The following is a 144179-nucleotide window of genomic DNA, read 5'->3' as shown; positions in this document are numbered from 1 at the left end:
GGATATCAACATTGGGTTGGACTTAGTTTTGGAACGTTACATTTTTACCTGGAAACTTTTCTATTTGGACACCCGTCCAAGCTGATGATCCTTACCTGAGCTCAGGTGGTATTTTTCTGTTTTAGGTATTCCTACTTTTGTACAGAGACTGTGCCTACACCACCCTTTCCTTTTCCATGCTTTGGTTCTGATGGTGCCATTTATATGACGACATTTAAGAACATAGGATGAATTTTGTCTGACCCTGTGTGCAGAAGATTTCTTAAGCAGTCCCCCATGCCTGAGTTTCCTTCTAAGTGCCTTGAGAAGGTGAGCATATAGAACGAATTGCTTTGTTTATACAATGTGAAATGCTTGAACTTTATGAATTAACCCCTAAATGCAAAAAGAGTGTCAAGTTCAATGATGTAGCCTTACGGCTAGAGTGGACAACCTCGAAGCTGGGGAACCGGGTACGAGTCTCAGCTAAGACGCTCAACATCCTGTGATTCTGGGCAAATCATGTAATCTCCCCGTGCCTAACAAAATGGAATGTGTCCTTCTGTAACGAAACAGGTGCTCGTGTAAAGCGCTCTGATACCCGATTCGGGTCTAGTTCGCGCTATATAAAACTCTCTTATAAAAAAAAATAAAAAAAATATGTCATCTGAATAATGTCACATGAAAATGAGTGCTGAGCCTTCATTGAACCTTGCAGCATGCTGCACAGAACTACATTTTTAGTGGGCAACAGAAAGGAAAGGTGTGGCAGACCATTGAATCTTTTGGCATGTTCAGTGATCTCATTTCAGAAGAGATCGTATTTATTACTGGTTAATGCTTTAGTCATAGGAAGAAAAATTGAAAGACAATAGCACTGTCAAGAGTAACAGTTTCTTTATGTGTGCGAATGAACTCCAACAAGAAAATAGTCAATTCAAAGAGTGAACCTGTTTTCTGCAGTTAACACATTGATTCACCCTCGGTAGCTTGCTCTAAGGAGGAAGATGTTCTCAGATGAAGTGTGTGTGATACGTATACAGAGGCTAAACAAACAGGTATGCACTGAAGAAATAAGTGATTAATGGTTCAAAAAGGTTATTTAAAATGTAAAGATTTCATACATCGCACATTAGGGACATTTAATAACAGATGTTGAAAAAGACATGGGTAAAACTTCTGAAACCACCAAAGATTCAAATGGGTCAAAATGGTTAAACAGCATTTAGTTTGTGAAAAGCAATGGTCATAAGCAAATCAGCAAGTCGACATCATCTGTCTTGCCCATAGAAGATGCTGAACCTTGGCGAGTCAGTCAATGGCCCACAGGTGAAATGCTTCAGGCTTTAGAGCACTTGCTGGAAAATTGATTGACAATTTGCAAGTGTTGGATTATTCTACAGGGGACTCAAAGACTCAGAGTTCCAAGTGAAGACCTAAAACAAAATCTAAATGGATGAAGGCACCTCCCAAACTCAAAAACGCTCAGATGCATTTGGCTATACATTTGACAAAAATGAATTATTCCGTAATTTTTCTCCCGGTATTAAAGACTTCATCAATGTATCTCTGGAAAAATATATAATGTCTGACCAAATAAAGAAAGCTGCTCCTGATGAACCCAATAGCCAATCATAGGAGCTTCGCAATCTTTGGCTAAATTGGAATCTCTCATTCTAGTAAAATCATTGAAAGGGAAGTTAGAAGACAATGTCAAGGACATACTAGTCATCATCAATTCGATTTGAACCTGTTGAAAATAGATAGTGATGCCCAACTTATAAACATTTACACAATAATTGGCAATGAGACTTAAGGCTCGATTATGAGTCTGGTGGTCCATGGCAGTCAAGTCAAGTCAAGTCAAGTCAATTAATCTTTATTCGGATATAAAGATACCCACAAAAGAACATGACACATACAAAATAAGACATTTCATGATTAAAACACGTTATACATGGTTAAAAAACATTTAAAATACTTCACATCAACGGGAGTTGGCCAGAGCAACATCGCTAAAATAACAGGAACATGGGGATTGTAGGGCCACTAGGTAAAAAAGACCCCGAACATAGCAGCATGATATAAAGTGATAAAGTACAAGAGTTTGGCAAATTTAAAATGGGATACCATAACGTGGGCCAGGCCTCTGTAAACAACATAATACTTCCTTATAACAGTAAGCCAGCCCATACATATTAGTAAATGGGTCCTTGGCTGGTACAATGTTAAGAAAAATGCAAAAGAACTGCATAAAAACAACTACCCAAAAACAAAGAACCATGGCTACGTTTATGCGTCCCACCCATCCCTAACCTATGGCAGTCTTCCGACCACCCTATTACAATTAAGGCCAACCATTGCCCCACTGCAGCCACTGCCATTCCCTGGCGGTGGTGCGGTGGTGTAGAGGCAGCAATATGTTTGGCGAAACCACTACGGTCCCGCCAAGCATATTACAATTTTCCTCTCCACCATGGTTTTCATGGCGCTTCCTCCTCCATGAATACTGTGGCATTGAGGAAACAAAGGGGGCCATGCAGGGCCCCCTGTTCCTTTTGGGCCATGGGGCGCATGCAGGGGGGCACAACATGTGCCCCCTGTGTACATGCACCCAAGTTCCTGCATGGCATGAACTTTTACAGTCCATGCCGTGAAGGAACTGTTTTTGGCGTTCCCATTGTGGTGCCCATTTTCGGAGGCACCGCCGTGGCAATGTATAAAAAAAAGTCCGCCAGCCAAGAGAAACACTCATAATCTGATGGGTGGCCCGACCACGGGTTTGGCAGTGTGGTGGTGGGTTGGACCCAGCGCACCCCCCGCCCAAACTCATAATCAGGACCTTAGCCCTATGCCATTAAATGAAACATTCACAAGAAAATAGTTCATTAGAGAAAACAGATTGGTTCATTTAATCATTACAATGGAATCAACAATTAAGAGTCAATCAATATGAAAAAAATAGGTAAGAGAATCAACATAAGGTCATTCTCTACAGTAAGCAACAAACAGAACCAAAGTAAAGCTTAGCAAGAGGATTGATATAGAGTCTGTCTCCACACAAAGAAACAAAAGGACTGGCACACATCCCAAAAACAGGACATTTCATAGGGTTATAGGCAGAAAAGCCTCACACTCAAGATTCATCATGAGCAGCCAACCATTACTCAAAACAACAAGAAGTAAGATACATCTAGTAAACATCTAATATGCTGCATATTTATGAGCGAGGCATCAATAGTAAGTGAGAGAATGACACAATGCTTTCATAATTAAACAAATGCAACAGCTCATTGAAGATTTGAATAGACCCTTGAAAAGATGCAAGAAATGGACCTTGAATTGTTACAAAGACAGGGAAATCCAGGACATGGCTTCTTTCAAGAACAGCACAAATTAATATGACACTGTTTACTTTATGAATGGAGAACACTACTGAGGCTATGTTTTAAATGATTTTCTGAAATGGATAAGAACTCAGAGAAACATGCATGTAGACAGGCTCTTTCATATAAAATTGAAGTGCACATTTCTTTCTGCAAATATGATTTGTTTTCAAATCCAGCTATTTGTAGCCTAGTCTTGCTAACTTATGCTCATCTAAATAAGGCATTGTTTTCTAATTATTAAAAACACTCGTACACCAGCCGCGGCCACTGCAGGTAAGGGCGGTGAGGATGGCTGGGGGGAATTTCGAGAGACAACCACAATGGAAAATTAAATAAATATTAAATTTTCCCTTGTGGTCATCTTTCAAAGTCCCCCCAGCCGGCCCCACCGCTCTTACATGCAGCAGCCGTGGCTCTCCTACACGATCAACAAGTAAAGGTAGCCATTAGGAGACAAGTTAAAGAAATGTCTAAGGTGTGACTTTTTCCTTAGTGTTTGAATTATTATAATGTGTAACACGGCTCAGAAATGTCTAATATGGAAGGAGTGAAAACTTGGTGTCCCTTCCTAGGACTAGAATAGAAATTCTTCTACTGAAAGAAATGTGATGCCATTGGCAGGATCACTGTCCCTGGGAGCATTTCCAGCCTTTAAGAACAAGCATTTGCAGTGCAATAGGTCTCGCATTTATGCAAGTTTAAGCTATTGGCATTGTAAATGACAATGCCTTTAATTTAGGTTTTAAAAAGCAAACAAAAACAAAAAGGCATTGTCAGTTAGAATGCCAATAGCTCAAACTTGCATAATTGCGAGACCTATTGCGTTGCAAATGCTTGTTGACATGAGTAACCCAGATGGGTGTCATGTATCGTAGCGGTTAACCCCTTCGACGCGCATGACGGAACGGTTCCGTCATGCACGTCGGTTGCGCTGTGCGCATGACGGAACCGTCCCGTCATGACCCCGCCCGCGCACGGAACCTTCAGCGTGGCGCGGAAAACCGCGCCGCGCTGAAGGGGTTAAAAGCCACTCAAATGTACCTATTTTGTTTGCATTTATTTAGCGCTTACTGTCCCTGGCAAAGCATCGATGCGCTTTAGATGGATTGATATCGCTGTGCATTTTTGTGAGTTTGGCAAGTGGACTATTTCCAGGTATAGAAGCACAATGCCTGCACTTCCTGTGCCACCGTGCCCCCTCTGCTGGTGTACAACTTTCACCACGTCACACCTCCAAACTGGTGTTTACAAGAATCCCCGACTCATTTTCCCCTTCACCTGCTACAGTGAAAGGACCGGATCCACACGTGGCTCCAACTTCTCCGACCACCGCAGAGCATCCTCAGGACAGAACAGGCCATGGCTCGGCATCACCAGGTGATCTTCTGCAGTCACTTGTGAACTTCTGTCCCGAGATCCCCACACTCCACTGAAACTTTCTAATATGCTCTGTGCTACTCCCAGGCACCTGCGACCTCGCTCAGTCACCAGTGAACTCCCCAGTTTGGAGTGAGCTCGGCACTCTCCTACAAACACACCGTAAAGTCTGAGCTCTGTCGGGCACCTGCAAGCCTGCATGTTATCTCATTTGCCTGCGAGCTCCGTCGGTCATCTGAGAGTTCCTTAAGCCTCCTGCAAGCTCCCCTTGTCACATGCTAAATCCCCAGTCACCTGCAATAGCAGATCACGCGTGTAGCTCACCTATGCGCCCTTCTCGCCTGCAAAGTTTTCACTAATCCCGCCACTCCTGAAACATTCAGATCAGGTGGGGGCTTCTCTCCCACGCACTCTTGACCCCCGCTACCCCAAGTAGAGTTACCCTCAGATAACCCTCAAGTCAGTGTGGGCACCTCTGGTTACTTGCGGGCATCCTTCTCCAGTTGCTCATTTGCTCTCACAGTCAGTAGCTGGCTTCTTCACTCACTGACCCGCTTCCCGATGACTTCCTAAACCTCTTGGCAGCCCCACAGGTTACTCAGATACATAAAGTGGCACATAGCACCCTCGCAGTCTTCACAAGAACCCACATGCCTTCAACGGCTCTGTGCAGGGAGTGTCTGCAAATTTCGAGCTTCAAGGGGAATCCAGCAGAAAAGAAGTCGGCCTGTACTCAACATGAGAGGAGGAGACCTGTCTGCCGATCATGGGTCACGCTGACTGAGGTGAGACGGAGCGTCTGTGGAAAAAATGATGGGAAATAAAGTTTCTTTTTCTATATGACCGATGAAGGGGCCTGATAAAACAGATTATCAGAAGTAGTATGCACACGTTTGAACACACACTGCCTGACAGATGGCACAGTTCGTAACCGGAAGTCACAGACACGAGCTACTACAACCAGAGAAAACAAGTAATACCAAGCATTTGCAATGCAATAGGACTAGCATTTATGCAAGACCTATTGCATTGTAAACGTGAGTGCAGGCGGGCGAGGGGCAGGGGGCGAGAAGGCACGGACTGCGGGGGGGAGTCACGGGAAGTAAATAATGCTCACAATCTAAATAAAACATACCGTACAACACTCCAAGTAAAGGGGCCAGTAGCCGTGGAAGGATACAAATGACAACATGGCCATAATAAGGAGGGACTAACAAGCCTCATAATCAATCAGACAGCAGCATATAACAAAGACAATGACAGGAGCCATTTAAAAGAATGGGCGGAGAATGGCCAGTGCTTCCACGGAGCTTCCACTCCTTACTAGATAACTGCATGCCTCGCAAAGCGAGCAGCGATTGTGCGCTGCCGCTATAGGCTCGACTTAAAAACGGATATGACCAAGAGGTTTGCGTGTCAGGTCATACATTCAAATCACATTTAATTGCTAGTGTAAAAGGTAACACCTTATAGCAGGGATTGTTCCAAAGTTTCTGACCCTCCTTTAAAAATGACATGGAATGTAGCTATTCATATCACTAGTTGTGGCATTGCAAACACTATTATATTGTTGGTACAGCCACAACCAGAAATCTTGAAAGAGGCTAAGAAATATTTAAAATGCATTAAGTATATGTTATCAGCTGGAAGAAACAGAATCACATCACGACAGCCTTGAATTCACTCTACTGGACATTGGTTTCAGCATGCACAAAGCTCTATAGTAAACGGATCCATGCTAGTTGCAGGATCATTTTACACAGTGAATCTCCACAAGGAATATTTGATCGCCCTAGACACAGATTGCAGACCAACCAAATTTTAAAAGATTATAACAGGAGTAAGATCCTTGAGAGCATAAGATCCTGCCATCAGGAATGCCCACACGACTTTGATAAGAGAGCACCCAAACAACCTGATTGTTGGAAAAGTAATCAAAGTACCATTACCCTCTAGGCACAGCAATGAGTAAGGTCAAATGGCTGGACTTCAACTGTAGATTATCTCTAGAATCTACATCGGCAAGCTTTGGGCCCTACCTCCATTCCTGGTGAAAATAGTAGTCACTGCCTTGCCTGTACTAATCATCACATGTTGTGCATAACTGCTAAGTTATTAGAAATCACACCAACACTGTCATACCCTCATAAACTACTACACCTACAATGTCATACCTTCATTAACTACTGGTCCAACTCACCTTCCCTTCATCGGCAAGGTCATCAGAAAAGCAGAATACTCAGCTACAACATCACATCATCACAAACCAGTCCTCCATATGAATACCAATCTGACTTCAGATCATGCTGCAGCATGGAAACAGCTACCTTACAAATAATTGATTCAGCGCTCCTAACCATAGAAAAAGATCACCCATGCCTCTTGATCCTGCTGGATCTGTCTCTCTTGACATCGTCATCCATCTGACCCTCATCCACATCCTGACATCTTAAATGCCATTGACTGGCAACATCCTCCATTAGTTATCCTCCTACTGCGCCAATGAACACCCCTTTATTCTCAAGAGGTACTTCATACCCCAGACGCTCTCAATCTTCTCCAGGGTCCCCAGTGTACCATTGTTTGCTCTGTCACCTTCAGCTCTACATAGAACCCCTTGGAACTCTACTCACCAATAAGTGCATCAAATCTATTTATTTACCAGCAAAGCACAACACAACATGAAAGTCCACTCCACTGTAGACGTCTAAAGCACTGCTTGCACCCAATGCAGATGGGATGATCAGCACCCACCAGAAACTTAACCCCACCAACACAAATTTCTTTCCATTTGACAACAATTACCAGCAACTATCAGACAAATCTGACTTAATGATATTAACCTGGATGGATTCAAAGCCCCACTTTCGACCATTGGCAAGTCACTGATATTGACCTTTAACACTAGGCTTACCATTCAGGAACATATCACCATGAAAACCAAGACACCTTAGTACAAGATCTCTCTACTAAAGAAAGTGAAATTGTTCCTCTCAGAAAGCTACTTCAAAACTGTCAAGTCCTCAGCATTTGCATCTGGACAATGACAGTGTGGTGCCCTGTGGCCTATAAGATTAAACAATCACCGCTCATTTCAATGATATGAAGAAATCACCCCCATTGTAATAGACCTCCACTGACTCCCCCTGACGGCAAGCATCACCTTCAATATGAGGTGCATCATTTGAAAAGCCATTACGCCTGGCAAACTTGCCTATTTAGTTAACAAGTTCACCATTTCTGGAGGGTCACTGTGCGTGAACAGCAAAGACACCATCAGAATGAAGATGAAGAAGTACAAAAAAGAATAAAGTAGGCAGAAAATCTCCTCTATCAAGTCACCCAAGATCTGGAAGGACAGCCCTCTATCTAGTAACACTGCCTCTAGCCTTCTTCACTGGAAGAACGAGCTGAAGAAACACCTCTTTAATGAACACTACGGACCTTATTCACAAAGATAAATTTACACTTTTTTCTAAATGTACTATTTTTTTGCTATTCACAAATTATGACTTAATAGTAAGTTTACGACTGTGCGGTCGATAAGTCCGCACATAAAAAGATAGGCCTCTACTATCTTTTTATGTGCAGAGTTCACTGCCCCCACAGCGGAGAAACCACAGTGGTAAACTTGCTATTAGCTTGTAGTTTGAGAATAACAAAAAATAGTAAGTTTACACAAATCTTTGTTTGTCTTTGTGAATCAGGTCACCTATTGCAACACAGTAACTATACCATCTCCTTCTATGAACACAGAAGACCACCTCGATTTCTCATAGCAAATACATCAGTACAAACATACTTATTCATCATTTTACGTAATTCTATTGCAGAGCACTACAAAGTGACTGAAAGTTGATAGGTGCAATAAGAAAGAAAGAAAGAAAGAAAGAAAGAAAGAAAGAAAGAAAGAAAGAAAGAAAGAAAGAAAGAAAGAAAGAAAGAAAGAAAGAAAGAAAGAAATGGTGTGCCATACAGAACTGAAAGAGAATTCCTAAAGTACTATGGGGCACATGCATCAACATAAGGAATTGCGTTTCCTAAATAGTGATTTTTAAGGAATCGCTATTTAGGAATCGCAATTCCCTATGCATGTGGATATCGCAAAATAAATTGCGAATCCTACACATTACCTAATAGTGATTCGCAAATTGCGAATCACTATTAGCTAATGTCACTCCATTAATTCCTGTGGGCCTGTAGAACCATAGGAATGAATGGGAATGCATTCGCAATTTGTGATCACCAAATTGGTAATCGCAAATTGCGAATGCAATTGCAAGGGTGCCAGGGGGCATAAGGCCCCCCCTGATGCACCCCCCAAAAGGTAAGTGTGCACATGTGGCCCACACACATGCCCTAAGGGCGTGTGTGTGTGCCCCATGTCACTTTGAGAAATGTACTTTTGTGCATTTTTCAAAGATTTTGCAAATTACCATCAACTTGAAGTTGATGGTAATTAGCGTTTCCTAAATGCGAAGTCGCATTTAAGAAAGGCTTGATGCATATCAAATAGGGAATCGCAATTTGCGATTCCCTAAATGCACTCGTAAATTAGGTAATCGCAATAAATTGCGATTACTTATTTTGCTAATTCATTCCCTTTGATACATCGGAAAAGGCATTTACCGGTCGGAAACAGGCCGATTCTGCGAATCAGCCCGTTTGCGACCGGTAAAATGCTTGATGCATGTGGCCCTATGTATTCTTAAAACAGCATTTTTTTGTGTAATGAATTGACTTGCGATTCCAGTGCTCAATGGCCTTGCAAACATACTAAAATGTATTATGACACCAATATACTTTAGAAGAAATGGCAAGATGTTCCACTCCTCAAAAAACAAGTTGTCTTTTTCTACAACACAAAATCCATGACAGAAAATGCAGGAATATTGTCTTCATAAATCGAAATAATTTTGCTGGGTTAGTAAATGGATTTGACCCAGCTGCTCCGACTCTGAAATAAGTGCACTGAAAGATAACCGTGTTGAAAGTTTATACTTAGGGGAGCGAGCAGCGGAGCTTGAGGCAGGGATTGGAATGTAACAATAATAGGGAGTGAAGGATGGTGCAAAGTATTCAGAGTGACCTATTTGATTACTCCTAAGGTATGTCAGATATTGCGAATTAGACAGTGCATCTTTAAAATAACCAAGAGTAAGGCTGTGAGCGCTGGAGAAGTGCTAATTTATTACTTCAGACTGTGTTTACTCATTTGTCATCGTATTGCTTATGCGCACGTTTTACTTTGGAGACAGTACATGATGAAGTGTTACTGATTCTATAACGCTCTCTTATCATCTCTTTGCACTTTAAGGTGATAGCACCAACAGTCATTAAATCCGCTTTTCTTACATCGGTGCCTGCATTCACAGCTTATTTTACATTTACACAAGTTTGCAAAATAGCAATGGCGGCAGAAGAGAAGCACTTATACCTCTGACAGCAAGGAATACTCGATCAATCAACATTTGCACATTGATTTGCCAATCTACTCTTTATACGAAGCCCTTAAAGATACATTTAATGTTATCTAATCTATATTTAATGTTATTTGGAAGACACGTGGATTTGATACGCGCGAAAGGTCGCACTAGGTACAACATGCAACCCTGGAAATGTTTGTAGTCCTACTTCATGACTTGCAACTGGCAAGCTTTGGCGATGCGCCGAAGGGAGACAGCAGCTTAAATTCGGTGATTGTAGCACAGGTGCATAAGTAGAAACTACCAAAGTAGAACGCAGAAAAAGGAGCTCCAGCTAAACAAACGAAACATTTCACGGTGGGACACACATGCTGCATGCCTGTCTCAACCACAAACATTGTTTTTTTTTTAAACTAAGTGCTACTATAGAAATCCTTAATCAACAGGGAAACGCACTTGATGCCTCCATTTCAAATTAGTTTTGAAGTGTGGGATGCCATTCGCATCCTATTTACCCTACTATTACTCTCTAGGGCAGCATGGCTGAGACATGTTTTCAGCCAGAATGGCTAATTCGCTGTTAGGCGAGGTTATTAAGAACAAACCACAGGTCTTTGAGTACTTTGTGTCAAAGATCAGCACTAGGATACTGAAAAGGCTGGGGAAGAACAGAAAGCATTAAGACAAAACAGCACTTCACATTTACACTTTATGAAGGAAACCTAAAAGGAGGACCAATTACTTCAAATGCCAGATGAGCAACATCATGTCAGAACTCCTGGGGGATATAGGTGCATCCTAACCAAACTGGTACTCAGTTTTAGGAAGAGGCGGCTTTCTCAATCTTTTAGTCAATTGAAGTGATGGGTTAGTTGGAGCCCTTGAGGCAAGATGGACTTTCAAGTCGCCACAGATTAAGGGCCTAATTATGACTACGCTGGTGCAATGGACCGCCATAGCCACGGTGGCGGTGCGGGCACTGCCACACCAGCAAGCTGACCACCCTATTACAAGTTGGGTGGTAGGACCACCATGGGACTGCTGTGGTGGTCTTGAAGATGCAATATGCTCGCCGGTGCTGCTGCGGCACTGCCAAGCAGAATACGAGTTTCCTCTCTGTCATGTTTTTCATGGCGGTGAGCCTGCCATGAGAACTGTGGCAGAGAGGAAACAAAGGGGGCCCTACAGAGCCCCCTGTTGCCTCGAGACCATGGGGAGCATGCAGGGTGGCACATGTTGTGTCCCCTTATGTGCATGCACCCCATTTCCTGCATGGCATGGACTGCACCAGTCCATGCAGTGCCGGAACTGCTTTTGATGCTCCCATTGTGGTGCCTTTTTCAAAGGGACCGCCATGGTATCTCCAAAGAATTGCCCGCCAGAGACTAAAAAAATCATAACCTGGTGAGCTGTGTCAGTACGGCTTTGGTACTATTGGAGCGGAGCGGTGGCTTGGGGGTCCCATTCTAAGATTGCCAAAGTCGTAATTGGGCCCTTAGTGTTCTTAGCACTGCATCAATCAGGATTAGAGTCTCATGTCCTCCAAAAAGTAATCTCTCCACTTCTAGGGCTCTTTCGTATGGAACTGCTTACCTCTGGATCTGAAAATTCAGAAGATCATATAAGATATACCTTTGTACCTTAGCATTTGGATAACCATAGACTTCCCATGTCAGCCTCTCTCCACCTGACTGTGTCCTTTTTCGTCAAGGCTGGCAATCTTCAAGATCAATTTATTGCAACCACATATTAAAAAAAACTCAAATAAAAATAATAACATAAAATGTTCAAAATATATTTGCCCGTGCACTTAACACACCAGGTGTCCAGCATCCTATTTGCAGATGACAAACAGGAATTATGGAACACCACCTTTAAAAGAACCATCCAGAGTTACTCCTCTGGCACTGGAGACTCAACACCAGAGGCCATACAATCCAGCTCACTCCTTCATAAGATCATTGACATAAATATGTCTGCTGATGTCCTTTGCATGTGCAGATTTACACATGTGAAAATTCGCTTCTTCACCTAGGTCTAATTACACTTTTTTTTTCATCATTTCGAGGGTAGTTGCACTTAAGTGAAATCTTACAAATATCCATAGCCTCAAAGTAGGGGATGAAGTTTCCTAAAACAGATTTTGTGAGTCTAAAGCTACTACTAGTAACATTTCACCTTGTGGAAATGTCTGCCTCCGAGGTGAAGTCCCCTATTGCAAAGTATAGGGACAATTCTTAAAATGTATTATTCTTTAAAAAGTATGAAACATATTTTTATGTATGGTAGCATTGCAAATCAACTATTAGCCCATAACGCATATAACAAAACTAAATGTGTATTACACACATTCATTTAAATGATGAAGGCAACAGGTTGTTTCTAAGTAACCTGAAACTCTGCATCCTGTCTTCTGTGTAGCAGCCATATACACACAACCAACACAATGGCTCTTGTCAGAACCACCCTATTACCTGAAATATTATGAGCTGTTTTTCTAAAGTTTTTTTAAATTCCTTTAGTTTTTGGGTATCTGTGTGACGATGTCACGATCCCATTGGACACTTCGCGGAAACGGAAAACAAAGGCAGACATTTAATTGCCACCAACGCACACAAAAATAATATTTAAAAAAATCCTTTCTGAACATTGGCATACACACATTACTATATACATTCTTCTTTTAAAGCAAGTTTAAACTCATATTTTTGTATTAAGTTTCTTTAAAAGCTATCTTGCAGAACTCATGCCTTTCCCATAAAGTGAAAACACATACATGCACACACGTTACAGTATTCTACACAGTAGAGGTTTATTACTTTACACCTCAAACTCATGTTTTTCTACTGTATTTCTAGAACAACTATAAAAAATGTATTTTCTGTTTTCGCGGTGACTTTGAGATCGCAATGACTTCGGTAAAAGCTATCCCCCTGGGTACGTAGCGAAAGTTATATACTTACTTATAAACAGCCACCACCACATAAAAAAATTATAACTATATAATTAATTCTGACCATCACAGTAGATAACTCACAAAATAAATAACTCTATTAAAACATTTATCAGAATCTCAATATCTCTATAACAATGCACATTGATGATTCACCAATTTTCGCGACGACGTCGGTAATCGTGATGTCCCTATGACCGTACACGGGGGGATGCACTGGCTAATATAAGGGGTCAGGGTGGAGGTACTCTGACCCCATGTTTGAGAAATGGGAGTATTGAATACTGACACAAGTTATATGTTCGAAATTGATTTAATTATTCTAGTTCGATATTCGGAATGACAATGCGATCACCAGTGCCACCCCCCATGTACCATTGTGGGGACATCGCGAATATTGCAACATCCGTGCGAATATTGGTGAAAATATAACAAAATATATATATATTTGCACACACTCACCAGTCACTGTCACACACTCTATGCACTCACAAACTCACTTAGACACGTATACACCCATTCACATACCGACTAATGCACTTAAAAATCCAGTCACACACCCACTCAGATACTCTGCACCTACTCACATACCCAATCAGGTACTCAAGGACTTACTTACAGACTCCCTCAGAGAGTGATGCAACCATGTACAGACCCACTCAGAGACTCATGCTCCTAATTAGAGACCCACTCATAAACTCTTGCGTACAGTCTCATACCCACTTAGAGACCTTTACACCTACTCACAGACCCACATGGGCACTCACACACCCACTTATAGACTTAATCAGAGAGTCAAGCACCCATGTACAGACCTACTCAGAAACACACGCACCCACTTACAAACCCACTCACACACTCATGTATGTACTCAAAGACCCACTGAGACACTCATACACCCACTTACAGATACACTTAGACATTCATACACCCACTCACACACCCATACAGTCGCTCCCACACTCATTCACAGACCCTCTCTGAGACTTATGGGCTCAGTCACTCATTCATACACTCAGAAACTCATACACCCACTGACAAACTCACTCAGATATAAACACACCCATTCACTCACCCACTCAAGGCTCACACATTGATTTACAGACCCACCCAGTTATACCCCCTCCCAGTCACAGATCCACTCAGACACTCATGCACCCATTCACTGACCCACTCAGACACTCACACACCCATACAGTCACTCACACACCCACTCATAGACCTACTCAGAGACTTATGAACCCAGTCAGTTATACACTCAGAGACTCATGTACTCACTCACAGTCACACTCAGAGACCCATGCGCCCACTGACAAAACCACTCAGACATTCCTGTTGCCAGTGATAGACTCATTCAGAGATTTATGCACTCACTCACAGACCCACTCAGACACTTATGCACCTACTTAGAAACTCATGTGTCCACTCACAGATACATTCAGACAGTTATATACTTACTTACAAATGCACAAAGGTACTCATGCACCTACTCACAGATTGAGTGAGAGACTTATGCAACCAATCACAGACCCATTGTGACACTGATGCAGCCACTCATAGATGCACTGAGACAGTCATGCAGTTCATTACAGAGGCATTGATAGACTGATGCAATGTCTTACAGTTTCACTCAAATACTTATACAGTGAATGAGAGACTTACTGATACAGTGATGCGTGCAGTTATAGATTACACTGCCAAAGTTATGCACTGTGTTATAGAGATATTAAGGGAGTTGTACATGCTATTTTACAGTCATTTAGAAAGTGTGTTTAGTCTATTGGCTATAATCCATTTTGAAGTTATAAGTTTTGAATGTCGTGGTGGCTATTGAATGCCTGCATTTGTTTTGTCATTTCGCAACGTATTCGCGTTGATCGCAGCTACCGATATCATGGCAATGCCTGGCGTCACAGCGAAAACGAAAAATCTGTTTAAATGATTGTTTTTATACAATTTCTCTACAAAAATATGACTTTAAACAGTGCAGTAATAAGCCTCTAGTGTCTAAAATACTGTAAAATGTGTGCATATATGTGTTTTACACCTCTTAAAAAAGGTCCGATCTTCGCAGTTACTGAACTCATCGCGACTCCCGGTTTCATAGCAAAAACAGGAAGCAGAGTTCAAACACAGTTTTTAAAAAAGTTATACAATTATATGTGTACAAACATGTTCTTTGAGTTAGTTATGTGTGTACTGTGATAGTTAGAATCAATTTTTTAAGTTATACATTTTTAATGTGGTGGTGGTCATTGAATCTGTGTATTTGTTTTGTGATTTCGCGATGTGATCGCGATCATCGTGACGTCGCCGCAAATTTCAAATTAAAAAAAATTATAATTTAACAAGAAAATTAGCAACATTTTGGGCTCTTGGGTGGCTCTGACAAGAGCATTTTGTTGAAAATGTGTTAAAGACAGCTACATATAAGACTGCATGCAAAGTTTCAGGTTGCCTAGAAACACCCTGTTCCCTTTGTCTGTAAAGTGAACTCCATCACCTCTATATATTTCATACATGTCAAAACGCAGATTGTTGTTGTAGATAGAGCCCATGTTATGGTCTCTGAGGAAAGCAGAACCTGTTTTATTAACATGTTTCCTGGCTTTGTCAATCTGTGGACAGAATCAATTTGACCACTTCCATTTCTGTGTTTGGCATATATTAGAGCACACCAAGATAGTGTGAGGGAAACACCACATCGGTTCTGTAAAGGTATCCTACTTTCGGGTTTCCAGCCCTACCCCAGTCAAAGTGCCTATGTCATTGCCACCAAAGTGCACAATCATGAGGTGAGGAGTTTGGAAATCCACAAGGATTTTAACCAAAGCCAGCAGCTGATGAAACTTTAACCCTCTCTGGCCAAACCAACTAATCTCCACATTTGGCAAACCCAAGTCTCTGTCAATACCTTTGTTTTTGCAGCCTCTTTAGCACAATAGACATAGCTGTGGCCCACAATCCACACTCCACACAAGCATTTTGTTGGAAGGAGGAGTAGCACACAGGACAGGTCTGCAGCTGAATATCACAGTTGGTATGATGAAAGACAGTGAAAATGTATGTGTGCTGGTGGTTAGATAATAGTTTGAAATTCGATTGGATGAAGGGAATATGCAGGTGAATAAAAGAAAGTTTCATTTGGAAATGATTAGTAAACAGATGTTTAATTGGCATCTGGTAAATAGAAAAAATGTAATAGAGAATTAGACATGCTTTACAGTATGTGCAGTGAACCACACCTGCTGTAGTTCATTTTGTAACTAGTATGGTCCTTCTGGAATGTAAACTTGTGACCTAGTGGTTCTATTGGGTTTCTATGGAGAATCTGCAGAGGATGTACTGGGGGAAGGGTGTTAAAGAAACAGGTGTTCTTATTTATAAATTGGGGAGGTTTAGGTTCATGGTTTTACAAGGTAGGTAAGAATTTGTGAGAAAGTCAAAATAATTATTAATAAGTTATATAATTATGTCATATTGTAATAAAAGATTTAAAAATATATATAATTATTGTAAAAATTAAAGGATGATATGTAAATCAAATTGAAAGTGATTTTATATATCTAGTAACAGGTAACTTAGACATAGTTTGACCCAGGTGCAGATTAGGTGTCTGTCAAGTTAGTTTAGAATGTGTTTCCAGAGTCACCGCGAATATATAGAAAACACCACATTGAAGAGTTTTTTTTTCACAAAACCATCACACAAACTCAAATATAAACTCTAAATTACTAATCAATTATTGTCTACTATTAAGCAAAATCTGTCTATATATATGTCTGAGACTTCATCAAAAACATGCGCCTTTCACAACGTCACTGTGGGTATTGCAATATCATTGCGAATATAAAAATGTGAAGAAAAAATCTACGCTTATTAATCCACTGAAGAAAATACAAGGTTATAAAAATTCAAGTTATAGAGCCATTTTATATAGAAAATACAATTAAAACCTTAAAATTCAATAAAAAAATCATAGATTACAAGGATGTTATAGTTGGGAAACAGAATTTGAAAAAACAAAGGTTACAGGGATGTTATAATTAGGAAATAGAATTTTAAAAAACACAGAAATTCACTGAAAAAACAAAGGTTTCAGATATGTTATAGTTTGGCTCAGATTTCACGCATACAAAATCAGAGAAATTCAGCCGTTATAGTTGGTGAACTAATTATAACTCGCGACCCCGCAATGCACTGCTTATGGCCTCACATATTTCATCGCTCATGACCAAAAAAAACATGCTGCTCTTTGATGTTTAAAATAGACTATCAAAATCTACAGATTGGAGCAGATCTCTAAGTAACAGGCACATCTACCTGCTGGATTGTTTGATTGTTCAAACCTACAAACAACTCTTTGGCTTGCCCAAATATGGAGTTCAGTCCCATGTACGTATGGCCTAGTCAAACAGCATTTGGAAAATAGGTGTGCATTTTTAAGGATGTGCCACAGGTTGCGTGTAGCCCTATCAGACACCTAGGATCATCTATAATGGCAAATGATGACTACAATGAGCACAACTTCATCTCATAGAAATTACCAGGAGGAAGGCATATGTCATTTGCCCCCACAATTTTTTGTCGCCATGAGTTGGGGCTTGGCTTTGTAGAGGACTGTATAAACATTGTCCTCTTGCTTTTATGGGCTAAAATACAGAGGAGTTGGTATTCTGAAGAGAGATCATAAAAGATTGGCTTAGTCTCGATGGAGCACTAACTATTCCTTGGCTTTGATTTGTCAGGTATAGCTTTTATAAGCTAGGCCTGGGACATTACTTTGATTGCCCAGTCAGTATTCATGAAAATGCAAAAAATATCATAAAAGAGGTACATTCCATAGGGGGAATCATTCGCAGCTCTCAACCTGAGGTTGCAGGCTCACCTTGTTTATTCCCTGCTCTACAGCAATTTTATTTAACGTTCACTATAAATATCCAGAAACGCTTTTACTTAACAAATTCCGTTTACTCACCCTGCATTTTTTAGTGGCATTACCGTAGTCAAACGGGGGGGGGGGCAGACAAATATGGTGCCCTGCTCTTGTGACGATACAAAGCAAAACCAAAGGGGATGATGGACGGAGTGTTGAACATTGCAAGCACTCACCCCCAGTCAACTGATCTGGGTTTATTCCATCATCATTCTTTAGCTCACTCCGCCACCCCAGTTCAGACATGGCCATATGCAAGTCAGTCTGACCCTGTGCCTCATGGGAACAGTCCAGCCTGAACTGCCAAGACCTTGTGACGATTCGGCAGTTCAAAGCACATCACACTTTATGCTATTTTGCACTCTTTCTAAAGAGCCTAAAAGAAAATGTATAGTCCTGATTCTAAAAGAAATGAGGCCATGTTCTTACATTGATGGTTTTAACTATTTGTACTCCTTGGCTACATTTGATATATGCACTTGGGTTTCCAACTACATTACATTTTCAATGACTTTTAGGAAACGGTAATAGTGTTCGTAACTGATTCAGGACTAGCTCGATTCATCAACATACAGCCTAAGTGCCCCGTGAACCAAATGGCATGTGCAGCTAAAGATTGAATTTTAAGGATTGTATACCTTTTATTCTATTTTATTTATCTCTTTTTTAATAATTGAATTGTATGAATTGCCTTTCACTCTGCTTTGTAAATAGGCTATTGGAATTATAACTTGTAATGTCGATTTTATGCACTTTTTTGGTTCTCTTTTCGAAACCGAATAAAGTTACTCTGACTGAAAGGCATATGTCATTTACAGGCAAATCATTTCTGGGCTCTGTCAATAACAACAGCAAGTTTAAAAAAAGTCCTTAACAAATTGACACACACTGCCCTATTTAGAAGATAAAGATCTAATTTCAAAATGAAAGCACGCCTGGCAAATAATAAACACTTATGCTACCTTAAAGTCAAAGTTACAATATTAGCGCTTTGCTATTTTATAAATATATACAAGTGCAGACATATTTCTCTCTATCTTCTGTTAAGGTTGGTTTTAATCTATTGGGATATGGTTACATTATATGTAGCCTGAATATTATCGAATAATTATGGCCATTAGCATAAAATGCGATATCAGTACCGTGTTCACCTAGAATCTCTTGTATATGTAGTCTTGAAAGAGGCATGCGCTGTTTATAAATAAGTAGACAGATACAAAAGGTATGCGTCTGTTAGGAATTAATATGCTATTATGGCCTTCTTGTTATATAGGTGGGCCTGTGGAGGCTTTGAAAAAATATTTTTGATGGAGTATCATCGCATTTAAGATACTTTTATTCACTCTCTGATATATTTGCACGGTTTATGGCCATAGATACAGTGGTCAGGATAGTTTGGATCAAGAATACAGGTATAATATGTTTGATACATATTTATCTTTTATATAAAAAAAACACTGGTGCCCATGAAAATTTACTTGGAATATCAGATTGAATGTTACTTCATTTATTTATAGTTCTAACCAATGAGGCTGTGGTCCCTGGCTACTGCTTCACTTCGGTTAGTTTAAGCATCAAACAACACCATAAAAGAAGTTGCTGAGGTAGAATTTTTAATAAATTCAAATGTATTAATATATATTTTTTTGAAATTAACGATATATTAAAAAAAAGAAAAAGAAAAAAAAGGAGTCAATTTTGATATTAACACATTTTATAGTTCTTGATTATGACTTATATTTTCTAGGGAGGATATTTTGTGCCCCCATACTGAGCAGCAAGATTGGGGTTTACCCATGTAAGAAATTGTTTTTTGCAAAAGGAGGGATATACTGTCCTCCATCATTTCGAATATCGGGTGGGTAATTCTATTGAGAATATTTGTATGGTGAATGTATGAATGAGGATGTGAGTTAGCCTGGTTGATATGTGGTATGTAAAAACATGGACAGCACCATTTGTGAAATCTAGACCGTAATGTAGTAAACATTTATTTTTAATGTTTTACTGAAAAGAAAGCTGTTTCTATATGTATTGGAATGCATAAGTAATATGAATTGTATGCAATGTTTATAAATTAAGTTTTATGTAAGAATATCTATAACACATATTTGTTTCATATTATTGTTTTTTAGATAAATGATCTGGGAGATGTGTTAGAATCACTTGTTAGCCTGAAGAAGGTGGTGAATAATAACGATACCACCGAAACGCGTCGCTTTTTTAGGAAACACTCTAACAACACCTGGCCCTAACAGAACAGTTGTTGATCAAAGAAAGCACTTAAAAACAACATCTGGTTTAAGGAGAAGAAACGGAATGGTATCAATACATTAAATTGGGAACAACAATATTTAATTCCATGTACTTGCAGTGCTTTGATATATAGCAGGTTGTTGTTAGTTTGGCTTTTCTGAACATTATAAGGTTCTCCCGCTGTACTATTAATGAAATGTTTTTAATATATGTGTATGAATGAGATACATGTGTTACATTTTTTATATATTTTATGATATTTGTTTACTAATAAAAGATACAGGATATTTTTTATATATTATGCTCTTGGTTTCTATTTGGTGCGGGTGAGTGTTTTTTGGATTGAATGTGAGCTGGTTTGAGCTGGTTTGTACTGTATGCTATATAAGGAACCCAAAGGGATCTTTTTGTTTGACATATTACCTTAAAGTCACAACCATACTTTGACAATAGGGTAGAAAATACCAAAAAAGTAAATTCATATTGGACAGGTGTGGCATTCATTCCAGTTTATCAAGCTCTACACCTTAGCAGAAAATCTGTGGCGAACATCATAGTAGGCTCTGTGGGGCAGAAGAAGAATCACTGCTGCATGCCTTTTACATTTACCCAGCACTCCTAAAAGAATGACGTTTGATGCCTCACCCATTCTTTAATCAGCTCTCAGTCTGGACTTGCAGATAAGCCATTGTGGAGGTGCTGAATCCTACAAACATAGCACATTAAACTACAAATTTACCACAGTTATGCTCATCCATAGGACAAAATTAGACCAGGTGCAGGACATTGGAGCATATGCATGTGATAGAATTTTAGCATACTGGACCTTTTAACATCTAATTTAAGCAATGAGCATTCACAAGAACTTGTTTGATGCAAATTTGTACTGTCTTTTATTAATATAGATTTCTTCAATTTTACATTCACCTTGGTCGCATTGTGGGATGTGATTGTTTCACTATCTAACACCACATTTTGTTTGTTTTTTGGACACTTTGGGCCTCATGTAGGTACCTCAATACCGGTCGGTAACGGCCGAAAATCGGTAAATATCCCGTTACCGACCGGTATTGAGGCACTTGAGATGTAGGTGGCTGATTTCTGGATTCGGTATTTACCGAATCGGATTTTTAAGAAATCAGTAAAATACTGATTCGGTAAATACCGAATCCAGAAATGCAATGTAGGGGGCACTCAAGTGAGTGCATTATTGGTGTCTGGATTTGTTATTTACCACCAACTACAAGTTGATGGTAAATGACGAATACCTTACAAAAAGCATTTTTGTGCTATTTGTAAAGTGCCATGTGGCAGACATACATGCCCTTAGGGCATGTATGTGCGAGCACATGTGCACACATGCACGAATCAGGGGTGCAACAGGGTGTCAATGTGACACCCTGCCACCCATGATAATGCCTCCCCTATTACCGATTCGGTATTTACCGAATCGGTAATAGTAACTGGCTTCCCATTCATTCCTATGGGCCTCCAGGCCCATAGGAATGAATGGGAAGGGATGCATTATTACCGATTCGGTAAATACCGATTCATAAATACCGATATTTACTGAATCGGTAATAATTACCGATTAATTACCTACATACTATTTACCGATTCATAAATACCGAATCGGTAAAATTCGGTATTTATGAATCGGTAAGTAGTATGTTACCTACATGAGGCCCTTTATATATATTTTTTATAAGCGAGATGACAGCCAATGATGATAAAAGTGGGCATAGCTGGTGAGTACCAACCAGCAGGCTCGATTGGTGGTGCGCACGTGATGTGTCATCTCGTCTTTTCACAAATGAAATTTTTTTTTTTTTTTTTCAAGATTTTCAAAAATTTGTATTTGAGTTGGGACTTGATTGACTCTTCCTGTACTTTGGTCAGGGGAGATAAAAAGTGGGGACTGTCATTAGTAAAATAATTTTGTAGTTTTCGTTTTTTAACAAATTGAAGGTGAAAAGCTGGTGGTGACTACCTCATGTTAAGAAAGGAGAGGCGTATATGATATAAAAGAAGTTTGTATCCACACCGCAGTTTATTCTGATATATTGTGTTGATACCTTCTGAGACCCAGTCCTTTTTGTATTGACAGTCTTAAAACAAGCCCGAAGACAGGACAAAATGTTCCAGGGTTCATAAAGTAGAATAATGTGCATGCGGCCTCTCTCTACCTAGAGACTGGGAAAGGCATTGATGAAGGGGTTCATAGTTCCTTTGGTGCGAGCTCTTCGGGAAGGACTAACTGTGACATTTGACACATATGCTAGAGACAGCCCACGGAGGCACTGATAAGGGTAAGAACTACTGGAAACCAGAACCTTGTGTCGTCTGCAGCTAACCTGCCCCCAATATTTTTTCAAAGAATGACAACTATGACCAAATCAGCCCATCACCACCACCATTCTTCATCTCCACACTAACTACAAAAGTACACTACCCTAATAACTGACCTATAAATTGATCTCTTTTTGGTCTGGAAGAAAGCACATAAAACAGTTCAAGTCGAAGCAAAAGGTTGGTAGACATAATTTATTCCGTAAAATGTTTTTACCATACTTTGTACCCCCCCTGAGAATTTGCGATGGTTTTCTCAACAGAATTCAATTGTATTCAATGAATTTGGTCCTATGTATAGAGAACCGAAAAGCAAGTAATTAAAGCATATGATGAACCTGATTCAGGATTCACCAGGAGCCAAAGTCCATCTGTCAACTTATATCCCAAACACAAACCAAGTCAGGTCATGTTACACAAGGCATGTAGCTTGGCTTGGCGATATATAACAAATTCTAACCGCCATGAGAAAGGCCCAGTACATCTATTTCAGGAAGCAATTTAGGACCCATCTGCAATCTGCCAATTAGTTAATAGGAACTTAACACAGACCATTTGCATTTATGTCATTGTTAGTTACATTGTATCAAGTGTTTTAGGACCAACCCTATGCAGTTTTGACATGGCAGCTGACTCAAAGACCCATCTGGAGAATAAGACCTGAAAGATTATTAGACTCTGCTGTTAGAACTATCCAAAAGTACCCCACTATAAACTGTTTGTAGTAACTTAAAATCTTAGTTAGAGACCCAGGTTTGTTATTGGAGGCCTTCAAAGTTGTCAACTGTGTGGCATGCATCTGCTTTGCAACTGGGGTTCATAACTGTTTGCATACTGTGGTGCTACAAGAGAAGTTAGAGATTACTATTTTTTCATTTATGTAGCAGAGAGTAAGACCTCAGGGAGAACCTCATCCCACTCAGTATCAAATATGCCTTTCTGAAGACTCTAGAGATTTTTGATATTAGAAAGCACACATGGGATAAAAGCATGCTCAGAGTGACAAATCCGAAAGGCTGCTGGTCTAGCTTATTCAACAACAAATAATATGACATTCCTCTCACATCTAAAGATATCCTATGGTACCACACTAACACACAAACAGATATTACGATTGTAAATATATTTGGAAGGGTTATAAGAGATTGTCTCAAATGAGTGGAGTGGAGGCACCCTGTCCAAGTAGGGACGCTCACCCTACTCAGAGTAAGGAGTCACACAGCTAAGACACAAATCCAACATAAACAGGTCAAAAGATCACTTTTAAAAGATTAAGCAAGTTTAGTCCAGAGAAATCAATTGATGCATCCATTTTAACACAGAGTACCTTAGATGCGTCAAAAATCAAAGACGGTGAATGGCGCAGGGGAGATGAGGCGCTGGAAAAACAACGCGATGCACTGGTTTCTGTTTACGCAGTAGAGGTGATGTGTCGATTTCTTACTGGGAGAGGAGGTGATGCCTCAATTCCTTACTGCTAGGCATGGGAGGTGATGCATCAGTTCCTGACTGACAGGGGAGGTGATGCTCCAGGTCCTTACTGGCAGTAGAGATGATGTATTGGTTTCCGGACACGCTGCTCGGTTCCTTACTGCTGTGTGGTGTTGATGAAGAATCGGCACCCAGAGATGGTGCATTGAAAATGCAGACTCGGTGTGTCGATGTGACAGCGGCGATACAGATGCAGAGTCGATTTCACAGCTGCAAAGCAGGAGATGCATCGATTCCACAGCCATGAAACAGGTGCTACATTGTAGTCAGAGCGGGTGTCTCTGACGTTGGAGACACGGTGCTTGAGACTCATGCTGCGGCAATTTTTCTGTTACGCTGCAATGGCATGCTGGTGGCCTGCGGTGAAAGCCGTGGTAAAAGCGTCAAGTGGGAACCATGCTTTAGGGTAGGCAGCGGCGATGTGGAGATCTTTTTCAGTGATGCATCAATAACACAGGTGCTGGGAGTCTATGCGTGGATTTTCTCCTTCAGATCACCTGGTTATACTTCCAAGAGCCCAGGAACTGGATTTGGCACCACTTGGCAAGTCAGGACTCTCAGCAGAAAAGCCCAGGCACTAGCAGGTGATGTCTTTGATGACCCTGTGACTTTTTAACAGGAGGCAAGCTCAATTCAATCCCTTGGAGAACCTTGGATGTAGGATAAAGAAAGCAAAGTCCAGTCCTTTCACTCCTTTTTTTGAAAAATACATTTGTATAACATTTTCACAGAGTCAGAATAAGCAACAGAAATACTTGTACATAACAATTGCTCCAATCTGCTTTACAAAGAAAAACAAAGAAAAAGTGAAAAGAGGTAGCGTAGAAATAACAGACACAAGAGTTGAGGAGTGACAAATTAGTTTGAAATAGATCGGCTTAAATCTGGCCATGACCAATGCCATTAGGACCAAATCTTCCCCATTTTATTTATTTAGCAAGGTCCCCGTGCTTTGGCAATAGCAGATTCACATTCCTATATTTGACAAAGAATAGACCTAAATTCAGACACCTTAGGGGGTATAGGATCAATCCATGCCCTGGCCACAAAAAGGCGAATGCTGACAATAATTATCAACATCAACGCTCTCAAATTGGGAGTTAGACCATCTTTAGTTCCCACAATAATTTCCTTACCACTCCACTTAGTTTGAATCCCAGTATGAACTGTGACCCGCTAAAATACACTATCCCAATAGTCTTTCAGCTCAGGACATTTGACAAACATGTGCACTATGTCTGCTGCGTATAACTTACACTTTGGGCAAAATGAACGTTCTGTGTTGTTGACGGTATTCCATTTCTAAATATGCTCAGGCATATAATATAACATACAAATTGCTTTGAGATGTAGTAATTTTAGACTAGTTGAACTAATTGACTGATCTAAAACGGTTAATGACTCCTTTAGCTCCGCCATCGTGACTACAGCCGACAGACATTGGCTCCATTTTAAAGCAAGTTGAGGGTCATCATCAGAAACATAGAGCATATACTTTTGAAACGTTGAACTAATACCGACCATCTTTGCTTCCTGTTCTGAACAATAAAGAGTAGGAAGATCATTGGTATCAACATTACTCCTAGATTAAAGATTTTTGGAGACATAATCCCTCACCTGCAGGTATTAAAAAAATGTTGTTGTTGGACTCCAAATGTAGTCTGCAGAGAGATAAATGTCCGAAAGCCCAGCCCGTCAAACAGGTGTCCTAAGTTGACTAAGCCCACCTGTCCCCACGATTGTCTGACAGTATCATGAAATATATTGGGGAAAAAGGGTTGCTCCAGAGTGGGGCCAGCGTATGGACCATAGGTAATGAAAACCTTGTGCATATTTCATGCCAGATTCAAACTATGTACCTCATCCACTTAAAATAATTGGGGTCCATTGATTTGTAAAAGCGGGAATCTATACCTAAAGCTAATTTATACCCATATTCTATTGTGTCAGTCTTATACCCCACTAATAAACTTTGGATGCGGCCAGTAAATGATGCCCAGAAAAATAACCTCAAATCCAGCAGTCTAAACCCTCCCTTTGCATAAGGTAACTTCAACAATCAGATAGCTCGCCTTGGCCTCCTATATCCCCATATAAAACTACTAATCACCCCATCCAGACTTTTAAAAAAAGAGTCTGGAACACAGAGTGGTATTGCACGGAACAGATTCAGAAACTTTGGCAACATTTTCATTTTCACGATGTTACATCTGCCAAGTATACTCAATGGGAGTTTATGCCATTGACGAAATTGCCCTATGACTTTTTTCAAAAGGATTTCGTAATTTAAGGAGATAATCCTCTCAACACAACTACAAAGGTGTATACCGAGGTAAGTAGGAACCTCTGAAAATTCCAGTCAGAGGGTCTTTTGGCTCAAAGTTTAAGATGACCTGCATCTTGGAGAAGTTCATCTTATAACCAGAAAAGAGGCTGAATGGTTCAGTTTCCTTGGCTATTAAATCCAAGGTATCCTTGGGGTTGCTAAAGAACACTGCAACATCATCCGCGTATGCCATTACTTTCAGATTGATTCCATTCAATCGAACAGGTTGTATCCCCTTGTTCTGATTCAGATGTCTAATATAGGGCTCGATGTACTAAGCAAACAACAAGGGAGAAAGTGGACAACCCTGTCATGTACCCCGGCTAATTGAGATAGATGGAGATGAATGACCAGCGACCATTGCCTTACCTACAGGATCTTTATACAGCCTCTGAATGAGGGTGATAAATCGTTTGCCTATCCCTCATTTATCCATGATCAACCACAATGCTCCCAAAGTTACGCGGTCAAGATTCCGAACCCCCGTATAGACACTGTTTGAGTTGTACATACAAGTAGTTCATACCCCAGTTGCTTCAATACTTGTAGGTCCTTAAATGCCAAATGTGTTTCAGTAACCCCGACTATTTGTGGTCTGTATGCTGCTAATTCCTCTCAAATAAGCTGCTGCTTCCACGCCTGATTTAGGCCTGCCACATTACAACACCGTAATTTAATACTTGTCATTACCTAACCACCAGCATCCGTTAGAACTGCCTTGCCACCAACTCAAACTCCCAACCTTCTCCCTCTTGACGTGATATTCTAAACACATTTTTGGACTATTCTGATGATTCTGACTCCTGTATTTACCCCACTCCTTTCTTCTAATCACCGTGACAGCAACTAATATGTGAACCAAAACGGCCCCTCCCTCTCCCTGACCCCCCCACTAGCCTATCCCAACCCACCCGACCCACATAGTACCTAAAGAAGGAAATCACCCACCCCCTAATGCTGTCAGCTGGTTTGACACCGCACGAGAAGCCCAGAGCGCTGAGTAACCCGCCCCCCATGACCCCTAGCCTGCCCAACCCTCCGATGCTTCGTGCTTCCCTGTACGTGACCCAATCGCCCCTTTACCTAATGCAGCCCCCTAATGAAACACCACCACCTCATTGCCATTCATGACTCCACTTCCACAACTGATAAGCTAGAAGAGTTAAGAAGTCTGTAGAGTTCCTTGTTTCCATTGAGTGAGAGCTCATGAGGCTTCCAGCTCCATAAAACAAATCTGGGACCGTCTGTTCTTGATGACCTTCAGCCATGCTGGCTCCTGTAGGAACACCTGTGCCCCAACAGCTTTAAATGGGTCTATCAACTGACGCAGTTTCCAGCGCCTATACATTGTTGTCTTGCAAAGAACCGATCGAGTGTAGGAGAAGGAATCGACTGACAAAGGAGCTGCGGGCGGGCTTTAAGATATATCTCCAGTTGCTGTAGAAAATTCCCAACATAGATAAGTATGAGGCGAGGATGAGAGGACCTTGAATTCCCTACTAGCTAAGCATTCAATGGCACCCTATGTGCATGTTGGACTTGGGAATCCATATCCCAGTCTGCCAAGTCCGGGAGAGCTTTCTGTAATATACCGACCACAAAGGCCCGAGTGTCATTACCTTCTTTACCCTCCGGTATTCCAAACAGTCTGAGATTATGCGGCATCTGCAGAGGCAAAGAGGTGAGGCCCTTGAACACTATGCACAGGTCAAAGAAGACAACAAAAATATGCAGCTTGCTCTCGTGGAATCTACCAGCAAGATGGCCATCTTAGCCACAGAAGTTACAGAGCTCCAGCAATGGGTTGCAGGGGTCGAGGAAGTCAGCACAGCCACTACCAAGGCAATCACAGAGCATGAACAGAACTAGAGTACGTCTTACATAAGGTTGAGCATATGGAGAACAGACAGTCCTTTCACTCCTAGGACAGAAGCAGAAAGCAGCAGGCCAGCACAACAAAGCAACAGGCAGAGTGGCAGTCCCTCCTACATCCAGCTCCTCTTCCTGGCAGAATTTCCTTAATCCAGAAGTGTTCCGAGGATATTGGGTCACCAGTCCAGTATTTATACCCATTTTAGCCTTTGATGTAGGCAAACGTCAAAGGACAGTCTTTGTGGTGCACAAGACACTGCTTTTACCTATCCTAGCTCCAGACACGCTACAGGGGAGTGGAGACGGCTTTGTGTGAGGAAAGGCACAGCCCTATTCATGTGTCAGTGTCAACTCATCCCACCACTTTAGCTCAGGAAGACCCATCAGCCTGGTGATGGGCCATAATGATATGCAAGGCGCACCTCAGCTCCCTTTGTGTGACTGTTTTGAGTGAATGCATGAGAGCCTGAGTGTCAGTCAATCCAGATGAGGATTCTAAATACATGCAGAGGCACAGAATAGTTAAGCAAGAAAATTCCCACAGTGCAATTTTAAAACATGCAATTTAGAAACCAACTTCACCAAAAGATGTATTTTTAAGTTGTGAGTTCAGAGACCCTAAATTCAAAATCTCTACGTGTTCTGGAATGGGAAAAAAGATGTTTCAAGGCAATCCTCATGTTACCCTATGGAAGACAGGCCTTGCAATAGCGAAAAACGAAATTAGCAGTATTACCCTATTAGGACATGTCAAACACACGCCCTACATGTCCTACCTTCGAAATACAGAATGCCCTTCCCATGAGTCTTCCTTGAGCCTACTTAGGGGTGACTTACATACAGCAAAAGCGAAGGTTTGGGCATGGCAAGTGGGTGCACTTGCCAAGTCGAAATGGCAGTTTAAAACTACACACACAGACACTGCAGTGGAAGGTCTGAGCCATGTTTGCAGGACTAGTCATGTAGGTGGCACAATCAGCGCTGCAGGCCTACTGGTAGCATTTGCTTACAGGCCCTGGGCACACCTGGTGCACTTTACTAGGGACTTAATAGTAAATCACATATGCCAACCATGGATAAACCAATCACCAATACGGTTTAGGCAAAGAGCATACGCAATTTAGCACTGGTTAGTAGTGGTAAAGTGCTGAGAGTCCTAAAGTAAAAAAACACAGGTCAGAAAAATAGGAGGAAGAAGGAAAAAAGTTTGGAGATAACCCTGCAAAAAGGGCCAGGTCCGACATGTCTCTTCAAGTACACTTCTGTCATCTTTACCTTCTGTAAGGAACAGCTTACCCAATAGCCACTTTATTAGAACTCAGCTTACCGACTTCTGAATAAAGAAAAGCTGAGTTGGTCTTTCTGAAATTAATATTGACGCCCTGTAGCTCACATGAGATGCAGGTAGTGAACATTTAACTCAGAGAAATATCTTTCAGGCCAAACACATATCTCACAAAATCATAACACAAGTACACAGACAGCAAATAAGCAAAAAAGTCTTGATAATGCATGCTGTCGTCGGCTACTTTGATGCAAACACTTAGATGTAAATATGTGCATGCCATTCTTTATTGCTTGTACAGCAATGGAGTATACATTTCTAGCCTGTTGTCTTCGCACATCAAACACAAAAACCATTGAAGACTCACTATTTAACGACATTTCTGAAAAGAGAGGATTTTTAAAAAGGGCTTCTTTTCATTAATTCTTCATCACCACCACTCCCTCAAGGTGTTTTGTTTCGGGGGGTGATTAAAATAAATATTTCATTATTACAATAAATTTGCATGCATTTCCTAATTAAATACAGAACTTTCATAGTTATAGAAGCAATACATGTGCAAATATATGCATATGAGATTCTAATTAGTAAAAAATGTCGTAATGAGGCTCAGAATCTGCCACTGCACATAATTCATTGTGTTAATTATTCTCCATCTTTTTTATGTGCAACGTATATAAAGAAATTAGTAAATAAAGAAATTGATTTCTCGCAGTGTTTCCAAACTTAAAACCCCAAAACAGGGAGTGCTGAAAGAAACATCCACTTTATTTATAGTTGTGGGTTTATATGGCAAATCTATCATTTTGAGAGTCTCTCCTAGCACATTGGAGGACTCAGCAATATGAAAATGAAATACTGTGCAGAAATTGCAGCTCTTCGTTATTATTCTGACATCTGCAATGAGCAAGAACTCATCATTTAATTATAAGTATATACAGTATGTAACGTTCCATATTCTGACAGAGCTGTCCAGTAATAACTGTAACACATGGAATCCAGGAAGGTTTCGCACACTGTGATCCTAATTGCAATGTGCTAATAAAGTACTTGGAAGCTATTATTATCACATTTAAAGTCAGAAGATGATGCTGCTAACCACATTACAGGATTACTCAACTTCCTGGTGTCAGCAGTACGACCAGCAGATGTGCAAAATGTGTCTTTTCCGAATTAAAGCTTTATTAGTTCATCTCAGCCCTGCTGCACATGGTCAAATTGATGTTTACTAGTAAAGGCTTTCAAGCATTTATTTGTAGTATATCTTGATCATAATCGTGGTGCTTAGTAACATAGGGCATGAGAGCAGTAGGTGAACAACCTAACATTGTGGCATTTAGGGTGGAAAACAATGCGTTATGATGCTTTTAGGGGAGGCAAGTGGTCTAAAGTACAAGATAGGTCTTTAGGGAATGGAATTGCGGAGTTGTAAGAGAGAAAACTAGGAGGTTGTGTCGTTGATTGGATGTCCTATAAGTCGATAAAAAGAACTGTTGTCTAGTGTTATTTTTGGCATGTCTAATTGTGGTGGGTTCTCCAAGGTGAAAATCCACATGGATGAAAAATCTGAAGCTGATGCTGTTGGTTTTTCTGAGGTGAGGCGGTGCACATCTGAGATGTAACTGAGAGCACGTCGGCAAGTGAGGTGATGAAGAGGGGCTGGTAGAGTGTGGTGTCCGCACTGGTGCATTTTAAAGTTAGATGGAAAAAACAGAAGGATAAGTGTTAGTCTGAGAGACAGATAGGTTGTCCGTAGAAAGCAAGTATAGCAACAAAACGCAGAAGAAAATAGGCGGCCTTTTCACAAACTGCATTTTGGTGGACAAAAAAGGAGTACTATAGTGGAACTACTTACATATTCGAAAATGATACCTTTTTCTAAGTGCAAATCTCTGACAAAGTGACAGAGACCTCACCATACGTTAGCCTATGTTTTAAGTGTCAATGGGGAAAGGAAAAAGAGGATTGTCTGTAAAATGGAGCATATTTGCTGCTAAATAGGAATGGTTTAGTGTGTAAGGAGGGGTTTAGGGAAGGGTAAGGATAGGTTTAGTGAGGAATATACTAATACAAACACTCATGCAAAAAAGAGTAAGGTGGTTGCTATTCACAAACTACACTTCTTAAATTACTACAGCCTAAAAGGTAAAAAATCACAGTAGAAAATATATTTCAGCCCAGCCTTTACATCATTTTAGCACCACACATAGTCCCATACAGGTAAAGCATCACACTCTCATAGAAAATAATGGAGGCAGGGATTTAATATAACACCCCATTGAAAGTAATATTGTATAAATTAAATTATTTTAACATACATAATTCAAAAAATGTGTGTGTATATATCCGAGAAGAAGCGAGTGGGGAAGTCAATACCAATGGTACAAGTCTTAAGGAATTATACAAAAAATTAGAGAAATTATCAAAAAGTGAACAAGTGAAATGGTAGGAACACAGATCACTATCCCAATACCTGGAAGTGGGAAGAATTCCCAGGGGGCTACGTATTATGGTGGCCCCCAGCTATGATACCCCCAATCCCAATATGTTGAAAGAGTGGGGAGAGTGCAATTTAGACTCGTCCAAAAAATGTATGGAGATACTAATTATATATGCGGACATTGATAGAAAAGAGCTACAGTACAAATTGATGATATTAATTCAAAGATTGAAGCACTTGAAAATGGCAATGTACAACATAAATTGAGAGAGGAAATGATATCACGCTTGAAAAAAGAAGAGGAAGTAATCAAAAAAAGAAAAACCTTCAAATTCCTACGCAACAAAAATGATTACAAACAGGGTCAGATTTTCACTTTCTCATGCAAATACGATGCCGTTAAAGCAGCGAAGGGCCAAACGAATCAACAAACAGGTAAAGGCCCCAGAGATAAAACAACAAGTGAAATTCAATCAGCATCATCCATATCAGACCTTAGCTCTGCGGGAGAAACAGAATCAGAATCAGAGGTGAATCCCGGTATGTCAAGACAGACCAAACATAATAGAATGGGCCATACTCTAGCGGAAACCAAACAATTACTCAAACAAAGGAGAAATGCGAGGCGTAGGGAAAGAAGGAAACGGAGAAGGGCAAAAATAAAACAGCAAGAAATCGAACAACAAAGGGTGGCGCCAGAAATAAATATTAATCAAACAAACGAAAATTCCATCATAAATCTGGCTAATGTGGATTTGGATCAGGCTGATGAACAACTTTTGAAATTGGGGCTCTCTTTTTGTGCAGAAAGCAATTTTGAATACCCACAGACACAGGTGGACATATATCAATTTATTAGAATGATAAAATTGCAGAAATATCATCAATTGAGGGACAATAAAATGAATATAGACCCCAAGGATGCACACCAACATCATAAAGGAGATACTAATCTCACAGCCGCTGATGTCAACTTACTCCGTGATCTAACTATGATGGAAAGAAATGTTGTGATTAATGAAGAATCTACTCAGACTATTATGGAAAAAATGGATATCAACATCAACATAGCACCAACAACCAATTTTAGAACAAAATCAAAGTTTTTGCCAATAATTACCAGGGATTACATTGACACTTTTAGTGAAATATTAACATCTGAAGTCCGGAAATTGCATTTAAAAACTCAAAAACAGAAGAGAAAATACAATAACAAGTTGCACAAATATCACCAACTAATGAAAAAATTACGTGAGAACGAGTCCATAATCATACGTAACTCCGACAAGGGGGGCAATATAGTCATCTGGCCCAAGGAGCAATACATGGAGGAGGCTTTAAAACAACTAGGCGATCGCAACTGCTACAAATTGAGTTCCAAATTTGTCATGAATGCAAAACAAGATGAACTATTTGGAAAACTAGTAGCATGGAAAACTAAAGGTTTAATCAACCAGGAAGAACTTAAATTTTTAAAAAATGAACATGCAAGAACTGCAGCTATTTATTTTATTCCAAAGATTCAGAAGGACAAACTAAGACCTCCCGGCAGACCGATTATTTCCGCGAAAGACAGTCTATTGGAAAATGTGTCAATTTACTTCGATACATTCTTGCAAGAACACGTGAGGGCCTTGCTATCATATATCCAGGACACTACGGATTTTTTAAAACAACTGCATGAATTCAAATGGGAAGATGATTATGTGCTCATTTCAATGGACGTCTCTAATTTGTATACCTCAATCCAACATAGGGATGGTTTGAGAGCTTTAGAGTATCTCTTGGGCATGAGACCCATAGAATATCATGCACACAATAGATTATTGTTGGATCTTACCACTTTTTGTCTAAACAACAATTATTTTATCTTTCAACAGCAGATATACCACCAGGAGAGAGGTGTAGCTATGGGCGCAAGTTTTTCGCCTAGCTACACCTGTCTCCATATGGGCTGGTGGGAAGAGAAAGTTCTGAAGATCAAACACTCTGAGTGTTGGACTAACAATGTGGTAAAGTGGATTCGATTCATAGATGACCTGCTTATAATTTGGCGAGGTAATAGAAACAGTGCGGAACAGTTTATTATGGATTTAAATGTAAATTATATGAATTTGCAATTCACATCAGAGATTAGTACAAGCAGTACATGTTTCCTAGATGTAGAGGTATACATACAAAACAACAGTATACAAACACGATTACATCGAAAACCTACATAAGGGAACACGATCTTGCATAGTAGCAGCTTCCACCCAAGACATACAATTGAAAGTATTCCATATGGGGAGATGCTGCGTATACGCAGGATCTGTAGCAATGACAAAGACCTAGACATAGCACAACAGGAGTGTAAATCTAGATTTCTTGCTAGAGGCTATGGACACAAGGTGTTGGATCAAGCTATTGCTCATACTAAAACAACAACTAAAAAAGATCTACTGTTCAAACCCCCACGTAACAAAATAAAGAAACAATTGAATGAGAATAAGAATGTTATAAATAGCCCCAGACTAATTTTAACATACAATAAGCAAAAAAACAGCATTAGGAATATAATAAAAAATAATTTGCATCTGGTCCTGAGTGATCCAATTATTGGTGATAAAATGCCTGCTTCTCCGACTATCACCTTCAGAAAGGCATGCAGTACGAGTGATCACTTAGTCAGCAGTAGTCCCGAAGTTCCCACCAATTCCAACTGGTTGACTAAACACAAGGGCTTTGTAAGGTGTGTAACATGCAAGGCATGTAAATATGGGGAAAGTAAAACTATGTACCTCTCACCTTTTAACGACAAACCCATCCCTATCAGTAAATTCCTAACGTGCAAGTCTGAATTTGCAGTTTACATATTGGAGTGCTCTTGTGGACTAAGATATATTGGTAGTACACGTCTCCAGGTCCACAAGAGGATACTTCAACATTTACGAGCCATCACTCACAATGATAGTTCATATCCGGCAGCCCGTCACTTCAACGAATCACATACTAAAGATTTGAATCAGTTGAAGTATTATGTAATAGACAATGTACCCCCATTGAGACGAGGTGGTAATAGGGAAACAATTCTCAGACGTATAGAAACTAAATACATTTTAGAACTAGATAGTAAGAGTCCGCACGGATTAAATACCACTGAAGATTTGTACACTTGGCTGTAAAACTTAAGACTTTAAAAACGTAAAAACTTAGAAACAAAATGTTAACAAAGGTGTGAATACATTGAATCTTTTTTTTTATCTGCCCCTCCGTCCTGTTATAATATCTGATGTTTTTATTAGTAGTACCATGGGCTCATGGTATACAATAATATTTTAGATAATAAATCTTTTGCACTATAACACGGTGTCACTTTAGTTAAATAAGCACTTCAGCACTTTTTGTAGCGTACTTTGCACATGTCATGTATTGTATTAAGAACTTCCAAACAGCCATGTTAATGGGTCCCAACATTGATGACTGATGGTAATTACGGATTAGCCAGTAATAACAGAATAACGACACCAAAGGTTAAAGGGATGACCTGATTGTAACAATAAATGTTGCGATATGTCATGTTGCATATATCTGTATAAAGAAAATAAGTATTTACACAAAGTATATTTATCCTGAAATTAACAGCTGTGAATAGTATGTATATACAACAATACACGCATTTATGTGGATAAGCAGGAAAGGTAGGATCACAGACAAAACTGTGGTCCCGTGCAATCAGTGGTGGGCTTTTAATGAACAAGTATATGTTTTAAAAGTCAAAATCCTAATTGGTGTCATATATAAACATGCAGTATCAGTTTGTAATATGTATAGAGGGTTGTGGAAACAAGTATGTATATTTTTATTTATTTATGTATTTTACATAAATATTGTGATGAAGTTCCTTTTAAATATTTTAGAATATTTAAAAGTAATTTGAAGTATTTTATATATTTAAATGACAAATGCAAACAGTACTACAAACAGAAAACAAGAAGATTAGTCTGTTTTTTATATCTATGAACATTATTAGGCACTGTGTCACTTTAAAAACCTGGGTAAAGCTAAGCATGTCATGTGATCACGGGCTCTGAGAGGCCCAAAACGCGTAATGGCGGCACAAGCAAAATAAAAAATGTTAATGCACTCAATAACTGGAGTCCGTTCCGTTCTTGTTTGGAAGGAAACACAAGAGGAAGCACCACAATATATATATATATGTATATGTGTATGTATATATATATATATATATATATATATATATATATATTCACTAAAAAACCATAGGTTTCAGGGACGTTATAGTTAGTTGGACATTTGACTCATATAAAACCATAGAAATTCCCCCGTTATAGTTAGTTGAGCTAACTATAACTCGCGCGCCCGCAGTGCATTGCTGATGACATCACATATTACATCACTCATGACATGGTCAGTGACATTACTGATGACATCACTGATGATATCTCAAATGATATCACTGATGACATCTCTGATGTCATCATCCATGTGATAATCTGATGCACATACTGATGCCCTAATATAAACTTTGATACACCCACTTTAAAATACAGACTACTATTTTTGAAACCATACACACAACAATGCCAGATACTACATACCACCGACTATTTCCTAGGTCTACACACACATCCTGTAGTGTATCCTTCAATGTTGAACAAACCAAACAGCGAATACATAGGATTTTTGTCCTACTCAGCTATGGCGGATATTATCCCTACCCACTCCAGACGTCTTATGGAGTATTATGAGTAGGGGTCTCTGAGAAAAGCATGACTGAGTTACTCCAGTATCTAGCGTTAAATTATTGCCTTAAAAAACGTTGAGCGCCATGTAGTGTAGTTCCTATATCCCTGATAGGCTCTGCGCATTAGAATAATATACACTATAGATTTGACATAGGACTGAGGTCAGTATGTCTCTATCGAGTACATTAAACTTAATTACTTGTGTGTGCCAGCTAACTCAGAGGTCACTAGAAACTTCTCGAATATACAAGAAGGGATTAGTTTCTGACAACCGCATAAACATGACAACTTTGTTTCCCTTAGAGTCGGAACAATCTCAGACCCGTGGAAACAATAGATAACAGTTTCACTCAGTCAATCGTGCATGCTTCGTTTCTGCAGAGTTGTACAGAAATAGAGAGATGGGCGTTTCAATAAAAAGGGTTTATTGAACAGTCTCATTTCTCATGCAAGAGATATGAACTGCTACAATCGTAAGACAGGCTGCAAAGTACAATATGTACAGGGTTAGCAGTAACATAAAATAATACTGCAATAGCATGGTTTGTAGCTATGACATATATTCATAAAATACATACAAAATAACACAGGCTAAAATGTGAATACTTATCTGATGCTTCTAAATAGTTCTACCACAGTGTACCTAACCTAAGTGTAGTACGAGGTAAGAAGTAGGTGCTGTTTTCTAAAGTATAGCTAGCTATAGCAATAGTTTTGCCAAGAGTTGCCAAAAGTTTCTCTAAGTGCTAGTCTGCTCCATACCTTAGAATCTCTTGCCGGGACTCGATATCTAACACCCCGCAAGGGGTGTGAGAAACACTGGAGCTGGATTCTCTGTGATGAGGATGACAGCGTCTGGTCAGTGCATCAGGCTGGAACTCCATCTCCTTCCGAACTTGCCACGGCGAACCGCAAGTAGGCAGTCGAGCTGGACAGTACAGGCCAAGTGCAGGTTTATTTATACCTTGAAGGTGTTTAGGAATGCCTGTATTGATGTAAAAGTCGGGCATCAGAACGTCATGAATGAACCCTTAAGGGATAGATGTTGATGCATAATAAATGAGTTCTTGGAGAAATCAATATCCAAGCATGGGAAATTCCTAAAGGCTTATAAGACGGATGTAGGAGACCATGCCTGTATTTGGTTAGCATGGACAATGCCTAAATAAGGGCTGGATTTTCTATGCCTAAATAAGGGCAATATGAATTGTACCTATATAAGGGCATACATTGGGAAACCTATATACGGAATCTAAATCTACACACAACACCCACTCCAGTTTCGTATGAACGACATTACTAAATCCTAAACATACTAAACATGTCTAAAAGAGAATATCGCGTTGATAATCGAAAACATGCTAAAACATATCTAAAAACATATGTCCTAAAAATGCATTACAAACCCACTGCTATGCATAAGGTGCTGTGCATATTAAAAAGCAATGTTTCATTCTAAGTATATGCGTGCATTGAAAATGCCAACAAGAATGAACCAGCAATATATACATATGATGAAATGGCTCGTTAATACAAAAGAAAAAGGGCCGAAACCATTTCATATCAGGTTAACACAAATCAATTGTTGATGTGACAAGGTGGCATAACGTCCCTGGAAGATTTTCAAAGAATTCTGTTCTCTATGAATAGTTCTACTATAAGCAGATTACTGTGCCAAAAAAGGAAAAAATACAAATTTGGAGAAAAAAAAGTAATCATAGGAAAAAAGTTCCAAAGTAAGTCCCTTGTCTGAAAAGAATGGAGGCCAAATTCAGAGTCTCATCAGAACACTGTGTGCCTGAATCAAAAGTCAGTGTGTGGGCCTGGAGAAAACATGAAATCTTCTAATCCTGTAGACAAAAAGTCATCTACCATTGTAGGTGAAGGTTGGAATACCTTGTTAAGAAGATTAACTGCACATAGAAGTGAACTATCGCCTTCAGCATTGGTTGCATCAGCAATGTTCGAATCGGATGTTACCTGCATGCCTGTTGTTTCCTCTCGTACCTCAGCAGTAGCGATTTGCGTCTGTGAGATCTCAATGAATGCTGCCATCAGGATTGGTAGCCGCTGGGGACAACACAGAACATGGGCCATTACTGGGTCCAGCAGGGTATCGATATCCGTAGGCATAACTGATGGGAGTGTTAGACAGATGTCTAGCACGCATTCTTCACTGCAGAGCAGGCAGCGTAGAACAGGTAAGATGCAATCTTGCCAGATTGGTCTGAATTAAAGAAACCATGTGGTGTTTAATTCTCATAGACGAGGTACACCCAAAATTTGGACGATGCGCTCACGACACTTCATCTTCAATAGAGCTCTCTCTATGGTGCCTGGAGTGACGCTGGTGATGAGGCTTGCCATATCGTAGCAGTAGGAGCAAAAATAGGATCCCTGCAATGAGTGCTAAAAGGAGCGGCTCTCCGCCAAACTCAGAGTGCACGAAGATTGGAAAAATTCCGAGGACTGCCTGAAAAGGTGCTAACAGTCCTGAACACACGTTCCTAAATACATGTATAATACCGCTTGTATCAGACATGTTTAAGATACGACCTAACATTTCTGAGAAATGTACAGGGCAGTTTGTATAAAAAAGGGTATGTATCTCCGCAGATGTCCTTGCGACTTGGAGATCATAGGTTTCTCTGGCCGAGGTCAGTGGCACTGTTTTTTGTAAAAGAATGGCTTTCATTCTGCTTAGAGTATCAATTCGTATGGAAAAGATGTTCAATAAAGGCCACAAAGGCGACTCCCTAACTGTGTCTATTTGTGGAAACAAGACTTGCATACAGCAAGTGACCCTGGATGTAACCGTAACTAGATATGGAATACCTGGCAACATGCCACAGCAGCTGTGATCATTCAACATAATGTAACTCCCATTAGAAAGTTGGCCAGAAATTGGATTAATCACTGCAGCCAGTGAACCTTGCAGGTGACAGGATAAGCTTGTAGTGGAACCATCACAGGCCCCGTGTAAGTTAATACCCTGACAAAGGAGAGAACCGCTTAGTGTGTGCTCACAGTTTTCACCACTTAGAAACACTTCACGTTCCCCACTCCAACATCTATGTGTGTAAGGTAAATGCCAGGAATTCTTGATGTATCCTTTACCCAACCTTTTATATTTGCCAACTGGTATATGTTTTAGGCAATATTGAAAATGGAAAGTTGTAACAAGCAGAGTAATTTTACCATGTATGATCCACTCAGTAGCTGGTTTTTCTGCCACCATGAGTGGTAATTTTTCCAGTTTTTCAATGCTCAGCATAGTGTAGTCTGCTCCCCTTTGTGCCAGTCTGATCTGTTTATCAGTGAAATTGAATTCTGAAAACAGTGACGTAGTATTGATTGAAACGCCAAGGCACATAGCCTGCACACAAGTTTTGTAGAGTCCAGCCCATTAACATGATAGAACGTAGCTGAGACTGACCATGTTGCAACATGACCAAGTCTTGTTCCATGATGTCTATGACAGAAGACACAATGCTGTCCAATGAATATATTCTGGACAACAGAGTCGTTAACCCATTGTCTACTACAGTGAGAGTTTTCTCTAAATTAATACGATCAATTTCTTGTATTCGTTCTGCAGTCTCTGCTTGGGTAACCTTCCATGCTTCATTATAAGCAGCATGGATACCGGCATATATGAAACGTTTTTGACGCGGTTTTCTTGGTCCTAGCAAGAATTGCCTATGGTCTGCGCCTTCTTGAAGTAAAGTTAAGAGTTGTTTTACATCCTTCAGTGTAGCTTTCTGTAGCCAATCAAGACAAAGTTTCCCTACACTGTATGTTGTTACTACCCCTGGATACTGTCTTTGAACATAGCGTGGGTCTGGCCTATTGATAGTGAAACCCTGTGTTTTGTTCAAGAATCGATCTTGACAGTTATTCGTGTCTGTGGGTCAGAGCAACCATTTTTTCCATTCTGGATCTGATCTGTTGTGATGCAAAATATTATGTACGTCGACCTCCCCCATGTAGTGCTATTTAAGCCTGGGCAAAGCACTACACTACGCTCGCGTAGTTTGCGAAGTTTGCGCTACTTCGCACTACGCGAATTGCACGTAGCACAGTGCAAAAAAGCGTAGCGTAGTGTTGCGCAGTGCAGCGGTCATTTTTTGCTTGCTCGCGGTCCTCAACGTCAAGTTGGCGACTGCGAGCAAGCAAAATGACATCCCGGCGAGACTTTTTCCTCGTTAGCGATCAGCAACATCAAGTTGGCGATCGCGAGTGTGGAAAATAAACCTCCAGGCGACATTCTCAACGCGAGGAGGTCATGTTTCTCATTGCGAGTGGTCGCGTATGCTCGCGACCGCTCGCGATGAGAAACTACCAGTCCGCGTTGAGAAAGCTGCTGCTCGAGTAAAAATCTACTCGAGCAGCAGAAAACTACAGCTTGCACTGTGCAAGATCCCATTTTCAATGATTGCACAGTGCCGGTTGCTTGTCCGCACTGTGCAATCATTGAAAACGACATCTTACACAGTGCGAATAGGGTACTACGCAGTTCGCGAAGTGCTACGCGTAGCTCGCGTAGTGCGAAGTGCGCTTTGCGTAGCTTCGCGTAGTGCTACTTCGCGAACTACGCCCAGGGTTAGTGCTATTGCTTGCAGGTATAGGTATGGTCGGTGTGTTCATGTCTTTGTTCTTGGCCAATCCAAGGCAAGACATTTGCTGGACAGTGTCATTCAAAAACATCATTTGCTCAGGGTTGATACAGGCTCTAAACAAAGCTTCTACCCCCTGTACTTGCCAATCTTTTGTACCCTAGACAGATTTTGTCTCAACGTGGTCTTTCCAAAAGTCGAAACCTTGTCTAGACAGTCGGGCAATAATGGCTGCAGAATAAATCTGTTTCATATTTTTACATAACTTTTTTTTTTGTTCCTGTCTTGGTAACATTTTTGAAGTAAAACGTTTCTGGATTAGACAAATTGTAAAATTGTAGCCTGAAAAATATGGAAATTTCATTGCAAAAGTTTTCGAACTACCCTTTGGAGGTGTAGGACAATGTTCCTATTGGTTTACATAAATATATTTCTAGGTGTTGCAGATTTATGCAAGAAATGATGACCATAGTGGTTATAACAATACATTTGTTCATAGTCTGATGAACCCTCTAAATATTCATGATTTGTGAATACAGTAGACATCTCTAGATCATACATCATGTTATTAACAGTCTCGAAGTCCCAATCATCAGAAAAGATACTAGAGGTAATAAAGTCACTTAATGAAATCTTAAATAAATGTGGAATCTTCAAAAGCTCAGACGGGCCAACAATGTCATATTCGGTTTGGTCCCAAACTATACCAGCATGTATAGGAACGGCTGTGATGTTCACTGCTGACAAGTCTCTTGCTTCACGATGGGATGATTTGTGTGGCTGGAGAAATAAGTTCACTCTTTTACTTGCTGTGTCCATTTGAATATATCTTCCATTTATCAGCATACCCAGAGTTAATACCAGAGCTAACCAAAGTTGAAAGAAGAATATTCCCAAAACAATCCATAGTTCAATCCATGGTGAAACCAGATAAGTCTTTTTCAGGAGATGAAAAAAATCTGTTGCTTGTTCTTTGAAAGTTGTTTGTGCTGGCGTCATTTCAGGTTCGCTGGGATCCTCAGAAAACGTATCAAAGTTCATGAAATAGCCAGAGGCAGTTCTGTCAATGGTTTGAATTGCATCAGGATTTGTTGAATTCACTGGAACCAGTTGATCACTTGTTAGTTTGTTGTAGACACGTTTATCAGGACAAACTGTTATTTGGGTTTCAAGAGGGACAAGTTCCATAGCTTTGTTGCTTAGGCCTTTACTTCTTACTGCAGATTCTTCAAAGGTGATGAGTCTCTCAGTTTGAACCTCTTGGATTGTAGCTAGAGGAATGTGCCTGCTACATTGGCGGAGTCCACTTGGCCTACTGCTTAGTATCGGCCACATAGTGTGGTTTGATCAGGTCGATGGACACAAATCTTTTCTCCTTTTTACCAGCAAGGGTCGGCAAAAGTACTGTTCTTGGTCCATGGATTGCTAGGACAGGTACTGGTTGTCTGTAAGAAGGCCCAAATTCTTTCTTGTCCACAATCCTTTCTCTGACTAGATCACCAAGCTTTGGGATCCAGACAGGCCTTGCTGGGACGGCCAGTTTTTCCTCAGTGATGGTAGGCTTCAGGAGCACGTTGCTTTGTTTAGTTATTAGCTCATTTAAGTCCTGTAAAACAGCTAAACGATCTTTGATATCATATTTCTTATTTTCCATCACTGTGCCTTGCATATCAAGGTCCGTGTCACACACCAGGAAAGACGCAGGGCTAGGAAATGAGTGAAACATGTGTTTATATTAGTTAAGCATGATTTAGAGGGGTCTGTTGGTATGTCCAGTTCTTTCAGGCGGGTCTTGGTTCAGGGGTCCAGGAGTTGTAGTGCAGGTCTTCTGGTTCTCTCTCTCTGTGTAGGGGACTCTGTATGTTCACAAGGTTTGACTCCCACCCATCCGGTGAAAAGACAAAGAAAAGGGGAAGTGTCCTCCTATTGCGCTCATCGGGTTACCTCACCCGGTCAATTGGCAGGATGCAGAGGTAGAGGAGGTTGGAGTGCCCGCAAAAATTAACTGAATACAAATGAAACAATGAGAGGATATCGTGAGGGAGCCCGCCCGTGTTTGGAAGGGGAAACAAGGCCAATAGTTCTATCTCTTACTCGAGGCCTTTGTGCCGCCCTGTCACATGCGCTGTCCTAACTAGACCTGAGTACAGAGACTGGGGTCCCACGCCTTAATACCCCTGGAACACCACCCGGTGGAACACCCAGCTCTGCCAGACCCACCCTGTCCCTCTCGGCACTTGCCTTGTACTGTGACCCGGCAACGGGGTCATGGCTGCCTCGTCCTCCACGCCTTCCCGAGGGGTGTCTCCCTGGAGTTCCTTGCTGCTGCCGGCTGCCGCTTCTTGCTCTGCCTCGCTCCGGCTCCTCGCGTCTTCCTTGGGGTCTCCGCGTCTTCCGGTGGTTCCCCCACTCATGCCGGGTTTGTTCTCCTCGGAGCCGAGCGCTCCACCTGTCTCTGCAGCGCCGCGGTCGTCCTTCTCGGGCCAAATGCTCCGTCCGTCACACCAAAGCCGTTCTCCTTGGTATCCAGGATTCCGCCGCAGAAAGCCACTGGTTCTGTCGCTTCGAGGGTTGGCCTTCCGGACGATGAGAGTGTGTTCTTGTCGGTGCCCCCGGGGCACCGTGGATCCGCCCCGTGGCTTCCCTGTCACACGGCATTTCCACCAGACCTGGCCGATCGGGCCAGGCAGCCACCTCTGCTCTGGAGAAGTAGTCCACGTTGGTCTGCTGCACACCAGGTCGGTGGGACACCTGAAACGAAAAAGGTTATAAGGCTAGGAACCCCCGCAGCACTTGTACATTAGTGTCTTTGTTACGTGCTAGCCAGACCAATGGGGCATGGTCGGTCAGAAGGAGGAAGGACCGGCCGAGCAGGTAGTACTAGAGTGCTTGGACAGCCCATTTGATGGCCAGGCATTCCTTTTCAACTGTGGAATATCGGGCTTCTCGGGGCAACTATTTTCAGCTGAGGTAGGCGATAGGATGCATCTCACCACGGGAGTCAGGTTGGGAGAGTACCGCCCGGGACCCCGGTCTGAGGCATCGGTCTGTAGGGTAAAGGGTTTGGCAAAGTCAGGACATAAAAGCACGGGTTTGTGACACAGGGCTTCCTTCAGTAAGGCCAGACTTTTTTGTTTTTTCGTCAGTCCAGTTCCTGATGGTGTTGGGGTGGTGTTTCGACAGCATATCCGTCAGTGGGGCTGCTAGTTCTGAGAAGCGGGGAATTAATCTCCTATAGTACCCTACGAGTCCCAGGAAAGTGCGCACCCCCTTTTTGGTGGAGGGTAGGGGTAGATTCCTGATAGCCTCTATCTTGTCTATTTGTGGTTTGAGGCGCCTTTCCTCTATGTGGTATCCCAGAAACCGTGCGGAGCCGGTGGCGAGCATGCACTTCGCGGGATTGGCTGTAAGACCTGACTGCCGTAAACTGTCCAGCACTGCCCGTAGGTGGTGTAGGTGGTCTTCCCAGGAGGGGCTGTAAATGACGATGTCGTCGAGGTATGCGGCTGCATACCGTTGATGTGGGTGCAAGACGACATCCATCAACCTCTGGAAAGTGGCTGGGGCGCCATGTAGGCCGAATGGTAGAACCCTAAAATGATAGAGGCCGAAGGGGGTGGCGAACGCAGTTTTCTCCCTGGCCTCAGGGCGATCTGCCAATACCCATTAGTGAGGTCAAGGGTGGTGAGGAACCTATCAGTGCCTAGCCTCTCGATCATCTCGTCTACCCTGGGCATGGGATAGGAGTCAAAATTGGAGACGGAGTTCAATTGTCGATAGTCTACACAGAATCTCGCCGACCCGTCGGGTTTTGGGACTGGGACTATCTGGGAACACCATGGGCTGTTTGAGGGTTCTATGATGCCGTCCCGTAGCATGGTCTCAACCTCTTGTCTTATCACCTGTCTTCGGGCCTCTGGGATACGGTAGGGTCGGAGTTGTACGGGTTTAACCCCATTGGTGTTTATATGGTGCTGAATCAGAGGGGTACTAAAAGTGCGTTTGGAGAAAACGTCCCTTTATTAATTTGTAAGTGCAACAAGGGTCTCTTTTTGGGAGCGGTTGATTCCAGTTCCCATTGGGACAGCTTCTGGGATGTCGTCTTGTTCTAGGGGTGGAAAGGGGATGGTTAGGGGTTGTTGGTCTGTTATCAGCAAGACGTGTTGTTGTGGGTATCAGGATGGGATTCTTCCTTCCACCTTTTTAGAAGGTTTACATGGTAGACCTGTCCTATTCTTCCAGAGTGTGGGACGGAAACTCGATAGGTGACAGGGGTGATTTGTTGGATGATGCTAAAGGAGCCCTTCCAATGCGCTAGGAGATTATTTTTGGCTGAAGGTAGTAGGAGGAGAACCCCATCCCCTACCTGAAATGTTCTTAGGCTGGCCTGCCGGTCGTACGTCTTTTTCTGTCTATTCTGTGCGGTCTCTAGATTTACTCGCACATGTTCCCATAAAGAGGCCAGTCTGTCTTTAAGACTAGTGGCATATTCGAGTAGGTCTCGCCTCTCGTCTTCCTCCTCCTCCCACCTCTCTGCTGCCATCTCCAGAAGGGTCCTGGGTTTTCGCCCAAAGACAAGCTTGAAGGGGCTGTACCCGGTGGAGGACTGGGTATGGGTACGAATCGCAAAGAGGGTAAGGGGTAGGTGTCTATCCCAGTCCCTACCGGATGATGACACTGCCTTTTTTAGGATGGTTTTGATGGTGTGATTATAGCGTTCTATCAGCCCATCCATTTGAGGGTGGTAGACAGATGTTCGTATTTGTCGGATACCTAGGAGTTTGCAGATCTGGGCCATTCGTTTGGACATAAAAGGCGTGCCTTCATCTGTCAAGAGCTCCCTAGGAAAACCCACCCAGCTAAAGAAGCCCAGCATCATGAAAGCCACATTATTCGTCGTCATGCTAGAGAGGGATATGGCTTCAGGGTGTCGGGTTGCATAGTCCACCAATACCAATATGTACTGGTGTCCTCGTGCGGATGTAAGTAGGGGCCCTACAAGGTCCATACCTACCCTGGTAAACAGGGTATCGATGACCGGAAGAGGCATGAGGGGTGCTCGGGGTACATGAGGGGGATTGTTGTGTTGGCATAGAGGCCAGGCAGCACAGTGGCGTCTAATGTCGGAGAACACCCCCAGCCAATAAAACCGGCGGAGGAGGTATTCCTCGTTTTATTCTCTCCCGTAATGTCCCCCTTGCTTGGTTATGGGCCAGGTGAAGGACTTGGAGGCGAAAGGGAGTGGGCACCACAATTGTCTTGTTGTTTCCGTACCCTTCGTCACCCGCCTGTATAATAACCCTTTGGATTTGTAAAAGCAGGGGCCTACCTGGTCGTCGTCTTCTGGGACTGCCTGAGCCCAGGCATTTTGTAAGGACGAGTCCTCAGCTTGTGCGGTCCTGAAACTGCGGGGTCTTCCTATCTCACCGTCTGTGACAGAGGAGGAGGTAGAAGGAGGATTAGCAAGCCCATTCAACACCACTGCTTTGTTGTGTTTTCTTTTGGCGTTGTGGGTTTTCTTCACCTGGTACCTACCCCCTTCTATGTCTGCAGCGTAAAAGGGTGCGGTTTTAAGCAGTGTATGTTCCTCTTCCTGTTTGATGACCCTATCAAGAAGGTCTGGGAAGTCCGGGCAGTCTGTCCCAATAATGCATTCCTCCACTAGTCTGGGGATCACCCTCACCCTCAGGCCTTTCTCCACGCCATTGACCGTAAGGACCACCTCGGCTACTGAGTAGGTTTTCTGGTCCCCATGGACACAGGTGATAGACACCTTCTCTACCGCTTTCCACTGTTGTGCTAGGACCCGGGTTTGAGTAAGGACCGAGTGTCGGCATCCAGAGTCAATGAGAGCGTGAACGGGACTGCCATTGATAAAAAGCTCAAGGTTATATGCTTTGTTCCGGTCTCCAACCAGCAGAACTCTCCCTTTGGTATAACCCACTTCCATTGGCTCGGTCGTGTTGTACCGTTGGGGACAGAGGCGGGCGACATGCTCCCACTCGCCACAGGGGAAACACTGGGGTTGCTTCTCTTGGGGCAGGACGGGGAAGGAAGACGGGATAAATGAGGGGCCGGATTGGATGGTTGTTGGGGTTTGCAGGGGCTCTCCACCAGGGCGTATGGTTTATGGGCTGCCTGATTGATGGGACCCTTATCACTGGGACCCTCTGGTGGGCACAGGCCAGCTCCATTGCGTCCGTGATCGACAGCTTGGGGTGTTGTTTCACCCAAGCACGTGTAGGAGTGGGAAGGGCATCCAGATACTGTTCCAGGAGGACCTTCTCCATTACCTGCTCCATGGAGGAGCTATGGTGCTGTAACCATCTGTTTCCTAAGTCCTGGACCCTGTAGAATAAGGCCTGGGGGTTGTCTTAGGGCAGCCACCTTTCTTTGCGGAACTTAATCCGGTAATATTCTTGGTCACAACCCAGTCTCTCAAGGATGGCCTTTTTCACGACATCATACGGGGTGGTGCCGGCTGGGTTGGCGGCCTGATAGGCAGTCTGTAATTCCCCCAACAACAAAGGGGCCACGTATTGTCCCCAGCGCTCAGCCGGCCACTGGGCAGTGCTTGCAACCCTCTCGAAGTTCGTGAAAAAGAAGTCCGGGTCTCCACCGGTACGTTGGGATGTACCTAGCTGCTAGCGATGGTGTCCGTCAGCCTCTGAATGGCAGTGTCCTGAACCGCCTGTTTCTGTACTATGAGTTCTGCTTGTGCCTGGAGGGCTTCCTGCAGGTGCTCTCGGTCGGTTTTGGCCTCAGTCGCTTGTCCCTCCACAAGCAGCTGGAGGTGACGCTGGCCTTCGGCCAACTGTTTTAACATATCCTCGAGGCCTAGGGAGCTGCTCATTGTCCTGGTGGGTGACGGGATAGAAGGGGTATCCCAATTCTGACACCACTTGTCACACACCAGGAAGGACGCAGGGCCAGGAAATGAGTGAAACGTGTGTTTTTATTAGGTAAGTACCATTCAGAGACCCCGGGTCTGCTCGTATGTCCAGTTCTTTCAGGCGGGTCTTGGTTCAGGGGTCCAGGAGTTGTAGTGCAGGTCTTCTGGTCTCTCTCTCTGTGAAGGGTGATCTCCGCCTCGGGAAAATAAAAAAGGGTACAGGCTATTAGGGGACTCTGTATGTTCACAAGGTTTGGCTCCCACCCATCCGGTGAAAAGACAAAGAAAAGGGGAAATGTACTCCTATTGCACTCATCGGGTTACCTCACCCGGTCAATTGGCAGGATGCAGAGGTAGAGGAGGTTGGAGTGCCCACAAAAATTAACTGATTACAAAAAAAACAATGAGAGGATATCGTGAGGGAGCCCGCCCATGTTTGGAAGGGGAAACCAGGCCAAGAGTTCTATCTTTTACTCGAGGCCTTTGTGCTGCCCTGTCACATGTGCTGTCCTAACCAGACCTGAGTACAGAGACCAGGGTCCCGCGCCTCAATACCCCTGGAACACCACCCGGTGGACCTCCCAGCTCTGCCAGACCCACCTTGTCCCTCTTGGCACTTGCCTTGTACCGTGACCCGGCAATGGGGTCACGGCTGCCTCGTCCTCCACGCCTTCCCGAGGGGTGTTCCCTGGAGTTCCTTGCTGCCACCAGCTGCCGCTTCTTGCTCTGCCTCGCTCCCGCTTCTTCCTTGGGTTCTCAACACCATCCGGTGGTTCCCCCATTCATGCCGGGTTTGTCCTCCTCGGGGCCGAATGATCCATCCACCTCACCAAAGCCGCTCTCCTCGGTATCCAGGATTCCGCCGCAGAACGCCACTGGCTCTGTCGCTTCCCCTTTTCTGCTTCCGTCCGGGCCGAAGGTTGGCCTTCCGGACAGCGAGAGTGTGTTCCCGTCGGTGCCCCGGGGCGCCGTGGATCCGCCCTGTGGCTTCCCTGTCACAGTCCGGTACCAACATTCTAGTTCCAAACAGAACTTCATATGGAGTGACACCCCCTAGAGAACTACTTGGCAAGTTAATAAGTGCGCGCTGGATCCCATAAAGGTGTTTGACCCACCCATCACCCGAACGTAATACCCTAGCTGTTATAGACTGCTTTATGTCCCATTTTTTTCTTTCCACAACAGAATTTCCCTCAGGATGGAATGGAGAAGAATACCGCAATGCTACGCCCAAACTGGCCATGGCGTCTTTGTAAGCTCGAGAGCTAAACGCAGGACCCTGGTCAGAATGTAGTGTGCCAATTGCGTATGTGCCGATAAAGACTCGCAAATCTTTTATAACTGTTTGAGCGTCAGCCGAGCACTGAGGCCACATCCATAGGAACCTAGAACACGAATCCACTGTGACCATGATATATTTATAGTTACCATCCCTTTGTGAGGGACTGCAGTGGTCCAGGTAAACACATGCTAGTGGTTTATCTAATATTAACCGGGGCGTCTGCGCAGGATGTTTCACAGTAGAGACTTTCATCTTCTGGCATATTTGAGATTACAAAACATAATTTCTGGTCTGTTTCCTAATGCCTGGCCACCAGTAACTCTGTTTTAATAACGATACTGTGGTGGAAACACCTGCATGAGGCCATCCCTTCATGTACTGCTAGGATTAGTCCTAATCTATGTTCCATGTTTGGTATTACCCTATCCCCCACTCCAGGGATTCGAGCAAACGGAGCATTGTTTGCATCAATTAAATATGAGTATTTGAGTGGAAACTTTTTAGGTAACCCTGCACTGCTGCTTTGCTTGAAGCATTGACAGCCAGCATTTTTTCACTGTCTATTTTCGTTTTTGAACGAGTGATTGCAGCTACGGAAGCCATTTGTACAGCCCCTTTTGCGGCTTCATCAGCCAATGAATTCCCTTCAACTTGAACGCCATCACGTTGATGACTCAACGTGTGTATCACGTGAGTGTTTTGTAGTCCGTTTCGCAACTGAACTACTTGTTCCCAAAGCATTTTATGCTTGATTGTGCCACCTTTTGCAGCCTTGAAACCATTTTGAAGCCAATTCTGTAAATATTCATTGTAAGATTGAACACAGTAAAAAGAATCGCACACTATGAGTGTGGGGACTTCACGATCCGTGTTTTCAAGTGCCACCTTAAATGCTTGTAGTTCAGCTCGTTGAGCTGTACAATCTGCTAGGGATTGCGTTTTTGTGACCATTGGTCTGAATTTGCCATCGCGCATACGACCTTTGACGATCGCGCATGCTGCACTGTAAGCTTGTTTACTCTCCGCAGCGGGTTGTGCAGATCTGTCAGTATAAATTATAAATTCGTACTGATCAAGAGGGAGAATTTCAGGAGGCAGAGGACATTTGTGTTCCTATTGCAGGAATGCTTGTGTTTTCAAATAAGGATCAAAAAAAATATTCAACATCAGCTAGCTTTAGTAACTGCCTCTAAGGCTGGTACAGGAGTCACGACCATTATGCATTTCCCCTGTGCTAGGGCTCTTTCTTTTGCTACAGCGGTTTGAACTGCTGTCAGAATCTTTTCTGTACAAGTGAATTTCATTCCTGCTTGCGTATACAAATGTGATTTGTATGCAATTGGTACTTTTTCACCTTCGTTAAAAGTTAAGTAGGTGAATCTGCATTGACCCGGAATGATTCGGATCACTAAATTGCGTACGTTTACGCGTGTTTGCAAGTGTTTAGTTGCTAACATGTCTGTTTGAAGTGAACGCAGAATTTCTGTGTGTCCTTGTGTCCAAGTTGTGGCTTTGAAATCAGGTTTGATGAATTCGTAGAGAGGTTTAACCCTCTCTGCGTAGTTTAGAATGATTGTTCTTCCAAAATTCAGGAAAGCCCAGAATCGACTGTAAGTTCCTAAATGTTTTTGGAGGTTGGCGCAGCGCACACTTTTCTAAAAAGTTGGCTGCCAGACTTTTGCCTTCACTTGAAAGTTCATATCCTAGGAAAAGGACGTTGAGATGGGCAATTCTGGACTTTTTAAAGTTGAATTTGTAACCCTCAGAGGCGAAGCTCAATATAATGGTGTTCACCCTGTTCAAGTGCCTGTCCAGGTCATCATCTGTCAGATATATATCATCGACATATGACAATGCCTCGTCATCATAAATTTGTAGTAACTCTGTTACTCTTGCTGAGAATAACCCCGGGCTGTTCTTGAACACCTGTGGGAGTCGACAAATTGACGCTGGGTCCCCATTATTGAGAAAGCAGTCAAATATCACTTTCAGGTGCAATATTTTGACAAAAGAAACCATTTGAAAACCATTTGAAATGCCTAATGTGGTTTTGTATTTGTTATTCATTAATGCTGTACTGTGCGCATTTTGCACTGCAAATGTTTTACAACATGAGTTTAGGTGTCTGTAATCCAAAACTAGACAATATGTATTGTCTGGTTTGGAAACAGGAAACAAAGGATTGTTCATTGATGAGGTGAATGTTTCAATCACGCCCTGGTGTTCAAGTTGATCTAAGATCCCCCTAATTTGTCTTTTAGCTTCTTGCTTAACTGGGTACTGCCTTTGTGCAGTTGGTTGATTTTTTAACTGGATTTTGTGGTGAGGTGAGTCCTCATCCCATCCTACATGATTCTTGTATAGTGCTGGGGCTTGAGCTACTGCCCATTTCCTGGCATAAGTATATTTTAAATGGATTGGAACATCGTTGGAGAAGGCTGGCATAATGATGTCTTCGCCATGTGGGCACTCCCTCACAAATTCTCGTAGCCAGTCTTGTTCTGCTACAAGTATATCATAACCCCTTGAAATATGCTCCCAAAAGAGTGCTTTCACTTTCCTTGGTATGTCTTCCTCCATCCGGAGTGTTATTTTATATAACCTATGCGGAGATCGAACCCTGGTGTCTGCAGTTTCAACTTGTATGTCTTCATTCATGTCCACTGTCTCCAGAAGCCCCTTAAGGTTCTGGTGAGCTACTGTAACTTCTGCTGCCCTGTCCAACATTGTCTGAGCCCATTCTCTGTTCTTTAGCTGTGTTCTCAGAATCCTCGGCATGTCTGATCTTCAGACCTGCTACCTTCTTCTTGGAGAATTGTGTTTTTTGTTTGTTTTTCTGAATGTGTTGATCCTCTTTGGACTTCACACGTTCTTCTTTGTTCTATGACCATCCTCTTCTTTCGGATGTCTGTGATGATATCTGAAAGGTACGAGAGGAACGTGTATCAGTATCTTGATATCTGTCAGGTTTTCTCAAATTATCCCTATTCCTGAGGTTCTACCTCCTTTCAGAGGGCTCCTTTTGAGGAGACCTACCTCGGGATTGAGAACGCTTCTCTTTGGAATGCTGTTTGCTATTTTCCCACTTCTTTTTAGAAGAGGTAGGAGTGTTTTTAGGAAAGACCTTATCAGGACTTTCAGATAATTGTGGTTTAATTGGTTTCCCCCCAAAACTGTCTCTGACTAATTCTTCATAGGATTTTTCAATTATTCTGGCTAGTTCTTGTGGTTGTTCTGTTACATCAAATTCCCTTAATTTCTGGTGGATTGCCACTGATGCTGCTTCTCCTTTGATATTAGATAATATTATTGTTGAGACCTGGTTGAAATTGTTCAGTAACTTTATACCTAAATTCAGAGCAGGCTCTGCCCCGTATTCATTTTGAATTTGTTTCAGGACATCAGGTATTACCGCCATGGACGGAACACCATGTGTTTTTGTGTAGATTGCAGCAAAGACTGTGCCCCAAGTGGTGCAGTCTTCCAGATGTGGTGTGATCCCCATCGGTAAACAGATTGTCAGAATTCTGTGTTTCTCATGAGGGCTAGTATTAGGAAACACTGCTTTGATTTGAGTAATTTTTTGAGCTATCCAGAATGGAATTTGTTCATGTTTTGTGGACATTTTACCCATGACTGCGTGTAAAGTCTGTGGAGTGATTTTTAGTGTATTGCCCTGATGAGGGGCTGGATTTTGAATGGTTAATGGTGGTTGGACTGTAAAAGTCCGCATGACATATTGAACCAATTGTCTATACATTTTGATTAGCTCCTTGAGTTGAGCTAGTAATTCTACATCTGACATTTCTTCATTGTCTGGATGAGGTGTGTAGCCGGCTAAAACCTTAAACCAGAGCTCATGCTGCTGGTGTGTGAGTGGAATTTCAATATCCTCGAAAGGAATGTATTCCTCAGGTGGATCATCTTCTTTGTAGAAGTGAAACAAGTGTGTTACTGGATTTGATTCTGGGAATACTATTCATGAATAGAATACCTCTGTCTGGTGAGATTCATGTGCCTCTATCACAAAAACTGCTCTACCACCTCTTGGTGTTAGGCCATGTTTTATAAGTTTTAGAGTGATGGCTGTCCTTATTATAGCATCCTCGTCGGTTTCTTGAAAACCTGTACGATTAAAAGCTGCTCTGACTTGGTCAGCCGCAGCTCCACCAGTATCGGTGTTTGTGCCGTTTTCGGTCATTGTTTAATGAAAGTTTCAAAGCAAGTTTCAAGGGAACAAAGATAAGGTGCACAATATTTTGGAACACTCCATCCTTCAACGTTGAACAAACCAAACAGCTAATACATAGGATTTTTGTCCTACTCAGCTATGGCTGATGTTATCCCTACCCACTCCAGACGTCTTATGGAGTATTATGAGTAGGGGTCTCTGAGAAAAGCACGACTGAGTTACTGCAGTATCTAGTGTTAAATTAGTGCCTTACCAAACGTTGGGCGCCATGTAGTGTAGTTCCTATATCCCTGATAGGCTCTGCGCATTGGAATAATATACACTATAGATTTGACATAGGACTGAGGTCAGTATGTCTCTATCGAGAACATTAAACTTCATTACTTGTGTGTGCCAGATAACTCAGAGGTCACTAGAAACTTTTTGAATATAGAAGAAGGAATTAGTTTCTGACAACCGCATAAACATGACAACTTTGTTTCCCTTAGAGTCGGAATAATCTCAGAACAGTGGAAATAATAGATAACAGTTTCACTCAGTCAATCGTGCATGCTTCGTTTCTACAGAGTTGCACAGAAATAGAGAGACGAGCGTTTCAATAAAAAGGTTTTATTGAACAGTCTTATTTCTCATGCAAGAGATATGAACTGCTACAATCGTAAGACAGGCTGCAAAGTACAATATGTATAGGGTTAGCAGATAGATAAAATAATACTGCAATAGCATGGTTTGTAGCTATGACAAATACTCATAAAATACATACATAAATAACACAGGCTAAAATGTGAATACTCATCTGATGCTTCTAAAAAGTTCTAACCCAGTGTACCTAACCTAAGTGTAGTATGAGGTGAGAAGTAGGTGCTGTTTTCTAAAGTATAGCTAGCTATAGCTATAGTTTTGCCAAGAGTACCAAAATTTCTCTAAGTTCTAGTTTGCTCCATACCTTAGAATGTGTGAGGTTGGAATCTCTTTCCGGAACTCAATATCTAACACCCGCGCAAGGGGAGTCAGAAACACTGGAGCTGGATTCTCTGCGAGGAGGATGACAGCGTCTGGTCAGTGCATCAGGCTGGAACTCGATCTCCTTCCGAACTTGCCGTGGCGAACCGCAAGTAGGCAGTCGAGCTGGACCGTACCGGAACCGTGGTTTGCCAGGGTAAGTGCAGGTATATTTATACCTTGAAGGTGTTTAGGATTGCCTGTATTGATGTAAAAGTCGGGCATCGGAACGTCATGAATGAAGCCCTAAGGAATAGATGTTCATGCATAATAAATGACTTCTTGGAGAAATCAATATCCAAGCAAGGGAAATTCCTAAAGGCTTAAGAGTCTGGTTTTCCAAGAACTCATTGTGACGTGGATGGACGGATGTAGGAGCCCATGCCTGCATTTTTGGTTAGCATGGACAATGCCTAAATAAGGGCTGGATTTTCTATGCCTAAATAAGGGCAAGATGAATTGTACCTATATAAGGGCATAAATCGGGAAACTTTTACGGAACCTAAATCTACACACAAAAATCCAGTCACTTATACATGCAGTTACTCATCAATACAGAACTATAATATGCACTCATACTGTGGAAATATGGATTTTTCTGGTCAGTTATGTCCCCTATCTTGGACCCCAACGGTTCTATGTGCATGTTACAAGTACATGTATGTTCCCTCTAGTTCCAGTTATGAAGACGCAAATACATGTGCGTCCACCGTTAACATGTCCTCTGTTGATCCGCCATGAATGGGCCGGATATTCCATTCCTAAGTACGAAAGGCCACCGCCTTTATATGGTTCACTTATGCCATTTTACAGTCCAGGCAAGTAGGCCCTGATTCTGTCATCAAGCTTCTCTTGCTTTCTGTCTCTGAAGCTCCAGTCCGAGCCTGCATCTGTGACCATGAACTTTGTCTCATTCTCTGCGCGGCTCACGAAGCCTGACATCAGCTTGCTGCCTGCCAAGAACTGTATTTCACCTTCGAAAATTTTCTGCTCCGCTCCCTGCCCAATGCATTCCTGTCTAGTAGCTTAAGTAAACATTCTTCCAGCTACCAAGCAAAGGCCCGACTTCTCTGTCTTCATACAAGTAATTCATAGCCCTGTTACTATGGAAGAGTCCGCCCTCGCATCTGGTGTAGACACTTAGACGCTTGTACACGCACTAACCGTCAGTATAGTCAGTATAGAATAAGATTCTACTCTAAGAGACCTCTCTTTTGGATAACATAGTTCTTTAAACATAGGATGTTAGATATGATTTGGGATTAGGTTGACTTGACCCTCCAGACTTCTGTCGCCACATGTAGAGCTAAATATCAAGTCCCCTTCACCCCCTAGTTGCACGTCAATCACACGTCATACTGCTGCGCGCGCATCTCTGCCAAGTATTTCTGCTGATACTGCGAAATTATCTCATAGATCCACCCATTTGTGACATCACAACCAATGACGTTTCTCTGTTACGCCCTATTACGCCTCTTTTCATTACGTATGTGTATTCTTATCTGTATTATCAGCTGTTACGCCTCCTGCATCTGTCTTAATGTAAATGCTTTTCATATATATATTGTTACCTGTCAATAATGTATTGCCTTCACTTCCTGAACCTTCGTGGTGATGGAACCTGAAATCCCTGATTCGAATCAGTATTGGAATAAAGCCCATTCCGAACCTCTAATACCACGGATCCTGCCTCTTATTTACTGAGCTATTTTTATTATGTTTCCGTATCAAATTAAGTCCCGGTAATTAAATTATTTACCACATGAATGGCGCCCGAATAGGGACACTTTCTCATCTCACGCGCCGGCGGTGCGTTGCAGGCCCGGTCTCCTGCCACAGCTGGACGGACAATAACGCGTACCAGCAGGATTTCCTGTGTCTCCCTCCGGTCAAGCGGGGGCGACTGAGGCTGCGATCAACACCCAGAAGAGGCGGTGAGAAGTGCGAAGTATCCCGACCAGAGCCTAGCTGAGAGAGCAAGATCCGAGGTATACAGAGGCCCACCAGTTTCCGAAGTCCCAAGTCGAGTCCAGTGTCCGAAGCGTTCGAGTCGAGTCCAGTCCGGTTCAAGTTCAGTCCAGTTTCTGAGGCCTTCCGTTTCCGAGCTACCCGGTGAGTACCATTACTGGGGAGGCGTTCTGGCGTGCACATAAGTTGTGCCGGTCCAGACGGGTTTGGGTACACAAATCCGGTCTGCACTTTTTCAGCAGTGTATCTGTACTGTTTAGCAGTGTATCTAGTATATCAAGTATATAAATTCAGAATAATTCAGTTCAAGTCGAGTATCATGTTTAATGATTAAGTTTTCCTTAGATCGTCATCATCATTGTTGCTCAGTTAAATGTTAAATGTTTATAGTACGTTCTGCATATTGTGGTATGAATGACTGTTCATTATTGTGATTACTGTATTAAGTTTGTTCAAGATCAAGTATCAGATCAGTTCTCAATATGCCGCTCTTTTCGAAACTAAGACAGATCACAACTAGAAAAGGGGTACTCGAAGAAGCTGTTCCCATTCCTCCTAGGGACACTCCAGGGTACTTCATGTATCATAAACATGGCCTAGACGCCATATTATTTCTTGATCTATGGGTAGACTACACTAAGGAATTACCAGAAAGTCAGAGGTGGCCCGCAGCGGGGACCTGGGATGCAGAGTGCATCGTGAAAGTAGAGGAAGAATTATGGAAAAAGAAAGCTAGACAATCACAGAAAGACGCCATTGAATTATGGCGTAAAGAATCACATAGACGAACAGAAAAAGCACGTAGACAGGAAGAGAAGAGTAAAGAGAATTCTAATGAAGTCCGAGAAAATCTATTAATTAAAGAAGGTGCACGAGTGAAATCAGAACAAGTAGACAGACAAAGAAATGCCCTTATGAATGGTATGTATCCCCTTCTGGCTGAAGGATTACCTAAGGCTACTCCAGGGATACCAAAAGACTTGCCAACCCCATTATTTCCAATAAAGGTACATCCTAAGGGGCATCCTAGAACCGCAGAAGATGTTTTTCTTTCCTCATATTTAGATGACGCAGCTCCCGAGTATGCTCATCCCGCCCCACATAGACCGCCTGCCAGGGAGGTTCAACGCCAAGATCCAGTACCCGTATCGTTACAGCAACAAGTTCTGACACAAGTTCCGGCAAGCACATCTGTTTCTGCATCTGTTCCTACAGCTACTTCTATAGCTGTATCCACGCCTATAGTTGCTGTATCACGTTCAACGAATCCTTTCACACCCGATACCCCAGATGGGGCTACCGGAGGTGCTACCAATATCTTTTCTACGCCACCTAGAATAAATAAACTTACTTTTCAAGAGTCAGCACATTCACGTACCCCCAAACTCATAAATGCCCGTACGCTTAAGGAACTTCTTATAGATTGTAGATATGACCCTGTGCCCGGAAAAGAGGACGAAATGACCCTAGCATCATTACGTATCAGACGAGCCGCAGTGTATTTAGGGAAATTACCAGGAATGACTGCACATCTAGATAATATATATCATTTTGTCCAAACCGGGCGAGATTCTGAATGTATTAACAGAGCTATGGAATACCAGAAAGTGGAAATACAGGGGGAACTGTTGCGTTTCCTCATAAATTGTGTGATCAGAAATCAAGACCGACCGGGGGTAGACCCGGAAGCAATGCAGATTCTTACCAGATGGAGCCAGAATATATCAGAAGGGAGACATGATAAGCAAAACTGTATAATAGCCATGTGCCGAAAGATCCGTAAAGAAATAGAACGCCTACACGAAGAAAGATTAGCGGTAGACCAGATCATGAACAAAGACGCATGAAAGACACGAAAATGAAAATGCTAGTCTCCCAGACAGTTCCAGTTGAAGGACATAAAAAGGGTACGACACATTCTGGCGATTTAGCGGGACCTGTAAAAGGGACATGCAACTATTGTAAACAACTAGGTCATCATGTACACGATTGTCCAGTCCTGAAGCGTAATATCGCCACGGGCATTACAAAAGAAAGACCACGGCCACTTAGACAGGATCAGAATGAACAAGGAGCCTTGCAGCATGCACAGTCCATGCCAGCTCCACAACAGACTATACAGTTTGTGCCAGCTGCACCAGCGCTGCCTGTTGCTGCCACGCAAACCACGACACGACAACTGTACCAGACCGCACAGTATGACTATCCTGATTATCAACGATATGCATGAACCAGCCTAGAGAGGGAAGTTGACTTACCCCTTATCGAGATCCCTGTAGATCAAGAAGGACCTTATGTACATAGTGAATTATTAGGCCAAGACAGAAAATTTTTACTCGATACAGGGGCAAGTCGAACAACAATAAAACGTAGTGAAGTTCCAGGGGCACCCCTCTCAGGCTCACAGAATATTTCCCTTGGTTTTTCAGGAAAACCTATTGTTAATGAAGTGTCACAACCTCTTCCACTTACGATAGGACCTTTGACCCGAACTACAGATTTATTGCTTACTAAATCATATCCAGAAAACCTGTTAGGAATAAAAACACTGAAGGCTCTAGGAGCTATAATATGTTGTTCTCCGGAAGGAGTAAGATTGTTTTTACGTGATTTTAAAGGTCATTATGTGTCTAGAGACATGGATCCCCGATTGCAGACTTTACCTACACATCTATGGGCACAAGGCCCTACTGATGTTGGTTGCATGAATATTACACCATATCGAGTCACACTAAAGGCAGGAGTGGTACTACCACGAATGCGACAATACAAGTTACCACCAGATGCTGTAGTGGCTTTACTACAAATCATTGACGAGCTCATTGCCCAAGGAGTGGTTGTAGAAACAGACTCCAATGTATGTAATTCACCGATAATTCCGATTCTCAAACGAACAGATCCGAAGGCCCCGCCAGTATATCGATTGGTTGTTGATCTGCGCGAATTAAATAAGTGTATTGTGCCGCAATTCCCTGTGGTCCCCGATATCTCATCATTACTGACAGCTATTGATTCCGAAGCAACATTCTTTACTGTAATTGATCTCAAAAATGCCTTTTTCAGCGTCCCAATAGATCCGGAAAGCCAATATTTGTTCGGATTTAGTTTAAATGGACGTAGCTTCAAATTCTCACGCGCACCTCAAGGATTTACAGAAAGCCCCAGCATCTATAGCCAAGCACTGAAACGAGAACTCGACAGCATCCACATGCCAGTTAACACTGCCTTGCTTCAATATGTCGATGATCTGCTGATCACCGCCCGAAGCGAACCTGAATGTGAAAAAGCATCACTGACAGTTTTACAATTTCTAGCCGAAAAGGGGCACAAGGTGTCCCCTTCTAAGCTGCAATTCTGTGTCCAGCGAGTTATTTACCTTGGTCACTCGCTGTCCAAGGAGGGAAGGCAGCTTACACCAGACCGCATTCAGTTAATAGCTAACATGCCAATACCCAAGACACAAAAGGAGGTGCGGGCTTTCATAGGCCTCACTTCATATTGTAGACAGTGGATCCCTCAGTATGCATTTTTAGCAAAACCACTCATTCAGTTGACAACACAGGAGGCAGCCACATCGACTGTTCTCCCTTGGACTCAGGAACATACACAAGTTTTTGAAAGCTTAAAGAAAGCTCTATGCCAAGCACCTGTTTTAGCAACACCATGTTACAGTAAACAGTTTACACTCTTTATTACAGAACGCGAAGGTACTGCCTTGTCAGTACTCACACAGGAACAAGCAGGAGCACACAAACCATGTGCTTATTTTTCTAGTACATTAGATCCCGTAGCTCAGGCTCTGCCTGCGTGCCTAAAATCAGTGGCAGCGACAGCTTTAGCAATCAGACAAAGCGATGCCATAGTGTTAGGACATCCATTGACAGTACAAGTACCACATGCAGTTGAGGTTCTTGTGAATCGAACGCAAACACAACATTTGACTATAGCAAGACTTACAGGGTATGAACTAACACTGTTTCAGCCACATATAGAAATCAGACGTTGTAACACATTGAATCCTGCCACACTTTTACCTGTAAATGGAACAGACCCACTAGCCCATGACTGTATTGATGTTATTACAATCACGACGAAACCCAGACAAGACTTGACAGACGTCCCATTGTCAGACCCAGACCTGACGTTGTATGTAGATGGTTCATGTATGAGAACAAGTACAGGAGAGCTAGTGGCCGCGTATGCAGTCACAACAGACACTGAAGTCGTTGAAACAAATCGTATTAATACCTTGTCAGCTCAAGCAGCAGAGCTCGTCGCTCTGACACAAGCCTGTATTCGAGCCACAAATAAAAAAGTCAACATATACACTGATTCACGTTATGCATTCGGAGTCGTACATGACTTCGGCGTGCTGTGGCGAGAGAGAGGTTATTTAACTTCTCACGGTGCCCACATTCAGCACGGACCCCTCATTCATGCCTTATTAGATGCAATACATTTACCCATTGCAATATCGATTATGAAATGCAAAGCACATACGAAAGTTACTGATATCATTTCTCAAGGCAATGATCTAGCTGATAGAACAGCTAAACAGACTGCTCAAACTCAAACATCCGAGATGACAAAGACAATAGTCCAGACGCCAACACATTGTATGACGGTTAAAGATCCTACTCTTGACGTAATTGATATACAGACACATGCTACACCAGAAGAAATAAAGAAATGGACGGAATTAGGAGGGATCCAAACGGATCAAGGATGGTTGATGAAGGAAAAGTCTGTGTGGTTCCTTCCTGATTCAATGGTCCAAGTCATTATTAACACTATCCATAGTCCAGCGCATCTAGGAGAGAAAGCTATGCTAGACAGCATTCAACATATTTGGTTCAACAAGCATTTACGAGCTGCAGCCAAACAAAAGGTTCGTACCTGTCTGATCTGTTGCCAGTTCAACCCAGGAAAAAGCGTTCCCGTAGAACAGGGTGGATTTCATCCTCCTGATCACCCTTTTGAAGTCCTCCAGATGGATTATATCCAGATGGAACGATGCAGAGGATTCAAATATGTTCTCGTAGTTGTGTGTGCTCTTTCCCGTTGGACGGAGGCATACCCGGTTTCAGATTACACTGCCCCGACTACTGCCAAACAGTTGGTTCGAGAATTCTTCCCACGATACGGTTTACCACGTGTTGTTCACTCAGATAACGGCCAGCCGTTCTCATCCGAATTAATGAAACACGTTGCACTTTTGTTAGGCTATCAGTGGAAATTCCACTGTGTCCGACACCCCGAAGCAGCGGGTCTCGTAGAAAGACATAATCAGACTCTGAAAATAAGATTATCCAAAATATGCAGAGAAAAAGGTGTCGACTGGGTAGTAGCATTACCAGTTGCACTCTTTTACACAAGAATGGTAGCACACTCTCGAACAGGGCTATCCCCGTATGAAGTGATCTTCGGCAGACCACCAAATATGTGGGGGACGCCTATACCACGCAAAATAACTGATATTGACTGTAACATGCTGACAGATTACTTGGCTTCCTTGATGTCTGCACTACAATCTTGTCGTTCACAGGTAGCTGCAGCTTTTCCTGACAACACTGAGGTGAAACCCCATGACGTGGTTCCGGGAGACTTAGTCCTCGTGAGGAACTTTGATCGAAAGACGCAGCTGGAACCTAGGTGGAGGTCACCTCAGCTGGTGTTGCTCACAACAAGAACAGCCGTGAAGATCGAAGGCAGAAAAGGATGGATTCATTCAAGTCATATCAAGAAATTTCATGGACTGAAATCAGATGTGAATACCACACCTTGTGTGTCTTCACCCATTGACTCAAAACTTCCTTTTGTGGGAAAAAGTGACTCCGAACTTTATAAATTAAAGCTCAGGCCCAATCAGTCGAGCAATTTGATTGTTTAAGTCCTCTCCAAGGTGAAGCGGTTGAATTGTCTCTGACATGTATCCCTTGGACCTGAATAGAGAAAACACCCGAAAAATGTTGAAACGACAGGCGTACTGTAAATCACTGCGTAGTCATTGCATAGTGACGTTATTAATTTTGTTTTTCTCAAGTCTTTTAATAATTACTGCAAGTATATTGTTGCACATATATTATCCTATTTCTAGACATGTTTACAATGTTACTGCTGAACATTCTTTTAGTGAATTACCTCCGCTTGAATTGTCATACAGATTTGCGCTGCGCAATAACACTTTTATTAGTATGTTACATCATTCCCATCAGGTTAGCAATGCTACAAATTGTTGGATATGTGGCCGACTCCCTCCCTATCAGAATGATAAAGGAATTCTACCTCTTTTTCCATACCCGTTCACACACAACGGCTCCTGTGGAGCATGGTTTAGCCTAATTAATTCTCTGGATTCGAATTCTGCAGTTTATCAAGATAACTGGGTATGGGGACATTTGAATTTAGTTTTACTTAAGGTCTGCTATCCTAACAAGGAGGGACTTCCCAAAAGAACAGGAACTGATCTAGAAAATGAAGTATATGGATTAGGTAATTTTACGCTTAATCTTATGATCCTAAATGTCGAATCCGAAGCTACTCCAATTTTGCCCGCTATGTCAATATTTCCAGTAAAAGGTGAATTATGTGTAAGAAAGAATGGTTCCATACATATGGGCCATAGTAGATGCACCACTGTAGTAGAATTTAGTGATCAAGGCAAGTCTACATTTAGAGCTTCCCGCCATTCCTATTTTATATGTGGTCAGACGGCATATGTACGTTTGCCTCTAGATTGGGATGGTACCTGCTACATTGGATTCCTTTTGCCACCTGTTTTCCTAGCTCCTCCTGATTATCACAGAAATATTAATTTAGTATATAATAGAGTAAGGAGAGATCTCCCGATAGTCGACTACACTGAAACAGCATGGGAAAAATACACCGATTTCAATAAAGGTCTCTTTCCCTATATAGGTACCGTTACTAATAGTAAACTGATACGTAGATTGACTAGAACCCTTGAAGCAGTAGTGAACGAAACTATTTCCGCCTTAGGCAATTTAACAGAAGAGCAGTCTGCTATGCGGATTGTTGTGCTTCAAAATCGTCTTGTCCTTGACGTCATCCTGGCCGATAGGGGTGGAGCTTGTAGGGTCATCGGATCAAGCTGTTGCATATTCATACCAGAAAATTCGCCATCTGTATATAAGGCCATAACCCGCCTTCATAAGATTGTAAGCCAGATACACCAGAATCCAGGCACCTGGACTTGGTCCGGTTGGTTTTGGAGCGTGATATCAGCCTGGGGATGGAGAGTTCTATCCTTCCTAGGTATTGGCCTTCTCATATTATTCAGTTGCTGCTTATGCCTGCAATGTGGACCAGCGATTTGTGGTCTGTGTGCCACATCGTGCATTCCACATCAAGATTTTCATTCAAGATCCCGGAAGAAGAAAGAAGAACAAATGATGCTATATGAACAGATCAATGGATTAATGAAGATTGATATCTCTTGACGGGCAAGTAGGGGACAAGGAGGGAATGTGGAAATATGGATTTTTCTGGTCAGTTATGTCCCCTATCTTGGACCCCAACGGTTCTATGTGCATGTTACAAGTACATGTATGTTCCCTCTAGTTCCAGTTATGAAGACGCAAATACATGTGCGTCCACCGTTAACATGTCCTCTGTTGATCCGCCATGAATGGGCCGGATATTCCATTCCTAAGTACGAAAGGCCACCGCCTTTATATGGTTCACTTATGCCATTTTACAGTCCAGGCAAGTAGGCCCTGATTCTGTCATCAAGCTTCTCTTGCTTTCTGTCTCTGAAGCTCCAGTCCGAGCCTGCATCTGTGACCATGAACTTTGTCTCATTCTCTGCGCGGCTCACGAAGCCTGACATCAGCTTGCTGCCTGCCAAGAACTGTATTTCACCTTCGAAAATTATCTGCTCCGCTCCCTGCCCAATGCATTCCTGTCTAGTAGCTTAAGTAAACATTCTTCCAGCTACCAAGCAAAGGCCCGACTTCTCTGTCTTCATACAAGTAATTCATAGCCCTGTTACTATGGAAGATTCCGCCCTCGCATCTGGTGTAGACACTTAGACGCTTGTACACGCACTAACCGTCAGTATAGTCAGTATAGAATAAGATTCTACTCTAAGAGACCTCTCTTTTGGATAACATAGTTCTTTAAACATAGGATGTTAGATATGATTTGGGATTAGGTTGACTTGACCCTCCAGACTTCTGTCGCCACATGTAGAGCTAAATATCAAGTCCCCTTCACCCCCTAGTTGCACGTCAATCACACGTCATACTGCTGCGCGCGCATCTCTGCCAAGTATTTCTGCTGATACTGCGAAATTATCTCATAGATCCACCCATTTGTGACATCACAACCAATGACGTTTCTCTGTTACGCCCTATTACGCCTCTTTTCATTACGTATGTGTATTCTTATCTGTATTATCAGCTGTTACGCCTCCTGCATCTGTCTTAATGTAAATGCTTTTCATATATATATTGTTACCTGTCAATAATGTATTGCCTTCACTTCCTGAACCTTCGTGGTGATGGAACCTGAAATCCCTGATTCGAATCAGTATTGGAATAAAGCCCATTCCGAACCTCTAATACCACGGATCCTGCCTCTTATTTACTGAGCTATTTTTATTATGTTTCCGTATCAAATTAAGTCCCGGTAATTAAATTATTTACCACAATACACCTATACATACAGTCACACTCCGCCACTCATCTATAGAGTTACTCACACACCTAGTCAGTCATGAAAAGAATCAATCACATACCCATTTACTCATGTATACAGTTATACACACCAACTCCGTTATTTAAACACACACCACATCACTTATTTATGCAGATACTAACACATACTTACTGTCTTATACAATTACTGATACAAGCAGACACTCATTTATACGCCCACTCTTCAAATAACTTACTCTCACGTATAGTCATTTATATACTCCAACATTCACATATACTGCCTTAAAACATATGTAGTTAGTCACATATACCACTGAGACATTCATTCACTCACCAACATACCCATACACACACTAACCCACCCATACAGCCCTTCCCAGATGCACTTTTGAATGCATACAACCAGGGAATCACCCACTCAGACCTCTATGCACAAAGTCACACACCCTCTATCCACCCAGACAGACACTCAGACACCCATACAGATACTCAGACAACAAATCAATAACCCATATAGACACTCATATAGCTAATCACCAACCCATGCAGTTGCTTACACACCAACTGAGAGACTAATACAGACTTTCACACAGTTTAGTCACTAACCCATGCATTCAGTAACACACGTTCAATCACTCACTTATACAGTCATTCATGCACCTTCTAAATAATCCCTTCAGGCACTTGTAAATCCAATTATTCTTCAATGCACCTTGGCATAGATATATATGAAAAATATTTAAACTTTACAGAAACACACATTCACTGGATGATGTCATCAGTAATGTCATCAGTGATGACACTGACCATGTCATGAGTGATGTAATATATGACGTCATCAGCAGTGCATTGCGGGCGCGCAAGTTATAGTTAGCTCAACTAACTATAACGGGGGAATTTCTATGGTTTTATATGAGTTCAAATGTCCAACTAACTATAACGTCCCTGAAACCTATCGTTTGTTAGTGAATTTCAAAGGTGTTTTAAATGCTAATTCCTAACTCTAACGTCTGTAAAACCTATGGTTTTTGCAGTGAATTTCGAAGGTTTTTTAAGTGTTAATTTCATATTATAATAATTATAAAACCTATATTTTTTCTATTTTTTTGTAACATTTTGGAACTCTATTATTTTTTTTAAACTTTAAAATTTATGTAATGTTTTATATCTTCAAAAAAAATATGTATTTCTTTTTCTTTTTTTTGTTGAGAAAACTGGAGTCCCGTACCGGTAGTGTACCAAGCTCCATCAGCATGCGAATCCTATCCGCCATATTGCTAAACTCGTAAATGATGCGCATTTTGTATCCGACGGGTTCGTGGCACCGCGTCCCGAGTATACGTATGAGGTTGCGCCAGCTGCTACTTTGGTATGAGATGGGTACGCAGTACCAAGCCGCGCGTTACATCATGTACGTATGGGGTCGCGCCCGCTGTGCGTTGCATATGCGATGAGTGCACACTGCCAGACCCTGTGTTACGTCGTAGACATATGGTGTCGCACCGGGTACGCCATTCCCTCATTTTTTTTATGTCTTAAAACTATATCTAAATAAGTTTAAAGTGTATATGAGAGCAAGCGATAATCTAAAATATTTTAAACATTTATATATTTCTAACTGTAATAAACTTATATTATGGTAAATATATTTTCACAAAATTGCGTCGGGTGTGGTCTCCTTGCGTGCTCGGTGCGCGTTTGCCATGTGACCTAAAAAAAAAGCATTTGATTGGTTCATAACATTTCCCATTGCAACAGTTGGAGGACCCCACCCATTTTAGTCATTATCTCTGCAGCGTTTGATGAGAGACACCTCTTCTGCTTAGAGAGCTTTTTTGAAAAGTTTTTTGCTGTGTACACATATCTTATACTACACACAACATGCAAAGATCATCTTGATCAATATTCATGGTCTGTACAGTAGCCTTCCACGTGTGATGGCCATGCATCTGAAAGGTTACATAAAAAAAACAAATGTGTGTTACACGATGCACCTGGTGTGTGTGTGCGCATTATTGTGCTGCCTTTCGGCCTGGGTATTGGTGGCTCGAAGGGGTATCATCAGCCATGAGCAGAGTGCACATCCTAGAACACATGTGACAAACAGTATAGAGTAATGTGTAGATTTGTGTTGCAGTATGCTCTGTTGTCAGGCTTTACCAGTATAGTAGTGTGTCATATGTGAGACTTTCAGATTCACATTTGACATGCATTGCTTGACTGTAATGAGCATTATCACTGTGTATGACATAACCTCACTGCTGATCCTCCCTCCATCCGAGCACATTCACATGTGTGCGCTTCGCGATAGCAACACTTTCAATAATACCGCACACCATTGACATGAGTGTCTGCGCATATCCACAAGCTTGACAACGACATGAGATGTTGGCCATTCAATGTTTTTGGACAGCATCTCATTAGCGATAGTTGCCGCCCTCCCGGTACATGCTACATTAATGTAAATTGCGGATTGTGCGACGTCAAAACTGCAACAGGGACACACACATAAGTACACTTCCTGGCCAGGCAGGAGCTGAACAATGCCCAGGTCCCCGGAATAATTATTCACACCCCTACGCTGGCCTGGCGTAACCAAGCCCAGCACACTTTGCGTATGTATGAATAGGATAACAACAATGCCACATCTCCCAGTTCTTCCACACTGCCTCAGGTGATATGGCCGCATCCACGTCGCAGATCACAATGCGCAATAAAAAAAAGGGATCCATGAGGTGTACACCATCCTCGCAATCAAAACTCTATCTGAATTGTGAACCCTGCTGGCCGTCGTGTTTGGACACACAACAATGACAGCAGGTGAGCAGTGGGACCTGGGTGCACAGGGGCTGCAATTGAGCGTGGTGCTGCGGGAGGGGTGGGGTGCATCAGCCTGGGTGCACAGGTGCAAACAAGCGATGATGCTGTGCGTAATGATGTGATCTCTGACCTCATTCAGTCACATCTCTGTCTCATTTTAAGGACCTGCTGGACCGTACTGTAGGTCTGAACCAGCGGGCAGCGCTGCCCTACAGACACGTGGTGTTGGCTTTTGGGGCACTGTAGTGAGCCAACAGCTAAAACTTGCCCAACTGACTGGTTGTCTTTTGCGTGAGCAAAAGAAATCAATCACTAAAAGGGTTGTCCCCGCCCTACAAATTTATGATGTTAAAATTAATGCTGCGACACTTTATGGGGCAGAGTTATGGGGTTTTATGGACCTCTCGAGTTTGTATAGGATACAGTGTAGGTTTCTTCGTAATCTGGTAGGGCTGCCCCAATCAACCCCACTGATTCCACTTTGCCACGACATGGGCTGCCCCCCAATATCGGACATGGCAAGATACAGAGTAGTGTCCACTTGGAGGCGCATATGGACTTCAGAGGATCTGGCCCTTTTTGCAAAAGAGCTAACCGAGGTAAAGGCCATGTGGGGATCGGAGCGAATCCCATGGCTTTGCTCGGTGAAAAGGAGCCTGCATGATATGGGCTTGAGCCATCTGTGGGTTTCGCCAGGTACGAACAACTTTCCGTCGAAAAAGGAATTTAAGGGTTTATTTTGGGCCTCAACCCGCCTTCCCTTGGCACATGCCTCCAGTTCTGACAACTTGACAGGGCGTTTTTTAAGTTTTAAAATGGATCCAGCCCGGGAGGCATACTGGGACCTTATTCCCAGGTCAATGGATAAAAAACTATACCACCAATTCCGAGTGGGCTCATTACCACTAAACTCCTTTACCCTATCTTGGGGCAATAGCTCCACCAACTCTTGTAGTCGCTGCCCCGGATGTAAAGAAACTGAGGGTCACTTTTTGTTCGCCTGTCCTCAATACAGAGAACCCCGTTTAAAATGGTTAAAACCCATTTTTAAACGTATGACATGCAAAAAATCCTTGGATGCTATTTGGGCTCTAAAAACAAACACCTCTGATTTTATTGTGATCTGCTTGGCTAAGTATTTAGGCTGGGCATGGGCAATCAGAACTAGGAGGAACTTAACTGTCTCTGGATCATAATGTACAATGCGTATAGTGTTTATCTGTATATGTCTAAATTTACTTTTATGATCAGTTATATCTAATATCTTGTCTTAATAATGGTTTAATAATTTTTTAACTGTATTTTTTAGACTGATTGTATACTTGACAAACAAATTGATTTTTATCTTTGTAGCATGAATTTGTATAATGTGGTGATCTTGATACTATTTTTAAATACTTGTTCAAATTGTCTTTTATGATTTTATCATCGAAATAAAGACATTAAAACCAACCTGAGATGATTACTAAGTGTACATGCACACAGGCTTGCGCCACTGCATTACACGCACACATTATGCTTCTATCATGCGCTCTGTTCCTTTGTATGTGAGCATTGGCATAACATATTATTATTTAACCTTGTGTATTCTTGTACACTCCAACTCCTCTTTGAACCACGAATACCACTAACAGTTGGTAGATCGTACTTCAAGAAGGAAGGATGCACTCAACTGGTGTTCTCTATTAAGCTTGAAATAAACCTTCATTTACCTCAAGACGTTTCCAGCATTATATTATTTCTCCCTTTTCAGACACAGAGTTAGTTTCACCAAAATTGGCGGAGCAGGTACTCAGCCTGTGATGATGCCCTGGGCATTCTGACGTCTTCCATCGTGCTATCAAGACACTGTGCCCGACCGGAGACCTGCTGTGCCACCCTGACAGAGGCACCCCAAAGTCGGAGCTCGCACCGGCACATCGTTGGACACACTGGTGGTGGCAGGTGAGCAGTGAAGCCTCGGTGCGCAGGAGCTGCAATTGAGCACAGTGCGGGGAAAGGGGCTGGGGTGCAGCAGTCTGGGTGCACAGGTGCAAGCAAGCGATTTTGCCGTAGCTAATAATGTAATCTCTGGCCTCATTCATATCTCTGTTTCATTTTAAGGACTTGTTGGATCGCACTCGTTCTCGCGGACCCCAGCGTCCCAGACACACGGGTGACGGGAAGTGAACAGTGAGGGCTGGGTGCAGTAGGCCGAAGCTCTGTTCTCCCTCCCCTTCTCCCTTCCACCCACTCGCTCTCTGTCCCATTCTCACTTTCTTCCTTTCATTCTGACTACCTTTCTTTTTCTCTTGGACATGGCACACATACTTATGTTTCTTTTTTGTCTTGCAGGTTTTGTACGCTGCTTCCGGAGGAGTCCCACCTGTTGTAAATTAAGGCAGAATGTGATTAAGCATTCACTGAAAACATTAGTGTTTCCCTTTTATCGTGTTTTCCTCATTATGTTGGCCGAAGTCCGGACTCCATTTTGTATTGACATGCTGCCATGTGCTCACCACAAGGAGAGTCCGACCTCTGTGTTAGTTGCTCTTGTAATCTGCCTAGCAACAGTTATAAATAGCTCTCTTGTCCATCTGGCGCATGCCCAGACTTGACCACATCTGTTATAATTAGCCTTGCTTGACCATGTCCTTTTGCGGGCTCGAGGAATGTGTTAGCTCCGCCCATGTATTGATTCAGTATCGAGAATGACCCTAAATGGTAATATTCTTCAAACCTCATGTGGTATCCACCCACTATGAGCCCCTCTGCTGTGTATAAAAGGGGACTGTGTATGCAAGTTCTTTGTGCTACTCCTTGCAATACTGAAGAGTGTTGTGTGGATTGTAGGACCACCCTTAAGGGTTAATAAACGTTGTCTTTGTACTTTGCAGTTTCCGTGCCAACTTCCTTATAGATTTCGTTACAGAAGAGCGAACCCTTGTCTCTTGCGGGCCTAGCTGGGGCTTGTATTCATCAATTGGCGCCCGTCACGTGGGGCTCATCGGCGACTCGGATGCTCGAAGGACTGGTCGCGACGAAGGTGAGGAGTTTGGCCGGGGACGTGATCACTGCCAGCGGCGTCTTAGCCCTGGCATCCCGAGGTTTTTCTTCCTTCCCTTCCGAGCTGACCATCTGGGTGGCGCCGGTCATCGACTGAGACCTCTTCTGTCGGTCCTGCCGTGAGAGCCGTTTGGGCGATTGTGGAGCTTGGCAGTTGGAACCTGGACTCTTGATTGGTAAGAACCGTTGTACGGTACTTGCTCCGAGTTTTGAAGCCTGGTCTGGCTATTTGAGTTTGATTGATGGTGACTAGTCATATTTTGAATTTGTCTTTGTGAAAATATATGCGTTGCAACACATATAGGCAGGTAATGTGGAGAAATTTCTCCGGAGCTGTGTAAACTTGGAACGGCGCAACGATTAAGTGCCATTTTTCTTGATAATACTGCATATTTTGCATTATTCCTAACATGCCTGCTTTTAGCGCACTCCGTAAGTGGTGCTGCTGTTTGGGTAACCGGTTGAACCTCGAGGAATCTGCTCCAGCTCCCCCAGAGGGGACTCCTAATAGGGATATGTACGTGAAGCATGGTCTTTCTTCCATAATGTACAGCACGTTATGGAGGAAATATACTAGGAAGGATCCTGAGTTGCGATGGCCTTTGTATGGATCGTTTGATATACGTAAGATTGAGTATGTGGAACAGTGTATGTGTAAGCGACGTGCTCGTCAGGATATGTTTGAGTGTGTGCGATTATGGGTGAAGGAAGTGCGTGAGCGAGAGAAACGTGAGAAAGCGCTGTTTGATAAAGAGCAACGAAAGAATGATCATGTGCGAGCACAAGAAGCAAAGCGTCGGGAGGACAAAGAGCAGACGGATAGACAAGAGAAAGAGCGTAGGCTACAAGTTTCGGGTCAATATGTTGTTCGTCAGCCGCTTTATCCTGTCCTTAATAATCCTGATGACGATTTTTATTTACTAGATCGCTCTCCGCCCCCTTATGTTGGCGCGTCTGCTCCGCGGCCGCAAGATTCTGACCCGGCTTTGGGTAAGGTAGACACACGGTCCATGCTGCCGGCCGAGCAAATGGCTGAGCTTCGGCAAATTTCCTTCCGTGCGCTTAAAGGCAAGGTATCCATGGAGGACTTATTTCAAATTTGGGGGCCATGGCAGGAGAGAGATAAAGTGTATTTTCTGGGTCATTTCGCGGATGAAGTGATTAATGCTTTCCGAAAATATTCTCATGTTTTTGAGCCTGACGAAGTGTCTTCAGATGCCAGAGCAATACGTAACGGTGCTTTTTCTCCCTCTAAGGCTCCTGAGGCGGCTCGGCGGCTGTTTGCCTTGCGGGACGAGGTACTGGCCCTTCGAGAGAAAGCACGCCAACGAGCGGAAACGGAGAAGCAGTCGGATTCGGTTGCAGTAGAGGGCCACCCATCCACCTCCCAGTCAGATAAGGATGACATAGTGCATGTTAAGCCAATGCGAGAGGCGGCACCTTTGTATGTCCCTCCGAAAGGGGCAGGGACTAGCTCGGACATTCACTCTGCCGATGCTAGGGGATATTTTGTGTATAATTGGGTTTATACTCCATGGCATAGAGCCGATGTTATGGCGTTAAAGAATGCATTACCTGACCCCCGCAAGAATCCAGCGGCCTTCTATGAAGAAGTCGAGGGGGCCTTGAATTCTTGCATTATGACCTTAGCGGATATAGATCTGTTCTTTGGCCTTATTCTACCACCGGACACGTGGCGATCTGTCCGAAAGGTGGATGATATAGTTGCTTTTAAGGCCCGGTGGTCTGACCTTGAGGATGAGGATAGGGAGCGGAAGCCCGCACAGAAACCTCCCCGGAATATTCTAGATCTCCCTGCGGCTATTGTGGCTAAATTAAAAACAATAATCCCCCCCAAGAAGATTGACTGGAATATGTTGGCGGCATGTAAACAGAAAGTTGACGAGTCAGTCGCGGACTTCTTTACGCGCTTTGAGGAGACGTTTCATGATTTTAGTGGCCAGTCGCTTACCGACGACACAGGCCGCCACCTTTTTGCGGACAAATATGTGGCTAATCTGCTGCCGGCAGTTGCGGCCCGGTTAAAAGCAAGTGAGAGTTCTTGGTCCTCCGCGACACCGACGGCCCTTCTGACCATCGCTCAGTATTATGAGCGTCAAGAGCACGAGGCGAAGGGCCAGGAGGAGAAGAAGTCGAAAGATCTCAAAACGAAAGTTATGTTAGCACAAGTATATGGCCCGCCCCGCCGCGGTAATAACAATAGGGGAAGGAGCGGATCTTATGGTCCCCCTTCGGGCCGACTTGATTTGAATAAGAACCAATGTGCGTACTGTAAGCAGTTGGGTCATTGGGCCAGGGAGTGCCCAGCGTTGCGCGCTTCGCGGCAGGGGTACACTCCGGGTGGCCAGAGAGGTAGAGGGGGCTTCTCGAACTTTAGAGGAAATTCTAACGATGATGTCCGTTTCGGCACTGCTGGGCAGCACCGAGATAGCTCAAATGTTTTCGATCGCCAGCATCAGTATCATGTATCGGACATCGATCGCTCAGGATATCATGATTCTCAGCATGCATAGGAATGCGTAGGATGGGGGTCCGAATCAGTTGAGGTGCCGGTCGATCAGACGGGTCCTTATGTATCGGCTGAGGTTTTAGGTTCTACTGATCAGTTCCTAGTGGATACAGGAGCGACACGTAGTGCATTGTCTAGGTACTTGGTTCCGGGGGCTCCCCCATCCGGCTCAATAGTTACATCGGTAGGGTTTGACGGTACACTTTCCCGAAGCCCTCTTTCACAGCCCCTTGCATTTAAAGTTGATTGTTTTTCTGCGCCTTGTCCGTTTCTGCTTGCTCCGTACACACCGGATAACATTATGGGCCTTGATATGTTAAAGCATTTTAGGGCTACAATTCGCTGTTCCCCTGAGGGTGTGAGGGTGATTTTAAATGACAACTACCCCCGATCTGGGCGGATGTGTACGATCTCAGAGGATGCGTTGTTGGCTACCCTCCCCCGAGCTTTATGGGCAACTTCGGACACAGATGTCGGACAAATGGTGATTCCTCCGGTCCACATTAGTGTCCAGGAGGGGGCGGTGCTACCACGCCTCCCACAGTATCGTATTTCCCAGGAGGGCGAGGAAGCTCTCATACAGATTGTGCAGGATTTGATCGCAGTAGGAGTAGTGGAAGAAGTTCCCTATAATATTTGTAACAGTCCGATTCTCCCTATTCTGAAAAAGGACACGGATGCAAAGGTTTATCGGTTCATAATTGATTTGAGGGAGGTAAACAAGATCGTGATACCTCAGTACCCGGTGGTTTCCGATATCACGACGTTGCTTACCTTGGTCCCGCCTACGGCGACCATGTTCTCAGTGATTGATTTGAAAAATGCCTTCTTTTCCATTCCCATTCACCCTGATAGCCGATTTCTTTTTGGGTTCACACTAAACAATAGATCTTATCGCTTTTGTAGAATTCCCCAGGGCTACACAGAAAGCCCTAGTATTTACAGTCAGGCTTTGAAACGACAGTTGGACTCCTTTGCCTTACTCGAGGGGGTCGCCCTCATTCAATATGTCGATGACATCCTGTTGGCGGCTGACACCCTGGAGTTGTGCGAGAAAAGTACGATAGCCTTACTTTCCTTTTTAGCCTCCCACAATCACAAGGTCTCTAGGAAGAAACTGCAATTCTGTAGACCAAAGGTGACTTATTTGGGTCACCTTTTGTCTAAGGAGGGGCGTGCACTCACACCAGATCGTATCCAAGTCATCTTGGACACACCGAGGCCATCCACGCAGAAGGATGTGCGTGCATTTTTGGGCCTCGTTTCTTTTTGTAGACAGTGGATATTGGGGTTTTCACACATAGCTAAGCCATTGCTAGCGCTCTTGACAAAAGACACGCCTATCCCAATCCCTTGGTCAGATGAGTGTGATGCTGCTTTTCAGCAATTGCGACAGGCCCTTTGTTCAGCACCAGTGTTAGGGACCCCTGATTATACAAAACCCTTTTCGTTGTATGTGCATGAGAAAGATGGATGTGCATTGTCAGTCTTAGTACAGATGCACGGCGACAAGCAGCGCCCTTGTGCATACTTTTCGGCTGTACTTGATCCTGTCGCCCGAGCATTGCCGGGGTGTTTTCGCTCGGTTGCGGCGACAGCTGTGTCAATACGGCAGAGTGAAGGAATTGTATTGTCCCATAAACTGTTGGTGTTAGTTCCCCATGCTGTTGATGCCCTGCTTAATCAAACAAAGACGCAGCATTTGACCAGTGCCCGTTTAACGGGATATGAGTTGACGCTTTTAGCTCCTCATATTACGTTGAAAAGGTGCGTGACATTAAACCCGGCCACATTGTTGCCATACCCCGAGACCCAGCCTGAGGCACAGAAAGCGCATGATTGTATTCTTGTGACTGAGGAACAAACAAAGGGTCGTATTGATCTCCAGGATACGCCCTTTTCAGAGGTAGATGGAGAGTTGTGGGTAGATGGATCATGCCTGAAGCTACCAGATGGTACGACTTCAGCAGCATATGCAATTACCACGTTACAGACGATAGTGGAGACAGCACGCATACCACAGAAATCAGCCCAAGCAGCGGAACTGATAGCGTTAACACGAGCGTGTGAGCTCAGCACAGGATTGTGTGTGAATGTTTACACAGATAGCCGCTATGCCTTCGGAGTAGCGCACGATTTCGGCCTACTCTGGAAGGAGAGAGGGTTTCTAACGTCACATGGGGTGCAGATAATGCATGGGGAGTTAGTCCACAATCTTTTAACTGCATTGACATACCCAAAGAAAATTGCCATTGTTAAGTGTAGCGCCCATAGGAAAGTGGTTGATAAGGTTGGAGAAGGGAATGCGTTAGCGGATCGAGTAGCACGGGAGACTGCGATGCAGCCCGGTACTACTGCCATGTATGTAGTGAAGTCACAGGTGGAGAGATGGCATGATGCGAAGGAGGAAGTGCGAGAAATACAAAAGACCGCTTCTGACAAAGAACGGGAACAATGGGCTAGCGAAGGAGAACTGGATGACGAGGGTTGCTGGAGAAATAAGCAGATGGATAGATGGAAATTACCCACGGCTTTTGTACAACCTATGGTCCAGATGGCACATGGGCTAGCACATGTTGGAGCTTCCGCAATTGTGAAATTGCTTACCCAAGTCTGGGAGCATCCAGAGATTGCTAGCACAGCAAAGAGGGTGGTGCAGACCTGTATGATTTGTCTGAAGTACAACCCAGGGAAAGGCACCCGAACTCCAGCAGGAGGATTTGCGACACCCACTGCACCCTTTGAGGTTCTGCAGATGGATTACATCCAGCTTGAGCGCTGTAATAATTTGAAGTATGTTCTAGTAGTGGTTTGCGCCTTCAGTAAGTGGGTTGAGGCGTACCCTGCGAAAGACAATACTGCAATGACTACAGCGAAGCTATTGCTGAAAGAGTTTTTCCCCCGATACGGCGTCTGTAGACTTCTGTGGAGTGATAATGGCCCTCACTTTGTAGCGGATGTTATAAAGTATGTCTTGAAGGGCCTAGGCATCACTCAGAAGTTCCATGCCGTGTTCCACCCTCAGTCTGCAGGACTAGTCGAGAAGTATAATGGTACACTGAAGCTTAAGATCGCCAAAATTCAAGCTTCAACATCTTTGACTTGGCCAGACGCCTTACCACTGGCGTTATTGTCAATTAGGTCGGTGCCACACTCTCGAACCGGCCTTACGCCCTACGAGATTGTATTTGGACGACCAATGAACATTTGGGGTCCACCAAGGCCTAAGGCTGTGTATGATGTACCTTGTGTGATGATGAGTGATTATCTGGCACAGTTAACGGATAACTTGGTTTCTATTCATCAACAGGTCCGAGAGGCGCTCCCTGATCGGTCTACCGGCGAAGGACATGGTCTCCGGCCCGGAGATCAGGTGATGATAAAAGTATTCGACAGGTCGAACAGTCTGGAGCCCAGATGGACCGGGCCTGAGCAAGTCCTTCTTGCGACGAGGACGGCAGTGCGAGTCTCGAACAGGAAGAATTGGATCCATTCCTTGCACTGTCGAAAGGTACCGCCCGGATTGGTGGAATCTGCCGTGCTGACCGATCAACGAGACATCTTAGCAGCAGAGACAGGCCGTGCTGCAGAGCCAAACGACACTGAGGAGCTCTTTTCGGACCACACGACTTCTGAAGGAAGGCGATATCATCTGCGACCAAGGAAGTGAGGTTTCCAGTACTGGGACATACTGTCAGAACGGCCCTTGGGTTAGTGAAACGGAGAGCCGCTGAGGCAAGGGGGGGGGATCAGCCCTGCATTAGTGTAGCGACACCCGTCTTGGCCCGTTGGTGAAGAAATCAACCGCTGCCCAAGGGGAAGAGTTCTGACAGACTTTTAGTTTCAGGAAGATATTAGGGTATTGTTTCCTTTGACATGGAGAAGAAGAAGATTTTTTGTGCAATGGGGTTCATGCTAACAGTAGCTATCGTTGGTATAACCACATGGTTTGTGGAGGAGACAACTCCAGCCCGAGAGACACTTGTGTTGACGACTCCAGTGCCTGCGAAGCACTACTTTTACACATTGCCATATCAAGAGTTGAAGCATCGACAATCCTATTTGAATAACACTTTCATTCAGATGCTGCATCACACCCACGTTGCTACAAATGCTACGAACTGTTGGATATGTGGGATGATGCCAGCCCATCAGAAGAAAGGAGGTACGCCATTCATACCACTTCCTTTCTCTCACAATGGCTCTTGTAGAGCATGGTACACTTTGTTGTTTGCCACTCGGAAACCGACCGTGGGACGACTGCTTTTTAGACTTAATAAAGAATGTCATCAGGACAGAAATGGATATCCACAAGCAAATGGAACGATTTGGGAATGGGAAGAGTACCGACCAGACAATGAATCCATTCCCTATATCTTTACGAACACTAGAGACACTATGGGGAAGGACAAGTTCGTGATCCAAGTGGCACAAGCCCAAGCGGACCTGTGTGTCCAGAGTGTGGGTTTTATCCCTGTTGGTGTCAGTGATTGTTTAACTGTTCTGAATATCGACGGACTGAATAACAGCACCTTCCTAGCATCCCATAATACCTATTTTGTATGTGGAAATAAAGGTTATTACCGTTTGCCGGCAGGGTGGTCCGGGGTATGCTATGTATCATTCCTACTACCCCCTGTATTCTTAGCACCTGCGTCATATCATAAGGATTTGAAACTGCTGAATAATGTAACTGTAAATAGATATAAACGTACTCTATCAATTGACGATGTAGATCAGGCTGACACCAGTCTGCAGCAGTATATTGATTTTAACTTAGGACTGTTTTTCTTTGTTGGAGCTGCTTTGAATAGTAGGAAGATCCGGAGATTAACAAGAGTGGTAGAAGCTGTGACTAATCAGACTGCTGCTGCTCTTGGGAATCTTACGGAAGAATTACAAATAACCAGGATTGTTGCATTGCAGAATCGTATGGTATTAGACGTTATGCTAGCTGACAGAGGAGGAGCATGTAAAATTATTGGAAGTAGCTGTTGTGTGTTTATTCCTGATCATACGCCATCAGTTTATAATGCCATCAATAAACTGCATAAAATTGCAGCTGAGATCCATACAGAAAACGGCACTTGGTCCTTTTCTGGATGGTTTTGGGCGTTAATTACCGCCTGGGGATGGAAGGTTCTAACTGGTCTCTGCATTATTATAGCAATTCTGTTCTTTCTCTGTATGTGTATTCAATGTGGACCATTATGTTGTTCTGTATGCATTTCATTCTGCATTCCAGATAAGAAAGCTATTGCCGATGTTGCCCGCCAGAAGGGTCTAGCTAAAGAGGTTAAAGGAATGATGATAATTGACATATACGATGATTATTCTTGGAAACCGGATGTCTTCAGTAAATGCTGAAAGGGTCGTCTGTTGTAAATTAAGGCAGAATGTGATTAAGCATTCACTGAAAACATTAGTGTTTCCCTTTTATCGTGTTTTCCTCATTATGTTGGCCGAAGTCCGGACTCCATTTTGTATTGACATGCTGCCATGTGCTCACCACAAGGAGAGTCCGACCTCTGTGTTAGTTGCTCTTGTAATCTGCCTAGCAACAGTTATAAATAGCTCTCTTGTCCATCTGGCGCATGCCCAGACTTGACCACATCTGTTATAATTAGCCTTGCTTGACCATGTCCTTTTGCGGGCTCGAGGAATGTGTTAGCTCCGCCCATGTATTGATTCAGTATCGAGAATGACCCTAAATGGTAATATTCTTCAAACCTCATGTGGTATCCACCCACTATGAGCCCCTCTGCTGTGTATAAAAGGGGACTGTGTATGCAAGTTCTTTGTGCTACTCCTTGCAATACTGAAGAGTGTTGTGTGGATTGTAGGACCACCCTTAAGGGTTAATAAACGTTGTCTTTGTACTTTGCAGTTTCCGTGCCAACTTCCTTATAGATTTCGTTACAGAAGAGCGAACCCTTGTCTCTTGCGGGCCTAGCTGGGGCTTGTATTCATCACACCCACTTATTTCATGTTATACTGTTGTTCTTCTAATAAAGTTGCGTTTCCATTTATTTGTGTTGCTTTAATAAAGGTTATTTTTTTTACCAATAAATAAGTGAGTGTATGGGTCTTCTTTTTCTGCCAACATTTGTCTGTAGTTTATTGCGAAAATCGGCGGTTGATAGGAGGTTATGAGGGAAAACATTTGTAATTATGCGGTGCACCTACCAAATTTAAACCAACAGACTATTACATAAATGAAGCCTGGGTAATTCTACAACTGCAAGGGTTCTATGAGTGTATCACTTTATAACACCATGAGTACTGCCCGTGTGATTACAGAACCAATAAGGCACTGCCTAGGGCCACCGAGGCTTCAGGGACTGGTGAGGCCCATTCTTTATATTTAAGTAAAGCCCCGGAGGGTGGCGATCCCCGGACTTGAGTTGGCCTCGAAGCCTCCCGAACAATTATCAAACTATACCCGGGGAGGTGGCAATCCCCTAGGCTGCGAAACGTCTCTGTGCCCTCCCGCGCCTAATTTACATGTGAGATTAAGGCCCCCAGTGCTGCAGAGACCCCGCAATATAATAATAGGATTGGCCATGGAATATTACCCACCAGGGGGCTCATTTAAATGAACGGGTGAGACCCCGCTTCAAATTTTTTTTCCTCCATTTTTACCATCCGGATCCGCTTTATTGAAGCGATACGAGGTTTTCCTCCTCTCGCTTCAATGAGGCAAACAACGATTTGCTATCACAGGGTGGAAGCCATGCTCCCGCCCTGTAATAGCAAACATAAATGTCCCGCAGATGCACATCCCGAGACATTGTATGAGCTGTGCCTGGGAGGTGGCGCTCCATAGGGCCATGATGCATTGGTTACTGCATAACTACAAAATTATAAATGCATACTAACACTACTTGCACACGTGTAGTACAGCGACCAGAGTGCAGTGAAGAGGCAGAGGAAGCCCAAAATCAAAAAATATAAATAAATCCTACCAGAGGTCGTATGACATAGTTCGATGAGCCAACGACCCTGGGATGAGTAGAAACAGCTTCATGAAGAAAATCGGGTCTTCAACAGAACGCAAGGAAGCTCGAAATATTGGTGAGTGCTGCCTTCTTTTTAACTTCTCCCAAATTTATGTAGTGAAGAGGCAGACAGCAGTGGATCCGATAAGTAGATTTATTGCAGGAAAAGAAGACAGCTTAAACAGCCACCAACAGGAGCAGACAGCAAGGCAACCGTCTTCTCCAGCTTCGTGTACAAACTCCCCAAGATTCCCCTCATGACAGCCCTACATTCTAGTAGCATTACATACTAACATTCTACTATGACTTACATTGGTATACTACACGCGCACATCACTTTACAGCAATGAGCTCATGATTTCATCCACGAGTCTTGAGACCAGTAGGGGTGAGTAGTTTGCTTCCCACTCCCTCTATTGTATAAACACAAACTAACACTACTTCCACAGGTATGCTACAGCGCCCAGAGCAACTCACTTTACAGCAATGAGCTCACGGTTTAGGCTCACGGTTTAATCTCCGAGTCTTCAGACCAGTAGGGGTGAGTAGTTCGCTTCCCACTCCCTGTATAGTATAAACGCATACTAACACTACTTACTCAGTTATACTACAGCGGCCAGTATGCTACAGCACCCAGAGCGCATCACTTTACAGCAATCAGTTTGGTTTGATCCCTGAATCCTCACACCGGTAGGCGTGAGTACTTCGCTTCCCACTTCCGGTATAGTATAAACGCATGGTAGGGGTCGGTAGTTCGCTTCCCACTCCCTGTATGGTATAAACGCCTACTAACACTACTTGCACAGGCATGCTACAAAGACCAGAGCACATCACTTTACAGCAATGAGCTCACGGTTCAGGCTCTCAGTTTCATACCCGAGTGTAGCAGCATCTCATCTCAGCACCATGTCACTCTGAGCAACACCGTACTTTCAGACCACTAGGAGTGAGTACTTCGCTTCACACTCCCCCACAGAGGTTACAGTGCTCCTATCCTCCTGTTTCCTACTCTTTTTGCCCCTTACTCGTTTCAACGGAATCACAAAATGGCTGCCAACACTTCCCATTTGCAACAGCTCACAGCCAATAAGCAGCAAGCTCGTGCTCCTAAGGCATCAGCAAATCAGATGGCAGAATTCCCAAATATCGATATCTGTAAATGTTGATATTTCTCCAAAACTACTGAACGGATTTACACTAAATAAACTAAAGCGCACTTTCTACACCAATACCCTTCCCCCAGCCAAATTTGGGGTAATTCCGTTCACCCATTCGACCTGTAGCCTTGTCTAAAGTTTCCTATGGAAATTGCATGGAGAAAACACTTTTTGGGACCCCCTTTTTTCTCTGCCCCCCCTTGACGAATCACCCCCAAACTTTCAACATAGGAGCTGATATGAACAAAGAATTAGTTTGGAAAATGTCATGAACATTCATCAAACAACGCCAAAGTTATAAGCAGAACAAAAAATGCTCTTCCCATGGAAACTTGGTCCTAACTATAACTACCTACTGGCGACCGCCAGTAGGTAATATATATCTATATATATATATATATATAACATTGACTTAAAAAACCATAGGTTTCACACATTTTATAGTTAGGTGGATATTTCATTTGTAAAAAACCAATGAAATTCCCCCGTTATAGTTAGTTCAGATAACTTTAACTCGCGCGCCCGGAATCCACTGCTCATGACGTCACATATTACATCACTCATGACATGGTCAGTGGCATCACTCATGACATCACTGATGACATCATCCTTGTGATAGAGTGGCGGTCGCGCGAGTTATAGTTATCTGAACTAACTATAACGGGGGAATTTCATTGGTGGAAAACAAACAAAATGGCGGCCGACACTTCCTGATTTCGACCGATTCGAACGTTGACTAACATGTAACCACCAATCAGAATTACGCTCGCGCACGTTAGGGTGCTAGCACGGTGCGCGCACGGTGCTCGCACGGTGCGCGCTTATAGATATTTATATGCTTTTGAATGCTATTTTCTCAGGAACTACTGAACAGATTGACACCAGACCTGCAAAAGGCACTCTCCTCACCTGAGGACTACCTCTCTGCCAAATTTCAAGTAATTCTGTTCGGCCGTTCGGGCTGTACCTTCGACTAAAGGTCCTATGGAAAAATGCATGGGGAAAACGCGTTTTGGGACCCCCCTTTTTCTCGGCCCCGCTTGACAAATCACCCCGAGACTTTCCGTGTAGGAGCTGAACGGAGCGCCCCATTAGTTTTGAAAATTTCGCGAGGATTCGTCAACCGGCGCCAAAGTTATTCAAAATAGAATTTTCAGATTTCCTATGGAAACTCGGTCCTAAATATAACTATCTACTGGCGCACGCCAGTAGATAATATATATATATATATCCAGACCAAGCCATCCCCTCCTGTAGGAAAGACGAGAGTCCACATAGGTAAGTTGATCCACCTCCTTTTATTTCAGTTAAAAGCTTCTGAAGGTCAGCGAATCCAGCCCCCTTACTCTACAGGATCCTCAATTCCAAGGGAGCTTGGTCTGGATGTTGTGTGCGTGGCCACTCGCACTAGAGCCCCCACCCTCAAGAATTCAGCGGACTGTGGCAGTTGTTGGTATGTCTCAAAGTGCTTGGGAAAACGCCGGATCACCGCAACTCTCAGCGCATTGGCAGGCCATTGAATACTGGGTGATGACTTCATTGCGATGTCTCTGCTTACTTAGGCGAAGATATTCCAGCGCGCTGAAAGCACTGTTGGTTGGGTGAAGGTCATCGAATCCAGCCCCCTTACACTACAGGATCCACAATTCCAAGGGAGCTGCAGTCACCGCCCACTTGGGCAAGGACTTCCACGTGTGTCACTGCAGCAAGTGGGCTCGGGGCAGCGAGTCCGAAATATCTTCCCTTTAAAGGTGGAAAGAGTATCTCTGTAAATCCCAGTGAGACGCTCCGTTTCCCTTAGTGGACAGTGCATTTCAAAACGAGCAAGGCATCTGAGGAAGGCACGGAGTGCTGAAATGCATAATGCCGCTCGCTTTTAACTGAAATAAAAGGAGGTGGATCAACTTACCTGTGTGGACTCTCGTCTTTCCTACAGGAGGGGATGGCTTGGTCTGAATGTTGTGTGCGTGGCCACTCGCACTAGAGCCCCCACCCTCAAGAATTCGGCGGACTGTGGCAGTTGTTGGTATGTCTCAAAGTGCTTGGGAAAACGCCGGATCACCGCAACTCTCAGCGCATTGCCAGGCCATTGAATACTGGGTGATGAATTCATTGCGATGTCTCTGCTTACTTAGGCGAAGATATTCCGGCGCGCTGAAAGCACTGTTGGTTGGGTGAAGGTCAGCGAATCCACCCCCTTACACTACAGGATCCAAAATTCCAAGGGAGCTGCAGTCAACGCCCACTTGGGCAGGGACTTCCACGTGTGTCACTGCAGCAAGTGGGCTCGGGCAGCGAGTCCGAAAAATCTTCCCTTTAAAGGTGGAAGGAGTATCTCTGTAAATCCCAGTGAGACACTCCGTTTCCCTTAGTGGACAGTGCATTTCAAAACGAGCAAGGCATCTGAGGAAGGCACGGAGTGCTGAAATGCATAATGCTGCTCACTTTTAACTGAGATAAAAGGAGGTGGATCAACTTACCTGTGTGGACTCTCGTCTTTCCTACAGGAGGGGATGGCTTGGTCTGGATGTCGTGTGCGTGGCCACTCGCACTAGAGCCCCCACCCTCAAGAATTCGGTAGACTGTGGCAGTTGTTGGTATGTCTCAAAGTGCTTGGGAAAACGCCGGATCACCGCAATTCTCAGCGCATTGCCAGGCCATTGAATACTGGGTGATGACTTCATTGCGATGTCTCTGCTAACTTAGGCGAAGATATTCCGGCGCGCTGAAAGCACTGTTGGTTGGGTGAAGGTCATCGAATCCAGCCCCCTTACACTACAGGATCCACAATTCCAAGGGAGCTGCAGTCACCGCCCACTTGGGCAAGGACTTCCACGTGTGTCACTGCAGCAAGTTGGCTCAGGGCAGCGAGTCCGAAAAATCTTCCCTTTAAAGGTGGAAGCAGTATCTCTGTAAATCTCAGTGACATGCTCCGTTTCCCTTAGTGGACAGTGCATTTCAAAACGAGCAAGGCATCTGAGGAAGGCACGGAGTGCTGAAATGCATAATGCCGCTCGCTTTTAACTGAAATAAAAGGAGGTGGATCAACTTACCTGTGTGGACTCTCGTCTTTCCTACAGGAGGGGATGGCTTGGTCTGGATGTTGTGTGCGTGGCCACTCGCACTAGAGCCCCCACCCTCAAGAATTTGGTAGACTGTGGCAGTTGTTGGTATGTCTCAAAGTGCTTGGGAAAACGCCGGATCACCGCAACTCTCAGCGCATTGCCAGGCCATTAAATACTGGGTGATGACTTCATTGCGATGTCTCTGCTTACTTAGGCGAAGATATTCCGGCGCGCTGAAAGCACTGTTGGTTGGGTGTAGGTCAGCGAATCCAGCCCCCTTACACTACAGGATCCACAATTCCAAGGGAGCTGCAGTCACCGCCCAGTTGGGCAAGGACTTCCACGTGTGTCACTGCAGCAAGTGGGCTCGGGGCAGCGAGTCCGAAAAATCTTCCCTTTAAAGGTGGAAGGAGTATCTCTGTAAATCCCAGTGAGATGCTCCGTTTCCCTTAGTGGACAGTGCATTTCAAAACGAGCAAGGCATCTGAGGAAGGCATGAAGTGCTGAAATGCATAATGCCGCTCGCTTTTAACTGAAATAAAAGGAGGTGGATCAACTTACCTGTGTGGACTCTCGTCTTTCCTACAGGAGGGGATTGCTTGGTCTGGATGTTGTGTGCGTGGGCACTCGCACTAGAGCCCCCACCCTCAAGAATTCGGCGGACTGTGGCAGTTGTTGGTATGTCTCAAAGTGCTTGGGAAAACGCCGGATCACCGCAACTCTCAGCGCATTGCCAGGCCATTGAATACTGGGTGATGAATTCATTGCGATGTCTCTGCTTACTTAGGCGAAGATATTCCGGCGCGCTGAAAGCACTGTTGGTTGGGTGAAGGTCAGCGAATCCACCCCCTTACACTACAGGATCCACAATTCCAAGGGAGCTGCAGTCAACGCCCACTTGGGCAAGGACTTCCACGTGTGTCACTGCAGCAAGTGGGCTTGGGCAGCGAGTCCGAAAAATCTTCCCTTTAAAGGTGGAAGGCGTATCTCTGTAAATCCCAGTGAGACACTCCATTTCCCTTAGTGGACAGTGCATTTCAAAACGAGCAAGGCATCTGAGGAAGGCACGGAGTGCTGAAATGCATAATGCTGCTCGCTTTTAACTGAAATAAAAGGAGGTGGATCAACTTACCTGTGTGGACTCTCGTCTTTCCTACAGGAGGGGATGGCTTGGTCTGGATGTTGTGTGCGTGGCCACTCGCACTAGAGCCCCCACCCTCAATAATTCGGTAGACTGTGGCAGTTGTTGGTATGTCTCAAAGTGCTTGGGAAAACGCCGGATCACCGCAACTCTCAGCGCATTGCCAGGCCATTGAATACTGGGTGATGACTTCATTGCGATGTCTCTGCTAACTTAGGCGAAGATATTCCGGCGCGCTGAAAGCACTGTTGGTTGGGTGAAGGTCAGCGAATCCAGCCCCCTTACACTACAGGATCCACAATTCCAAGGTGGCTGCAGTCACCGCCCACTTGGGCAAGGACTTCCACGTGTGTCACTGCAGCAAGTTGGCTCGGGGCAGCGAGTCCGAAAAATCTTCCCTTTAAAGGTGGAAGGAGTATCTCTGTAAATCTCAGTGAGATGCTCCGTTTCCCTTAGTGGACAGTGCATTTCAAAATGAGCAAGGCATCTGAGGAAGGCACGGAGTGCTGAAATGCATAATGCCGCTTGCTTTTAACTGAAATAAAAGGAGGTGGATCAACTTACCTGTGTGGACTCTCGTCTTTCCTACAGGAGGGGATGGCTTGGTCTGGATGTTGTGTGCGTGGCCACTCGCACTAGAGCCCCCACCCTCAAGAATTTGGTAGACTGTGGCAGTTGTTGGTATGTCTCAAAGTGCTTGGGAAAACGCCGGATCACCGCAACTCTCAGCGCATTGCCAGGCCATTGAATACTGGGTGATGACTTCATTGCGATGTCTCTGCTTACTTAGGCGAAGATATTCCGGCGCGCTGAAAGCACTGTTGGTTGGGTGTAGGTCAGCGAATCCAGCCCCCTTACACTACAGGATCCACAATTCCAAGGGAGCTGCAGTCACCGCCCAGTTGGGCAAGGACTTCCACGTGTGTCACTGCAGCAAGTGGGCTCGGGGCAGCGAGTCCGAAAAATCTTCCCTTTAAAGGTGGAAGGAGTATCTCTGTAAATCCCAGTGAGACGCTCCGTTTCCCTTAGTGGACAGTGCATTTCAAAACGAGCAAGGCATCTGAGGAAGGCATGAAGTGCTGAAATGCATAATGCCGCTCGCTTTTAACTGAAATAAAAGGAGGTGGATCAACTTACCTGTGTGGACTCTCGTCTTTCCTACAGGAGGGGATTGCTTGGTCTGGATATATATATATATATATATATATATATATATATATTACCTACTGGCGGTCGCCAGTAGGTAGTTATAGTTAGGACCCTGTTTCCATAGGAAAACCGCAACATTCTATTTGGAATAACTTTGGCGCTGGTCGACGAATCCTCGCGAAATTTTCAAAACTAATGGGGCGCTACGCTCCGCTCCTACCCTGAAAGTCTCGGGGGGATTCGTCAAGCGGGGCCTGAGAAAAAATGGGGGTCCCAAAACGCGTTTTTCCCATGCATTTTTCCATAGGACCTTTAGACACAGCTACAGCCCGAACGGCTGAACAGAGTTACTTGAAATTTGGCAGAGAGGTAGTCTACAGGTCAAGGAAGTGCCTTTTGTAGGTCTGGTGTAAATCTGTTCAGTAGCTCCTGAGAAAATAGCATTTAAATCAATATATATATCTGTGGCAGCTTACGGTGCGCTTACCGTGCACTTACGGTAAGCTTACCGTGCACTTACGGTAAGCTTACCGTACGCGTACGGCGCCGTGCGCGAGCGCCATTCTGATTGGCTGTTAGATCTTAGTAAACATTCGAATCGGTCGAAACCAGGAAGCGGCTGCCGCCATTTTCTCTCTCGCACTCTGAGGGGGGGGAGCAAAACAAAGGTTCAAAACATGTAATGGGGCATGTTAGCCAGCTCCTAACCACCTAGCCTTGATTAAAGTGTCCCATACGAACCACCAAGTGCAAAAATTCAATTTTTTATTTTTTCTAAAAAAACGGCGATTACGCTTACCATACGCGTACGGTAAAAATTAATTATTAAAAAAAAGTCTCCACATATTCCCCCCCCGTATGCAAAAGGTGCCCGCAGTGCACCTTTTGTGCATGGCATATGACATGTTTGAAAATTGAATAGTTTACCTTTCACGACGTAGCGCATAATATGTCCTCCATGTGCGGACGGTGCGCGAAGCGCATCGTGCGGACCTGGCCCATCTAGCGTAACGTGGGCACGCGGTGCGCGTAGCGCACCGCGTGCCCACCGTGCGTGCACGGCACTAACTGCGTAAAGTGGGCGCGCGGTGCGCAAAGCGCACCGCGTGCTCACTGGGCGCGCACGGAATGAACTGCGTTAAGTGGGCGCGCACGCCACGAACGGCGTAAAGTAACTTAGCATTTAAAAAAACGTACAAATTCACTGAAAAAACCATAGGTTTCACACACGTTATAGTTAGGAATTAGCATTTAAAAAACCTTGCAAATTCACTGAAAAAACCATAGGTTTCACACATGTTATAGTTAGCTGGACATTTTACTCATAAAAAACCAATGAAATTCCCCCGTTATAGTTAGTGCAGGCAACTATAACTCACGCGACCGCAATCCTCTGCTGATGACATATGTGTCTTTATGAAAAAAAAATATTTGTAATATATGTATAGCTAAAATTTAATGGAAGAAGACATGGGCAAATAAGTGTCTAAATACAGTATTAGCATCAGCAGAGGATTGCGGTCGCGTGAGTTATAGTTGCCTGCACTAACTATAACGGGGGAATTTCATTGGTTTTTTATGAGTAAAATGTCCAGCTAACTATAACATGTGTGAAACCTATGGTTTTTTTCAGTGAATATATATATATATATATATGTATATATATATATATATATATATATATATATATATATATATATATATATATATATGAACACAACATCCAGCTCCCACAGAGACATCCATGGAAGAAGGCACGGACTCGATGTGGTGAGGATTTGGCATCTGTTTATTAAATCAGGTCACCCGCAATCCCAAAGATAAAAGAGAGACGCGTTTCGGCTCACTGGAAGCCTTTATCAATCTGGTTGGCACCATTCTACAAAACACATTATATAGCCCATCCCACTTGGTGAATAAATAGACATGGAAGACATACTATTGAGTATGTAGCCACCATTCAATCCCTATGCGTCATCAAAGTGCTCAAAATCAGCGATGTTACAGGTAAATCATATTATAATTCTTAAATTGCAAGGTGCTAATGATTATTCACATGAGATACCATTATTGTACAATGCACGGGCATACTAACAATATAAGTCACCCACCATCATGGGAATGTTTTCAAGAGTATGGATTGTGCAGCCAAACATCCCATCCTGTAATGCCTAAAGTTAAAATCAAATGATTAATTCATAACATATAAAACACACTGCTGCTGAATGTCACTGAGTTCGCCAAATGTAAATAGTCTTTGTCCCAAAATAATTGTCCGAGCTGCTACCAAGCTCACCTCTGACCTATGCTGTAAGATCAGACTTGACTTCTGCTGTGATGTGGATATCACAATTCCACAGATGTAAACCAAACAACAAGCGGCATGGGGACCAGAAAATCGCAGCTGCATCCCAGGGTCAAATTGCACACAATGATTGTGAACTCTCGACTTGAATGTCAAACCCAAAGCGCATGCTTGGAACCACAAGGGACTACTGATCCCATAATGCCACTTGATGGTTAAATTACATTGCAGAAGAGTATAAGCAAATATCCGGCGAGGAATCAGTTTCAAGATGTTTGTAACCAGGGCAAAGGCCAATGTCACAAAATCATGATTGGCAAGCAGCAATAAAATATAGTTCTAATGAGGCACAAACTCGGGGTTGAAGGGGACCGATGAACAACATGATTACGCCAAACAAACCTCACCGCATCAGCATAGGCGTCCGCAGTGCCCAGTCACCAGATGGCGTCAGTCCCCTGGGCAAGGCATTTCTTGCTGGGGAAACGTAGATCCTGTGCTGGCAGTTGCAAACACCGCCCCGCTGTGGACCCTTATATATATATATATATATATATATATTAAATCATGATCTCATGATAAGGTGTTCCCAAATTTCTTGTGACCTAGTACTTCATCAGATAGTTTAGTCCAATAACACAATTTGGCTGTAGCTGCCCATCAATAAAGTAGGACATTACAGTACTTTATTGACTGGTGGCTACAGCCGAATTGTGTTATTGGAGGAAACTATCTGATGAAGCACTAGGTCACAAGAAATTTGGGAACACCTTATCATGAGATTGGAAGGAAATTTCACAGGATTAAATCTTGATATGTCCTGAAGAAGCGAAAATTTAACAAAACACGTGATGGCTTGGTTGTTTATACTACTGCATGTTGATGAAGATTTGTAACCTAGGATCTGATGGTTTTTGAATATGAATATGATATAAACTAAAGAGGAACTGTTTCAAGTGTCTGTAAGAAGAATGTGCAATAAAAAAGATCTACATGGACATTTAAGATGCAAAGTGTGTTTTTCTCAGTACATGATTTAATATATGGAATATTCCCTGAAAGGAAAACAGGAAACAGAACTAGCACCAGGCAATTTCTCTACTTTTTCTTCCTGTGATTATATATTGTCACCAGTAGGTAGTTATAATTAGACCCATGTTTCCATAGCAAAATCGTATTTGTTTTTACTTTCCTATAACGTTGGCACCGTTTGATGAATCTAGTTGTGCATAGAAAGTTTTAGGGCGATCTGTCAAGTGGGGGTCAAGAAAAATGGGGGAATCAAAAAAAGTGTGCTTCCCATCTTAATTCCCATAGAGTCTTTAGACACACCTGCAGTATGATCAGCTGGACAGAATTACACCGAATATGGCAGAAAGGTAGCTTTTGGGTCAGAGATCGAATATTTTGTCATTTTGTGTAAAACCGTTCAGTAATTTTCAAAAAATGGAAGCATCCAAATTTTTCTACCTAGGGATGTGAAAACTCTGCAAATTACGACGAGCTTGTGCAGAGTTCTGCAGAGCTCTGATTGGCTGCAAACACTTAAACTAGGAAGTGATGGCAGCCATCTTAGGACTTGGCTTCAGCTGAGTCCTAAAAATGCATAAAATAGTAAAGGGGGCAGGCTATGAATGCCCTATCCCCCTAGCCTTGGTCCTGGGGCCTCAGAGGCACCCCGGCAGTGCAAAAAAGCATTTTGTTTTTAATTCACTGCAAAATTTGCAAATGTTTGTAAATATCACCGTGAATGAAAATAAAAATAGAACACTTGTTTTTAATGTTTCTCCTGTGTGGGCCAGGTTCGGATGGCATTTGTAGTTTATAAAAGAATGGAGAGGGGTACCCGGGCATCCTGCCAAAGGCTTATTTATGGCCAGCCTCCTGGAGCGATATATGGCCCTGAAGATCTGGTTCCTGCTATCTCCTGAGGTGCTCACCCTCAGGAGATAGTTATTAGCTTTTGCTTGGCGAAAGCTGTGACAGCTCCCACCAAGCAAAAGCAAATACTCTGCTTCCGGCAAGCGGGAGATGTCAAAGTGCTCTCACTTGCTTGAAGCAGAGTTCTCATCTTTTTCCTTGCCCACAGACATGTGAACGTATTGCTCTTGCATGTCATTAGCGGCATTTAAAGCATTTCTTTTTGGATTTGTCACCGCGAGTGGGACGGGTATGCTCAGACATGGGTCCCGTGCTCTCCATGCCTCTGGAGTCCAGCTAGCCTGGCTGATGAGGCGTGAAACTCAGATACTGGTCCCGGGATGCTTATTTCTGGTCCAGGGAGGACCTGTTGTGGCAGTTCGGCCTGGACTGTTCCATGGGGAACTGGGTCAAGACTGATTTGCTGACAGCTGAGTTTAAACTGGAATGGCATAGGGAGCAAAAACCCATGGATTTAGGCCCAGATCTCTGTACTGGGGTGAATGTTTGACATTGTTCAACATTCTGACCATCAATTGTTCTTTGTTCTTTTTGCATTTGGCTCTGGCAGGCGGCTGGGAGCCCGCTGGGGCTGCAGGGGCCTTGAGACACCCCCAGCAATCCCATAGCACACTGGGTGTCCTAGATTGGCAACTCCTGGGCACCCATGGAGTCATGACCAGGCCCCGGGGATGGGGTCCCCGGGGCCAAAATCGGCCTGGGGAGTGGGGCTGCGTGGCCCCCTTCCCATATAACTTAGTAGTATGCCAAGGTTTTGCACCTTTTCCCATGTTGAAGGACAGCATAACACCAAGTGCATTTCCACCTGATTTTAGTGACACTTTATAGATGCAGAGGAATACGAGGACCTCTCCCTCAAACAAAGAGGCACTTACTTCATTAAGTAAAGTTGGAAGTACCCCTGTTTGATGGAGATACACCTCTTTGCAGTCATCTTCTATTGATGAGAATTCACGTTATCACAGATTTGTGGATGAAGACGCTCGAGGAACAATCACATTGCTGATATTACATACACACAAGGTCACTGGAAACATTACCCTGTGGTCCTTTATGCAGCTGTACTGCAGAATATGCACAAGACATTTACCCAACGAGTTAGCACTAACTAATTAACCAGATGAAAGTACTTCAGTTGGGTAGATGTTTTCAGCAAAACTATGGACTCTTCTTGGAAAAAATGAGGTTCCATTGTGGCCCTGGTGCGCATTTCACAGAAATTGAACCTCAGTGGGAAGCACTTACAAATATAAACATAGCGGGTGCTGCAGTTGAAGGTCCACTTCAGTAAAGCCCAAACGTTTGTAATCTTTTGGGTTTTCTTTTGCATTCCATGTTGGAAAACAAGTTGAAATCCTTAATGGAGGTGCATGCATTGTTGATCTAATGGAGCACTATCTGATCTGTAGTGACTATGATTAGTGGTTTGTTTCTTGTCATGTCATGGTTCTCCCTTTTTAATACCCTAAGTATGTAAATATCCAAAATCTATAGCACCACTCACACACCCACTCCCAGACCTACACAGCCACTCACATACCCACTCACACCCCCCTAGCACCACTAACAAAACAGTCACATACTGTTAGAAATGAGGGTCTCTAGTTGGCAAGGGCTTGCACCTTTGTCCAAATAGGGACCCTTCTTCCTAGTCAGGATAAGGGAGTTACACTCCTAAAATTACCCCTGCTCACCCCCTTGGTAGCTTAGCACGAGCAGTCAGGCTTATCTTAGAGGCAGTGTGTAAAGCATTTGCACATAACCAACAGTAATACAGTGTAAGCACTACAAAAGGACACCACACCAGTGTAGAAAAATATACAATATTTTTATATACTTAAAACAAGACCAAAAATTATAAGAATACAGTTACCAAAATATGCTTTAAAAACAGTTCCTTGAAGTCGATAGCTGTTTCCGGGGCTATCACGGCGTCATGAGCAAAAAATCCAAACAGGTCTGGCTGACCGCGGCGTCGCGGGCCAGCTACGGTGTCGGGAAGACCCGCAAACAGTACCTTTTAGAAATGCAGGGTGTCGATGACCTCTGGTTGAGCTTCCTAAAACACGGCGTCCACAGGCGTCGGTTCCAGAGGTCGGTGCAGGAGTCGTCAGGGCCCTCGAAGTCACACACGTTGCAGGTCGAGCTCCTCTCTAATGGAGTCAGGAGCGCTGATGTTGGCAGGTGTCCTGTGCTGTGGTGTGAAGTGCAGCGGTGAGGCATTCGATGCCCTCAGGTCGTGGTGCGAGCAGCGGCTTGTCGGCGTCATCAGATGGTGTCGTTGGTGAGACCAGGGTCGTGGTGAGAGATGAAGGCAGTGCTCATCACGGTGCCGGCAGGCCACGGTGCAAGCAGCAACGCCGTCGCTGCTAAATCGCTGTTGTCGGCTGACGAACTGCAGTCGATGGCGCCGGTGTGCCAAGGCTGCAGTGCGGGATGAGGGCGGTGCGTTGTGTAACTTTATGAGTTGTGCCCTTGAACCATGGTGCAAACAACGGCTTCAATTTTGGCGTGGGGCGTCGTCGTCGAGGATACCAAGGCGCCGTCATGAAGCGAGGCGGTGCAGAGTGCGGTGCCCACAGGTCGCGGTGTGAGCAACTGCTCAGTGGTGGCATCAGCAGGCGTTGTCGGTGAGACCAGGGTCGTGGTGCGGCGGTGCCCTCTGCGGTGCCAAGGCGTCGTTGTGAAGTGAAGCAGTGCGGAGTGTGGTGCCCACAGGTCATGGTGCAAGCAGCGGCTTGGTGGTGGCGTCAGCAGGCGTCATCTGTGAGACCAGGTTCACGGTTCAGCATTGCGGCAGTGCCCTCTGTGGTGCCTTCACGACACGGAGTCGGCAGCGGCGTCGTAGATGTTGAGTTGCTTTTCTTCTCTTGCAGCACAAAACAGACAGTCCCCAGTGCTGAGGGCAGAAGAGCTTGAAGTCTTTACTGTTCCTGAGACTTCTTGAACAGGGGGCAGGCTCTACCACCAGCCCTTGGAGAGACTCACACATTAGATTGCAGAAAGTTCACTGCAGTCCTTTCACTGCCCAAGACAGAAGCAGCCACTGCAGGCCAACACAGCAAAGCACACAGCAAAGTGATAGTTCCTCCTCACAGCTTCTCCAGCTCTTCTCCTTGGCAGTCTTCTTGATCCAAAAGAGTTCTAAAGTTCAGGGGTCTGGGCCCAAATATTTATATCCCAAAACCTTTTGATCTTTTAGGCAGAGAGTGTCTGTGACCAGCCAGAACCAGTTCTGCCTTGTCTGGTGGGATTTCCTGGCAGGAGGGGGAGACAGCATTGTTAGAGGCAGACCAGGCCATTTGAGGTGCAAGGAAATCTCCTCCCCCTTCCCCCATTGCAGCCCAGGTCGATTCAACCCTCTCCTGACCCACCTAGACTATCTGGAGCCAATCCTGCTCCCCCAGCCTTCTGTCATCCAAAACTCAGACAGGCAATCCACATTCCAGCAGAGGCACACTGGATGACTGAGCAAGAAAATACCTACTTTCTAAAAGTGGTATTTCCAAACACAGAATGTAAAAATCATCTTCACTAAAAGATGCATCTTTAGATTTTGAGTTCAGGCATAGTAAACTTTATTTGACTACCTAATTCCCCGAGCCAGTTATGTTTATAAGATGTTATAAACAAACTTCCTATTCTGTCCTATGGGGAATATGTAGCCTTGCCATAGTGAAAAACGGAATTGGCTGTAATTCCCTATCAGGACATGCCACACACACCAGGGCATGTCCTACCTTTCACATACACTGCACCCTGCCCACAGGAGTACCTTGGGCCTACCTTAGGGGTGCCTGACATGTGCGAAAAGGGAAGGTAAATCGACATGGCAGTTACAAACTGCGTGCAGAGTCTGCAATGGCAGGTCTGAGGTAATTTTTCAGGGCTACTCACGTGGGTGGCACAATCAGTGCTGCAGGCCGACGAGTAGCATTTGATTCTCAGGCCCTGGCACACTCAGTGCACTTTTCTAAAGGCTGACAAGTAAATCAAATATCCAATCATGGAAACAACAATCCATAACACACTTTACCACAGGAGCACTTGCATTTTACCACTGATCAGCAGTGCGAAAAGTGCGCAGAAAACCAGAGTCAGAACCGGGAGGTCAGAAAGCGAAAACTCAGGGGAAACACGCCAAAAGATGCCAGGTCTAACACATACCAACACAAGCACTCACAAATCAACTTACAGATCCACACAGGTACTCACACACCCACTCACAGACCCCCACAAGCACTCACACACCCACTCACAGATCCATAATGCCACTCACAGACCCAGTCACAGACCCACAAAGGCACTTACACACCCACTCACAGACTCACAAAGACACACACACCCACTCATAGACCCATACAGCCAGTGACACATCTACTCACACATCCACTCACAGACCTAAGCAGCCACTCACACACACACTCACCGACATATACAGCCACTAACACACCCATTCGCAAAGTTTACAGGTTACAGTTAAGAAATAACATTTAAAAAAACATAGAACACACAAAAAAGGTTACTGGGACGTTGTAGTTGGGAAATAGAATTAAAAAACCTTAGAAATTCACTGAAAAAATTAGGATTACAGTGACGAAAGCGTTAGGAAATAGAATTTAAAACACATAGCAATTCACTGAAAAAACAAAGGTTACAGAGACGTTATAGTTGGACTCAGACTTCACTTTGACAAGTGAAATTCTGTAGTTATAGTTACCTTGTCTAACTATAATTTACGCCCTGCAATGCACTGCTTACGACCTCACATAATGCATCACTCATGACATGGTCATAGAAGTACAGATACAAGTTCCTGGAATACTGTTTAGATGATAAGAGAGGGCCCACTTTAATTCTTTAAAACCCAAAGCCGTCTCGCCACAATGTGCTTTTCAAATGAATAAAGCAGTCCACAATAGAGCATCTGCTGAAGATCGTAAAAGCTAAACTTCTCCCCACACTGGGTTATTGCTCCAATGCTTTCCTTGGGATAACTGGACACTTGCTTGAACAAGTCTCAGAGTTCTGTCTTCAGGTCACTGTTCAAGCTCCCCCAACACTCCTCCGCAGCACAGATTCGACTGGAATTTATGTTGTGCAATCAAGTACTAGCACAGAAAGCCTGACCCCTCAAATACCTGCACTTAACGTGTGACACAAAAGCAGGAACATTGAAAAACTCAATATGGCTGGAAGCATCTTCAGCAAACAAACCAGGTTCTCAAGATCCCTGGAAGCATGCCTTTCTGTAAGCATTGGAACTTAACCATTTGAAATCAAAACCTTTCCCATCAGCAATTCAAAGCAGCACTGTAGAAAGTGCTCCACAAAGAATCCTTTGAACAGGACCGCTGGGCCTTTAGGGGCAGAAAGAACACACACCTCATATTCAGGAGTTTCTTCATGCATCACAAAATCAAGTTCTGTCTTATCAGGTGGAACCTTCTACCACCATAGTCGACTCACCCTCCCACCACTAAGTATCGCCTTTGCGGTCAGGTCCTAGAGTCCTTGCCCCATCTCATCTGCATCTGCCCAGTACTAACTGATGATCGCAGAAAGCTCCTTCATTACTTACTGATCAAACAAGGGGCTCAGACAATACTGACAGCCGTTGACTTCCTCCTGAATGACTCTTAACCTGAAGAATTTGCAGGTTGGAAAAATTCCTGACCATACTGGATAAAATCTTAAGAGACTCAATCTTACCTCTAACCACTGTGAGGCTGTAAGATGTTATGCATGGGATTTGTTTTAATATGATCTATGTTTCATGAGCCTGCATGTGCAAACTCACATATTCCTTGATAACATTAATACTCCACTGGCACGCTGCTAGATGAGCCAGACCAGTAGGTCACAGTCATAGTCGCTTTTATTTATTATTCCCTGCCCTAAACTTCATCTGCCAACACACTAACCCAGACTAAGCAATTTGGCTTTGCAGTATTACTATAGCTTGCGTCCAGGATTTTTAGACTACAGCACAAAGCACCTTGGACCTTAACACCACATACCCCCAAACTTTAAGAGTCTCATGAGGTTAAATATGGAATGTGTCTCTGCCACAAAACACCCTTACAAGGTTGTGTGCGCAAGTTGCTACCCTCCTCTGCCACTCACAGGGCACCCCGAGTCAGTTGCTAGGCAAGTTTGACCAGACTATTGAAGCTATAAATTATATTGTCAAACCACCCCCTCTGAACCCCAATCACCTTGCTCTCCAGCCTCTCCCTGCCTCCGTCGGGCACCCAGTATCAGCATTGTTACCAGTCTCCTGTAACACTATGGTAACAATAACTGGGCATTTCACAGCCCCCAGAATAAAGATACATTCTGGTTTGAACACTTTTAAGCCTACACAGTGGGCTCTTTTTAATCACCCCTGCTTTAGTACTCATAAATCATAGGAATTCTTACCTCACTTCTCGATGTAGGCTTTACAATGAGTTAACACACGCAGCGGTTCACTAATTGATCCCTTGGATTTGCCCACCCCGATCAGATCTAACGCTTGCACTTAAATGCTACCCGGATCTGGAACAGAATTAACCCATACACCCAAGTGAAACAACAGCTAAAACACATGCCACAAGGCATCCTAACATGTAAATGGTGTAGCGCTTGTAGCTCCATCGAGAACCTGTTATTCACCTGTTTGCACTATTATGTCACGCCCTATGTATGGCTCAACCTTCTTATAAACTTACTCATTAAGTATTTATTTTAATGTACAGCATAAAGTTTTATAATTTTTAATCTGCATTTTAATTTGATGGACTTACTTGCCTAAATAAAGTACTGGTAAACCTGAACTTGATATATGTGTTGGTTAGTGGGTGTGTTAGTGGCAGTATGGGTGACTGTTTATGTGAGTGGCTCTATTGTTGAGTGATTGTTTGTCTGAGCACTGGTATGGGTCTGTGAATAGGTATGTGAGGAGTCGTGTGAGAGTGGGTGTATGAGAGGTTCTATAGGGTGTGAGTGGGTATGTGAATGGTTGTGTGGATGATGCTATCCGTGAGTCATTGAGCCTTACTTTGTTTAATGCATACCTGACTCCTCTAGGTCAGTTGGCGGAGGCCCAGGGGCCCAAAGTGATCACTTCTGCCAATGACACGTAGTTGTTGTTTACCTGTGGGAGGGGAGAGGATTTTGGGGGGGAGTCAATTAAACCCTGCCTTTCCTCTGTCTTTCACTGGATGTCCTTACATCAATTAAAATGCAATGCAGAAAAGACAAGGATCTTATTCTTTGGCCCAAATCCTCCAGACTGGCAGATGCCGCACCCCCGGACCTCAGGAAGGAGTAGTCAAAACCTGACTATCAAACTTGATTTAGCTTTGTTATTCCAGCCAGGGATCATGTCGGTGGAAGGAAAATGCTTTGGGCTCTTGCAGATTTTGAAATAATGTTTAGACTATCTTTCCCTGAAAGGTAGTAATCCAGTCACTCATAACATCTAGACTGGACTATGGAAATGCCCTATACTGAGGACCTCCGGACTATCGGGTTAACAAGCTTCAAGTGGTCCAAAACATGGCAGCCTGCATTCTACTTCACCTGCCCCTAAGAACAGACGTGTCTTCCCATCTGCGTGCACTGCACTGGCTGGCAATAAAGAAGAGAATTCTCTTCAAAATGCTAGTCTTAGTCCATAGAGCATGGCACCATTCTGAAACAGGCTCTCTTAGAGCTAGATTTAGTTTCTATGACCCCTCCACAAATCTACGGTCAGCCCATGGCCACTTGGTGAAGGATATCTAAGGTCTGGGGTTCGAGATTGGGTGGAAGGACACTTTCCTATCTTGGATCAGTGGCCTGGAATAAATTCACTTTGGAGCTATGCTCAGTAGCATCCTCCGACTTGTTCAAGAAAAGACTGAAGACATGGTTCTTTCATTAAGTATAGTTGATGTGGTTGCATTTTGTAGTCAACTGAAAGCGCAGCGCCAAGACATTTAAAGGAGTAGCTGAAGTCTTGATCTATTCATTCATTCATCCATGTCATCAGTGATGTCACTGACCATGCCATGAGCGATGTAAAATGTAAGGTCATAAGCAGTGCAGTGTAGGGGCATAAGTTATAGTTAGCTTAGTTTTTTTTTGTTGAAACCGTTTATTGCAATCTCAAGTATATACAAGCATGGGCCTACAACCTTCCGGCCGGCCGCTAAAGTGACAGAAGCAAATGACAGACATACAATAAGGCACCTGACTTTGCAGAAACGATAAAGAGGAGGTATCAACAACGTAGGCCACATGACTCTGAGCCCACAACACGGTTTCGTTTTATACAACACAACAACATAAAACCACACCCGCAAGGCAACCCGCGATCGAGAATGACGACACGTGCTCCTCCAGTGGGGGACCCCAACCATCCAAAGAAATCCAGAGAGGGGAAGGGAAACAGATCTGGGACTGGGAGAACAATGTGCCCGGGGCTAAGGGAAGGGGTCAACTAGGGGGATGGAGCTGGTGAAGTGGGAGGCAACGACGGCGGCTCGCAAATACCCCCGCGGTAGGCGTTCCAGGGGCCCCATATCTTCACCCATGCCCCAGGCTTACCCCACGCCACATACACCACCTTTTCTCGGAACATGCACCAATCCATGTGTTCTTTCCAGGCTGACACCGCCGGGGGCCTCTGGGATCCCCACAGTTGAGCAATGTCACGTTTAGCTATCATATATCCCAGAGTCACCCATCGCGTCTGCGGAACCGAGTAATCGGTCGGCTCCCACACATTCAGCAAGCATCTCCTCGCTTCAGGCAACAGCGCGACATGCGTAACCGCTCGCAGGACCTCATGCACACCACGCCAGAATCGCTCCACCCTCGGACATTCCCACAGAATGTGCAAAAAAGTCGCCAAAGCACCACACCCACGCTTACACAATCCATCTTCGGCATAGCCCATACGCAGAAGCCTTGGCCCCGTCATATACACCCGGTGGAGTATCTTAAGCTGGACGAAGCGAAGGCGAGCCGGGATGGCCACCTCCTTCGGAGAGGCCACCGCGGAAATCCAGTCCTCGTCGTCCAACTCCAGCCCATCGGCAACCCAAGCCTCGCGGAGGCCAGTCAGTAAGCCCGAGCGGTCATTTATCAATTTCTTGTAAATGAGGGAGATCGTACTGTCCGGAACGTGGCCATCTAGCACTCTATCCTCCAGGGGGGAGGACTCCGGGATGGAGGCCACGTCTGGGAAGACGGAACCCAGTGCGTGACGGACCTGCAGGTAGCGAAAGTATTCACTGCCCTGCAGCTGAAACTCCGCCTGCAGCGTCTCGAATGTTTTGAATCCTCCCCTCGTCCAGAGATCTCCCACTGTACTGATGCCTATCATGTCCCACCTCTCGAAGCCCTTCGAGGTCCACAAAGAGCCCAGCCTCACCGACGCATACAACGGTGACGCTCGGGTCAAACGGTCCTTCCATCCCATAGCTGCATTAGCCGCGTGCCATACTCGCACCATGACACGCGTGGGCCCCGTCAAGCGGGAATCGGGCACGCTAGTGTAGAGCGCTCGATTGTAGTCGCCACCGGGCAGGAGCATTTTGTCCATTTCGAATGCCGGGTTTAGGGCGGGCCCATAGAAACCGTGATTAATTGCAGCTAACTGGGAGGCCCAGTAATACCGCTTAATATCCGGGAGGGCAATCCCTCCGTCGTACCACGGGAGCGTCAATTTTGCCAGAGCTATACGCGGCCTCCCGTCCCAAAACAGACGGCGCTGCAAGCTTTCCACCTCACGGAAGTAGCGCGCCGGGACCAAGTCCATAGTGTTCTGGAGAGCGTACAGAAAGCGCGGCAATGACATCATCTTGAACAATGCCGCCCGGCCGAGCGGCGAGAGCGGCAAGCGCCGCCAGCGTGCGACGTCCTCCTTCAAGCGCTGGAGGGGGGGAAGCAAATTTCGCTCGTAGCGGGCCACCGGGTCCAGCGTAATATAGACCCCCAGGTATCGAAATCCCTGCGAGGCAATCTGGATCGGACAACCCCGAGGGAGGACAGGAGCCTCCCCGGAAAGCACATAGACACAGGATTTAGCCCAGTTGATGACAAGGCCTGAATTACGGCCGAAGGAGCGCAAAACATCGACCAGGACAATCAGTGACTTGCGCGGGGAGGCTAAGTACAGAAGGATATCGTCAGCGTAGAGGGACACGCATCCTCATACTCGGGGGTCCAACGAAGACCACGGATAGAAGGGTGCCACCGCAGCCACTCCGCCAGGGGTTCCAAGGCTAGTGCAAAAAGGAGCGGCGACAGTGGACAACCCTGTCGCGTGCCCCGTCCCAGCCCGAATGGGGCCGAGACTCGACCATTCACCACCACCTGTGCCAATGGGTCCGAGTACAACAATTTGACCCAACTGATGAATCCCGGGCCAAATCCAAATTTTGCCAGCATTGCCCAGATGTAGGGCCATTCGAGCGTGTCGAACGCCATGGTGGCGTCTAAGGACGCCAAGATGGCCGGCTCCCGCACGAACGGAACACGCGCGAGCACCCCGTGCAAGCGCCGCAGATTAAGGGCCGTGTTGCGATGGGGAATAAAGCCGGACTGGTCCTGGTGGACCAAATCGCCCACCACGCCGACCAGCCGGTTGGCGAGGACCTTGGCGAGGATTTTCGGCTCCGCGTTCAAGAGCGAGATAGGCCGGTAGGATGTGACCCGGTCTCGCGGTCTCCCCTCCTTGTGGATAACCACGATGGTAGCCAGACGCTGGTCCGGCGGGAGGGAGCCCCGCGAGTGGGCCGCCAGGAACATTGCGCGGAGATGGGGTGCAAGTACATCCGGTCGCAGTTTGTACAACTCGATAGGAATACCGTTCGGGCCCATGGCCTTGCCAGAAGCGACCGAGCGGATGGCGAGGGCAATTTCGTCCGAGGTGGGGGCGGCATCCATCAACTCCCTGTCTTCCATTGAGAGGGAGGGCAGCGCGATGTCACGCAGCAGGGCATGGGAATCCTCCTCCGGGCAGGGAGAAACCGGGGAATATACCTCTCGGAAATAATCTGCGAAGCAAGAGACAATGCCTTCTGGCTCAGTAACACGTACACCATCCATTCTCTCAATCAGCGGGACCACACGACTAGCTCTCTCCTTCTTATCCAACCACGCAATCAACTTGCCAGCCTTATCACCCACATCATACAATCTCCCCTGTTGCTCTCTGCTGAGGCCCCTGGCCACCTCCGTGACGAGGGACCTATAAGCCGCCTGCTTCAGGTGTAGAACGTGCAGCGCAGCGTCAGTCACCCCACTCCCCAGATCACCCTCCAGTTCAGTAATTTCAACCTCCACCCGGGTCACCTCCTCCTGTGCGCGCCTCCGGGCATGAGAAATAAAGGAAAGGGCCTCCCCTCTAAGCACTGTCTTGAAAGCCTCCCACAGGGAGATGGCCAACGAGACAGACCCCACATTCTCCTCAAAATACCGTTGCAAGGATTTAATCAAGTCCGCACGAATAGTGGGGTCGCGCAGGTACCAGGCATTGATTGGAGCTACCCTGCCCTCCCCCCTCGGGAAGACATCAAAGTGCAACAGGAGTGGGGAATGATCTGAAATACCCCGCGCCAAATGGCGCACCTCCCCCACTCTCCCGGCATAGGCCGCAGGGACAAGGACATGATCAAGCCGCGAAAGGCTACCATGGGCCCCCGAATGGAAGGTGTATTGCAGCTGAGTGGGATGCTTTAGACGCCAACAGTCCACCAATCCCAGTGTGTCCAAAAGGCCAGACAGCCACGTTTGTGCCCGGGGGAGGTCCCTAGGGGGATAACGATCCATAGTCCCAGAGGCCACCGCATTGAAGTCCCCCCCAACCACCAGAAGCCCCCCCGGAAGGTCAAGCAGGAGGCGTCCCAGGTCCGCAAAGGTGGTGGACTGTAGCCCCGGTGGGACGTACACTGAGACAAGGACGACTACTTTGCCCTCCATTCTCCCCACCAAGACAGTGTATCGTCCCCTCTCATCATGGCGCACCTCGTCTATTTCTAGCGGGAGCGAGGTCTTGACCATAATGCCCACCCCTCGTGAGCCAGATGTGAAGCCCGAGTGGGCCACCAAACGATAGCCACGCCGATTCATGGCACAAAAGGTGTTACCAATGAGGTGCGTCTCCTGCAAAAAGACCACATCAGGCGAAATCCGTTTCAGATATTGCAGGACCACACCCCGCTTAATCCTATCACCCAGTCCGTTAACGTTCCAGGACAACAAAGTCAGGTCCCTACCCCCCATCACATACAGAAGCCATCATTTGTCCCCCGGAGAGCATCTCAAAAACATCAATACAATGAAGGGTTTGCCTTGCGGTAGAAACAAACCACACCCCACCCCAACCCACCCATCCCAACAGAACTCCCCCCACCCTGCACCCCTGCATGAGCCCAAACAGCCCCCCCAAAGTGCAGTGTGCCTGTCGCCCCATAGAAAGAAAACTAACTAGTCCCCCAGAGGAGGAGGGAGATCCCCCAAGAGACCCCACACGACCTCCACAGGAGGGGAACTTACCCTAACAGTCAATGGTGACAATAACACAGTCCCGAGCAAGGCCTACCAGTAGTCCCTCATTCCTGATCCTGCGGGCCCTCCCCACCAACCGCTCCCCCCCCCAAACCCCCGGCCCCGATCTCCGGGCAAAGTGTCCAGCCAGTCCCCGGCCGCTTCGGGACGATCAAAAAAGTGCGTGCGGCCATCCACCTCCACCCTCAGCTTAGCCGGAAAAAGCATCGCATATTTGAGATTCAGGTCCCGTAGGCGACGTTTGACACCGAGAAAGCTCAGTCTCTGCTTTTGGACCGCCGGAGTAAAGTCAGGATAGAAATTTATATCCATATTATCAAGTCTGACCGGCCCTTGTAGCCTGGAAGTCTGCAGGATAGCGTCCCTGTCCCGAAAATTGAAAATCCGGGCGATGAGAGGCCTCGGAGGGACTCCGGCCTTAGGCCTACCCCCGGGAACCCTGTGGGCACGTTCCACTGCAAAGAATTTACTCAGCCCCCGAGGCTGGAGATGGGTGAGGACCAAGTCCTCCACAAACAGATCCGCTGCCTCTGCCTCGCGTCCTTCCGGCACCCCGATAATGCGGACGTTGTTTCTCCGGGCCCGACCCTCGGAATCCTCCAGTCGACGATGCATCAGGGCGCTCGCCTGGCCAAGCCTGCGCACCTCCTGTTGGAGGGCCGCCACGTCAGATGTGAGGCCCGAGGTAGAGTGGGCCAAAGAATCGACCCGGTCATTTGTTTTGGACAGATCGGCTCTCACGAGGCCCACGTCCACGAGGACCGAGTCGATCTTCTGCGCCAGAGTGTCGAAGCGCTGGTCCACCGAGGCCTTCATCTCGGCGATGGCGCCCATGACGTCTCGGAGGGTCAGGTCCGTGGGCAGAGCAGGAGCATCAGTCGGGCCCGTAGGGGACCTACGCAGCGCCTCTGGAGACCCCTTCTGGAGGGTGTAGCGATCCATGTTGTTGGATTGATGGGCCGCGCCACGACGGGTAGACTTCACTTTAGCCCGGTCGCCATCTTGTTTTGTGGCCATGGTCGCGGTCCCCAAATCGAGCCAATCTCCTCAAAAAGGGGGTAGACAATCCCGTTCAAGGGCTCCGGGGGGGGCGACCACCGCTCCGAAGGACGGACCGCAGCCGGCGGGCCGGCAGGGCACCCCAACGAGGCCACACCGCCGCACACCGCTTCGCGACCCTACCCCGCCTGGCAGCAGGGAGGGCGCAAAAGCGAAAGTGAAAGTGCGGGGTGCGCGAGTCGCCCGGCCTTGCCCGCCGCTGTTATTCACTTTGTCGCCGGATCGCCTCACAACTCCAGTACGGGGGGCCGGTGTGGAGAAGGCTGCAAACCTTAATCGGTGCTCCCGCCGGTGTCCAAAGTCCGAATTGAAAACGGAAAACGGGCGTCACCTCAGTTCGGGTTCATAAACACAGTCCCCTCATCTAGGACAGGATTCGGTCAGGATTTATGCAGGAGGTCGCGGAGGTCCTCGGGAGCCTAGCACCTACGCGGCCATCTTGGGTGCGCGCTAGGCTCCTCCCTATAGTTAGCTTAGTTAACTACAACTACTAAATGTCTCTGGTTTTGTACAAGTGAAATGTTAGCCTAACACGAATGTCCCTGTAACCTTTGTTTTTTCCACTGAATTTATATGTTTTTTTAAATTGTATTTCCTAACTGAAACTTGTAAACTTTGAGAATGGGTGTGTGAGTGGCTGTATAGGTCAGTGAGTGAGTATATGAGTGGCTGTATGGGTCTTTAAATGGGTTTATTAGTGGCTGGTGGGTCTGTGAGTAGATGTGTGGACATCTATGTAACCTTTGGTTTTTTAAGTAAATTTCAATGGTTTTTTAAATGTTATTTCCTAACCATAACGCCCCTGTAATCATTCATTTTTGCAGTGAATTTCTAAAGTTTTTCAAAAACGTTTTCCGTAATTGGATATTACAGATTACACCTGCATAATGGACCACTCGTTTATGTATATGTCTGTATCACACTTTCTCATTTGTTTGAGTGGACTAATAACTGAGGATTTGTTTTCACATTTCTTTATCGTTACGACTTCATTGCGATTCCCATGGAAAAGTCATGAAGACCACATGTTTTTCAAAAACTGTAACACACAGATATGCACATAATCCAAACCACCTTTGACTATATTTTTTACTAACATACTTTTTAAACTTCCCTACCTGTAATCATTTTTAAGGAAAACCACTTTTAATTTGTATTTCCCTTTTACGTGACGATGCCGGTAGTCATGATTACGTCGGTAATTGTGAAGATCATGTGACCTGGAAACAAAGAGATATGATTGTAGAAGATACTTTTCATTAACTTGTATAGGAAGTGCCCACCTGTTTCTTCTTTATTGATGCTTCCAGTGGGTTTTCACTTGTCCCTTGGAGGAGTGCTCGTACAGAGTTTTGCTAGTTACATTTTTTTGTGCTTTTCAAAATTCAAAATGGCAACAGGAGGAAATGAGGAACATCAGGTTCCACAGCAAGTAGAGGAGCAGGAGGCAGAGCACCATGGAGAAGACTATGAAGTTGGTGCACACCCACAAAAAAATAAAGCATTGCATGGAACTTCTTTACGGTTTCATCAGGTGAGTCCAAATCAGTGGCGAAATTCATCAAGTGCAGCCTCTGTGAAAAGACCCTTTCAGGGGGCCTGGTTAAAAAATACTCATCTGGAACAACAAGCATGTTGTATCATCTCAAAACGTACCACCGGTTGGATCTGAAGATCAGAGATGGAGGGCAACCTTCAACCTCCAGGTCTGCACCACCAGCTCCTGGATAGACATTGGCACCAGAAGTTGCAAGACAATACCTTGAAATGTATAGTAAATTACACTGTTTGGGATTTTACTGGTTAGATTATAGTACAACTCTCACAGGTGGAGAGCAGAGAAGTGGTGTTATTCTGTAGGCAGCAAGAAAACACAATTGCTAGGTTTTTTGTTTTAATACAGTATAGGCAGATTTTTCCTGTTTCTGGTTAGACTTTTTTTCTCCCCTTGTTGCCATTTTGTATGAAGTCTTCCTTCCATGCCCCGGAAGCATGAAGGACGGCTGCAATACCTGCTGCACAATCCCATAATCAAGGATCATGAACCGCACTTCCAGCTTTACGAAGGAAGATACCCCTTGTACACCTTCATTTATAGGTCAAGTTCATGACTATAACATACTGTCAGCCATCCAAACAAATTAACTTGCTGATGAAGTAGGGAGAGTGATTCTACTTACCTGTACTCTCAACCTTTCACACACAGTCTCCTGAAATCAGAAATGGCTTTTCTATGGTCCTAATGAAAGCCAACTGACCCACAGGGGCAATACAGGCTGAAACAATGCGACCGATCTTTCATCAGGTGCAATGGACCAATAAAGTATTCATATAAGCACCCACTTTCATTGTTTTTAATCTTATCCCTCCTCTGCAACAACAAAGATACATCACACAGGAGAGAAGATCATTTTATTACACCTTTTCATTCACAGCTGTCGTGCACCAGACAGTCTCCATCCAGGTGTAGGGTAATGGAACACCTGTAGAAGGTGACACTCAGGTGTTAAGATGCAATGATGATGCATTCCACCTAACCACAACAGTGGAGAACCAAGATATACTGCCATTGTGCTAGTGTGGTTGAGGGTCTCCATTACGACTTTCTTTGAGACTTTTGAAAAACGTTTTACGTGATTCATTTACTTTGATTATCAACAGACAAGCTTGGGAGGCCAAATGAATCTCTGCTTCTCCCTCCGTTTTAGATTTTTTTTAATATCTGTGTTAGTGGCCATATGGAAGAGTGAGTGGATGTGCAAGTGGCTGCATGGGTGAGTGGATGGTTGTGTTAGGGACTGTCTGGGTGAGTGAATAGTTGTGTGAGTGGCTGTATGAGTGAATGAGTGGCTGTGTTAGTGGCTGTATCTGTGTGAGAGCTCCTGTGTGAGTAGCTGTATAGGTGAGTGAGTCCCTATCTGAGTGGCTGTATGAGTGAGTAGGTACATGTGTTAATAGCTGTATGGGTGAGTGGCTGGATGCATTACTGGCCATATGAGAGAGTGAGTGGTTCTGGGAATAGTTGTAAGGTTAAGTGAATGGTTGTGTGAGTCATTTTATAGTGACAGAATGGCTCTGTGAGTGGCTGTATGGGTGAGTGAGTGGAGGTGTGAATGGCTGCATGAGTGAGTGACTGGCTGTGTTAGTGGCTGTATTGGTGAGTTGGTGCCTGTGTGAGTGGGTAGATGGGTAAGTGTGTGCCTGTGTAAGTAGCTCTATGGGAGAGTGACTGGATGTGTGAGTGGCTGTATGGGAGGGTGAGTGCCTCTGTGAGTAGCTGTATGGGTGATTGACTCCTAGTATAAGTGGATGTATGTGTGAGTGAGTGCTAGTGTGAGTGGCTGTATGGGAGAGTGAGTGGTTGTATGAGTGGTAGTAGGGGTGACTGAATGGTTATGTGAGTAGCTATATGGGTGAGTGAGTGACTGTAGTCCTACTAATTGTAGTACTTCTAATGGTATGACATAGTACAATGCTTTATTCTTCTGTTTTTATGTGTATTTTATTAACTGTATAGTATTGTGTTTGTCTATTTACTTTTATGGGCAAATAGCCCGAATAAAATATTTTGTCTGAATGACTGTGTGAGTGCTTGTATGAGTGAGTGTGAGAATGCCTGCTTAGGTGCATGGATGAGTTAATGCCTGTGTGAGTGGCTGTTTGGTTGAGTGATTGGGTGTGTGTGTGGCCATATAGGATAGTGAGTGGTTATGGCAGTGGCTGAATGGGTGAGTGAATGGTAGGGTGAATGGCTGAATATGAGAGTGAGTGCATGTGTTACTGGCTTTATGTGTAAGTGAGTTCCTGTGTGACTGGCCATGTGGGTGAGTTAGTGGCTGTATGGGTGAGTGAGTGTGTGTATGGCTGTATGTGTGCATGAGTGTGTGTGTGAGTGGCTGTATGAGTGAGTGCATGTTTATATGAGTGGCCATGTGAAAGAGTGAGTGGTTGTGCAAGTGGTATTATGGGCAACTGAATGGTTGTGTGAGTGTCTGCATGGGTGACTTAGTGGCTGTGTCAGTGGCTGTATGGGCGAGTGAGTCGATGTGAGACTGATTGTAATTGTGAATGAGTGGGTATGTGAGGGGCTGTATCAGTGACTGAGAGGGTGTCTGTGTGTGGATTATCAGTGAGTGAATGAGTCAGTGGCTCTTTCACTGAACGAGTAGGGGTGTGACCTAGTCAATAAGTGAAATAGTAAGTATGTCAGTGGCTCTATCACTGGGTGAGTGCTTCTGTGGAGACACTGTATAAGTAAGTGATTAAATGTGGTAATGCCTGTGTAAATAAGTGGCTGAATGAGTTTTTGCATGACTAACTACAAATCTGCTATATTGCACTGAAACATTTAATTAAGAAATAGGCAATATAAACTAATGAGAAGGTATAGCAAGTACATGTTATGTTTAAAAACACTCTCCATGGATATCTGTAAGCAATATGTGTGTGGAAGAAGATTTTTGAGCCATCTAATGATTTTCCACTGTAGCCACTATTAAAAAAGAAAAAGAAGATAAATATATGTTAGTATTTAATCTTCAAAATTATACAAACATAGCAATATGCATTGATTGTATTGTAATAATATATTACAATATAGTAATAATATAATTTTCCTGTTTTACTGTTCTCAGCTTTCATACCTTTTCACTAAATGATGGTTTGTATGAAGCATCATTCTCTAACAGTGGGGGAAAAACAATCTATGAATTGTAAAATAAACCAATGCTACACAGTAGAACAGTGCAAATAAGAGATACTGTGCATTTCACTCACTACAATTCATAAATCAGTAATCTGAGGAAATGTTTGTTCAAAATATTTCTCATATTATTATACCCGGTACAATATCACAAATAAATGTGAAGTAGTCTTCAATTTTGGAGATTCTTTTGAAAACATCACTCCTGGTAGGCTGAATGATGTGTAAACTACTGATGATCCAAGTAGACAAAATCTCATACAGTACTTTTTTGCCATAATTAGGACGTAGAAGTTTGGTTGATGAAAAAAGGAGACCATTTTTTACTTTTGAAGGCAGTGTTTGGTTTCATCTTAAGGCTTCTGTAATTGGAGTATGTCCATCCACTTTCAGACTTTAATTAGAGTGTTTTGTTTAGTTGTTATATTAACACTTTTCTCCAATATAAAAGCACTTTTGATTTTTTAAGATCTTTTTGAAAACATTACCCTGAGTAGGCCAAATAATTCCACACAGTAGTATATAGAAGTTGTCGTTGGAGAAGGAAAAGTGGTCACATTTTCTGTTGGTTTGAATGCAGTTTTTAGTTCCAAATTAAGGCTGCTGTATTTGGAGTATACCCATTCAGTTTTAACTGTAATTATAGAATGTAGATGTTATAAACTCCTTTGTTAAAGACAAAAGGAATCTTGCATTCGAAGCAACTTTTTGGAGACATTACCACCAGTAGGCTGAATAATGTCTAATAAACAGATAAACCATGTAACAAAAAAACACTGTATACCACTATACAAATAGTCCTCAGAACTTTGATTGAAGAAATAAGAAATAAGAGTTTGGTAATTTCTTAGGTAGTCTTGATTTGAATTTTAGATTGATGTCAGTGCATTCTCTCCATCCAGATTCACACTTTAAATATGCAGTGTAGTGTCCAGAGCTTGTATTAAGTCCTTTGTGAAAGATGATAGCCAAAGTAGTAAAAGTCCTTCCCGAAATTGATATTTGTCCAGCCACAAAGTTTGTAATTTCATTTTCTAAAATTGAACCATCTGCTCTGCATCGTTGTAGCATTACCATAATGTATTTTCCAGTTGTTTCTAGAAGCAATGTAGAAATAACATCTGATCTGCAGTTTGGGCAGGTCATATTCTCGAAGGCCTTTTTAAGCAATTTCTCAAAAGGCACTGTTTTAGAATCTTGTAATGTCAAGTAGAGATATTGTTCCAAATTGATTACAGTGCTGAATGTGAATCCACAATTTTTGCTGTCATGGTTCTATTGATAACTCAATCAAAATAACTCATTAATATTTAGTTCTTTTTCCTCTAACTCTCCTAGCATCACCAAAATACATTTTTGTGTGTCTTGTTGAATATTTAGAGAAAACAGTACTGATCTGGTAAATATATCTATAAGATCTCGGAGTCCTAAAGCAGAACGTATCACACGTCTGTCACTCGGTAAACATTGGAGCAAACCATATAGGGCAGAACAGATTCTCTCATCTGCTTTTTGTTCAATTTGGTTTACTACATGTGGTAAATGGAACAGTACATTCAACACAATATTTGGACAGCAGTGGACCTCTGAACTGTTTTCGAACTGATATCCTACATTTTCTCCATCATTTTGCAGTTTTCTCTTCCTAGATCCTTAGGTATTCTCCTTGCGTCCTTCCTTTTCTTGAGCATCTACACACTGTTTTATAATTGTTTGCTTTAGCCAGATTAATCATTTCAATAAACAGAGTGCTGGCCTAAATGAGGAGCATATAGACTTTTTATCCGATTGTACTGCATTACACAGCTTGCATTGGCACTAACTTTCTTCTCATCAAAGTGAATTAAAAACAGACCAGACAATGTTCTAATTCACGACAATGCTACATATGACATTCGTTCTTTGAATACAGTACTTTCAATATTTACAAAAGTTGCATCTATAATTAAACCTTGCAATTTGCGGATGATTACCAAATACGCTAGAGACAGTGGGAACTGCTTTTGCTGCATGTATAAGTCTTTCAGTAGCAAAAAAACATAGAACGCATCGACCAATCTGCTTGACACTATCAACCACATCAAATTTTACGGCCAAGTATTCCACCTTATTTCTATTTGGGTGATTAATGAAATGTATAACTTTACACATTGCACAATTTACTAACCCACCTTCCACATTTAAATTCCAATGCAAAATTATACAACAGTTTTTGCAGACACGTAACCACTTGTCTAACCCGGTTGTTTTCAATACAGACTTCTCCAAAGAATCCAATTTTGTTTGTAGTTTATCTGTGAGTAGTATTGTGACTCTTTGATCTTCCATTTTATCAATAGCTCTAATTTCCAAGATATCTTCTTTCTCCAGTTGTAGTAATTCTTGATTGAGTTTGGGGCACTCTTATAGGGTTGGCATTAAATAAACTATAGACTTCTCTTCTTTAATGAAATTATACATTAGTGTTGCTGCTGTACTATTGGATAGAAATACCTTCTTGATAAGGTGAGTTTCCAAAGCATGTTGCCTTGTTTTGTGAGAACTCCTACTCTAATGTCCTTCAGTATATCTCCATATTCCACATCTGATGCTTGGCACATATTTTTTACTACATGTTCCCAATAGTTCCTAAATAATTTCTTGTTTCATTATGTAGAAGTGTCTTGAAAACAGGCTGTCCTTTTACATGTGTTAGCTGTAGAAGATCACCAAATACAAATAAATGTTTCACACCAAAGATCATCATAGTTTGTTCTCAGAACCTGCTGTATTCTTCAATGTATGAAGGCAAGCATTAAGTTCAAAACCATTCTCACTTCATCAATATTTTGAAGCTTCAGTGTTTTTCAATAATCTTGCTACCTCATAATAAGAATCACCAGATAATTTCTGGTATTCTAGTTTGTTGTCATGTTCCACAAGGAGCATTAATAGTCAATGAAGAGAAATTCCTTTAATGTTATGTGCATCTAATCCTGTTGGTGCAGTAACTACGCATGACAAATTTGAATGTATAGTCTTCTGTAGATAACCGGTGAATATTTTAATTAAGATGTTTTTTCCAGTGCTGGCCTGACCACTTATGTAAAGTAGAAATAGTTTAAATGAAGAATGCACAATCCAACAAGAGTATGCCGTTCCTTAGAAAGACATAAGGGAAAGAGTATGTGGTTAGGCATTTCTAAAATGGAATGGTGCTCCAATGGGAGTAAGAGCCCTCGCACACCCAAGCGGGTGTAATGCTTCATCATTGGGCAAACTCCTCATCAGGTTGGTGCTGCAATGCCCGAATGGTAAAGGTGCTCGGGCTAATGCCTGGTTTAACGAGGACCTGACTCTAGCCAGGAAGAATTGCAAGGTTCTGGAAAGAATATGGAGGCGTTCATATGACTCCCAGGCTAAATTACAGTATAGATCAGCTATCAATTCTTGCCATAAACTAGTGCATAAAGCTAGGGCAGCCCACTACTCCAGCCTGATCACCACAAGTACCAATCGCAGCAAAACGATATTCTCCCTTTTGAAGGATTTGGTCACCCCTCCCTCGGCTTCAGATAGCATTATATCCTCTAGCCAACAATGTGAAGGGCTGGCAAATTTCTTCCTGGAGAAGGTTGAACGCATTTACCATAATTTCAACCTCAACGTAACACCCATCGTCACCGGGAGGAACACGCACATAGGTCCAGAGATCGCTCCTCTTACGTCATTACCCACCATTCTTCTTAAAGACTTCAGAATGACTAGTGGTCAAAATTAAATCAGGATCTCCAGATGACCCCTTAAGACCTGACGCCTTCGGAAAGTTCAACAGGGCCTCCTGTCTGAGTGTCTGGAGCTGCTCAATCTATCCCTTGCTTTGGCGGTGGTCCCAAAATCTTGGAAGCATGCAAAAGTGGTCTCCCTACTTAAAAAAACAATATTGGATACATCCAAGTCAGAAAACTATCGTCCAATTTTGCTGCTTCTATTCTTATCCAAAATTTTGGAAGCTCACGTGAATTCGACTTTAACTCACTTCCTGGAAGTCAATTCCAAACTAGATAGCTCCCAGAACGGTTTCCGACCACGATATAGTACTGAGTCTGCACTGCTGACGGTCGTGGAACAACCAAGGTCCGCCTTGGATGCCGGCAGAACCTCAGCTCTGGTTCTGTTGGATCTGAGCCGGCATTTGACACGGTTTCCCACAAAATCTTGCTTCACCTTCTGGAGGAGATAGGGGTCAGCAACAATGCCTTATCGTGGTTCTCTTCCTTCTTGGGCGACCAGACTTTCCAAGTGATAGCTCCACCTTTTGCCTCCCGTGTCCACCCACTCCGTTGTGGGGTTCCTCAGGGCTCAACATTGAGCCCCATGCTTTTTAATATCTATATGTGCCCACTGGCACAGATGGCCGAAGCGCGGGGAATTTCCCTGGTGTCGTATGCAGATGACACCCAACTGGTGATCACCCTGTCTAACAATCCTAGCCAGGATAGACCAAAATTTAAAGCAGACATATTGGCCGTCGCAAAGTGGATGACAGCTAACTTCCTGCAGCTGAACTCTGCTAAATCTGAAATTCTTCTGATTCTCCAATCTCTGGAACAATGAATGGTGGCCTCCTGCCCTTGGAGCCACTCTTGACCCTAAATCCGCAGTGAAAAATCAGGGTATTATGCTTGACAGAGACCTCAACTATGAGACGCATGCCAAATCAGTGGCCAAGAAATGTTAAGGGCTACTGCGTGGCCTTAAGCTGATACCTGGCCTATTTGACGCCCAAACGCGTCAGTTGATCATCCAAGCCTCTATACTGGCCCGATTAGACTACTGCAATGTGTTTCTCCTGGGCTCTAATAAGTCTGTGATGACCTGACTGCAGCGGGTCCAGAACGCTGCAGCACTTGCCATCTTCGCCCTCCCCAAGTACAGTCATGTCTCCAACCTCCTCCACCGCCTGCATTGGCTACCCCTTGAATACCGAGTGCGCTTCAAGGCACTCTGTGCCATGCACAAGATTCTGGCAGGTATCGGCCCAGATATTCTGAGCGACCTGTGCGCCTTCTACTCTCCACCGCGAGCGCTGCGCTCGGCGAACCTGCTCCTCGCAAGAATTCCACGCATACGAAGGACCAGATCTGGCGGTCGCTCCTTCAGGCGACTGGCCCCCACCTTAGGGAATTCTCTCCCTCTACACATCCGCAGCAACTCTGACCACCAGGTCTTCAGACAGCTTATGAAAACCTGGCTTTTCTCTCAACTCTAACTCTCACATGCTTCCCACTCCGTCTTGCTTCAGCGCTGGGATGCCTCATTGCCGAGGCAGCCATGTGCTTTACAAGTATTCTAATCTAATCTAATCTATATGTACTTGCAAAGGTATTTTATACTTTTTCATAGTTCTTATTGAATTCAGTATTACACTACTACAGAACATTCTAACACTGATTTCCTTAAACTGCCTCTGCCTCCTGTTTAAAGTATGTCCTTTTTTGTTTTTTTTGTGTTCTTGTCTTGCACGTTTTCTACTTTCTTGGTGGATGGCAAACTTTGTATTTTGTTTACTTTCAAGTTGTGCACCAACATTTTAAGAAATGTCTTCGTCCTCTTAAAAATAGCTCTTTTCCCTTTCACCACTTTTTCCACTTTTTCCACATTTTGCCCCTTTTGTTTCTCACTTCTGACAAGATAGTATCCTTGATCTTGTTTCTTTCTTCGGTCACTTTTTGATTGCATTGCAGCTGTCTGTAGTTAACAAAAAATTAATGTCTGAAAAGAAAAAGTAGATAAGCACATTTACCTTTGAACTAGATAGTGTCAGATTATATTTTTTAGTGTTCAGCTAGCAACATAAACAGTTCTCTTATTCTAATATAGGTAACATTATTCTATTAATTTTCATGTGGGTCTGTAGGACCACATATAGCTCAGTAAATCAGTACATGTGTTACCTTTTAAGCACATAGCATCCTACCCTTCGGCCTAGCTATAGCTAGGGCTCCCGGTTTTCTGGTATTTATATTTTCGTCATCTCGTCTGTATTTATCCATAATTATTTTTGCTAATTTTACCAGTATTTATCCATATTTTATTTAGGTTTTCAGAAAAAATGAAGCTGAAATGTGTATATTTCTGCATTTATTTAACCAGTTAACGTACACTCGTGCCTGAATGCCTGACAGGTTTCAATGATATATAAACACACTCAGATGATAAAATATGCACTTATAAGAAAACATGCTAATTTTAGTATCAAGATTGGGCATATCTACTGCTGTTTAAGGCTCTTTATTAAATTTCCTTCATTTTTTTAATCCCCTTGCCTGTCAATCCGACAGCTATTGGCCTTGCATTCATGACTGATATTATTTAGAATCACTCAAAAACAACCCAATTTCCGTTTTATCAACATTTAAAAATAAATACAGACATGAAAATAAATGGTTTTCTGTCTGTATTTATCAGTAAAACTCAGTAAAAAAGGAAAACAGGAAGCCTTTGCTGTAGCCTACCTCAGTGGCGAGTTATAGTCAGGAGAAAGAGCGGTTTATGCCTTGTCTAGGAGTTTTAAATGTGAAGGTTGACGTAGCATTAAAACTGCATGCACAGGCTCAAGTGTAGCAGGTCCAAGACATTATGCAGGGGCAACTTCTCTGCATGGTAGACTTGAAATTGTCAGTTCTTTAGCAGATACCTGAATGTGTGTGTCAGTCCCGATCTTGGGCTGTCAATGCATGTGTATGTAAGTTTGTTGGTAAACGACTGCCTCGGTTTGTGACATGTATGGTTCTCTAGATATGTCTGTAAGCGGCTACCTGGATTGCCTCCTGGGTGCGTTAGTGAGTACTGGGTTTTTCTTATGTGTGTGCAACTTGCCTCCATTATCACTAGATACATTTCAGTTGTGCCAGTCTGTGTGAGTGAATGTTTAGATGCTTCTTTCACTATCACACAGGCTGTTTTAGTGTCATGCTGCTTTTCTACTTAGGTATGTTAGATTAAAGTGTGGGTTGCGGAGTAGATGTATAATTTGGTACATGGGCCTTCAGGAGCGCATATAGCTCACTGAAACCTTAGAGTACATGTCTTACCATTTACACACATAGTTCCCTGTGCTATGGCCCAGCTATATCCTACTCTAGTGGTCAGTTATATGTGTTACAAGAGCAATTTACCCCTTGTCTGGGAGTTTTGAGTGAGAAGACAACCCTATGAGTAAAACTGCAGGCACAGGCTCAAGTTTAGCATGCCCGAGACATAATGTAATTGCTACTTCTCTGCATGGTAGAACTGAAAGCGTCAGATCTTTATCAGATATCTGAATGAGTGTCTCAGTCCCTATTTGGGGCTCTGATTGCATGTGTTTTGTAACTTTGATGGTAAATGACTGCCTCTCTTTGTGACATGTGTGGTTCTCTAAATGTGTCTGTAAGGGCCTGCATGGATTGCCTCCTGGGTGTGTTAGTGAGTATTGTTTTTTTTAATGTTTGTGCAACTGCCTCCATTAGCCCTGGATACATATCAGCCGTGCCTGTATTTTGAGCAATTGTGTAGGTGCCTCTGTCAGTATCTTACTAGGTGTTTTAGTGTCTGTCTGCTTTTCCACTTAGGTATGTCAGATTGAAGTGTGGGTGGCAGGGTGGATGTATATAAGCAGGGCACATGGATCCCTAGAAGTGCATATAACTCACTGAAACTTCAGAGGACATATCTTACCTTTTGAGCACATAGCTCCCTGCGCTATGTTCTAGCTACAGCCTACCTTAGTGGTCAGTTATATGTGTTACAAGAGCAGTTTACACCTTGCCTATGAGTTTTAAGTGAGAACACAGCCCTAACTGTAAAAATGCATACACAGGCTCAAGTATAGCAGACCTAAGACATAATGCAAGGGTTACTTATCTGGATGGTAGACTTGAAAGTAGCTGTTCTTTAGCAGCTATCTGAATGAGTATTTTAGTCCCTATCTGGGTCTATGATTGCATGTGTATGTAAGTTTGTAGGTATATGACTGCCTCTCTTTGTTAGATATATGGTTCTCTAAATGTCTCTGTAAGGGGCTACATGGATTGCCTCCTGTGAGTGTTAGTGAGCAATGGGTTATTTAAGTGTGTGCATGCAGTTGTGAATGTGTAGCTGCTTTTGTTACATACTTCTGGATATATAACTAGTTTGTGAGTATGTTAGTGAATATACAAGTGCTTCAGTTGGTCTGTGAGTGTTTGAGTGAGAGGTTATATGCTTTGGAAACGTGCATGTCAGTTGCATTATGGGTGTTAATCTCTGTGCAGTGCTTGGCATAAGAGTGTCCACATGCATGACTAAGTCACTAAAACTCAAATGAACAACTCTCACCTTTTGTAACCAGAAAGTACCATGCAAAATTGCATACCTATCGCATATCTCAGAGGTCAGTTATTTGTACAAAAATATGCATGGGCAAACTGATTTTACATGCCAAGGGAAGCTGGCAGTGAGAGTCTACAGGCACACTCTTCACTAGTAAGCCTAAATAATATTTCAACACTGTATGTTTAACTATGTATTTTACTATACAAGTGACTTAGTATATGTTTAGAGAACATATATCAGCATCTATGAACATACAGACCTGCCCTGTATTTTACGAACACCTACGCTAAAGAGTATGTAATACATAGCTGTCAACTTTCACATATTCATGATTCATATATGCAGTGCATGTTTTCCACTTTAAATTCTGAGTGTGCTAATCCTCTTTACTAATGGGTCAAATAGGACTACAAGTCCCAGAATTCAATGAAAAACTATTTTTGTGAGCAGCTAATCATGTATAGACATGTAAAACTTTCATATCTCCTAATACATAATTATGTATAACTTTAACCGTTAGCATGCAGTGCGGTTTTTTCTACCATTTAGAGAATGGTGTAAAGCAGCACAGGTGCAATATGCAGCTCCATGGCAACACATTGTGAACTAACTCCACATAGACCTAATCTGTACCTGAGACAAACTGTGTTTTAGTCACCTATCCCACCAGTCATAGATCATCTGACATACTTCAAATACTTTGATATATATTTCAGACTCTTTTCTAGCAATCTCACATACACATATACCTTTTTAATCAATTTATTTGCTTAAAATAAAATGTAATTGACATATCAGAAGATTGAGTTCACTAATGACATAGATTATTTTTATCTTGATAATAGACTCAGGATTTGCTTAAACTAGGCATACGCATGGCACACCACTCTCATACAAAACAACCATCAATGGCAACCTTTTCAACTTTGCACTGCCTCAGACTGCAAAAGGCAGCAAATAAAAACATTCCTTCCATATATTAGTTTTGTAAGTCTGCTTCTAAATGGCTAGTATGTGTTAACCCTTTCAGGTCTATTTGTGCATATTTGCTTTTTTAATCACGATCATCGTGATAAATTTGCGAAAAATAACTGTAGTCCAAAAACATATTTAGCTTGATAGTTTTATGACTTTAAGTGCACAGTTTACTTTATAAGCAAGCCCTCACTAGGAAATGAAACCCTTTTTATAGAACAATGAGTCTAAACACCTCTTATTTCTAAAAACAGTGACCTCTCCCTTTAACACCCTTCCCCAGTATACTTGTAGAGCAGTTTCACACTAGAACCAGTAGGTCACAAGTTCGCAGTACATTCTAGAAGGGTCATACTAGTTACAAAATGAGTTGCAGCAGATGTGGTTTACTGTACAAAATGAAAAGCATATTCAAGTCAATGTTTTTCCAGCACCAATCGCAGAACTAGTTACTAATCCTTTCAAGACACTGCCTACTTGTATTCACCTTCATATTCACAGCATCCAATCAAATATGTTTTTTAAACCAGAAGCACACCTCCATTTTAACTGCCTTTCATTTTGAAAACTGCCTCATTCAGCTCCAGCCTTCTCCTGTCTGCTACTGCTGCTTTACTTCAAAATGGTTAGAGTGTGGATTGTGGCCCACACTAGGAAATGAAACCCTTTTTATAGAACAATGAGTCTAAACACCTCTTATTTCTAAAAACAGTGACCTCTCCCTTTAACACCCTTCCCCAGTATACTTGTAGAGCAGTTTCACACTAGAACCAGTAGGTCACAAGTTCGCAGTACATTCTAGAAGGGTCATACTAGTTACAAAATGAGTTGCAGCAGATGTGGTTTACTGTACAAAATGAAAAGCATATTCAAGTCAATGTTTTTCCAGCACCAATCGCAGAACTAGTTACTAATCCTTTCAAGACACTGCCTACTTGTATTCACCTTCATATTCACAGCATCCAATCAAATATGTTTTTTAAACCAGAAGCACACCTCCATTTTAACTGCCTTTCATTTTGAAAACTGCCTCATTCAGCTCCAGCCTTCTCCTGTCTGCTACTGCTGCTTTACTTCAAAATGGTTAGAGTGTGGATTGTGGCCCACAGCTATGTCTTTTGGGCTAGAGAGGCTCCTAGAAAAAGTGGTATTGATTAAGGGTGGGCGTAGTTCGCGAAGTAGCACTTCGCGAAGCTACGCAAAGTGAAGTTCGCACTACGCGAGCTACGCGTAGCACTTCGCGAACTGCGAAGTAACATGTTCGCACTGTGCAAGATGTTGTTTTCAATGATTGCACAGTGCGGACAAGCAACCGGCACTGTGCAATCATTGAAAATGGCATCTTGCACAGTGCGAGCTGTAGTTTTCTGCTGCTCGAGTAGATTTTTACTCGAGCTGCAGCTTTCTCAACGCGAACTGGTAGTTTCTCATCGCGAGCGGTCGCGAGCATACGCGACCCCTCGCAATGAGAAACCTGACCTTCTCGCGTTGGGAATCTCGCCGGGAGGTTTATTTTCCGGAAAAGTCTCGCCAGGATGTCATTTTGCTTGCTCGCGGTCGCCAACTTGACGTTGAGGACCGCGAGCAAGCAAAAAATGACCGCAGCACTACGCAACACTACGCTACGCGTGTTCGCACTGTGCTACGTGCAGTTCGCGTAGCGCGAAGTAGCGCGAACTTCGCAAACTACGCAAGCGTAGCGTAGTGCTTCGCCCAGGCCTAGTATTGATGAAGACGTGGGTTTGGTTAATGTGGACATTAGTTGTATTGGCCAGAGAGGGTTAAAGTGCCATGAATTGCTGCCTTTGGTTAAAAGCATTGTGGATTCCCAAACCCTGACCTCGTGATTGTGCACTGTGGTGGCAACATAAACATAACATGTACTTTTGTATAGCGCACGTATCACCCGAAAGTCTCAAGGCACTGAATAACAGATGTATATTGTTACCCAACTCAATGGTACTCATTTTATCGACCTCAGATGGATGAAAGGCTGAGTGGACCAGCCGGGATTAGAACCCGTGACTATGAGGTTGAACACAGGCCCCTACAGTGGATGCATTTGTCCACTGCGCCACCAGATCCGGCCTCTGAGTGGGTCTGTGACTGGGTGCATGACCTATGCACTCTGATTGGGTAGGAGTGGAAATCCTAATGAAAGACACTTTTGCTGAATTGATGACACTGTTCCCTGAGACTGTCCTGGTGTACTCTAACATATGCTAAAGGCAGGAAACATGTTAATAAAACTGTTTCTGTATTCCTCGGAGACCATAAAATGGGCTCTATCTACAACAACAACCTGCACTCTGATATGCATGGAAGCCATAGATGTGATGGAGTTCACTTCACAGATGAAGGCATCAGAGGGTTTCTCAACAACCTAAAACTCTGCATCCAGTCTTATGTGTAGCTGTCACATGCAATAAATACGAAGGCTCAGAGCCATCCTTTTGCTCAAAATATTGTTTCTTTTCTTTATAAGCCCCTTTTTTTAATATTTAAAATCTTCTCAAAACAAAATCAGACATTCAATGGACACCAGCACATTGAAACATCATCGCTATATAAGTGATTCTGTGCATGACACTGGGTACATCACTATATAAATGACACTATAAAATATGCATAACTCTCTCAGAGTGTCTGTGACTGCATATATCAGACTTTGAGTGAGTCTGTCAGTGGGAGCATAACTGTCTCAGAAGCTGTGTCAGAGGGTGTTTCAGTGTTTGACAGGGTCTATGAGAGAGAGTTTGAGAGTCTAAGTGAATGTGTGAGTGGATGGATAGGTAAATAAGCGGTAGTGTGAGTAGCTGTATGGGTGACTGAATGGCTGTGTAGGTGACTGCATACTTGAGTGAGTGGGTTTATAAGTGTCTGAGTGAGTGGGTCGGTCAGTGGGTACATGAGTCTCTCACTGGGTTTGTGAGTGAATGCATGAGTCTCTCAGTAGCACTATGAGTGGGTGTGTGACTGTCTGAGTGGGTGCATCAGTCTCTGAGTGGGTGTGTGGCTGTCCGAGTGGGTATGTGAGTGGGTGCATCAGTCTCTGAGTGGGTAGGTCAGTGGGTGTGTGAATCTATGACTAAGTGTGTGAGTGACCATCTGAGTTTCTGACTGAGTCTGTGACTGGAAGCCAGAGTCTATGACTACATCTCTGAGTAGGTGCATCAGTATGTGAGTGGGTCTGTGAGTTAATGTCAGAGTGTCTGAATGGGTTTGTGACTGCCTCCATAAGTCTGTGAAGCAGTCTGTGAGTGAGTGCATGACTGTCTGAGTGAGTTTCTAAGTGGGTGCATGAGTTTCTTGGTGAGTCTGTGCCTGTCTGTGTAAGGTTGTGACAGGGTCTGTGAGTAAGTGCATGAGTGTCTGTATGGGTCTGTGAGTGAGCACATGAGAATATGAGTGGGTCTTTAAGTGAGTGTGGCAGTATCTGAGAGTGTCTGTGAGTGCATGCATGAGTCTGTGAGTGGGTCTGTGAGTGGGTGAATATGAGTGGATGCATGAGTATCTGAGTGAAAGTGTGAGTGGGTGTATAAATGTCTCAGTGATGTGTGTGTGGTTGTGTGAGTATCTGAGTGGGTATGTGAGAGGGTTCATAAGTCTCTGAGTAGGTCATTGAGTGGATGCACGAGTCTCTGAGTCCATCTGTGTGTGGCTGCATGAGTGTCTGACTTGGGGTTTGGTGGGTGCATGAATCTCTTGGTGTGTCTGGGAGTGGGTGTGTAAGCGTCTGATTGGATGTGGGAGTGGGAGCATGAGTCTCTGAGTGGGTCTATAAATGGATGTATGAGTGCCTCAGTATGTGTTTGAGAGGGTGAATGAGTCTGTCAGTGGGTTTGTGAGTGGATGCATCAATGTCTGACTGACGCTTTAAGTGTTGGCATGAGTGTCTGGGTGTATAAGTCCATGCAGGACTCTTTTACTATGTCTGTGAATATATGTTTGAGAGGGTCCATGAGTCTCCTGGTGAATTTCTGTGCCGGTGCATCAGAGTCTGAGTGGGTCTGTGACTGGGTGCATGAATGTCTGAGTGACTGTGTAAATAGGTACATGAGTATCTGACTAGGCCTCAGAGTGGATGTACAAGTCTCTGAGTCCATCTGTGAGTGGCTGCGTGAGTGTCTGATTTAGGGTTTACTGAGTGCATGAATCTCTCGGTGTGTCTGTGTTTGAGTAGATGTGGGAGGCGGTGCATGAGTCTCCGAGTGGGTCTTTCAATGGATATGAGTGTCTCAGTATGTGTTTGAGAGGGTGAATGAGACTGTCAGTGGGTCTGTGAGTAGATGTGTCAATCTCTGACTGACAATTTGAGTGAGTGCATGAGTGTCTGGGTCAGTGTATAAGTCCATGCAGGACTCTCTCACATGTCTGTCAATATATGTTCACAGGGTCCATGAGTCTATGTAAATGGGTACATGCGTATCTGATTAGGTCTCAGAGTGGATGTGCGAGTCTCTGAGTGGGTCTGTGAGTGGGTCTGTGATTGTCTCAGTTGATGAGTGAATGGGTGCATTAGTGGATGTGTGAGTGGGTGCACGAGTCTCAGAGTACGTTCATGAGTACATGCATTAGCATCAGAATGATTCCCTGAATGTTTTTTGCCATATTACTTGCCAAAAAACAGTCCATACAGGCTCCGGTCCACCATATGTGCAGGTGCTCCATCAAGGGAACTGTTCCCCATACTATCCCAGGAAAACTTCAGATCACGAAAGAAGGACGGGCACACCAGGGCAGCGCTGTATCAGAAAACATCCTCAACCCCACTTGTCCTAGCAGTCTGGATAGAAGGGGAGAAAAAGAAGACAGCACTCATGGAAGTGATAAGAGGGATAGACAGATATCACTCAATTGGCCATATAAGCATGTGCAGATCTTTAAGGCACAATATGAAATTTTACAATAAGTAGGATATATTCATAAGTGCATACTGCAAATACTGCATACTGCAAATTGGTGTTATAGAATTCTAATACAAATTCATCCACCATGAAACATAATATCAATTGACATCAGCAATGGTATATCCCATTTTTATTCGGATATCTGAATATTGAATAAAAACTCCATCAATAGTAAAGGAACCCCTCTAATGCGCAATCACAAGTATATGAAAATATAATATGGTTTGTACAATTTAACAATAGATCTCTATTTATTTATTTAAAGAGCTCTATACATGAGTTCCTTAACCATAAATATAAAAATTCTCATATATACCCCGGAGAACCACACAGTACTATACTAAAGTTATTCTTAGAGTTTGCCATACAGTGCATATGTAACCGCTGGAGGCTCATCCAACGTGGACCTCAACTTCTTCATCCTTGTTGAAGCCCAGTAGTTGTTTAGTTTGTGTATCAATGTTGTCAATGCCAAATAAAATAAGCTGTGAAACATCACAATTATGTATTGCCGAACAATGTCTGCCCACCGGATAGGCAGCATCCACATTTCTGATCACTCTATGATGGTATAAAATGGTTTTCAGAAGAGGAAGTGTGGTGCTGCCAATAAACATCAAGTTGCAGCAGCATCGCAACACATATACACAATAGTTGGATGAGAATTTTAAAACATGCTTGAAAGATCTTTTTCCTCCACTGGAGAATGGTTATTCATGAACTGTATTTCTGCAGGCCTTACACATTCCACATCTGAAAAATTACTTTATTCTTGTGACCCTTGTCTTGTCCTAGGGGTTCCTAGCATAATAGCTACAAGTCAAGCAATCCCCAAAGGATTTCCCCCTTCCGTAAGTGATCGAGGGTCTTGCCAGTAGGTACTTATAGACAGGAATATGTTTCCATAGGAAAATTGTTTTTTGACTTGCCTATATCTTTGGCGCTGTTTGAAAATTCTTCACAAAATGTTACCAAAAAGACGTGCCAGGGATTCTTGTTGTGCACGGAAAGTTTCTGGGCATCCATCCAGCTGGGGCCAAGAAAGGGGTAAACTTTGAAATAAAGTTGGTATTTTATAATTGAGCTGTGGAGAATTTTTTTTAGCGAACGTATGAGCTTCGTAGTGCACGTGGAAGTACCTTTATTAGGAGGGCTGTTTGTACATATTTATGCAGGAGGAGACTCGTGTTTTATAATTTTAGAACATGATGAGCGTTTTTTAATTGAGCTTGGGTAAATTGTATCAGGTCCTTAGCCTGTAGAAAGAGTACTGGATGAGGATTGGATTGTCCGAACCTGGAGTTAAAGAAGGTTAAAGAGATATGGTGAGCAAATACGAGTAAAGGCCTGAAAACTGGGCATTAGGATGATATATAGAAGTAGTATTGGAATATGAACACATTTTTTCTCAACCTGATATTTATTCATTTTCAGTACACATTGGATCACAAGTAACCAATGGGAGAGTAACCTAAAAAGGTACGAAGGATAAGGATTCCTTACCAGCTGGAAGGCCCTCAAGTAGATTTTTTTTACTGGGTGGAGCAATATTACTGGAGATAATTGGGTAAGTGAGAGTTAGATACAACTACATAACTTTAAAATCATGCATATCTATCAATTAGACTAAAATATATGTAAAAAGAATGTATATAAGATATTACAGAGACTCTTGTTAGAAAACACGTCAAAATAATGATTAAGACTCATCAAATAGTCCCCGACGTACACACCAGAATATTTAGTGACTAATTAACAATGGGTCACTCACCTCTGGAATAACAGCTTAGAATGCTTTTTAATGAAATTATGTATGTTATAGGTTGCACAAATCTCTGGAGGTGATTGGATCTAACCACTGGAATACCACCCCTATTGGGAGGGATCAAATGAATTACAAGTAAGGTACAGTCATGTTTACAAATCTCTAATTTGATGGACGTTTAATCTCTTAATCACAAATAGAGAAGTGAAGAGCACTGGGTTTAACATACAGTATGATTAAATGGATAGTTTGCCAGGGATGATCTGTAGGACCCCATGAAATAGCTTTTTTGTTATCTGATTGGATATTTAAAATGCCCCTACATAATGACTAATAAGTAAAAGTGGCGGGTGATAAGCGCCGTACAGAGAGGATTTTGATTCATTTTTTTAAATTCCCCCCCAAGAATAATGGGGTGGGTCTATTCTTAGCTAGTATTGTGCACTAGAACAGGGATGTATTAAGTGATGGTCTAGTTTCAAATATATATAAACCATATACTGATTGGATCTTTTATGTTTTCTTGTCTCCTACAACAGAACTGTTTTATTGTATGGAAAACAATTTTTTAAAATAAATTTGTAATGAAGAAGGTGCCACCAAACGCTGCGCTGACTGAAAAAATTCCTTAGGAATTTTAGGGTGATATCATTCTATGTAATGAGCCTTTAATGTTGTTGTTTTTGATTAAATCTGTGAACTTATGAAGAACATTTATAAGAGCAGTGTGCTTATTAATGTAACGTTTTGGACAATTAACATATGAGATACATACTGTATACTTGGTCTTGAGAGCTACACTCAATATATGTTATGTGCGATGTTTTAAGGTTTTTAAATTGTGTATTACACTGAATATGTGAACAGTGGAAGATTATTGTATTTATTTTGAATGACAACAATAAAAAATATACATATATATTTTTTAACAAGGAGACAGTGATATATAATTTTATGGATTATTAACATTGATGTAACATTGTGTTTAGTGTATCCTTACTGGACTATTGGGATTCAAATTTGGGTTCACACACAGAATAGGTTCTCCCAAAGGGAATCCCCTGTTTATGATGTAATATGTGAGGTCATTAGCAGTGCATTGTGTGACGTAAGTTATAGTTAGCTCAGGTAACTATAACCGCTGAATTTCTATGGTTTTGTGTTTGTATAATCTGAGCCTAACTATAATGTCCCTGTAACCTTTGTTTTTTTCAGTGAATTTCTAAGGCTTTTTTTAAATTCTATTACCTAACTATAATGTCCCTGTACCCTTAGGTTTTTTCAGTGAAAAAAACAAAATAAAAATTATATATATATATCGGGCGCAAATTTTTCTGGAAGGAATACTGTTGTGGAGATATATATATATATATATATATACATATATAGGCACGCAGTATTCCTCAGTTTTGCGCAAACAAGAATACACGAACTCCTCTTCGTCGGTGAACACTCTTTATTTCAAAAAGTATAAGAGTCTCCCTTCTGTCATGATGCGTTTCGCCACCGGAGGGGCTTGATCACATGGGACAAACTTTGCGTATGACGCGATTTAAAAAGGCAAACACACCTATCACATGGTGGAGAGGAAATAGAAGACATACTATCGTATTACATTTACAACTTCCAGCGGAAAAACAGACTCTTAATAAATGCACGTAATTCGATTGCAAACATAGTCAAATGTAAGTATGGCCCAGTATACCGAGTAAAACACTATATACAAAGTTTAAATACATATTGTTGTAGTAAACTCGGAACACATAAAAAAATATATATATATACATTTTTCATCATCTATGTTAAAATGAGATCATATGTGATACATGGGCAATTCAAGATAGATCTAGTGTGAAATGTGAATCATACACAATAGAAGAATAATAGATATACGTGCAGATATAGTCAGCAATGTATTCTGACACTACTCCACAAGTGTAATCTGGATGAAATCCAAAACGCAGTAATATCAAATGTTGAATGAATTTAGTCATAACAGTCCTCTCCGAATGTGCTCTGATATTTCCTATCGACATGAGTAATAACTGTTTTTAATATGATATTTTTTAAAAAACATTATATATATTTTTTTGTATATAATTTAGTAATTTAATATGTATAAACATTTTACGTAAAGTGCAATAGTGCCTAAAGGTGCAATAAATAAAGTACTAAAGTGCAAAAGTGCAATTCAAGACATTGTGCAAATCCGCAATAAATATATCGAATATAAAACTATTTGTAAAACTCATACATCAAGTAATACATACCGATAGGATCTCAATATTACCTAAAATTAGGATATTGGAATAATGTAGTGAAGTGGGTGTGTTTTTTTCTCTCAGTTATTTTCATAAAGTGAAGCAGCATCTTATATAACAAATCTAGATAGATGATCATAGAGTATAGAATTGCTAATATTTCGTAACAAGCACCACCAGACCCGAAACCACCTAAGCATATGGTTTAAGGCAATGAGGTAGAGACCTATGTATCGACACAGAGTAAATGTGAAAGGAGGCACAACAAGATAATATTTCTGCTATCATTGTCACTAGACTTTTATAGAAAGTTGTGCATATCTTCCGTTGTGTTGAGCCCGAAAGGTGTTTTGGTATCGAGCTCAATGATTACTCGTGTTTCCAGTTGTCTAAGCATACGCTCTCTATTACCCCCTTGTTTTAATTTCGGTATTGCATCAATTACATAGTAAGAGAGACAGGTAAGGTCATTGTCATGAACAGCTCTGAAGTGACGGGCCACAGGATAGGTGGAATCATTATTTACGATGGCCCTCAGGTGCTGTAAAATGCGTGCATGAACTTATAATTTGGTGCTACCTACGTATCTGAGACCGCAGGTGCAAGTTAAGACATACACTGCAAAGTCCGTGCGGCAAGTGTAATGCCCCCTAATTTGTATTGGAGTGGGACTGAAAGGAGTGTTATACTGCAAGGTATTCACTCCAAACTTACATGCCCTGCACGAAGTGCATTTGAAGAAACCTTTTCTTTGCAACCAATTTGTTTTGGTAATGGTTTCAGCATTTTTAGACACCAACTGGTTTCTCATCGAAACTGCCCGTCTAAAAGTAATGGTAGGAGTGGATGGTAATCTGGGGGTCAACACTGCGTCTGTTTTCAGTATTGGCCAGTTACGATTAACAATCCTCCTGAGCTGGTTGTGCTGTTTATTGTATGTAATGATAAGATGGGGTGTATTGCTTTCTTGAGAATTATTGGTCACAGGTGTAACAACATTTGTCTTAGGGGATAGAAGGTCCTCTCGGGATTTCAGAGCCACCTTCACCTGGGCTTGTTTAAGGATGTTATTTTTGTATCCCCTTTCCCTGATTCTGGATAATGCCTGTTCAGAGCATTTAACAAATTCCTCATCAGTGCTGCAGATTCGTTTCAGCCTAAGAAGCTCCCCGTAGGGGATGCTTCTAATCAGATGGCTGGGGTGAGAGCTAGTTGCATGTAGGGTGGCGTTCCCTGCTGTGGGCTTTCTAAAAAGTGTAGATGCAAGACGACCATCCTGAATGTAAATCATAGTATCTAGAAAGGGAACCTCAGAGGCGCTAATTGATGCAGTGAATTTAAGATTGCATGTGTTGTTATTCAGTTCATTAATAAACAATAAAGCACTCTCACGATCACCTTTCCAAATGAAAAAAACATCGTCTATATATCTAAGCCAATGCATAACTTGTCTATCCGCCACTCTAGCCAAAATGCCATGGAGGGTCTGCTCCTCCCACCAGCCCACATGTAAGCATGCGTAGCTGGGAGAGAAGCAAGCCCCCATGGCTACACCCCTTGTCTGACGGTATACTGAATTCTCAAACATGAAGAAATTGTTAAAGAGACACCATTTGACCATCTCTAGAAGCATAATGTTGTGGTTATACAGGCCAAGGGGTCTATTGTCCAAATAATGCTTAATAGCTGACAAGCCAGCGTGATGGTCAATGCTGGTGTATAAAGACTCAATGTCCATAACCACTAATAACAAATCATCTTCCCATTTGATGTTTTGAATTTTGTTTAAAAAATCACCCGTGTCTCTAATGTAGGATGGCAGTCCTTGTACAAAAGGTTGTAAAAAATAGTCAACATATTCGGTGATATGCTCACTCATTCCTCCTATCGCCGAAATGATCGGTCTGCCAGGCGGGGGATTAATTTGTTTATGTACCTTTGGTATCAGATACAGGGTGGGAATGATGGGAAAATCATTAAGCATAAAATATATACATATACATATATATTATCTACTGGCGGTCGCCAGTAGATAGTTATAGTTAGGACCGAGTTTCCATAGGAAATCTCAAAATTCTATTTTGAATAACTTTGGCGCCGTTTGACGAATCCTCGCGAAATTTTCAAAACTAATGGGGCGCTCCGCTCAGCTCCTACCCTGAAAGTCTCGGGGTGATTTGTCAAGCGGGGGCTGAGAAAAAAGGGGGTCCCAAAACGCGTTTACCCCATGCATTTCCCATAGGACCTTTAGTCGAAGGTACAGCCCGAACGGCTGAACAGAATTACTTAAAATTTGGCAAAGAGGTAGTCCTCAGGTCAGGGATGTGCCTTTTGCATATATGGTGTCAATCTGTTCAGTAGTTCCTGAGAAAATTGCAGTTAAAAGTACATAAATATCTATAGCCGCGCACCGTGCGCGCACCGTGCGCGCACGGTGCCGTGCGCGAGCGTAATTCTGATTGGTGGATTCATGTCAGTCAACATTCGAATCGGTCGAAATCAGGAAGTGTCGGCCGCCATTTTGTGTGTTGTGTGTGTGACAGGGAAAAAGAAAGGTGGAGAACGTGAAAAGGGGGCAGGGTAGAGAGTTCCTGACCCACTAGCCTTTGTCAGGGGGTCCCTGAAGGACCCCGAAGGGTGAAAAACAACATTTTATTTTTTTTCAAAAAATCCCGGGGTGCGCGCACCCCTAGCCACCATTTTGAGTTTTAGAGGCAGAAGAGAGTTAAAAACACAAGTGGAAAACGTTAAAAGGGGGCAGGGTAGAGAGTTCCTGACCCCCTAGGACTTCTCAGGGGGACCATGAAAGACCCCTTAGGTCCCCCCCCAAAAAAACATAAAAAAAATAGAATTAAAAATCAAGTTTAAGTGTTTAGATGTTGGTTGGCTCTAAAAAGAGCCGTTGTGTTCATTGAGAGTTTTTTTGTACCTACAAGTAAGTACCGACGCAGAGTCTAAAGTTCAAGAGGAAGACTCTGTTGCCTTCATCTGTGAAATGTACACCATCTCCTCTATAAATGCCTTGCATGTTGTAACGCAAGTTGTTGTGGTATATAGAACCCATACCATAGTCTCTGAGGAAAGCAGAAACAGACTTATTGACGTGCTTTCTTGCTTTGTCAATCTGCGGACAATATTGGTTGGACCAGTTCCACTTTCGCCTTTGGCATATATTAGAATATGCAAAGGTAGTTTGTGGAAAAAGTGACATCAATTGCACAAAGGTGTCCTTAACAAGCATTTCCAGACCTACCCCAGTTAAAGTGCCTAGGTCATTTCCGCCACAGTGCACAATTATAAGGTCAGGCTGTGGGAGATGTAGAAAGGATTTCACCAAAGGCATTAATTGGTGCCACTTTAACCCTCTCTGACCAATCCATTTAATGTCTACATTTGGCAAAGCAAGGTCTTTCTTTCACAATACCTCTTTTTTCTGCATACTTTTCAGTCCAGCAGACATAGCTATAACCTACAATCCACACTGTGAACATCTTTCAAGGAGATCTGGATGCACTCAGAAGGTGTCTTTCAGTAGAATGGCAATATGAAAGTAAAATGGAGGCTTACATACTTTTTTTTAATAAAAAGAACTCATTGGCTGTTTCAGACCATTCAACAATAAAAACTAGGCTGTATGTTTAAATTTTTAAAAGCATGTTTTGTATTGGTTCAGAAAAATGTGTTCCCACAGAACATTACTTTGGATTTGCTGTTTGGTTTGAAAAGTCAAGCACTCTTGCTCTTTTGATTAGAAACATTGTGTGCTGAACTTCTGACCTCTCTGCTCACACCAGTGTTCCATGACCTGTTGCTATGGTAGCAGGCAGAAGTCATGTTGGGGGTAGGTATCGTTTGGAAAGGGTTGAAATTTGCAACCAATAGAAATGTGTGTTTCCATTTGAAAAAATGTGGGAAGCACTGTGATTTGAAGTTAACATGTATATGTGTGAAAAAAGAGAGGGAAAGATTACCATTTACTGGTTCTGGTGAGAGGTGTACAGCTCAGAGATTCTGGCTCTGATAATCTGCTGTGTGAGTGCCACATTTCTTTCTCAACTAACTACTTTTAAAGGTGAGTTATGAATTTGAGAGGGGATGTATGTGGTGCATTTTGATATAAATAATAGAAATGTGATTCTTGTTTTAAAGTTGTGTTTTACATTTTATGTTTTGGAAGATATTTAACTGCCTTGAACTTGTAAGATATTATGGAGTGTGTCTTCACCATAAGTTAAGGTGTACTGGTATCACCCAGGAATACTGTTTTCTGCCTAGAATCACACCATGAGTCTGTGTGCACAAAGGAATTGTTGTCAGAGATTTAATTTGTGTTGGTCTGGTTCTGTAAGACTTGCATTCGTAGGAAAGGGGCAGGTTGTTTTCTTGAAGTGTGATGGCTAGCATTCAACACAAATCAATATCTCACAAATGAGAGGCAAATGCTAACACAATTGAAATTCACATGGTAGATTTTCCTTCCACTCCTGCAATGGGTGAGGTAGTTCCTACATGTTCAAAACTCCAATTAAAACTTACCACACATGTACTCTTACATATATCTCTGCAGTCTTCATGCAGTTGTGAAAGCGTCCATGCAGATCTCTCTTGCACCTGACAATACACAGTCTCCAGAAGTACGCTCTTAGCACACAGCCAGGTGCTTCTCCTGCACTCTCATGCTTACTATTCAGCACTGTGTGGTATTTCAGATAGCAGTGAGTAACGCTAACACAATGAATATCACAAAGGCTCATTTCCCTTGCTGTAGTCTAATCACTCACCCAGGTTACACATGCTCATAGTCTCAAGTAGCTGGTAGGACATGTGCTCTTTTCTGCTTCTCTAAACTATAAGGAAAATGTGTCAGGCTGTTACAGTAATTATCATTTGCTGTACCACAGTAGTAAATGTGCTTTGAAATTGCCAATCAAATATCGTTTTCTGCCTAGAATCACACAATGAGTCTGTGTGCACAAAGGAATTGTTGTCAGAGATTTAATTCGTGTTGGTCTGGTTCTGTAAAACTTGCATTCATAGGAAAGGGGCAGCTTGTTTTCTTGAACTGTGATGGCTAGCATTCAGCACAAATCACTATCTCACAAATGAAAGGCAAATGCAAACACATTTGAAATCAACATGGTAGATTTTCCTTCCACTCCTGCAATGGGTGAAGTAGATAGTACAAGTTCAAAACTCCAATTAACCCTTACCATACATGTACTCTTATATACATCTCTGCAGTCTTCATGCAGTTGTGGAAGCGTCCATGCAGATCTCTGTTGCACCTGACAATACACAGTCTCCAGAAACATACTTTTAGCACACAGGCAGTAGTTTCTCCTGCAGTTCCATGTTAAGTATTCAGCACTGTGTGGTACATCAGATAGCAGTGTGTAATGCTAACACATTCAACGTCACCAAGGCTCATTTCCTTTGCTCTAGTCTAATCACTCACCCAGTTTCCACATGCTCATGGTCTCAAGTAGCTGTTAGGACATGTGCTCTTTTCTGCCTCTCTAAACTATAAGGAAAATGTGTCAGGCTGTTACAGTAATTATCACTTGCTCTACCACAGTAGTAAATCTGCTTTGAAATTGCCAATGAAATATCGTTTTCTTCCTAGAATCACACCATGAGTCTGTGTGCACACAGGAATTGTTGTTAGAGATTTAACTTGTGTTGCTGTTGTTCTGTAAGACTTGCACTCGTAGGAAAGGGTCAGCTTGTTTTCTTGAACTGTGATGGTTAGCATTCAGCACAAATAACTATCTCACAAATGAAAGGCAAATGCAAACACATTTGAAATCAACATCGGAGATTTTCCTTCCACTCCTGCAATGGGTGAGGTAGTTCCTACATGTTCAAAACTCCAATTAACCCTTACCATACATGTACTCTTATATACACCTCTGCAGTCTTCATGCAGTTGTGGAAGCATCCATGCAGATCTCTCTTGCACCTGACAATACACAGTCTCCAGAAACACACTTTTAGCACAGAGGCAGTTGCTTCTCCTGCAGTCCCATGCTAAGTATTCAGCACTGTGTGGTATATCAGATAGCAGTGTGTAACGCTAACACATTCAATGTCACCAAGGCTCATTTCCTTTGCTCTAGTCTAATCACTCACCCAGGTTCCACATGCTCATGGTCTCAAGTAGCTGTTAGGACATGTGCTCTTTTCTACCTCTCTCAACTATAAGGAAAATGTGTCAGGCTGTTACAGTAATTATCACTTGCTCTACCACAGTAGTAAATGTGCTTTGAATTTGCCAATCAAATATCGTTTTCTGCCTAGAATCACACCATGAGTCTGTGTGCACACAGGAATTGTTGTCAGAGATTTAATTTGTGCAGCTTTATTGTGTAAGACTTGCAGTCGTAGGAAAGGGACAGCTCATATGATAGGCTTTGAAAAGCTCATACAAAATATAGTAATATATTTAAATTACATAAAGGTATTTTTTTTTTAGTTTCTTTCAGGTATTGCTGAACAACACTGAAATAAATTAAAGATGCCTATAAAATCAAGAAAGAGAAAAGAACAGCAACAACATCTATATTTGAAGACAACTGGACAACAAAAATTAGTTGAAGAACCTCATGTTGGAAAAAAGAAAAAAGTCTTCTGGTAAGCAGACTAAGGATTTTATAAAAAATATCCTCAGGCAAAGAAAAAATGTACAACATATATCCACTGCAAATAGTGTTTCAAGTAGAAAACAACAAGACAATCGACAGAATATACTAAATGCTAATGTACAATCAGAAGTAAGAAAGAATGACTTAAAAAGAAAAATAGATTTTAAAAACATTCGTAGAAAAAAAATGTTTCAGAGAAGAGTGATGTTCAATTTGCTAAAGGATGTGAAAAAATATAGGAAGAAAGCCAAATTTTATAAGAAAAAGAAACATATTGAATCAATTGTTGCAAAGGCTTTGGAATTAAAATGAAAACTATTCATTTTAATTTTGAACAGGATGTGTACATTAGATAAATTAGTGAATGTAATGAAGTCAAAAAGAAAAAGAAAAAAAGAAGTAAAAAAAAAACTTTTGTAAAGTGTTCTTAGGAGAATGGAAGCATAGTTCAAGTACTGAAACATTTTTTAATGAAGAGAGTTATCTTCAAAGTAATAGTTTGGTGCATGCAGTTGACACCAGTGGTCGAGCATATGAAGTTAAAGATGGTTGTGTAATGGAAAAGGAGAAAATGGTTCCAAGAAATGAGGAAGAAGTGTTAGCTGATGAGGTTATGGGGAGACGTCCTAAAGCCCCAGTGTACACTTGGAATTGTAGTAGTATTTGTACTGTAAGACAGGAATCTATTGATAAATTACGTGACTTTCTAAGAGAATATAGTAAAAAAAGTGTTAAACAGAAGATTAAGGTGCTTCAAAGACTAGATCCATGCAGAGTGAGAGAGAATACTGGTTTGGAAGGACATTCTCTGGCTTGTCTTTCTAGGAAAGTTTGTCAAAGTGTTTTTCACCATTTTAGGATGCTGGCAGTTCATCATACTGAAATGAGAAAAATTGTGAGAAGATTGTATTTTGCTAAAAGTCCAGCACTAAAGTTAAATGTGTTGAATAGTGCTCTGTTCTGTGGATCTGTATCAGATGTGAAGAAGGTTTGTGAGGATATTGAGTTTTGTTACTTTGGTCCAGAGCAAGAAAGTGCAGGAAATGACACAGTTATTGAAGAAAATGTGGAAGAGAATGTAGAACTCACTGTTAGTAAAAATTTTGAAGATCAAATGACAAAATGTACTATCATCTCTAATGAAAGACCAAATATTACTTGTATTTGTTGCCGGAGAAACCATTATAAAACTCAAACAAGGAATGTTGATCTCTATAAAAAAAGTGAAAAAGAAAATAATTCTAAGTGGAAGGATTTTGCTACATATTTATTTCTGGAAAATTGTTTTGATTTGGGTGAAGATCAGCGTATTTGTAAATACTGTTATAACAAGTTAGAAGAAAATAAAATGCCAGCTAGAGCTGTACATAATAATTTAGAATTGGTTGATATTCCGGCGGAACTTTCTGATTTAAATACGTATGAGTCTATACTCATTCAATGTGTCCATCCGTTTCAGACTATAGTTCGTATGGAGCCCAAAACAGGTATATTACCTCCCTCAGATTTACAAAGAGGTTTAAAAGGAAGAGTTGTCTATTTGCCATTAGATTTGAAAAAAATATTGAAACAATTGATGCAGATAGTTTGGAAACTGAACCATTAGTTATTCTGGTTAATGGTGTACCTAGAAAGAATAAGAAAATTTGGCAGGAGCTGGTAGATGTACGAAAAGTACAAAGAGCAAATTTATTTTTGAAAAGAAATAAGAAATGGTATGTATCAATTTACATGGATGAAGATGAAGAAGTTTTACTAGCAGACACAGGAATACCAACTGGGCAAATTGAAAAAGTGGATAAGTCAAAAGAAGAAATTTATGAACATTTCAGCATACATCCTCTTCATTCTAAAGAAGTTATGGGAAACACTATTGATCTGTTTCAGATGAAAAAAGCGAAAGGAACTCCCGTGAGTGTATGGGAGGAGAGCTTGGAAGCTCGTTGTTTTCCCCAGCTGTTTCCTACAGGAAAAGGTGGACGATATGATGAACGTCCAGTACAGATTCCTGTCTGCACTATCTTATGCAGTAAATCACATTTTAAAAACTGGAGTACATCTACATAATGTGTCTGCAAAGGATTTTCTGAACAAAGTGCAACAGCGAGATGATCATTTGGAATCTCAATTGATTAATCTGATGGCTTGTCAGCGTGGGTCTAATGAATATTGGTACCGACGCCATGGAGAATTGAAATGTATGTTACGGAATTTAGGAACTCCTACATGGTTCCTTACACTAAGCTGTGCTGAGTACGCTTGGGATGATTTACTGGATTTTCTTCGAGAGGCAAATTCAAATATTGAAAACATCCAATACAAGACAGCAGGAGAATTGTGCTCATTGGATCCGGTTAATGTTTGCAGATATTTCAATGATAGATTTGAGGCTATGATGTCCTTCATCTGATATAAAAAAAAATCTACCTCTTGGAGAAGTTGTGGATTTCATATGCTGTTGTGGATGCCCCAAAATTTGTAACAGATTCTGATGATGCAGTTTTATCTTTCATTGAAGGATGTGCAACATGTGCTATACCTAAAAGCACAGAAGAAAAAAACTTAAAAGAGCAAATTTTACGTTTTCAAAGTCATCGGTGTGGAAAATACTGTCGACGAAAGTACAAGAGTAAAGATAAATTCTATACAAAATGTCGATTTGGATTTCCACAACCTGTTCTTTCAAAAGGAAGAGTAAACAGTTTTATGTCAGCTGTGCGACATACTATTACAAGAAAATCGCCTAAAAATACCTACAACCTAAGAAGAAAAGAAGAGTCAAAATATATAAATGACTACAACCCAGTCATTTTATCCATGTGGAATGCTAACATGGATATTCAGTATGTAGCTGACAATTCTATTGCTGTTGCTCTGTATGTCACATCTTACATCACTAAATCTGAGAAATTGGAATTGAAAGAAATGTGGGAAGAGATTTCTCACGAGAAGACTGTCAGTAAAAAGCTATACAGTTTCAGTTTAAAGATGTTATCGCATCGAGAAATTAGGTCATACGAATGCTCAGATAGGTTATCATCTGCAAGTCTGTACTCCAAATCCAGAAGAATAATTTGGGTAAGTTTAGGCCTTGCAGGAATGCGAAATCGGGTATTGAAATCTATTCGAGAAATTGAATATTTAGCAGAGTATGAACCAGAAAGTACAGACATTTTAAGAACAAACATGTTGGACACATATTACCCAAAGAGAAGTCATCATCTTGAGAACATGTGTCTCTATGAAGTGCTGCAGAACTACATTTTTAAACGGAATACCACAGAAGACATCAACAATGGAAAATATAAAGTCATTGGTGAGGAAGGATGTTTGGTAAAACAAACAAAAGGAAGTTTGATTAATCACAGAAAGCTGAGTTGCGACACTACTGACAAGAAGGAATTTTACTACTTAGCACTTTTACAGTTGTTTAAACCATGGCGTTCAGAGGATGAATTACTTGGACATTTTCAAAGCTATGAAGATTCCTTTAATGCATGCAAAGATACCATAGAATGCAGTACTTTCACAACTTATGTACAAATGTTAAATGAAGAAATTGAACAAGAAGCAACAATTGCAGCTGAAGTAGCTAGAGACAGTTCTCAAGACAGTCAAAGTTCTGGGACGCTCAGTCAAGATCCTCTAGGACAACCAATCGTAGAAAATGAAGCTGCAATAGCCATGACTGAAGTGGACACAGCTATGAATCAAGCTCAGGAAGAGTTAATAAACTTACCAAATTTGGAACAACAACTGAATGATGAACAACAACAAATTTATGAGGAAGTCACAAAACAAATTGATCATGGATTACTACATGAAAATAAAGAGTTCTCATGCACATCATTTGAACCAATCAGAATGTATGTGAGTGGACAAGCTGGAACTGGAAAAAGTTTCTTAATTAAAGTAATTAGAAGCTACCTACAGACAAAAACTGATTCAACTTTATCTTGTGTTGTTACTGCTCCAACTGGGTTAGCAGCATATAACATAAAAGGAATTACCCTCCATCGTTTGCTAATGTTACCAGTAGAGCATGAGAACAAAAGACAATACCACAAGCTAACAGGAGAAGCATGTTTTGAAGTTTCAAGAGTATTGAAAAAAAGAAAGTTCTCATTATTGATGAGGTAAGCCTGGTATCAAACTTAATGCTTGCCTTTGTGCATTTAAGAATGCAGCAAATTCTAAAGACAGACTATGACGTGCTATTTGGAGGAAAACATGTTATAGTTTTTGGGGATCTACTGCAGCTCACACCAGTTAAAGGACAACCAGTATTTCATACTCTTACACATGAAGACACGAAAAAGTCGTTAGGAAGTATAGGTAATGTGAATATTTGGACATACTTTGAGTACAAAGAACTCATTACCAATATGCGGCAAGCAAATGATGATGATTATGCAAGTATTCTCAAAGATATCAGAATTGGACTACTCACAGAACATGGCAGAAAAGCTTTACAGAGTCGATTGCTATGTAATTTGTTTCCAACAGAACAAATAGTTCCAGAGAAAATATACAAGAAAATTGCAGGAAAAAATACTGTAATCTGCTTAATGCCAACACTACATGAATGCTCTATATTCAATGAAGAACTTTTGAAATTGGAAAATGAAGAGATTATAAAACTGGAAGCTGTGGATAAAATACAGCATGAAGGAATAACTATTATATTGACAAGCAAATTGACAACTAAATTGGATTCTCTAGAGAAAAACATATCGAAAACAGCTGGTTTAGAAAAGAATCTTTATGTATGTATGAACTGTCGAGTAATTTTAAGACGTAATTTGGATGTAGAAAAAGGTTTAGTGAATGGAGCTATGGTTAAAGTTGTGGGTTTTGTTAATTACCAGAAAAAAGATGGAATTGAATTTTTTAAAATAAAATTTGATCAGATTGAAGAGGTTAAAGACATTAGTCGTTGTTCAGTTCGTTTCTTGCTTGTGAAAGACTTATATGTACGTAGGAAGCAGTTTCCGTTTTCTCTAGCATATGCTGTAACTATTCACAAATCTCAAGGATTAACTGTAGATAGTGCTTTTGTAAACATTGGATCTAGTGTGTTTAAAGAAGGTATGGCATATGTTGCTTTGTCACGTGTGAAAAAAATATCTGGTTTATTCATGATAGACTTTGATGAGTCAAAAGTTAGTGCTGATGCAAACTGTGTAAAGGAGTATAATAGATTAAGAAGAAGCTATGCTCCTCATTTAGGTCAGTATCCTGTGTTTGAAAAACGTGTTGTTTGTCGGAAAAGGAGAATTGAGAATATCTGTAATGAGGATGTACAGAAGAGTAAACAAATAGAGACTGATGTGATTGCAAGCAAAAAGAAAAAGGACAATGCTGAAGAGGTTGTTGGTTGTCATTTTGAAAATAGCTCTGGTGTCAACTGCTACGCTAATGTAGGGCTGAATGTTGTATTTTATCTTGAAAGTTTGAAAGAGCAGATAATACTAAGTCATAAAAATAGATTCTGTTCTCTGCTGAGTTTCCTTTATGAGAAGCTGAGTAATGATAAAACTAAAATAGAAAGTGCTTCTGATGTTAGAAATCTTTTAGATGTATGTTCTGGATGTACACAGTTTACAGAAAATGTCCAGCAAGATGCACAGGAAATCTTAATGTATATGCTTATGGTACTGGAAGATGAAGGGGTAGAAATAGAAAATATGTTTGGTGTCTCTTATAAATGGGATCATTGTTGTGAAAACTGTTTGAACACATACAGCTCTAATGTTGATTCTGAAAGGTTCATATATTTAACATTACCAGAGAGTAAATCAGTGACTTTTAATAAATTAGTTAAAGATGCAAATCACAACATGGAATGTTCTCAATGTAAATCAGAAATGTTATCAACGTTATTTTTAAAGAAATATGGACAGTATGTAATTTTAATGATGCAACGTTGTAGAGCTGATAAAACAAAATTGGACACTTTAATAAAGAAGTTTACAGGAAATCAATTATCAATATCAGGAAAGACTTTTGTTGCAGTTGCAATAATTTTCCATGATGGACCTTGTATAACTTCTGGTCATTACACAGTTTATCTAAAATGTGAAAAAGGCTGGACACTGTGTAATGATTCACAATTGATTTTCAAGCAACGTTTGCCTGCAGAATTACCAAATTCCTACTTAATTTTTCTAAAACCAAAATTTTAGATACAAATTGAAGCATCTGAAGAAACCATTATTTCGATTTTATTGGATTACCATTGGTTATTTCACCCAAAAAGAATTTAAAAATTACCATTTGGCCTCATGGAAAGGTAACTGTTTCTATTGTGGACTTCTTTGACAGATATTATTTTGGTGTATGTGCTTAAGCAACAAGATTTACAGACGATATTTATTGCAAATAGTTATTGTTCTTAGAAGATATTTTTAATATATATGTTACATTTCTATCAAGGTATGTTTTACTGAGGATAGATTCAGGGCTTTTTTTAAACAATCTTTCAGATTGTTAATTTTTTTGCCCGCTGTTAAGTTATGAATGCAATTGATATCACTATTTTCAGTGAAATTCAATATATTCTGAAAACAGCAAAAAAAGGGCAAAAAATTACTTTGTTAAATATGAAAATATGTGTACTGTATTCTAAAATGTATTGTTAAATATTAATACTTTTTTTCTTTTTTTTCAGATCGAGAAAGAAAATTTAGGAAATGTAATCCTTTTTTCTAGCAATTAAAAAAAAACATTTATTTCTAATTAAGTTATTTTGTTGGTCAGGTAAGTTTAAAATATCTGTATTTCTCACCCCTTCACTTTCATGCTCCATTTTCTTCACTTCTCCTCACTCTGCTTTTCTCATTCCCCTTCCCTCTCTCTTCTTCCTCTGCTATTCTTTCATAACTCCCTCACTCCTTCTCTACTACTCCCCTAGGTTTATTGCCTCCATCACTATTTTTTCAACCATGTTACTCTCCCTGTTTCCATATGTCTCAGTCATTCTAACTGTTTTACTCCTTCTCAGTTCCTTGCTCTCTGTCTGTTTCTGTCTCTCTCCCGTTGTCTGTCTTACCCTTAATTTCCTTAACATCTCTGTTTCTACCACTCCTCCTCTCTCCATCACTCATTTTCCATCTATGTTAATTTTTTAACCTTCTCCGTCATTCTCCTTCCCTCACCTTCCCTAACTGTCACTATCATTTACTCATAGTCACTCCTATTCTCCTACTTCACTTCCTCCTGTCTGTATCTCACACCCCTTCACCTTTTTGTATTCTTTCGTTACTCTCCCTCACTCTCCTTTGCTCATTGAAATCCTGACTCCCTTTCTCTCACTCCAGTTTCCTAAATCCCTCCATCCCCTCACTCCCCATCTCTCACTTTCCATTACCCCCTTTTCTAATCCTCATACCCCTTATCTCACCATCACTCCACTTCTCTTACTTTCAATCCCTTTACCCTGCTGTACTTCATCCGCTTCGTCTGTTACTCCCTTTTTCTATCTCCATCCCTTACTCCCCTCTTCTGACTCCCCCTCCATCACTCTCTATAACTCACTGCCATTCCCTTACTTATTTACTCTTCTTACCTGTATCGTCTACCCTTAGTCCTTTTGTTGCAGTCAGTCTTTCACTTCCCTTTCATGACTGATCATAATTTCCTTTTCTCACTCATTCGGTCTGTCTTTTCCTCGTCTTCACTCAGTCATTTCAATCATTTCAATCATTCATGTACACACTACACATTCATTCAATCAAAATAGAAAACAGTATATTAGGAATATAGCTCTTTTTGGAGAAGTGAAGTGAGTTCTTAAAAGAACTGTTTTTTTGTCTTTTTTTGTTTTATATATTTTTTTTAGTTTTTAAACTATTTTTTATTTTTTTTTGGATTTTTTTACAGCAGCAAAACAAAACTGGGAATCAAAAAACTGCTCAACAGGAACAAAAAAAATAAAAATAAATTATGACCTGGAGCATGTGTGCTGCTGTATACGGTTTTCAATTAAATTTATGCTACTCTCTCCGTAGCAAATTACTTCATTGCACATATTGCAATGAATGTGCACTTTTTGGAACAGGGGCCGGATGTCAAGAGGCCTGGTGCATGGTGAATCTGCAGCCGCAGATGATGTGCTCGGCTGAGAAGGTCCAGGTGGAGGGTTCTCCCTTAGGGCTCTTGTGGTTTCACGAGCAAACCGAATTGGATGCATTGATTTAAAATGCCTGAGCAATGCAATAAATGCTGAAGGAGTATTTTTTGGCCGGATTCCCTCTAGACAGGACACTTCCGCAAATTGTACAAGTGACCTTTGGCGCATTCACTTTTTTTTGCCTATCTGGAAAAGTGAAATAATTCCAAATGAAAGAGTGCTTCTGTTTGCTCTTTCTTGGTGGTTCTTCAAAGGTCTCCTCACTGTCTGAAGATGAGTGGTGTTCTGCCATTTCACTGGAGTAGCTCTTCTGCAACCTTCTCCCAGGAAATTAGTAGAAAGAGGAGTGGGTGTGGTTTTTGAAGACTCTGAAACTGAAACTAATATGAACCAATGAAAAGTGTTGTTTCGTAATCACATGACTTGGCGTACGCGCACGGTGCACGCACCGTACGCACCGTACGCGTACCGTGCTCGCACAGAGCACGTACGGAGCACGCACGCATGCGCACTCGGAGCACACATGCAGGTGCGCGCACTGTACGCGCACGGTACATGCACGCGCGTACGGAGCACGCGCGTAGGGAGCACGCATGCATTCGCGTATGGAGCACCCACGCATGGTGCACGCACGACGTACGCATGCGCGCTCGAAGTACGCACGCAGGTGCACGCACCGTATGCGCACGGTACACGAACGCATGCACGTACAGAGCACGCACGTAGAGAGCACACGCGCATGCGCGTACGGGGCACGCGCGCACGGAGCACGCATGATGCATGCATGCGCAAGTGGAGCGCACACCGTACGCGCATGGTGCGCGCACGGTCAAAACCCCCCCCCAAAAAAATTAAAGTGTTTATAAGTTTATAGAAGATATTAACTATGCTGTTCAACTTTATCCAAATTAAAAAAAAAAGAGCTAAGACATTCAATATTACAGGATACAGTCAATCTATAACTATATACATAGGTAGTTTATTGTAAAATAAATATATAAAAAATATTATAATACATACATAAATTAGCATTTAAAAAACCTTACAAATTCACTAAAAAAAACCATAGGTTTCACACATGTTATAGTTAGTAATTAGCATTTAAAAAACCTTGCAAATTCACTTAAAAAACCATAGGTTTCACACACGTTATAGTTAGGAATTAGCATTTAAAAAACCTTGCAAATTCACTGAAAAAACCATAGGTTTCACACATGTTATAGTTTGCTGGACATTTCACTCGTAAA

The sequence above is a fragment of the Triturus cristatus genome, chromosome 1_2, assembly GCF_964204655.1.
Source record: "Triturus cristatus chromosome 1_2, aTriCri1.1, whole genome shotgun sequence".
NCBI lineage: Eukaryota > Metazoa > Chordata > Amphibia > Caudata > Salamandridae > Triturus > Triturus cristatus.
This window is presented reverse-complemented; position numbering follows the sequence as displayed.